The sequence below is a fragment of the Marmota flaviventris genome, chromosome 10 (assembly GCF_047511675.1).
Source record: "Marmota flaviventris isolate mMarFla1 chromosome 10, mMarFla1.hap1, whole genome shotgun sequence".
Lineage (NCBI taxonomy): Eukaryota > Metazoa > Chordata > Mammalia > Rodentia > Sciuridae > Marmota > Marmota flaviventris.
This window is the reverse complement of record NC_092507.1, coordinates 99,712,957-99,831,838: the sequence shown is the minus strand read 5'-3', so window position 1 is coordinate 99,831,838 and position 118,882 is coordinate 99,712,957. Positions and strand designations below refer to the sequence as shown.

The 118,882-nt window shown below is 38.6% G+C and overlaps 1 protein-coding gene and 1 pseudogene across 1 annotated transcript; one reads left to right on the top strand and one right to left on the bottom strand.

Annotated features, from left to right (window-relative positions):
* Nucleotides 1-9,558: 9,558 nt before the first annotated feature.
* LOC114105348 (olfactory receptor 4F15-like) lies at nucleotides 9,559-10,523 on the bottom strand (annotated as a pseudogene).
* A 38,453-nt stretch (nucleotides 10,524-48,976) lies between these two features.
* Nucleotides 48,977-117,792, top strand: LOC139707402 (uncharacterized). Its single transcript, XM_071618637.1, has 11 exons — nucleotides 48,977-49,052; nucleotides 67,778-67,852; nucleotides 68,084-68,248; nucleotides 78,252-78,300; nucleotides 79,098-79,270; nucleotides 94,442-94,490; nucleotides 95,067-95,287; nucleotides 111,692-111,918; nucleotides 113,320-113,456; nucleotides 114,485-114,623; nucleotides 116,690-117,792. The coding sequence occupies exons 1-8, from the start codon at nucleotides 48,977-48,979 to the stop codon at nucleotides 111,826-111,828; spliced, it is 945 nt and encodes a 314-aa protein (XP_071474738.1). The 3' UTR covers nucleotides 111,829-111,918; nucleotides 113,320-113,456; nucleotides 114,485-114,623; nucleotides 116,690-117,792.
* Nucleotides 117,793-118,882: the final 1,090 nt, after the last annotated feature.

The following is a 118,882-nucleotide window of genomic DNA, read 5'->3' as shown; positions in this document are numbered from 1 at the left end:
TAGTATAGTTTAAAGTCTGGTATCGCTATACCGCCTGATTCACACATCCTGCTTAGCATTGTTTTTGCTATTCTGGGTCTTTTATTTTTCCATATGAATTTCATGATTGCTTTCTCTATTTCTATAAGAAATGCCGTTGGGATTTTGATTGGCATTGCATTAAACCTATAGAGAACTTTTGGTAATATCGCCATTTTGATGATGTTAGTTCTGCCTATCCATGAACAGGGTATATTTTTCCATCTTCTAAGATCTTCTTCTATTTCTCTCTTTAGGGTTCTGTAGTTTTCATTGTATAAGTCTTTCACCTCTTTTGTTAGGTTGATTCCCAAGTATTTTATTTTTTTTGAAGATATTGTGAATGGAGTGGTTGTCCTCATTTCCATTTCAGAGGATTTCTCGCTGATATACAGGAATGCCTTTGATTTATGCATGTTGATTTTATATCCTGCCACTTTGCTGAATTCATTTATTAGCTCTAATAATTTCTTTGTAGACCCTTTTGGGTCTTCTAGGTATAGAATCATGTCATCTGCAAATAGTGATAATTTAAGTTCTTCTTTTCCTATTTTTATGCCTTTAATTTCTTTCATCTGTCTAATTGCTCTGGCCAGTGTTTCGAGAACTATGTTGAACCAAAGTGGAGAGAGAGGGCATCCCTGTCTTGTTCCAGATTTTAGAGGGAATGCCTTCAATTTTTCTCCATTCAGAATGATGCTAGCCTGAGGCTTAGCATAGATTGCTTTTACAATATTGAGGTATGTCCCTGTTTTCCCTAGTTTTTCTAGAGTTTTGAACATAAAGGGATGCTGTACTTTGTTGAATGCTTTTTCCGCATCTATCGAGATGATCATATGGTTCTTATTTTTAAGTCTATTGATGTGGTGAATAACATTTATTGATTTCCGTATATTGAACCAGCCTTGCACCCCAGGGATGAATCCTACTTGATCATGGTGCACAATTTTTTTGATATGTTTTTGTATCTGATTCGCCAGAATTTTATTGAGGATTTTTGCATCTAGGTTCATTAGAGATATTGGTCTGTAGTTTTCTTTCTTTGAAGTGTCTTTGTCTGGTTTAGGTATCAGGGTAATGTTGGCCTCGTAGAATGAATTTGGAAGTACTCCCTCTTTTTCTATTTCCTGAAGTAGCTTGAAAAGTATTGGTATTAGTTCCTCTTTAAAGGTTTTGTAAAACTCTGCTGTATACCCATCCGGTCCTGGGCTTTTCTTAGTTGGTAGTCTTTTGATGGTTTCTTCTATTTCCTCAATTGATATTGGTCTGTTTAGGTTGTCTATATCCTCCTGACTCAATCTGGGCAGATCATATGACTTAAGAAATATATCGATGCCTTCACTATCTTCTAATTTATTGGCGTATAAGGATTCAAAATAATTTCTGATTATCTTCTGTATTTCTGAAGTGTCTGTTGTGATATTGCCTTTTTCATCCCATATGCTAGTAATTTGAGTTCTCTCTCTTCTTCTCTTCATTAGCATGGCTAAGGGTCTGTCGATTTTATTTATTTTTTCAAAGAACCAACTTTTAGTTTTGTCAATTTTTTCAATTGTTTCTTTTGTTTTGATTTCATTAATTTCAGCTCTGATTTTAATTATTTCTTGCCTTCTACTTCTTTTGCTGTTGTTTTGCTCTTCTTTTTCTAGATTTTGAGATGAAGTATGAGATCATTTATTTGTTGGTTTTTTCTTTTTTTAAGGAATGAACTCCAAGCAATGAATTTTCCTGTTAGAACTGCTTTCATTGTGTCCCATGGATTCCGATATGTTGTGTCTGTGTTTTCTTTTATCTCTAAGAATTTTTTAATTTCCTCCTTGATGTCTTCTATAACCCATTGATCATTCAGTAACCTACTGTTCATTCTCCAAGTGATGCATGATTTTTCCTTCCTTCTTTTATTGTTGATTTTCAGTTTCATTCCATTATGATCAGATAAGATGCATGGTATTATCTGTACTCCTTTATATTGTCTAAGAGTTTCCCTGTGACATAATATATGATCTATTTTTGAGAAGGATCCATGTGGTGCTGAGAAAAAAGTGTAACTGCTTGATGTTGGGTGGTATATTCTATATATGTCAATTAAGTCTAGGTTATTAATTTTGTTATTGAATTCTATACTTTCCTTATTCAACTTTTGTTTGGAAGATCTGTCCAGTGGCGAGAGAGGTGTGTTGAAGTCTCCCATGATTATTGTATGGTGGTCTATTAGACTCTTGAACTTGAGAAGAGTTTGTTTGATGAACATAGCTGCACCAGTGTTTGGGGCATATATATTTATGATTGTTACGTCTTGTTGGTGTATGGTTCCCTTAAGCAGTATGTAGTATCCCTCTTTATCCCTTTTGATTAACTTTGGCTTGAAATCTATTTTATTTGATATGAGTATGGACACTCCTGCTTGTTTCCGAAGTCCATATGAGTGATATGATTTTTCCCAACCTTTTACCTTCAGCCTATGTATGTCTTTTCCTATCAAATGGGCCTCCTGTAGGCAGCATATTGTTGGGTCTTGTTTTGTGATCCATTCTACTAGCCTGTGTCTCTTAATTGATGAGTTTAAGCCATTAACATTTAGGGTTATTATTGAGATATGGGTTGTTCTTCCAGCCATATTTGTTTATCTATGTTACTAAACATGGTTTGTTTTCCTCTTTGATTATTCCCCCCCTTTACTGTCCTACCTCCCACTGTTGGTTTTCATTGTTATTTTCCATTTCCTCTTCCTGTAATGTTTTGCCAAGGATGTTTTGAAGAGATGGTTTTCTAGCTGTAAATTCTTTTAACTTTTGTTTATTGTGGAAGGTTTTAATTTCATCTTCCATCCTGAAGCTTAATTTCGCTGGATACACAATTCTTGGTTGGAACCCCTTTTCTTTCAGTGTTTGAAATATGTTATTCCAGGATCTTCTAGCTTTCAGAGTCTGTGTTGAAAGATCAGCTGTTATCCTGATTGGCTTACCCCTAAATGTAATCTGCTTCCTTTCTCTTGTAGCTTTTAAAGTTCTCTCCTTATTCTGTATGTTGGGCATCTTCATTATAATGTGTCTAGGTGTGGATCTCTTATGATTTTGCACATTTGGCGTCCTGTAGGCTTCTAGGATTTGGGATTCTGTCTCATTCTTCAAGTCTGGGAAGTTTTCTCGTATTATTTCATTGAATAGATTGCTCATTCCTTTGGTTTGGAGCTCTATACCTTCCTGTATCCCAATGACTCTTAAGTTTGGTCTCTTTTTGTTATCCCATATTTCTTGGATGTTCTGCTCATGGTTTCTTAACAGTCTTGCTGAGCTGTCTATGTTCTTTTCAAGTTGAAATACTTTGTCTTCATTGTCTGATGTTCTATCTTCTAAGTGTTCTACTCTGCTGGTAGTATTCTCAATTGAGTTTTTAAGTTGGTTTAATGCTTCCTGCATTTCTAGGATTTCTGTTTTTTTGTTTTTTGTAACCTCTATCTCCCTGTATAGTTGATCTTTTGCTTCCTGGATTTGTTTGTGTAATTCATTGTCGAAGTGATCTTTCATTGTCTGATTTTGCTGTCTAATGTCTTCCTTGATAGTCCAGATCATCTGAAGCATGTATATCCTGAATTCTTTATCTGACATTCCATCTGCTGCAGCTGTTACCTTTTCTAAAGTTGAGTTGACCTGCATTGCTTGTGGTCCTTTCTTTCCTTGTCTTTTCATACTGCTTGAGTTTCTTTCTGCTTGGTGAAACTGTTGTGTTTTTGAAAAATTTTCCCCCTATATATTTATATTGCTCTTGTATGGTTGAAAAGTCTCTCTTGCAGGGTCAGGCGGCGGTCTGCCTACCTTGCAGGCGAGGGCGGCAGCTCTGCTCTGCCCTTATTCCAATTGGGGTGACGTGTCTACCACGCCAGCAGGTCGCTGGGTTTATTCCGGGCGCGGGAGGTGGCTGTGCTCTGCCCCTACTCCAATTGGTGTGACTTGTCTACCACACCCACGGACCGCTGGGCCTGCTCTGAGCGCGGGCGAAGGCTCTGCTCTGCTCCTACTCCAATTGGGGTGATGTGCCTACCACCCCAGCTGGCCGCTGGGCCTGTTCCACCGGTCGGTCTCAGGTCTGCCTACCTTGCGGGCATGGGCGGCGGCTCTGCTCTGCCCCTACTCCAATTGGGGTGTCGTGACTACCATGCCGGCAGGTCGCTGGGCCTGTTCGGGCACGGGCGAAGGCTCTGCTCTGCCCCTACTCCAATTGGCGTTACGTCTGTACTACGCCGGCAGGCCGCTGGGCCTGATCCGCCGGTCTGTCACAGGTCTGCCTACCTTGCGGGTGTGGGCGGCGGCTCTGCCCTGCCCCTCCTACCATGCCCGCTGGCCGCTGGGCCTGTTCTGCCGGTCGGTCGCAGGTCTGCCTACCTTGCGGGCGCGGGTGGCGGCTCTGCTCTGCCCCTACTCCAATTCGGGTTTCATGACTACCACGCCGGCGGGCCGCTGGGCCTGTGCCATGCGTGGGCTGCGGCTCTGCTCTGCCCCTCTGGCTTGATGACAAAGTGAGAGAGACTCGGGTGTTTGTGACTCACTTTCTTTACCAGGAGACCAACTGTTTCTGTCGCCGCTGGTATCGATGAAGTTCTCTCCTCCGCCGCTTTCTGATGACATCTGATCTCTGCCATGTTGGTATCCCATGCGAATGGCAGCATTTCGTTCCCTTTGCTGGGTGACCAAAGCAATGGGTGAGTCCTGACCGGCCCTCACAAGCCCCGTCTCAGTCCTGTTGCCACTGCCTATGAAGGCTCGGTTGGTATTTACCTCCACAGTATTCAGCAGGACCCGGACCGAGAAGCAATTTCCGCGGGTTCTTTATCCCTGGGCCAGACCAGTTCCGGGAGCCGGAATTCGGCCGCTCCATGCTCGGTGTATGTTCTGATAGGAGCAGGCTCCAAGAAGCAGTTTCCGCGGGTTCTTTAGTACTGAGCCTGAGTAATTTGTCTGTGAGCCGCAGGCGAATGGCAGCCTGAAATTAACTGTTCTATGGCTGAATGAGCTGCGATCAGTCGAAAACAGGGATGGTGACGTCAGCTCTCCAAGATGGTGGCCACTGGCTTCCTCTGTGGTCTGACCGGTGTGGAGAACCGAATTGGACCGCTTCCTTCCCCCATCTCAAACCCAGAATTCAGCACTGAGTATGGTGATTTCACAGCTGGCAGAAGCTCACAGAAACTGCAGCACTGTATCTTTGCGTTGCTATCTCCTCGTTTCCCAGCGCGCGCCACAGACTCTAGCCGCGGGGCAATTTGCTGAATAAGCAGCGTGACCCTCCGTGCGGACAAATCTCTCGCATTTGAGCCCCCGTAGCTGATCCTCGTGCAATGGAAATCCTTCCTCTAGGTTTTGGAGCACCCCAATTTTGTTAGAAATTCCTAACAAGATAGCTTTTAGCCGTTCTAATTCGTCATTCTCCCGCACAGTGACGCGGTACACGGGGGTAATGCTCTCCCTTTGCCGCCATCTTCCCCTCCCTCTTCGAGTGTCTATTTTTTAAAAGGTTTATGTGTATCAAGGCAGTTGTAAAGATTTACAGGATCAAGACCACTTTTAAGTTTAGGATCAGGTTTCAGCTACCTAAAAATATTGACTGATAACAAAAAGTGTTCCAAATGTGGCTATTCTGATCCATAGTTTTCCTTAAAAAGAAGTATTTACAGAAAAAGTATAAAAGTTTTTGTGAGTTTATTATGCAAGCTAGCTTCCAGACTTCTCTTCCCAAATGCTGATTTAGAAATTTGGGTTCTTCACATATTTTACACACTTTTAAGTAGGATTATTTGGGGGGGTTTGCTATTGAGTTGTATAAGTTCCTTGTATGTTTTAGATATTAACCCCTTATCAGATATATATATATATTTAAAAGTTAGAAATCTCAACATTCTTCAACTAAACCCCTGGTGTTTTCAAAAGTCAAAACAGAAGTTCAGAGGTGCAAGCATATGCTAATATGAAATATTTATAATAATGGACACACAAACATGGAGTGAAAGCAGGTTAGAGTAAGAATGTTCAAATTAGTAAGTAGAAAGAAGAATCAGTCAAAAATTGTTAAAGAAACATTAATGACAGAAATTGTAAATACAAATGAAATTTTAATAAACAAAAAGATGCACAAGAGGAAAAACAACAGTGAAGAGACAACATACATAATGGGAAAAAATATTTGCAAATTGTGCATTTGAAAAGAGGTTAATATTCAGGTTATATGTGAAACTCAAACAAAAAAATAGAAAAATTAAATAATCTGAATTTTAAAATGGGCCAAGGACCTCAATAGGCATTTCTCAAAATAAGACATACAAACAGCCAACAGTTATGAAAAATGCTCAAAGCAACTATTCATCAGGGAAACAAAAAATCAAAACCACCATGAGATATCACTTTACTCCAATTAGAATGACTATTATTAAAAAAGACTAAAAAATAATGGTGGTATGGTTGTGGAGAAATGAAAATTTTCATATGCTATTGTTGGGAGAATAACTTGGTATAGCCATTATGGAAAACAGTATGAAGTTTCCTCAAAAAATAATTAAAAATAAAACTACTATATGATCCCAATATTCTACTACTGGATATTATCCAAATAATACCAAATCACTATGTTGAAAAGATATTTGGACTCCCAAGTTTACTGCAGCAATATTCACACAAGTGAAGATAAAGAATCAATGTATGTTCCCATCAGTGGATAATTGGATAAAGAAATTTTGTATACATGCACAATGGAATAGTATTTGTACATTAGGACAGTAGGATCAGTATAGATAACAATATTGTAATGCATACTTCAAAATATCTAGAAGACCATATTTGGAATGTTTTAACCACAAAGAAACGATAAGCATTTGAGGTAATATATATGTTAACTGCAATGCTTTGATCATAACATCAAATTTAATGAGAATGTATATAATTATCAAAACATCACATTCTGTCCCATAAATAGAAACAATTATTGTATGTCAACTAAAAACAATATCAAACTTAAAGAAATCATGCAAACAAAAAAAAATATAGATGACAAAAATAAATGTAAAGATATCCCAAGTTCATGGATTGGAAGAATTAATACTCAAAATGTACATACTACCCAATTTAACATAGAGATTCAATGCCATCCTTATAAAAATTCCAATGACATTTTTCACATGAAATCCATATGTACCACAAAAGGCTTCAAATAGCCAAAGCAGTGTTGAGAAAAAAGAACAAAGTTGAATGTGTCATACTTCCTAACATCAAAATCTACTATACATCTATAGCAATTAACATATTACTGGCATAAAAACAAACTCATAGAGAACAGAATAGAAAGCCCAGAAATAATTCCATGTGTTTGGGATAAATTAATTTTTCACAAAGTTACCAAGAACAAACAATGTAGAAAAGACAGTCTCTTTTGTAAATGATGTTAGGACAACTAGATACCCATAAGCAGAAAATGAAATCAGACTCTCATGTTGTATACAACAAATAAACTCAAAATTCATTAAAGATTTAAAAGTAAGGCACAAAACTTTAAAACTACTAGAAATAAACATAGGAAAAAATCTCCATGACATTGGCATGGGTAATGATTTTCTTATATGAACCCCAAAACACAGGTAGCAAAACAAAAATACGATAGTAAAAACCATCTACATTCTTCCCACGGGAGAAACGTTTCTATTAACATTTTAGTTTATATCCATACATTGTATTAAAATCAGACCAATTTTAAATCTTTTATTCCCATGTTTTTTCTTATTAATGTATATTGAGCAACTCTCCATGTTATTAAATATTATTCTATAATATCTACACTGTATGCACATAATTCTACAGTGTACCCATAAAATAATTTATTTTATTTGGCATTATTTTACCATATTGAACAAGGTATTGACATAAATATAGGGACAAATGGGGTATATAGACAAATTGGCCCCAGAATAAATGTAAACTTGGGCTCACCAGCATGGATATTAAACCTATTTTATGAGGAAAAAATCATATAAAGATTAAGATTCCAGGCTCTGGAGCCAGACTGCCTGGGTTCAATTATAAATCTACTATTTACTAATCTTTGACAAGTTATTTTGCCTTTTTGTGCTTCAATCTATGGATCTGTAAAATGAGGATGATGATAGTTTTTATCTCAAAGACTGTAGTGAAAATTAAATGAGTTGACAGATGAAACTGAAATATACTGATGTTTGATATATGCTCTGGAAATATTAACCTTATTATTCTTACCAATGAACTAAAGAAGAAAGGAAATTTTAAATCTTCAATTCTGCAGGTGACACAAAACAATGAAAGTGTACACCAGAATGAAATGAAAGCCAATATCATGGAGATATATATCACAAGATACTTTGGTATGTGCGTGAAACAGAAGAGTATAAACTAGAAGACAAAGGTAATGTGTGATACATAAATTAGAAGATAGAATGAACTTTTTAATTCCAGGCTGATGGACTCCAAGCAAATAATTACAGCCCAGGGAAGGAAGCCAGACTAATTTTTAAGTTGATAAAACTTTTCAAAAACCGTCTGAATTCATTATCACCATAAAACTGTGAGTTCTATTGCCACATTTAAAGACTTTAATTTCAGAGAGGTTAATTTAGTTAACACAAGTTTATTTGATATTATAATGACCAAAAACTCTGTATTTTAACTGCTAATTTTGTGTGATAAAACACTGCCTTTCATTTTAGACTCTTGCTGAAATCAAGACTGTCATATTTGGGAGAATGATTAAACCTACTTGTTGGGCACAATCTACTTCAGGAGTTGGTAGACCATAACCTTTGGGTTGAATCTGGCCTGTTGCTGTTTTTCTGAAGAGTTTTATTGGACTTCAGCCATTAATTTTAAGTTGTGTGTGTATATTTCCACATTACAACAACAAAATTGAGTGAGTGAAACAGGTTATGTAGTCCATAAAGTAAAAACTACTAACAATATAATACTTTGCAGAGCATTTGCCAATACATGATCTATTGGAGTAAATAAAAAAATAGATCACACTCTTCAATATATAGAACAAAGGGTGAAAGCAAGATTTGTGGATTAGAATGTGTAAGTCATCACAAGTCCTAAAAATGATGGCTACAGTTTGCTCATGACTAAAAGACAACAGAGCAGAACAAGTGAAATGGAGATGTAGGATACAGAGATAATAAAGCCTGGTGTTAACAAGTACACCAATTATATGGCAGGACAATAGAAAACAGTACTTTAGATGTCCTGAGAAACAAACTCATTTATACCATTAATATATGTGAAAGCTATCATCGACCCAGTTCTTTAGGGATTAAATATAATCCTTGATATTGAATATAATCTTTGATTTCTATGCTGTATATAAAATCCATCTTTTTCTTCAAGAGGAATGGCACCCATACTTCCATTCCCACCAAATAGTTGATGAATGCTTGGGAACACTACAATGTCTAGAAGAAAGACTCTTTTTCAAGAAGATTGCCTTTTATAAACTTTCAAGAGTCACTTGTAAGTTTTATTTCAACCAAGCCATTTAAGTGACTTTTCTAATACCCAGGAGCAGACTGAACACTCTCCTCATTGCTACCTTCATCTCTCTGTTCCTGATTGTATAGATGACTGGGTTTAGAAATGGAGTCAAAACTGCATCAAATATGGCTAGAAATTTGTCCAGAGGTGTTGAAGGAGAGGGGCACACATAGAAAAAGATCAGTGGACCAAAGAATAAAACCACCACAGTAATATGAGCTGAAAGAGTGGAAAGAGCCTTGGATGAACCTCCTGAGGAGTGTTTCTGAAGAGTAGCCAGAAGGAAGATGTAAGAGTGGATGAGCAGAAAGAATGCCCCCAAGGAAATGAACCCACTGTTAGCAGTGACCATGGACTCCAGTTTATGGGTGTCTGTGCAGGCAAGTTTGATGAGCCGGGGTATGTCACAGTAAAAGCTGCCCAGTACATTGGGGACACAGAAGGGCAAGTTAACAACAAAATCCAGCTGGGTTGATGAGTGAATGAGACCAATGGTCCAGGCACCCACTAAAGTAAAAATGCACATTCGTGGGCCCATGCTGGTCCGGTAGTGCAGAGGCTTGCATATGGCTACGTATCTGTCAGAGGCCATGGCTATGAGCAACACCATCTCAGTGCCCAAAACAGCATGGCTAAAGAAGATCTGAGCTATACAGCCCCCAAAGGAGATGACTTTCTGCTTTCTGAAGAGATCACAGATCATCTTGGGTGCTGCAATAGAGCAAAATATCAGATCAATGACAGAGAGGTTGGCCAGCAAAAATACATGGGGGAATGCAAGTAAAGGTCAGATGTCACAGTGACAACTATGAGGAGGTTTCCTTTCAAACTGGACATATAGAAGAGACAGGAAAAGCAAAAGAGAAAAATCTGTATCTCCCAGGAATTGGAGAGTCCCAGGGACACAAATTCAGACACTAGAGAGTGGTTTGGTCTATTCACTGGCTCATTTGGTAGATTTACTTTCATGTTTCCTAAAGGAAAAAAAAATGAGAAAATTCAAATTATTAGTATTATATTATTTTCCTCTATGAAAAAATGTATAAATTATTGAAGCCAAATATTACCTGAGCATTTAAAAAAATCTAATATTCTCTTGACCACTAATTACTGTTGTTACATATGTCAGTAATTGTGCTTCATCAGGGCTTGCTAACACCGGGAATGTGAGCAGTCCAGTGGACTGGTACACCTGTGGCACCTGATAAAACCACATAGAGCACTGACATTAACTCGCTGTGATGGTATGATCAATGCTAACCATTCTCTCCCTGGAGGAGTAATAGCCAATTTTGTATTCCAGACAAAGACTATTACATGTCAGAGATTTGTAGGATTCTGTGACTGATTTTGTTGCTCAAACCAGAAATTATATTTCTCTAATTTAGACCTTTGAAGATGTCACTCATTCTTTTATACTCAAATTGAATGGCAGCTCATCTGTCTACACCTTCCTCATGACCCTCTTATGTACCCAAATTTACTTACGTTACTTGTTGGTCATGTATTTGTTCTTCCCATATGATTATAAAACTGATCAATAATAAAATCATCATCCCTTCAAGTTTTTATTTCCATAGTTTCCCACACAGAGTCTTGCAAATACTAAGTGAGCAAAAAGATATTTTGAGTCCACAAATGATTGGAATGAAATAGTTTCTATTAATGTATTAAACTGAATTAAAAAGTCATGAAGGTGTTTGGGGAAAGAGCACTTTAGACAGAGACAACAGATAACAAAAGCCCTGAGATGGGAGCTCACATGCCATGTTCAAAGAACCGTAAGGAGATTAAAGAGGCTGGGACAGAGTGTGTGAGGAAGGAGTGTGTATAGGGTTGAGAAGCCAGGGGAACACAGGCAATATAGGTCGTTATAGGTCTTCACATGGGCTTTTGTTATTACTCTGAAGAATTACCCAACAACCAGATTTTGAACAGAGAAATGAAAAAAGTCCACTTCACGTTAAGGGATTAGTCTGACTGCTACATTGTGAATACACTTCAAAGTTTCAAAGATAGCAACAGGAAGATAGGCTAAAAACACATTTTTTAATCTTGAGCGAGCAATGATACAAGAGATGATGTTACTCAGAATGTGGTGGCAGAGGTAGTGGCAGTTAAAAGTAAGTAGATCCTGGATATATTGAGATGATACATAGGGAACTGGACTTTTGGAGACAATGAAACACTGCGTTTCACTGGAGGACTTTCATCTGAAAATAAACAAAAATCCCCAAACCTACAATAAAATATGCATAGTACTGATAAATGCACATTCAGTTACAAATCTAATGAGGACTCTGGAATAGTAGAGGATAGGAAAGGCAGCAGAATACAACAGACACTAGTATGGCAATATGTAAATCAATGGATGTGTAACTGATGTGATTCTGCAATCTGTATATGGGGTAAAAATGGGAGTTCATAACCCACTTGAATCAAAGTGTGAAATATGATATATCAAGAACTGTGTAATGTTTTGAACAACCAACAATAAAAATTTAAAAAAAAGGAGATGTTTGAAGCTTTAAGAAGGAGCCTGGGGTTGTGGCTCAGTGGTAGACCACTGAACATGACAAGGCCCTGGCTTCCACCCCAGCACCTCACCCTCCATAAACGGGGGGAAGCTGAGGCAAACACGCTTTGCTTTCCTTGACTATTATTTTCTTTCCTTCTCTCTTTTTAACTAAAGGCAATTGAGGTTACAAACTATGATTATTTAATATTTGCTCTCTAAATAAAAATGATAGTAGAAGCAAATGTGACTCCATGTTGTTTTATGACTTCATCCTGTAAAACAACCATGCCAAGTAGAAGGGTCATGACTGGGACAAGATATACTTTTCCTTTTGCTATAGAAACCTTTAAGAACACAGAACTACCTAATGGGGCATTGTTTCTGTAACTAGGGTAACAGGGCTCTGTTTCTGTAACTGGGGTGATTGGGCTAACTGTGATTGGTTAGGCTTCCTTCCGCTTGACTGCACTGTCCTGCTTCTGTAACCTGGCTTGCTTGCATTGGCTAGACCCCCTGAACATCCCTTTTGCAGTTTTCAGGCTTATAAGAAGTGCCCTTGCAATTGTTCGGGGCTGAGCAGGGGAACAGCTTTATGTTCTGGTCAGCCGCCACCGGTGTGCTTCAATAAAGGCATTATTCGATTATACATGAGTAGTCTGGAAGTCAGTTTATGAAACCCCGGGATGAAGTTTTAACTATAACAATACCATCCTTTGTTTTATAAATTTACATGGATTTGGTCAGCCTCCCAGAGGAGATTCTTATCCATTTTAAAGCTCATATTTATAGAATATGGAGAAAATGAGTACCCTACCAGGAATGAAATGTATGAAAAAAATTTCCAATCTGGTTCATATCAGAGGCATATCCAAATTATTTCAGCCATACTACTTGAAAACTCAACATCTCTCTCTCTCTCTCTCTCTCTCTCTCTCTCTCTCTCTCTCTCTCTCTCTCTCTCTCTTTTTTTTCCATTCCTATGCTTTTTGTAATTCTGATAGTCCAAATCTTCTTCCCTACTCCCAGCCGGACTTTCTGGTTCTTTGTTTTATACCTTGTCCACTTGCTTCATTAGCAGTCAAAATAAAAATATTATCAGGGACTGTCTCAATAAATCTTTACTGTGCATGAATTAAGTAACCAATTCTGCTACCCTTCCTTTCACTTTGCCTCTGAAGTCTAATTTCATGTACTTGAATTTATTATTTTTCCTGAAGTTCATTTACATTTACCTTGCATCAGGGTGACCAAAATTAGAGGGAAGAATAAAAACATCTAAGTTCCCAACAGACAAAGGTCATAGCAGAATGATTACCCTACCCCTCCAATAATACCATTATAACAATTTTTCTATGTCACAGTTGAAAATGATCCTGTGGATCTGTAAATAGGCATTCAGGAAAGGTAGGTGGTGAGGGGTGAGGTGTCTGAAAAAAACAGCTTACCAGTCAATCTTTCTCTAAATTCTGTGTGTATCATTTGGTTTTAGTTCCAGTAAAGGTACTAAACTGTAGTGAACTTCTCCCTTTTCAACTTTTCTGAAAAGACAGAAATAAAACAAAGCAAGTAGTCCTAACTTTGAACTTCTGTAGGTTATTAATTTTCCTTCATTAACCTGTTGAAATGGTTAATGATGTGAAATAAGTAAATTCTTTACTAAAGCATTTCTGGAAGTCCCAAATGCCCTGTTTATGCTGAAGATGTCACATTTGCTGACCTCAAGTTTCCCTTGATATTACCCTTGAAACCAAGACACATTCTTAGTACAGGGTAAAAGTCAAAGTCAGTTATTTACTTTTTCTACAATCTGTACTCCCTAGTATAACCGGTTCCTTTTTACTGACATTATTACTAACCTGACCATAATCAAACAGTTATTTGACATCTGAAAACGGAGATTCTACCACTAGGCCATTTTTCTGTAACTGAATTGAATATATCAAGTCCTTTTTTTTTCTGTTGTTATCTTCACTTTCTGTCTTTGTGCCTACCTGTTCCCAGACCACAGCATCTTCAGGTAATCAACTCCCTGAATAGCTGAGTTTTCAGCTTGTGTGAATGCTATTATATAAAAAACTAAAATAATCAAAAAGATGAGTAATTACCAGCATTGGATAATAACCAAGTAATTCTGCAGAAACCTGGATTTGCCAGTTTTTCTCATGTTGTCAGGGGAATTGTTCCTGGAACCCAATTGGTTTAGGAAGAATAACCAGAAGAAAAACTTTGTAATGACTCACTGGAGAGGAAACAAAACTGAAACTGGGCATTTTAAAAGTATCACCTTGCGGGAACAGCAGTGCATGCCTGTAATCCTAGCAAATCTGGAGGCTGAGGCAAGAGGGTCACAAATTTGAGGCTAGACTTAGCAATTTAGTGTGACCCAGTCTCAAAAAATGGCTGGGAATGTAGCTCAGTGGTAAAGTGCCCCCTGGGTTCAATCCTCAGTACTGCAAAAAAGAGAAAGAAAAATGATTACTTTTGGCAATTATATCTTCCAATTCTCACTTGCTTGTTTATTGCCTAAAATGAGGCAGATTGTGAAATATGAACACAGCTAGTCAAATTCATGGGGATTTAACTCTAAACTTCAGCTACAATGTAAAATCTCCAAAATAACAATAGCCATTTGAAAAAAAAAATGTCCACGAGATTGAAACTCTCTTAAAAGCTAGAACTAGACATGGAGTTTATTCATTCAGCTCATTCTTCTACCCATATGTAAGTCCCTGCCCAAAGAGCTTGAAGTCCCACAAGCAAAGCACCTTAGTCCATTCTGGGTAATAGTTCCACTGAAGACATCATGCACACAGTAGGTAGAAACACAGAAGCAAGAATCCTTAAATCTCCCTCTCAGGGGAAGTAACACCTGAGTGGAGACTTGAGAGTTGGAGACAGGAATGAGGGTGGAAAGATGAATTCCAAGCTTGAAGAATGAAGTATGGCAAGTTCAATATTTCAGAGAAACTAAGTGGTTTAGAACTAACAGGACAGTAAGTGCAGGTGGAGAGTGGGTAGGAGAGTTTTTACAAAATAACACACCTGATCCAGACTATTTGAACCAAACTGAGAGGTGGGCCAAGACTCTAAATATTTTTTGAAAGTGCCTCAGGTAATCCTCATGAACAATTCTCTTTGAAAGCTGTTGTTCTGCCTTATGCTTCTCTTTGCAGTCCCATACTATACCTTTTTAACTGTACCAACGTCATCACATTGAAACTGTTTCTCTCTACCCTGCCTTATTCATATTTTCTCTCTCTCTCTTTCTCTCTCTGTCTCTTTCTCTCTCCACTGCCTTGTGCATTTTCTACCATATGTTAGGCACTGTATAAATATTTGTTCAGTTGAGCAAAACTAAAATATGAAGAATAAAATCAATCCAAACTTAAAAATGGAATTTTAAAATAAAATCATAACAGATGATTAAAACAGAAACAAATCATGATAGAATGGTCTAAAATTATAAATTTTAGACAGAAGACACTATAAAATAAGGTTGAAATATAAGCAAATGACTGAATTCTTAACACTGCGTAAGTCGAAACTGCTTCGTAAGAAAGACTTCCCCTGGCAGCAAAGCAGAAAGAGCCCCTGATCCCCTTCAGTGTCTCTCCAAAGCCACTCATGTCTATGGCCCACAAACCCCTTTCCACACACCTAGGAAAACAATGAGAAAATGCTTTGTGATTCAGGCCTGTGATCTGGCAGCTCAGAAGTACATGCCTCTTAACCCCAGAGGAGTCTATAGCACAGTAAATTCAAACAGTGTAATCAAGCTTCATTTTAGCTGGAAAAAAGAGAATATACCTAATATATTTGAGTTAAGAAAACTCAAAATCCAGTTTAAAGTATTACAGAATGACTTGAGAGCAGCAAAGGTCACTACTTTTCATTTTTAAATCATTATAATTAAATAGAGACTCTATGAGCCTAATTTCATTTTTAAAATTAGAACATCACAAATAAAACCAAAGACCCTTTGACAATGACCCCTAATCCAGTTTCCCTTCCTTAATCTCTGGGGATAACAACAGATGGTCACATTTTTCCAGACCTTTCTTAGCTTTACATTTATGTGTATTTAACATTATAGATGACTCTAGTTTCTTTTCACTGTTTTATAGATACTGCCAAGAATTAATCAAGGCCCATAGAAGAAGAGATGTCACAATTGCCATGCCCACAGCCAGTTGTGCCAGGGCAAGGTGGGAAGTAGAGTGCTTAGAGATTACATGTGAGACATAAGGCTTCATTACAGAAGTGCCTTCAGGGAAGGTCCAGTGGTGACAGTTGAACGAGTAGCACCTCCGTCCACAGCAGTGCTTTGCCAAGCAGTGCCCTCTCTCCCTGATGGCATTTTGTCAAGTGGTGGTTGGCCGAATGAGTGACACATAACCTTTGCACATTACTCTCAGTTCTACCGCAGTCACCACTAAGAGGGGATCTATATGTTAGGCTGTAGGAGCAGTGACATCATCAGCATTAACTTGCTTAATTTGCTTGTATACACAGCATCCCAAGGGGCCATGTTGTGATGTACATGCAAATAACAATAAGCAACTTTCCACAGATAAAGTTAGTTTGCCCTAGTCCAAGTGTGCACGAGAGAAAGACATTCCTTTAAAGTAATATGCATCTGGACACAACAGCCCAGGTTTGCTCTCAATGTTTCCTTAACTTGGCTAGATTTTTGAGAAAAGAAAAGGGCTTTCAGGATCATCTTGTTTATTCACCCCATTTTCTTTAATTGTGATACAACACTCAAATGGCTAACTGAAGAGAACTTATTGAAGGAATTATATTCAGGAGTTTGGGCAGAGTTATTAGAACCAATAAGACATGGAAAAGGAATCCAGGGCTAGCAAAGGAAAAGAGCTCTTAGCATCTGTAGGGTAACAGGGCTCTGGGTAAGAAGGGGTTCTACAATCATAAGTAAGCTACAACTGCAGAAAAGGGTGTCCCCATAGGATCCATACAAGTGGAGAATAACAGCTTGCTTCTGTAGCTTATTGTAGGCTTTTCCTGAACCCAAAGAAACTACTCATCATCTCAAAGTGTTGAGCCCCAAGTAGTATTGTCACTGAAACTTAGCAGACTATTCCACTAATCTATGAAGTCGGTTGCTTTTAAGTGATGGGGCATGTGGGTAGATGAATAAGTTCCATGTGTTGTGACCTCATTAGTATATTTCATTTCCTACATAATGTACCCCTGGTCAGACACAATATTGCATACATATCATTTGATAGCTCACACAGTTTTTGTTCTTCTACCCCAAAACATTTATTTAATAGACTCTTCTATGTGTGCTCTCAAGATTCTGACCTCCTTGCATAATAATATTATTATATTATTATTAAATAGTAATAAATATTGGTGGGCTGAAGGGGGCCAAGCAGGCTCTCAAGGAAGCTGTCATTTTGCCAATTAAATTCCCACACTTGTTCATAGGCAGCTGTACCCCTTGGTGGGCGATACTGCTCTTTGGACCCCCTGGCACAGGGAAATCCTATGTGGCCAAGGCTGTGGCAACAGGAGGAGATGGTTTCTGTGAGCACAAAGCTGTTTTTATCAGAAGAGAAGATAGGCACATCTTCAATGCTGCCATTTTCCCCCTAAGAACACTGAACCCAGCCACTGCCTTGGGTCCCTGCCCTGGAAATGGTCTAATAAATCCTTTTCCCTTCTTGAAATTAAAAAAAAGACCTAAAGACCAACAAGTGTTCAACATCAATAATAATCAGAGAAGTATAACACTATAATGAAAGAAATGAATAAGAAAAATTAAAAATGGAACTATTACATAATCCACAATATCATTTCTAGATAAATATCCAAATGAAATGACATCATTATATCCCCCAAAAATATCTTCCCATAGTCACTGTAGCATTATTAGCAATATCCAATGTATGGAAACAACCTAACTGTCCACTGACAGTTTAGTGGACCTCACACATGTGTGTATACACACGCACACAATGGAATATTCTTCAGCCTTATTAAAAAAAGGGAAATCTGTGTTTGTGACAATATTAATGAATCTGAAGGTTATTGTGCCAAGTGAAATTAAGGACACATAGAAAGGCAAATACTGAAAGATCTCATTTTGTATGTGGAAAATAAGTCATAGGTGGGCTGAGGAGAGGAAATGGGAAGATATTGATCAAAAGGTAGAAGTATTCAATTAGGATGGTTAATTTCTGAAGATCTATTGTGTAGTATGGTGACTATGGTTAATAGTTAAGATATGGTTAATAATAATATGGTACTGTGTCCTTTAAAATCCCTAAGAGAGTAGATCTTGAATGTTCTCACCACAAGTAAGTATATGAGGTGATAAATGTGTTAATTATTTTGAATCAATAATTTCACTGCATATGTATATCAAAACAGCACACTGTACACCATAAACATACATAACATTTGTCATTTTGGGTTGGCAAGGATGTGGGTAAAAGGCACACTCATACATTGATGGTGGGACTGCAAATTGGTGCATCACTCTGGAAAGCAGTATGGAGTTTCCTTGAAGAACTTGGAATGGAACCACCATTTGACCCAGCTATCCCACTGGTGGCATACATCCAAAGGAGTTCAAATCAGCATACTACAGTGATCCAGCCACATCAATGTTTATAGCACTCAATTCACAATAGCTAAGCTATAATCCAACCTAGGGGCCCGGCATACATCCACAATGGAGTATTATTCAGCCATTAAGAAGAATACCTTTACACCATTTGCCAGTAAATGAATGTATCTACAAACTATCCTGCTAAGTGAAATAAGCCAGTCCTAAAATGTTTTTTTTTCTGATATGTGGAAACTAATCCACAATAAGGGGAAAGAGAGGAAGAATAGCTATTATTCAGAAGATTAGACAAAGGGGGATGAAGAGAAGGGAGGTAAAAAGAAAGGCAGTGGAATGAATCCAAAATAATTTTCCTATGTACCTATATGAATACACCAGAGTGAATTCCACCATGTGTACATACACACAAGAAGAGGGTCCTAATTATAATAAGATATATTCTATGCTTGTACAATTATATAAAAATGAATTCTACTGTCATGTATAATTAAAAATAAGTCATTTTTTATATCTTAATGAAACTAGAAGGGGAAAATCACTATTGTGCCTATAGATTTTTAAATTGTGATCACACAGAGAAGTTGGTAGTTGTCATACAGAGTTCCATGAGTATCGTCTCTGAATTTAATATCTCTCTGCTTTCTCCCAGAGTGGTTGCAGTGATGTTCCTCATGAGATAGAGGAAGCTGTGATTCAAGCCAAATTCTTTTAATTTTTCCATCAAAACACATAGCCTCATTCAGTCACATGAGACTACTCACGTTTTCTCAGCAAGTGTACCCACCAAGACCACCAGATTATTCTGACAAATAAGACCTTCCTTCCTATTTCCCACCTCTGGAAAACACTATCTTCAAATCTTATTAAATATTTACCATAGCTAGAAGGTCTTGCTTTTTATATTATTAGCATTTGTTTTACATCCTTTTAAGTTAGTGGACTGCTTACAAGACTAGCTCACCAGTAAACTTCTCAAAGGGATAATGACCTATTCATGTTTAGATTCTTTGAGGCCATAAAAAAAGTGGTCCACAGAGAGGTGCAGGTCCATGAACTGTCCGTTACCAGTTTGCACCACCCTAGATATAGAGATGGCAAATAAATGTTTAGAAGCTTTTCTAGCAATTTAATTACACTGAAGAACAAATGTCTGATTTTGCATTCTACTGAAGTATGAAACACTGGGGGGAAAAATCTAAGATAATCTGACAGTCATTGCCTGGGTGTACTTAGCGCAGGATCTGAAAACTTCAACCTATTAGGGGCACTATGGTATAGTAGACAGCATTTTGTTTAAACCTCTATGAAAGTACTTACCACATTATATTGTAATTTTGATTTTATTTAGAGAAACAACGTAACATAGTAGACAGAATATTGACCTTGGATTCTGAAAAACAAGATTTATTTCATGGTTCAGCCACTGACAAGTTAATATTAGGCAGGGTATTAAACTTTTGAGCCTCAGTTTATTTATCTATTGAACAAATTATTTTTTTATTGTAGGGAAGAAATAATTAAAGATCATACTCATACATTCAGTATGTAGGTATTCCATGTAGTTTTCAGTAAATATTAACATTACTTTCTTTTCTTTCATTTGCCCCTTATAGTGCTTTATGCATGGAATAAATGAATAAATAAAAAAGAAATGATGTTGATAAGCAGATAGCATTAAAATACCATATCTAAATATTACCTGTCTTATTCTCTTAGTAATAGATTATAACATTTATTCTTTTAGTGATCAACAGTAAACTTTTACATGTAAATTAATTTTCTCTTAAAGAACATGGTACTTATTTTTAGTTCTGACTACAAATGTAATCCATTGTTAAGTTCTCCTTCTTAACTAGACTACAATTCCCACAAATTTAAAGACTGCATATGTCTTCTCTACAATGTTTCCCAAAACTTAGAATCACAACAGGTATACAATAAAGGACAAATAAATATTTGCTGAAAGATAGAAATATATGTATTTGATTTCTTTAAAAACACAAGAAAATATATCTAATTATATAATCAAAGAAGATAGGCAACAAGACCATGCAGAATTCTGAAGTGACAGAGAAAAAATTAAAAAATAAAGCATTATAAAAATGAGCAAGAATTACATAAAAATAAGAAATAAAAAAGATTAAAAAGAAAATTCAAGAAGGACTTTGAAAATTGGAAATTACATGTATAATTCTGAAAACATGAAAGAAAAAGCTCACTTTAAGTCAGTTTCTAAGATATGATCTAGTCTGCTTTTTGGATATATTCTTCAGAAATTGTATGACTATAAACAAATTGCAGTACTAACTCTCCAGAATTCTTTTAAGTACTATGGTTCTTAGAAGAGTTTCTTCATCAGCTGTAAATTTACTTATCTTTGGATCTCTGAGATATGAGTTATAACTATGGAATTTGAATGTGCCAAATGAATTAAACTATATCCATCCAAATATCAGTGAATATAAAAACTCACAAAGTTAGAGTCTTTACAGTTTAAAAGTCACTTGACACAGGGTCAGGATCCAAATCTCAATCCAGAGAAAAAGTGGATGGAGACCCAAGGACATAGCATTTATTCACAAAGAAGTCATTAAAAGACTGAGGGGGAAACACCTAAAGAAAAGAAGCTACAATTATCTTCTCTTATAGATTGACTCTACTTTGAAATAATTTTTCTGAAATGTACTAATTGCATTCACGTTTAACTAATTATATATCCATGATGCAAAAGACAAGACCTCTTTACCCTGTGTTGTAATTAATCCCTTTCCCTGACTATTTAGAATTTAGTAATTCTCCAAAACAAATTCCCAGACATCTAATCCTTATAAAGGGAAAAAATGAGTATTATGGTTTTAAATATAGAGTTATCAAGTTAAATGGGACTGAAAGACATCTCTCAGATTTAAACAAGGTGCTTCATTCATGTATATTTCTTTCACCATCTAGAAATATTGCAAGTTCATTGTTTTCCTCAGTTCAAACGTCTATATTTTTCCTCTTAAAATTGCCACAGAATCATCTTTAAAGTCAAGTAAAATCTATCCCCTTCCATTTAAGAACTATTTTTGTTTATTAATGTGGAAAATATTTGTAATTCTGTATCCTTTGCTTATATACATGAATAAACAAAGTCACCCTAGAGCTTTCAGTTTGCAAGAAAACAAACAATACCTTTTACTCTTTGATTTTCTTTCTCACTTACTCATAAAAAGAGAAAAATTCCCATCTGTCAATACTCTTTAAAATTTTCCATTCTTCTTATAGTTCAGAGATAAAATTGATACAAAAGCCAGGCTCCATGGCACATGCCTATAATCTCAGCACCTCGAGAGGCTGAGGCAGGAGGATCCTGAGTTCAAAGCCAACCTCAGCAATTTAGCAAGGCTCTAAGCAACTGAGCGAGACCCTGAATGTAAATGGAAATATTAGAAAGGGCTGAGGATGTGACTCGGTGATTAAATGCCCCTGTGTTCAATCCCCAGAACCAAAAAAAAAAAAAAAATGGATACAAAAACTAATTCTAAACCACAAAAGCAACCAAGAAAAATTAGCCTGTTAGTTTTAAGTTTTGTTTTCAAATTTTCAACATCACATTTCAAAATTACGTTGCATTGGAAAATATTTATTCAGCTTTGTGTCTTTTTCTTCATGTCAAATTTTATATCTATTCAGGTGTCTCTGAGAGTCTTTTCCACAGGGCAAACTTGAAAAGTTCCTAGTGAATTTGCTTCTAGTTACAAAAGATAATCAGTTTATTCCCAACTCTTTTGAAAAATCAATGTAAAGAAAAACATTACCTTTGTTTTTCGGTTTGGGGGGGAGTTGTTGTTTGTTTTAGATTTCATGTGTCATCATGTGCTATTTTTTGCATATTTATCAAGTAGTAGAGGATGAGATCATTGAGGTAATCATGACTTAGAAGGATTAATTGTAACCTACGCAGAATCTAAAATATTAAATATCTTTAAAAACTTTGTAACTTTTCCTAATCTTTCCCATTTCCCTAGGTACAATGTGGTTCATTTTTAGTGCAACATCAGTTAGCCTTTTCCAATATGTCCATGGCTTTTTTCACAACTATTCTCCTGTGCTATTCAGTTTCCTTTCCTGGACAAGACTTAGCTTTAGGCTAGACTCACTCCCTTTAGGATCTGACTTGTGTTCACAGCAATTCCTACAACAGAATCATGTCTCAAAGTAAAGCTTCACTTCCCATGGTTAAATTTGTTTCCATATATACATTTTACCTGTATAAAAAGAACAGCATCTTCTGGGACTCAGATTTTCCTCTTCTAACATAAAGAGTTATATATTACCCTGCCATGGGAGGATATAAATCTATTTTATATACCAAAAGAGGCAGTGACCCACTGATACTGCATGGTTCAGGGACTTTTTCCCTAGAGAAACTTTTTTCTTTTTTTTGTCCAATGCAATCAAAGGATGTAAAAACTCATAAAATGCTAGAGTTAAAGAGAGAAACAAACATGGGAATTTTTGCTACTTTGTTGTAAATATTGATAATTTCACACCACAATCAATCTCCAAAAATAGGAAAATATTAACTCAGAAAAACAACTACAATCAACTCCAAAAAACCCAAATGTGCTAAATTTTTAGTATAATTTAAGTAATAAAAGTATATTTATACATACTTAATTTTTATACAATAATATATTGTGTAATTAAGGATGTGCATGTTGCTGTACAGAAGCTCATAATAAGATTTTTAGGCAAAAAAAAAAAATCAAGTAGATTGACTTTGGATTTTGAACTCTTGTATCAGTCAGGGCCCCTTCCAGCATCAGAAATGCCACACTCAAGTTACGTTCAAGAGAAGAGCTTAATGAAGGCACAAAGTAGGACACAAAAGCATTGCCAGTGGAATTAGAAGGACAAATAAAAGTTATTCCTTTACTCTCTGCATCTATTGTTGTCCTTTGTCCTGGGGAAATTAAGGCTGGACAAATAAAATGAAAGCAGAAGAAATTTCACATCATGGAATAGTCATTATACAATTGCATAGTAATATTATATGTATGTTATATTATGTGGAAAAACATGGAAGCCTGAGTTCACTGCACATGCAAGTTAATCTGTCCTTCTCCACAATCTCCAAAGTCTTTACTGCTCCAGAGCCACCTCAAAACTTGTAGTCTTATAAATTCCCCAGTGGTATACATTTTACAAAAAAAAAGAGAAATCCACAAATAATTGGGCCTCTTTCCCTGTATTAGACATTACAAAGTGCAGAAACTTTAAAAGAGATATTCTGGCATATGCCAAATCAATTAGATATGTATGGAACTGAAGAACCACACTAAGTGAAAAGGAAAAAAAGAACACGACCCAATCATAGGAGTGGACAATGGGTCTCTAAAGCAAAAAAAAAATTACTATAAGTAAGGGATAACTTGGGCAGACTAATCAACAATATTAGGAAAGGGATCTCATTGACTTGTGGATGCTATGGACAGGGAAGAAAGGGAGAAGAGCTGGGGACTGATATTAGCCAAATTATATTGTTATATTGTGTGCATGTATGAATAAATAGTAACAAGTCCCATAATTATGTACAAACATAATTCCAGACATGTACCACTAAATCTGGCTCTTATACTGCTTTTTACTGGTTTGGGTATGAAGGTTATGGGATCTCAGAGAATAAATTAGGGGTATATTCCCTTTTGTCATCAGGAATAGTTTGCATAAAACTAGAATTTCTTCAAAGTTTGATGGAACTACTTGATTTAGCACAACTACCAGAACTTGGGGAAATATTCTAATTATTCAGTTTCTCAACTTTATAAGATTATTTTAGGCTTACTATTCTTTTTCTTGAATAAATTTTGAGATATTTTACTGTTTATAAAAATTTCTCTCTCTTCTAAATTTTCAAATTCATTGGCATAAAAATTATTATAGCCCCTTTTCTTTAAAAACTCTGCTTTATCAAGTAGATACGTATTCCTTTCTTGATTCTCTCTCTCTCTCTCTCTCTCTCTCTCTCTCTCTCTCTCTCTCTCTGTGTGTGTGTATTTTGTGGGGGTATAAAATTTTATTTTCATTGATCAAGTTAACCAGAGAATTGCCTAGTAATTAGTCTTTTCAAAAACCCAACTTCTGACTTTGTTGGGCTTCTCTATTTCACTATTTTTCCCCAGTCGTTTAGATTTTACTCTAATCTATCTCTTCCTTTTGACTTATTTTGTTCTTTTTCTAGCTCCTCATCTTGGAAAGTTGGATATTTAATTTTTTGGTTTCCTATTTCACATATGTGCATTTTCCATTGAAGTAAATATAAGTTTTATACCCCACAAAGGTCAAAGTATTTTAAAATAATCACAAATACTTCATTGAAACACAAATTATTTAAGAAATTCTAAAATGTCCTTTGGGCTGGGCATGGTAACACAGGCTTGTAATCCCAGTGATTCAGGAAGATGATGCCAAAGGACCACAACTTCAAGGCCAGTGTAGGCAATTTAGCAAGACCCTGTGTCAAAAGGGCTGTGGATGTACCCTAGAGATTGAGTGCTTACCTCACATGGGTGAAGCCCTTGGTTTAATCCCCAGGACACTCTCTCTCTCTCTCTCTCTCTCTCTCTCTCTCTCTCTCTCTCTCTCTCTCTCTCTCTCTCTCTCTCTCTCTCTCGCACACACACACACACACACACAAATGAAAACATTTCAAATATATAGGAATTAAAGTTACATATCCCTTTTATAAACCTTTTGTTTGTTAATATATTAGTCAGAGACTGAGGTCTACCTGAACCTGATTCGTTGAATATGTTGGACTTACTTTGTTCTTTTACTCTGTCAGGTTTTGTGATTGTTCCATGTGTGTTTGAGAAAACTGTGTATTCTCTCATTGTTGAGTATATGAGTTCTGTATATTTCAATTATATCGTGATTGCTGTTCAATCATTAATTTTGTCCATGATTACTCTACTTCATAACATTACTATTTTTGTCTGCTTGACTTACAAATGGCGTAAGAAATGTATTGAAGTTTTCTGTTATGTTGTATTCCATCCATGATGTAAAAATGTCGCCTTTGAGCAAGTTTTTCTTCATATGTTTTGAGATTATTATATGAATTACATATGAGCTTAGAATGTTCCTGGCAAATAGAACCTTTTATCATGTAGTATACTCTCTTCTCCTAATGGTTTTTGATTTTACTTATTTATTGCCTGCTATGAATATAGCTATGCTAATTTTCTTTTTGATATTTTATTTGTTTCAACTTTGCCTATCTTTGTCTTTAGGTATGTCTCTTGTTAACAGCATACAGACTGATTTGGGGGCAGGGAATGGGTGCTGATATTGAACCCAAGGGCACTTATCCATTCAGCCACATCCCAAGCCCCTTTTATTTTTTATTTTGAGACAGGGTCTCACTAAGTTCTTAGGGCCTCAACTAAGTTACTGAGGCTGCCTTTGAACTTACGATCCTTCTCAGCCTCTAGAGCCACTCGGATTACAGGCATGCACCACCAAGCTTGGCATATATATGGATTTTTAAGGCCAATTTTAACATTATCTATAAATATGTAATGCCCAAACTTACTCATTGAAGATATTATGACAGCTTCCCATAAATGATCTCATACTTCATCTCAAAATCCTAGAAAAAGAAGAGCAAAACAACAGCAAAAGAAGTAGAAGGCAAGAAATAATTAAAATCAGAGCTGAAATTAATGAAATAGAAACAATTGAAAATATTGACAAAACTAAAAGTTGGTTCTTTGAAAAAATAAATAAAATCGACAGACCCTTAGCCATGCTAACGAAGAGAAGAAGAGAGAGAACTCAAATTACTAGCATACGGGATGAAAAAGGCAATATCACAACAGACACTTCAGAAATACAGAAGATAATCAGAAATTATTTTGAATCCTTATACTCCAATAAAATAGAAGATAGTGAAGGCATCGATAAATTTCTTAAGTCATATGATCTGCCCAGATTGAGTCAGGAGGATATAGACAACCTAAACAGACCAATATCAATTGAGGAAATAGAAGAAACCATCAAAAGACTACCAACTAAGAAAAGCCCAGGACCAGATGGGTATACAGCAGAGTTTTACAAAACCTTTAAAGAGGAACTAATACCAATACTTTTCAAGCTACTTCAGGAAATAGAAAAAGAGGGAGAACTTCCAAATTCATTCTACGAGGCCAACATCACCCTGATTCCTAAACCAGACAAAGACACTTCAAAGAAAGAAAACTACAGACCAATATCTCTAATGAACCTAGATGCAAAAATCCTCAATAAAATTCTGGCGAATCGGATACAAAAACATATCAAAAAAATTGTTCACCATGATCAAGTAGGATTCATCCCTGGGATGTAAGGATGGTTCAATATACAGAAATAAATAAATGTTATTCACCACATCAATAGAATCAATAAGAACCATATGATCATCTCGATAGACACAGAAAAAGCATTCGACAAAGTACAGCATCGCTTTATGTTCAAAACTCTAGAAAAACTAGGGATAACAGGAACATACCTCAATATTGTAAAAGCAATCTATGCTAAGCCTCAGGCTAGCATCATTCTGAATGGAGAAAAATTGAAGGCATTCACTCTAAAATCTGGAACAAGACATGGATGCCCTCTCTCACCACTCCTGTTCAACATAGTTCTCGAAACACTGGCCAGAGCAATTAGACAGACAAAAGAAATTAAAGGCATAAAAATAGGAAAAGAAGAACTTAAATTATCACTATTTGCAGGTGACATGATTCTATACCTAGCAGACCCAAAATGGTCTACAAAGAAACTATTAGAGCTAATAAATGAATTCAGCAAAGTGGCAGGATATAAAATCAACACGCATAAATCAAAGGCATTCCTGTATATCAGCAACAAATCCTCTGAAATGGAAATCAGGACAACCACTCCATTCACAATATCCTCAAAAAAAATAAAATAAAATACTTGGGAATCAACCTAACAAAAGATGTGAAAGACTTATACAATGAAAACTGCAGAACCCTAAAGAGAGAAATAGAAGAAGATCTTAGAAGATGGAAAAATATACCCTGTTCATGGATAGGCAGAACTAACATCATCAAAATGGCGATATTACCAAAAGTTCTGTATAGGTTTAATGCAATGCCAATCAAAATCCCAACGGCATTTCTTGTAGAAATAGAGAAAGCAATCATGAAATTCATATGGAAAAATAAAAGACCCAGAATAGCAAAAACAATGCTAAGCAAGAAGTGTGAATCAGGCGGTATAGTGATACCAGACTTCAAACTATACTACAGAGCAATAGTAACAAAAACAGCATGATACTGGTACCAAAACAGGCGGGTGGACCAATGGTACAGAATAGAGGACACAGAAACCAATCCACAAAACTACAACTACCTTATATTTGATAAAGGGGCTAAAAGCATGCAATGGAGGAAGGATAGCATCTTCAACAAATGGTGCTGGGAAAACTGGAAATCCATATGCAACAAAATGAAACTGAATCCCTTTCTCTCGCCATGCACAAAAGTGAATTCAAAATGGATCAAGGAGCTTGATATCAAATCAGAGACACGCCGTCTGATAGAAGAAAAAGTTGGCTACGATCTACATACTGTGGGGTCGGGCTCCAAATTCCTCAATAGGACACCCATAGCACAAAAGTTAATAACTAGAATCAACAAATGGGACTTACTCAAACTAAAAAGTTTTTTCTCAGCAAAAGATACAATAAGAGAGGTAAATAGAGAGCCTACATCCTGGGAACAAATCTTTACTCCTCACACCTCAGATAGCCCTAATATCCAGAGTATACAAAGAACTCAAAAAATTAGACAATAAGATAACAAACAACCCAATCAACAAATGGGCCAAGGACCTGAACAGACACTTCTCAGAGGAGGACATACAATCAATCAACAAGTACATGAAAAAATGCTCACCATCTCTAGCAGTCAGAGAAATGCAAATCAAAACCACCCTAAGATACCATCTCACTCCAGTTAGATTGGCAGCCATTATGAAGTCAAACAACAACAAGTGCTGGCGAGGATGTGGGGAAAAGGGTACACTTGTACATTGCTGGTGGGACTGCAAATTGGTGCAGCCAATTTGGAAAGCAGTATGGAGATTTCTTGGAAAGCTGGGAATGGAGCCACCATTTGACCCAGCTATTCCCCTTCTCGGTATATTCCCTAAAGACCTAAAAAGAGCATGCTACAGGGACACTGCTACATCGATGTTCATAGCAGCACAATTCACAATAGCTAGACTGTGGAACCTACCTAGATGCCCTTCAATGGATGAATGGATAAAAAAAAAATGTGGCATTTATACACAATGGAGTATTACTCTGCATTAAAAAATGACAAAATCATAGAATTTACAGGGAAATGGATGGCATTAGAGCAGATTATGCTAAGTGAACCTAGCCAATCCCTAAAAAACAAATGCCAAATGTCTTCTTTGATATAAGGAGAGTAACTAAGATCAGAGTAGGGACGAAGAGCAGGAGAAGAAGATTAACATTAAACAGGGATGAGAGGTGGTAGGGAAAGGGAGAGAGAAGGGAAATTGCATGGAAATGGAAGGAGACCCTCAGAATTATACAAAAGTACATACAAGAGGAAGTGAGGGGAAGGGGAAAAATAATACAAGGGGGACAAACGAATGTCAGTAGAGGGGGCAGAGAGAGAAGAGGGGAGGGGAGGGGAGGGGAGGGGAGGTGGGATAGTAGAGGATAGGAAAGGCAGCAGAATACAACAGACACTAGTATGGCAATATGTAAATCAATGGATGTGTAACTGATGTGATTCTGCAATCTGTATATGGGGTAAAAATGGGAGCTCATAACCCACTTGAATCAAATTGTGAAATTATGACATATCAAGAACTATGTAATGTTTTGAACAGCCAACAATAAAAAATTTAAAAAAAAAAAGAAGTGGAGTGAAGATAGGATAGAAAATAAGCACTGAGTTGGGCAACATTATGGTTGTCAATGGCCTTGGCAGGGAGTCCAGGGCCTGATTGGAGTGATTTAAAAAAGAGAATAAGAGGAAAGAAGGTGGAGGCAGACCACCTCACTCCTTTTGAAAAATTTTGATGTAAAAGAAAGCAGAAAATTGGGAGCAGTAATTACCAGTCAAGGGTAGTTTGTTTTGTTTTAAGATGGGTGATTTTAGAGCATATTGAATGCTAATGGGAATGATCTGGTGGAGATAAAATCTAATAATATTTGGTTGATGTTCTTGAGAGAAAGGAGGTGGAATTTAATGCACAAGTAGAGGCGTAGACAGTAGAAGGCACAGTATGAAATCAGATTTGGTGATGGCAGCACCTAATGTCTCTTGACTCTATTGTCCAAATAAGAAACAGCCTTGTCATCAGGTGAGCTTGTGTGTGAGGGGTGTTGGAGGTTTGAAGACAGAAAGATGTGAAATAGTTGTCTAGGGAAGTGGAGAGTGAATGGACAAGAGGAATATGGTACCATTGCCAAGTAGCAGTGAGGGCCACTTGAAGTTGGACATGAGACCAAGCAATATGATGTGTGTTGCCTGCAGGTGGGGAAGAGTTGGAGAACTGAGTTTTACAAGGGTTAGGTATTCGCCAGATGAGTACAATAGAGAGTGATTGTATTGGTCATGTCCCCAGTGCACAGAAGAGGGGTGAACACGACAGATAAGTCCCCTGCACTTATGGAGCTTAGGTTCTAGTGATGGAGAAATAGAAAAAGAAAAGGGAGTACAAAATAAGTTATCAGGTAGTAGAGTGCTAAGAAGATTGTAAAACAGGGTAATGATATTCAGAATTAGTCTGTGAAGCAGCTCTGAACAGAGTGGGTTGAAGAGGATATCACTAAAAAGGTGACATTCAAATTTAAGGTCTGAATGATGAGAAGCCAGCTTTGTAAAATCAGAGGAAGAAGGTTTAGGGCAGAGAGATTTACAAATGCAAAAACAATGAGACAAGATTTTTAAGGGATAATAAATATATTTTGAAAATTGGTGACAGCTGTGTGCATGGAGCACTCCTGAAATCCCAGGTACTAAGGAGGTTAAGTTAGGAGGATGGCAAGTTCAAAGAAAACCTGGATAATTTAGTAAGACTGTCTCAAAATAAAAAGAACTATAAGATAAAATTAAAAGGTATGTAGCTCAATGGTAGAACAATTTCCTAGCTTGTGTGGGGCCCTGGGTTCAATTTCTAGTGCTGAAAGAAAAAAAAATAGTGAAGATGCACTTGAAGGGATTTGGTCAATGATAAACACAGGGCTGAGGGAGAGAGAAAAGTTGAGGTGGATTCTCACAGTTTTCTGCCCTGGGATATGGATGTTTATGCCACCACTGAGTAATATTACAGACAAAAGCTGTTTGGAGGTAGGGACAATAATAAACTCACCTTTAGGATATATTGGATTTGTACCTAGGACAGTGTCTGTCTTATAGGAAGCACTCAGAAAGTATTGTTAAGCCAGACAAGGTGGCTCATGCCTGTAATCCCTGAGGCTCTGGAGGCTGGTAGGAGATTCCTGAGTTCAAAAGGAGCCTCAACAATTTAATGAGGCACTTAGCCATTCAGTGGGACCCTCTCTCTACATAAAATACAAAAAAAGTTTTGTATTTTATGGTGGTTAAGCACCCCTGGAATCAATCCTCATACCAAACCAAACCAGACAAATTTTTTTTTAAAGTATTATTAAATGTTTGAGCCACCATTGGAGCACTTCGAATATCTAGGACATATGATTGTTAAAACGTTGAGGAAAAGAGAGGACATTTAATAAATGGACAAACTAAGGCACAGAACAATTAGGAAATTGTTCAATATTTTCTAGTGAGTCAGTATGAACTGCCAGAACAAAGTTTAGCTCAACTACTTTTTTTTCTTTTTTTATTAGTTGTTGATAGACATTTATTTTTATGTGGTATTGAGGATCAAACCCAGTGCCTCACACATATTAGGCAAGAGTTCTACCACTGAGCCACAACCCCAGCCCTCAATTCCTTTTTCATTTATTCTCAGGTTTATACAATCATGACTCTTATATTAATTGTTTATTCCTGTATAAAAAAGGTAATTCCTCTGACAACAGCAACCCAATAACATTAACAGTAATCAAATCATGCTTTTGATGGGTCTTAGCATCTTCAACCCAACCAAAACAAGCATGATTGAAGCACATGTTACTGAACAGGTTATGTTTGCTGTCCACTATGTCCTTGGTCGACTGGGTTACAGTAAGATACTAGCTGTCAGCATCTAGTGAGTCAGATATGGAGCTTGAGTAAAAGATGTGACCATAGGAGAAAATGTTTACAGAACTGTTCTTGCATACATGAACTTAAACCTTTGGGCTAAGGTTAGGATTGAGTCAGTGCCTTAAACTAAGTTGAAAGCAACTTGGGTCCTTTTTCTTTCAAGAAAGGAAAAACTACATTTGACTTTGATGTAGTTATATTTCTTGGGCATCAAATTTATATATTAAATGTAAAACCCAGAGAGCCCAAGAGCCTGAGAAGATATACCAAGGAAAATGTACATTCAAGTATAGCAAGAAGTGCTTCATAGAACTCTTGCCCAGTCACCTCTGAGAACTGTCATTCCAAAGGGCATATAATGAAATTTTATCAAATAAATCTTTGAGGACACAGGTCAGAGATTGTAGATAGCTCTTCACTGAAATTTTCCTGTGTCTTGTTTGACAGAGCAGTTCCTATTTTCTTTTTCATTTGCTTTTGGTACTGGGATTGAACCCAAGGTCTTGCACATGTTAGACAAGCACTCTCCTACTGAGCTACATACCCATCCCTTTTTATTTTATTTGGCAGTGGGGTGAAATCTGGCCAAATTGCAAAGCTGGCCTCAAATTCATGATCCTCCTGCATTCACCTCCTTAGTAGCTATGATAACAAGCATGTGCCATCATGCCCAGCTTTTTTCCTTTATAATTGAATACTTTTGTAAATTAGTCACAAGAAATTTTACTTTTTTGTTCTCTGTCCTACCTGAAAAATTTTATGCAACCCACATAGCAAGTCCCCGAAGCTTTTGAGTTAACTAGTGCTGGAATATAACTTTTCTGACAAATTTTCACATAGGGAGAATGTTATCTCATAAAAATTACATGAAGCCAAAATGTTCCTCATGATTCAGCCTACACTGAAATCCTAAGAACTCTCCATGACCTTCCATATCTCCTGGGGTGATAAAAATCCAAAGCCACCTTATACATAAATTGGCAAAGCCTGGGTTTTGGGTTTGAAAAATGAACATGCCTATTGCACATATATCTGTATTGCTGAGGTACAGTTGTAAACATTAAGCCAAGGATGTTCCCCATTTTGATACCCCCCACAATGCTCAAAAATAGCATGAAAAATAATCTTCAATATCAGAAGGCTTAAACAATCTGAGAGTGCTTCTGAAAGGCCAATGATGCATAGTAATTCATAGTGAGGACATTAGTAACTATCGTATAATACTCTGGGGAACACTGCTGCAGTCTGGCTAGGCACAATTCACGAGCCACTTGTCAAGCAGAAACGAACTTTATTTTTAGAACACACATGCCACACCACACGAGCTCTTCAGGAATTCCCTCAGAGCCCAACTGCCACCACCGGCTTCCCACAAGCCTCTCAACACCCACTCCTCCTCTCTTGAGGCTGATTGGCTGGGTTGCATGGGTGGAGCCAAAAGAGTCCCCCAATGAGCAGCTCCGTGGTCTGAAAGGATGGGGAAACAGCCCAATGAGTATCACCGAGGAGGAGTCAATCAGCTGGCAGCTGGAAGTTTGCTGGGACCTCTTCGGCTGTGGCTCTCAACATCTCCCCCTCTCTGTTTAAACAACAAGCATGTGGCTTAGGGGCCGTGCCTGCCTTAGGTTGTCCAATACTACATATGGTTCTTACCCGTCATCAGATGAGCTGACCTCAAAGCGTCAGCCTCCTGTCTTAGGTTGGTACCATTGCAATTGGATCTTACCTGTCATTGACTACCAGTCCAGCATACAGCCACACCTGTGGATAGGCCTTTGTACCAGTGGGGGGTGAGGTTCTTTGCCTCACCTCTGTTGGCCCCCAAATTTTAGCTGAACAACCATAACAAGCAGAAGGGAGGAGGATACACCAAGCCAAATGATGGCTCCTTTTGAAAAAATTGTACCACCGATGACACCATCAGCAAAAATACCCTAGCACTACCACAAATCGCTGCACCAACAGATAGTTCACAATGCATACAAGTGATACATAGTCCAGGCAAGTTCTGCAAGCACTTCAGTGATAGCTGTTACAGAAGCTGTAGATTGGTTTTATCTTTGTCTTCACTGACAATGGGATAAAGATAGGAATTCTGGCAATAATGGCTAAAGAAAAAATTATGTAACATTCCAGCAGGCACTAAAAGAAAACAATTTTCTGAACAATTTACATTATTCTGAACAAAATTATTAAATATAATGAAAAGAAAAGGTGAAAGTAAACAAAGAGATCTGTTAACCTCCTTTTTTGTTCACATATTAAAACAATCCTCAACAGCTGTTTACCCAATTTAAATTAAACCATTTAAATCATGTGAATAAGAAAAAAATATTTGGATCCATTTTTTCGTGAGCGCTCATCATATATGATATATGGACATATGCACATACAAACATACAACACAAAAGACAAGTGTGCACACATAATATAATACATACAACACATAAGATAATAGTAAAGGCCTTGTAACTTTTTACAGGTGAAATCTCCATTGCAAGGTTTAAAAACTCCATAGTCAAAAAATAGAACTGATCAGCAAAACATTAACCTAGGTCTGTATGAGCTCAAAAAACAAAATAGAACATTATGATGTGGGAAAGGGCAATAATAAAATAGATATTGAAAAAAATTCCTGGTTTCATTAGCCTCCAGGTGTGGGAGAACCACTGTCACAGATATAAGGATAGCCAAGCTGGAGTTCTGGATATCAGCGGTTATGGATTTGTGCCAAATCATCTTCATTTTGGTCTGTAGAAATCGCTTTAGTTAATCTCTCTGGAATCCAAATTGGCTGCTGTTCTCCCTGTGGAAACACACAAACAGACCCCTGACTCCAGACAATCACTGGGTCAGGACCTTTCCATTGTCCTGTTAGAATATCCTTCCAAAGTACCTTAGGCTTATGTACATTTTTTGGACACATATGCCTTTCCGCGGCACTAAGCCCTGATGAATCCAAATTTAAAAAGTTTAGAGTAAAAAGGGTTATTTTAAGTTTATCTTTGGGGGATGTATACCCCTTTCCAATTCCCTCTTTTTGCTTTAATAAGTACATTTTAATAGTTTGATGAGCTCTTTCAACTATGACTTGTCCCTGTGGATTGTATGGGATTCCTGTTATATGAGTAATGCCAAATGATGAGCAAAATTGTTTAAAAGAGGTAGAAGTATAACCAGGACCATTATCTCTTTTTAATTGTTTTGGAACGCCTACAGTGGCAAAATTTTGTAAGCAAAGAGCTATAATATCTTTAATTTTTTCTGTGGTATGAAGGGAGCCCATCAAAAATCCGGAAGAAGTATCAACTGTAACATGCAAATATTTTAATTTTCCAAATTCTGGCAAGTATGTGACATCCATCTGCCAAATATGGTTAGGTATCGGTCCTCTAGGATTGACTCCAAGTTTAACTTGTGGTAAAAAGGTCACACAATTTTGACATTGTTTTATTATTTGTCTAGCTTATGCCTTAGTTATTTTAAAACACTTTTGTAAAGTATTAGCATTGACATGGAACTTTTTATGAAAATTTGTAGCTTCTTCCAGTGTAGAAAAAATATGTATGTCATGTGTAGTTTTATCTGCTAAATCATTGCCCAAACTAAGGGCTCCAGGCAATCCTGTATGTGCCCTGGTATGTCCTATAAAGAACGGATCTTTTCTGTCCCAGATTAGACTTTGAATAGTGGAAAACAAAGAGAAAACAGTAGAGGAAGGGGAAATCCTACCAGCATCTTCAAGGGATACTATAGCATTAACTATATACTGACTAACAGAAAATAAATTAAATACAGAATCTTTAAACATCACAAAAGCTTGTAATACTGCATTAAGCTCTACCTTTTAAGCTGATTGTTTGATCAGGTGTAACTATTGCTGCTGTACCATTATTTGACCCATCAGTGAATATATTTGGAGCATTCATGATAGGTGTTTTTCTTGTCATTTTTGGAAAAATTATAGGATTCAATGACCAAAAAGACAATAAAGGATTAGATGGTAAGTGGTTATCAAATGAAACATTAGATTTGCACATGATTATTGCCCAAGTATTTAACTCATTAGCTAACTCATTAATTTGATCCATAGTATATGGAGTAATAATTTTATTGGGAGAAATTCCAAACACTCCCTTTGCTGCTTTTATTCCTTTGAATATTAATTGTCCTACAGCCTCAGGATACCTAGTAAGAATAGTGTTAGGAGAATAAGATAAATGTGTCCATAATAATGGACTTTCTTGCCAAAATACTCCTGTAGGAATATTTTTTGTTGGTATTACAATAAATAATAAAGGCAAACATATCAATTCTATCCAAATGCATATTTTCCATATATGTTTCAATAATTTTTAATGCCTTTCTTGCTTCAGGCATTAACATTTGGGGTGAATTTGGATCTGATGGACCTTTTAGGATATCAAATAAAGGTCTCAACACTCCTGTTGGTATGCCTAGATAAGGCCTTATCCAATTTATGTCTCCTAATAACTTTTGAAAGTCTTTAAGTGATTTCAGTTGATCTACTCATATTTGAATTTTTGGTGGACAGACCATGGTTGAGGATAATAGAACTCCTAAATAATTAATTGGAAAATTTAATTGTACTTTATCTATTGCTATCTCTAGATTATAATTTTTTAATAAGTTTTTAAGTGTGGCATAACATTCTAGCAATGTGTTTTTATCTTTGTGTGCTAATAATACATCATCCATATAGTGAAATATTTGTAGTTCAGGATTTTGATTTCTAAGTGGCTGGATTACCTTGTTAACATAAATTTGACACATAGTTGGGCTGTTAGCCATCCCTTGAGGGAGTACTTTCCATTCATATCTCCGATCAGGACCTTCATGATTCAGTGCAGGGATAGTAAATGCAAAACGTGGACTATCCTCAGGATGAATTGGAATTGAAAAAAAACAATCTTTAATATCTAGAACTAAAACATACCAGGTTTTTGGCAAAGCAGACAATTGAGGAATCCCCAATTGAGTAGGTCCCATAATAACCATCTCAATTTTAATGGCTCTTAAAACTTGCAATAATCTCCATTTACCAGATTTCTTTTTGATGACAAAAATGGGAGTATTATGGGGAGATACAGAAGGTTGTATATGTCCTTCCCATAATTGTTGTTTGACCAGGTCATGGGCTGCTTGTATCTTTTCTTTAGTCAGGGGCCACTGAGGAACCCATACTGGTCTTTCTGATTTCCAAGTAATTTTTATTGTCTCAGTGACCCCTCCTGAAAATCCAATCCATGTCTGTCTGTTCTTTTATCTACTTGTATTGGTGCTGCTATAACTTGTTCTTGTTCTCCTAATCTTTTTCCTTTCCTAAAACCTTGACTAGCCATAATACTGGACACATTTGAATTGATGTCATTTGTTAATGTTAGTCCTAATTGATCTAGGACATCTTGTCCCCATAAATTTATGGGAAGATGATCCAATACATATGGCTGTATAGTTCCCTTACATCCTTCAGGATCCTCCCAATCTAATACCATCACAATTCTATGGGGATTAGTCGCCACTCCTAGGCCTCGAAGCATTTGAGTGGCTTGTTGTAATGGCCAATGTTTTGGCCATTCTTTTTTTTTTAATTTTTTTTTATTGGTTGTTCAAAACATTATAAAGCTCTTGACATATCATATTTCATACATTAGATTCAAGTTGGTTATGAACTCCCAATTTTACCCCAAATACAGATTGCAGAATCACATCGGTTACACATCCACATTTTTACATAATGCCCTATTAGTAACTGTTGTATTCTGCTACCTTTCCTATCCTCTACCATCCCCCCTCCCTCCCCTCCCATCTTCTCTCTCTACCCCATCCACTGTAATTCATATCTCTCCTTGTTTATTTTCCCATTCCCCTCACAACCTCTTATATGTAATTTTGTATAACAATGAGGGTCTCCCTCCATTACCATGCAATTTCCCTTTTCTCTCCCTTTCCCTCTCACCTCATGTATCTGTTTAATATTCATCTTTTCTTCCTGCTCTTCCTCCCTGCTCTGTTCTTAGTTGCTCTCATTATATCAAAGAAGACATTTGGTATTTGTTTTTTAGGGATTGGCTAGCTTCACTAAGCATAATCTGCTCTAGTGCCATCCATTTCCCTGCAAATTCTATGATTTTGTCATTTTTTAGTGTTGCGTAATACTCCATGGTGTATAAATGCCACATTTTTTTATCCATTCATCTATTGAAGGGCATCTGGGTTGGTTCCACAGTCTAGCAATTGTGAATTGTGCTGCTATGAACAGTGATGTAGCAGTATCCCTGTAGTACGCTCTCTTAAGGTCTTCAGGGAAAAGTCCAAGAAGGGCAATAGCTGAGTCAAATGGTGGTTCCATTCCCAGCTTGCCCAGGAATCTCCATACTGCTTTCCAGATTGGCCGCACCAGTTTGCAGTCCCACCAGCAATGTACAAGAGTACCCTTTTCCCCACATCCTCTCCAGCACTTGTTGTTGTTTGACTTCATAATGGCTGCCAATCTTACTGGAGTGAGATGGTATCTTAGGGTGGTTTTGATTTGCATTTCTCTGACTGCTAGAGATGGTGAGCATTTTTTCATATACTTGTTGATTGATTGTATGTCCTCCTCTGAGAAGTGTCTGTTCAGGTCTTTGGCCCATTTGTTGATTGGGTTATTTGTTTTCTTATTGTTTAATTTTTTGAGTTCCTTGTATACTCTGGATATTAGGGCTCTATCTGAAGTGTGAGGAGTAAAAATTTGTTCCCATGATGTAGGATCCCTGTTTTGGCCATTCTTGACGAGAGATGATGCTAAGGTCTGTACCTGTATCCAGTAGCCCATTAAATTCATGTCCTTGAATATTTAGTTTTAGCATGGGGGATAATCTAAATTTAAAGAAAGCATAGCCCATTCTACACCTGTGGAGCCTAATCCCCTGGAACCTTTTTATACAGTACGACTGGAAAATTTATCATGAAGGCTGGGTATTATTAATAACTGTGCTATTCTATCTCCTGGTGAAATTACTGATATATCCCTTGAAGAACTGGCTATAATTTTTATTTCACCTTCATAATCGGGATAAATTACCCCAGGACTTATCATAAGTCCTTTTAGAATAGAAGAACTGCATTCTAATAATAAGCCTACTGTTCCTTTGGGAAGAGGCCCTTTTACCCCTCTGAGAATGATTTGAACTCCCATCTCTGGAGTTATTACTGTTCTGGCAGAGGCACAGATGTCCAATCCTGCGCTTCCTCTGGTTTGGTGTTGCTGTGTTCCTCCAGTGCGCTGTATATTTGTGGTCATGGGCCCCAGAGCATTGGGCCCCCCTGTCCATTTTTTGGCAATGGAGCCCGATGCCTTTCTCCACGATATCGTGGATAGACACCTGGTCCTTGTTCGTTTTTTGATAATGGAGTACCCTCTATGGTGGTTTGAGAACGGCATTCATTAGCCCAATGTCTCCCTCTACGGCATCATGGGCAAACACCCGGTATTTTACTCCTTTGATACCTAGTTTTGTTAAACCCTCCTCCTATGGGGCAATTCCTTTTAAAATGTCCTGTTTCTTCACAATTGTAGCATGTTTTTGGCCTGGCATCTAAAGCTTATTGTACTGCAGCTGCCAAGACTTGCCCTTGTTCATTAATGTCTCTACATAATTTAATTATGTGTTTAAATCTCCATGTTTCCATGGTCTAATGACTTCTCTGCACCAACGATTGGCTTGCTCATATGCCAGTTGTTTTATTAATGGCATTGCTTGTTTTGTATTCCCAAAACCTCTGGTAGCTGTTTGAATAAGCCTATCTACAAATTCAGCATAAGGTTCATTATCTTCTTGTATTACCTTAGATAATTGACCTTGTAAACCTCCATGTCCTTATAAAGTCTTCCATGCTCTAACTGCATCTACAGCAATTTGTGAGTATATAGCAGGATCATATGCAATTTGTTGCTGCTGACCCTCATAAGGTCCCTTTCCTAACAATATATTTAGATTTCTCTGTGAATAACTGGCTGCTGCATTTCACCTAGCCGTCTCCTTGCAAAATTCCTCATTGGCAACCTTCCATAACAGGTATTATCCTCCATTTAGCACAGCTTTACACATACTAGTCCAGTCTGCTGGCCTCATGTTCAAGTTGGTAATGGATTCGACCATGCTTACAGTGAAGGGTTCTTGAGGACCATAGGTTGTTACAGCCTCTTTTAGCTGCTTCACTGTTTTGAAATATAAAGCATGGTGAATTCACTGCCCTCCTGCCTGCTCAAATACAGGGCATGCTAATATTTGAGGTCCTGTCTCAGGATCCCATCTATCAACTACGGGGGTTGGGGGCCTCCCAGCATATGGAGGTGGCGCTGTTGGTTGGACACTTATGCCCTCTGGTAATAGAAACGTGTTAGTAGCAGTCTCCTGATGTAACTTTTCCCCTGATGACCTTTTATGCTCTAAACTTTCTTCCTCTGTCTGACTAGCTCGAGAGACCTTCTCTTTTACTTGAATTTTTTCCTCTGTCTGAATAGCTCGAGAGACCTTCTCTTTTACTTGAATCAATATGTCTTCTCCTTCCTCTACCATTGTCTGAACTGATGGCTTTGGACTAAGCAAACAAGATACCAACGTCCACAATGGCAATGTGCCAACTGACAGAGTTCCTGGCCTTTTCTTTTCTTTTCTTTTTAAATCTTCACCATGATGGTTCCATTGTGATATATTTAACAACTCCTCCTTAAAAAGCCATGGGCTACATTTTTGTATTGTATCAATATATGCCCTGACTGTTCTTGATTTTACTGAGATGCCTCCTTCCTCTAACAATTTCCTTAACACTCTTTTGGTTTGTTTTTTACTAATTTCTGATCCCATATTTCTACTATAACTATAACACAACACAACAAGATAACACCAAACAAAACTGAAACAGAATGGAACAAAAATTCATTATATCAGCCTTTCTATCCTCCTGAAATGTCCATCCGTCCTTTCTCCCTATCTGTTCCTCATATGTGAGCAGTTTTTCTTCCATCTTACCCATCTCCAGGTACAGGCAACTTAAAACAAAAGCAAAACTAAATGAAAGAAGAATCTTAAAATGGCTACCCATCCTCTCGCCCTTCCCTCAGGGGCGAGCAGTTTACCTTATCACTTACCCTCAGTCGTTCCCGTGTGGGTCACCAAATGCCGCAGTCTGGCTGGGCACAATTCACGAGCCACTTGTCAAGCAGAAACAAACTTTATTTTTAGAACACATACGCCACACCACACGAGCTCTTCAGGAATTCCCTCAGAGCCCAACTGCCACCACCGGCTTCCCACGAGCCTCTCAACACCCACTCCTCCTCTCTTGAGGCCGATTGGCTGGGTCACATGGGTGGAGCCAAAAGAGTCCCCCAATGAGCAGCTCCATGGTCTGAAAGGATGGGGAAACAGCCCAATGAGCATCACCGCAGAGGAGTCAATCAGCTGGCAGTTGGAAGTTTGCTGGGGCCCCTTAGGCTGTGGCTCTCAAAAGAACACTAAATAAAACCACTTTTTAAAAAAATAAGAAATTAAATACAAATTTGAATTTCCACGATATTATGAAGGACCAAAACACATTAGATGGAAATGAACATGAAGATCACCCAACTGTCTGCATCTCACCAGTAATGACTCCAGAGATCAAGAGTTATCCTTCATGGTTGAGGTTCCATGGTAATCTCATTACCTGGTAAGTCCACAGGCAAAGTATTTTTCCCCATTTGCATGGCCCATAGATATGATCTCTGAAGGTAAACAGAAGCAGAGTATGATATATCTTCTCAATTATAGGTTATGGATAGCTGACTTTGGTAGATTGTATTCCTTTTCCCAACTATCCACTTTCTCCCCTGTGGGATTATTGTGCATCCAGGCCCTTAGTCATGTGACTTTCTGTGTGTCTGAATGGGCAGTGCCCATGTGCTTTGTTTTTGAATATGAATAGATATGATGTAGGGATTGAAGTTTTAAATGTGCCTGCTTACATTGTTTCTACCCCCTGCCATGAAACCTGTACAAACCAATTAAGTTCTGTGGTGATTAAAATCTTTCCTAAACTTCCACATAAGTATTAATTCATATCATTTTTAAAAGTATTTGTATGTATATAGATATCTGTGCATGTCTCTTAACAACATCACCTGTAGAGGTGGAACTTCAGTTGTGTTTGCATCCTCCTTCATTATGCCTCTTCATGTGTCCCCATATCTCATATCTCATTTCCAGGTTAAGTCTCCACCTTAGATCTTCTGCTGTGGTGTGCATTTTACTATGCGAATAAGGTAAAGGTAACTGTTGGTTAATTAAATGACTATTCTGTACATGTGTTTGCCTCTCACCACCTAGAGTTGCACTTATCACCTGGGAAAGTCACTGCTATGAATATTTTCTTTCTTTTTTAATTTAAGTTTTTATTCTTTTTAGTTATAAATTTGGTCTCCTTTTCCCAGTCCCTTATGCCAAGGTCAGAAATTTCATTCTGCCTTGACTTCAGTGTCTATGAAAAGGTAGGGTATAGACTCATTATAAAAACCCAGTACTTATTAAAAATTAAACATTTGCTGTAAGGCATGAAGAAAAACTTTTCATGTAGGTAATGAGTAAATATTATTAAATGATTTTTGTCCAACTTCTTCATTGAGCATTAGGATATGAATATATGGATTCAGTTATTGGGAAATTATGAAATTTTAGAGGTATTGTATTGTCTTGTTTTCTCATGTTGTCTGTGTTGCTATGCTGAGGTCTGTGAAAAAAGTTGGATACATTTCTATTCTACTATTAAAAAATAAAATAAAATAAATGACAGTAGAATGTATTTTAGCATATTATACATGGAGTATAACTTCCCATTCTTGTGGTTGTACATGATGTGGAGTTACACCAGTCATGTATTCATATATGAACATAGGAAGGTCATGTCCAATATTTATTCTCATCACCCTCCCTTCACTTCATTCCCCTTTTTCTAATTTAAAGTACTTGTGTTCTTCCCTCCCCCTACCTTATTTTGTGTTAACACCTGCATATCAGAGAGAACATTCAGCCTTTGGTTTTTGGAGATTGGCTTATTTCATGCAGCATTATAGTATCCAGTTCCATCCATTTACCAGCAAATACCATAATTTTTTCTTCTTTATGGCTGAGTAATATTCCATTGTGAATATACAACCCAGTTTCTTTATCCATTCATCTGGTGAAGGGCACCTAGTTGGTTTCATAGCTGAGCTCATGTGAATTGAGCTGCTATAAACATTGATGTGACTGCATCACTGTAATGTGCCAATTTTAAGTCCTTTGGGTATAAGCTGAGGAGTAGGATGACTGGATCCAATGGTGGTTCCATTCCAAGTTTTCTTAGGAATTTCCATACTGCTTTCCAGAGTGGTTGCACCCATTTGCAGTCCCACCAGCAATGTAAGAGTGTACCTTTTCCCCCACATGCTTGCCAACATTTACTGTAGCTTGTATTTGTGATAATTAATATTATGACTGGAATAAAATGAACTCTCAGTGTAGTTTTAATTTGCATTTATCTAATTGCTAGAGATGTTCATCATGTTTTCATGATTTTTTATCTGCTATTAATATTTTCAGAATAGTGCAGACCTAGCTTTGTCTGGCCTGAAATGGACTATATGCTAACCACATAGTCTCAGAAGGCGGAGCTGACTTTGCCAGCTTTTGATTTCCTGGTATGTTATTCGTTCCCATAGTCTTGAAGACTGATGTACTTTTATCTCCTAATTTTTTAGTACAACTGTTAACCCCATAAGACTAATAGCTAGTTGTCTTTCTTCCCTTGAGAGGTATTTATCGCTTACTCCCAAAGGGTCCTGTTTTCCATGGATGGAGGTCCCTGACTATGTCAAACTTACCAACTTCAATACGTAGCTTCTGGAATTCTATCTGGTTATCAACACTCCAAACTACAAAAAAGAAGAAGAAATGGAAGACTAGATCAAGCCATTTTCTTTTAAAAAGTTAGATATTGTTGCTCACATTTGCTCTTATGAAAACTTAATCATAAATTTACACATAACTTCAAGGAGAACCAGAAAAATACAGTTCCTCTTTAGGAAGCCCCATTCCAAAGGGATATATGGTATTATAAGAGTAGGAGAAAATATTTTAATGAGTATCTAGTAGCATCTTCTACTCATCTAGCCATTTAAATTACATGTTAATTCTTCTCTTGATAGGCTCATTCCCACCCCAAGGATTACGACCACTGACCTATCTAGCTACTGCACCCAACTTAAATGGTATGTCTGGGTGAAATTAAGTTGTCTCTCAGAATCAGATGTAGTTTCTTGTGGTCCAGTGATTCATTAACTGAAAAACACCTGCCTGCCTTCTCCAACACCCAGTAAATGATGGTTTAGTAGAACTGGATGGTTGTATATGAGACGTCCTGTTCTTAAGCATCAAGAGCCAGGGGTCCTTCCATTACCACAGGTTTTGGGAGGGATGGAATCGGAAACTAATTCTTCTGAAATCTGAAAGGAGATACATTTAGGTAACTGAATAAAGAACATTGCTTTCTCTTTCTAGGAGAAAATAGCATTAGACAAAGTCATTCTTTTTGGTGGTGATCTGTGAGTACAGACACTAGTTAAATAAAGGTTTTAGTGAAGTGTTACAAGAGAAAAGTGAGAAGAGAATTCAGAGCAAAACTAAGTAGCAACTCTTTAAAATAAGAACTACTTGAGTAGGTCATCTTGATGTGTCCATTGAAAGATTAGTAATATTTTGGTGAATAATTTTGACAGAACCACATCAAAAAGTAAAAATATTCTCCTCTGTGCTGTGGCCCTTACCTATAATCCCAGTGGCTCAGGATATTGAGGCAGAAGAATCACAAGTTGTTAAAGCCAGCTTCAGGAACTTAGTGAAGCCCTAAGAAACTTAGTGAGACCCTGTATGAAGATAAAAAATAAATAATAATGAGATGCGGCTCAGTGGTTAAGTTCAATCCCTGGTTCCCCCCCCCCACCCCGCAAAAATGAAAAAAAATTCTTTTTATTACCAAGGGGGAGCACACACACACACACACACACACACACACACACAAATACATATACACGTACACACACACATACACATAGGACTCCACCTTTAATCCTCTTTTCTTTCATTCTCCCATTAGGAAATGTGGAAACTGTGTGTTCCCCATTGTGTGCTTACTATGTTTTTATATAATTCAGATCATACACCAGACAGGCATCTACTTGATGGAGTAAAATGATTCTCTAAGCCAAAGATGTATTTTTAACCATAATTAAAAGTAGTTGAAGTGAAACCAGCTTTATTTCAGCTAAAATCAGTTTAAAACATGCATGGGAATTTTAAAGTAAATTTATGCCAGTAGTGTAGATCCAAGTATGTGGTACATGAGGTGGAGAAGAGGTAGAGAAGGGCATAGGATCAGCTGTTTGAACAGACTCCCTGAAATGTAGGCTTTCTGCATTTAGGCATTTGTAACACATTTTCTTGGGAGTTGTTGACAGGTTTGCAACATTAGTAGAAGTTTATAACTTTAAGGGAAAAGCAGGACATTGAAAGTAGATACAGAGAGTTGTGGAGCAAAGGAGATTAGAATACCATTCTGTCTCCAGAGGGAGTTAAAAGGCACTGCCCACAATAGCAACTGAAAAATGTAGAAGTTGTATATGATTTTCCTTTTATGCCCAGAGCAGATTCAACCCATGTTTTCCTCCAATTAAGAGAGGGAGAATTGGTGCCAATGAGTGGGTGGGGGTATCAGCTGAAAGGAGGTGGGACTAAACAGTGCCTGCCCATGGGCTGTTGCTGTTGTTTGTACTTTTGTAGTTTCTATTTCTTTTATTACAGCAGAAAGAGTAACTTCCATATTGCAGCTGAAGGATCATCCAGGTGCTTCTGGAAAGAAGCCTACTCCTAGGTTCATACTCAAATGACATAAAATCAACATTCTATAGTGACACAGCCACATTAATGTTTATACCAGCTCAATTTACAAGAGCCAAACCACGGACCAAACTAGGTGCCCTTGAACAGATGAATAGAAGAAAAATTATTAAGCCTTAAAGAAGAGTCAAATTATGGCATTTGCCAGTAAATGAATGAAACTGAAGAATATTAGGCTAAGTGAACTAAGCCAATCCCAAAGATCAAAAGACTGAATATTATCTGATATTCATGTGGTAATTCAAATTGGGGTGGAGGAGAATAGAGGTATTTTGGATTAGACAGAAGTGAGTTAAGGGAGGGGAAGAGACAAGTGGTTGAGAGCATAGTAGAATGAATCAGAAACAGTACTGTCCGACAACAGATATGTAGATAAAATGTTAAGTATTATGAGTTCTTACTGTATCCTGGAGAGTAATGTTCAATCTGAGGTGCATATGGTAAAGATTTTCCCCACCCTGTAGGTGCTCTCTTCACCTTCTTGATTGTGTGGTTTGCTGTGAAGTAGCTTTGTAGTTTGAATCCATCCCGTTTTTTGATTCTTGGTTTTACTTCATGTGCTTTAGCACTTGCAGTGGAAGCTACCGTCCATGTTCATGCACATGCTTGCATGCTCACAAGGGTTGCTGTTGGCATCAAGACACAACATCCATGACCAGGACCCAAGCACCAGCCAGGGTTCCACAAATGCAGGTGACAGAGGAGCATCTGATGCTTACACCAGCCCCAGGAATTTGGTAAGCTTGCATTCTATTTGTCTTTGTCCAAATGTATTTTTCATTTGTTCTGATTAGTTATATGTGATAGTAGAATGCATGTTGGCACAGCATACATCAATAGAGTAGTTTCTCCTTTGTCTGGTTGTCCATGAAGTAGAATTACACAAATCATGTATCATATATGCCCATACGTTAGTAATGGCCGAATGATTCCATCATAGTTCCTACCTAACTCCATACCCTCTTCCCTCCCCGCACTCCCCTCTGTCTAGTCTAAAATTCATCTATTATCCGACCCCCCATGTTGCATCAGCATCCACCTATAAGAGCAAACATTACATCTTTGGTTCTTGGGATTGGCTTATTTTGCTTAGAACAATATCCTCCAGTTTTGTTCATTTAACAGAAAATACCATAATGTCACCCTTCTTTAAGGCTAAGTAACATTATGTTGTGTATATATACCGCAGTTTCTTCATGCATTCATCTGTTGAAAGGCCCCTAGGTTGGTTCCATAATTTAGCTCTTGTGAATCGAACTATAATTATTGACGTGACTGTGTCATTGTAGTATGTGGTTTGGAAGTCTTTTGTGCATAAATCTGGAGTGGGCTGAGTCTGTGCAAATTGGTTTCATTCCAAGTTTTCTGAGGACTCTCCCTAGTGCTTTCCATTGTGCTTGAACCAATTTGCAAACCCCACAGTAATGCATAAATGTACTTTTTCCCCCACATTCTCGCCCACATCTAAGACCATTTTCTAAGACCATTTTACCATATCTGTTGTTTCTTGTATTCTTGATGAATACTGACTGGAGTGAGATGGAATCTCAGTGTAGTTTTGATTTCCATTGCTCTAAAAGCTACAGACATTGAATCCTTTTGCATATGTTTGTTGATCCTTTGTGGTTCTTGGTTTGTGACAGGACTGGTCAGTTATTTTCCTACTTATTGATTGAATTATTTGTTTCTTTGGTATTGAGTGTCTTGAGTTCTTGCTGTATACTAGAGATTAATGCTCGATCTGAGGTATGGGTAAAGATTTTTTTCCCATTCTGTAGGCTCTCTTTTTACCTTCTTGATTGTGTCGTTTGCCATGAAGAAGGTTTATAGTTTGAATCCATCCCATTTATTGATTCTTGATTTTACTTTGTGCACCTTAGGAGTCTCATTAATGAAGTGAGTTCCAAAGCTGACACAGTAGAGATTTGGGCCTACATTGACCAGTGTTAGGTGCAGCATCTCTGTCCTAGTGCCTGCGTCTTTGATCTACTTTGAGTTGATTTTTGTGCATGGTGAGAGAGAGGCTTTTCATTGTTTCTTGGTAGGTATGAATTTCCAGGTTTCCTGGCACCAATTGTTGGAAGAGGCTCTCTTTTCTCCAGTGTATGTTTTTGGTGCCTTTGTCTAGTGTGAGATAACTGTGTTTATGTAAGATTGTCTCTGTGTCCTCTCTTATGCACCATTGGTCTCCATATCCATTTTGGTGCCAATCTCATGCTATTTTCTTTCTGTTCTCATGAATGCAAACAGATTCTAGTGTGACATTTAGTCAATTCATATTTTCCAGACACTGCTTGAAATTTCAGTGCTGTGGTTGTGGGATTAAGACCTTTCACTCAGGGACCAGTCTTCCAAAGCCACATCAATAATGATTGACAGTTATTTGTCTCTGAGGGCCATTTAGTAGCCTGCATGAAATCACTTAGTGGTCTAAATTTAATTCCAGTTTGAAAAATAGAACAAGAATGGAATGGACCTGTTAACTAAGAGTGAATTTCTTCTGTGGACTTAGCAAAGTTTACCTACTGAAACTTAGAAGTGGCCTTCAGGTTTTATGAAAAGAAAGATGTTTTATGCAGTGAACCATTATAGTGAATAAAGCAGATTTTTATTACGGTGTGTACACAAGGGTAATCCTCTTACTAATAATATGCATTTAGAAGTGAATATCATGTTACTGTCTTTATTCTCCATTGTTTGTCTTGTTGAACTTCACTAAAGTGAACTATGTCATACTATTTATTATCAGGTGAGTCAGAAGAAGTTGAAGAAAAACAAGTAATTTCTACTGCAGCTCTTCGTTAACTGTTGCCATGAGAGAGTTTAATACCTCCCATTACTCTTTGTTTACAAAATGTCAGCCATTTAGTAATTTGTATTTACCAAACTAATTTTAATCACATTTAACATAAAAGCTTATTAACATTCCAAGTGCTTAACTATTTTAAATGTTGACTTGCCAATATCCATTGATTTCCAACTTAGTAATTACAGTAATCTATACAAAAAGTTAATTTTGGAAATTAAATGCAAACAGGGGAGCCCCATGTTGGTAGATAGGGGTCTACATGGGAGTGGCAGCCCGAGTTCCTACTCGTGGGAAGCTGATGGGTGTCTTGTGTGAGAGCAGCGTCTTCTGCTCAGGTGAGTGACTGCAAGTTCTGCATGGGTTCTGCTGCCACAGATGGTCTCGCTGTGGTACCCAGTAGTCCTGCATGGGTGAGTATTTGGGAGACCTACTCTGACACTGAGTCTGGAGCCAAAGATGGGCACAGGACCATGATTCCTGCACAATAACAGGAATATTGCTGGCAGAGAAGCAGTATTCTCACTACTTGAATCCCAGATCACCTAGCAACACAGAATGCTGCTTCCCTCTGGCCCGCCATCTTGGATTCTTCAGAAAGCAACTTTCTTAAAAACCATGATCTATTGTAATTGTGTTTGGGGGAAAGTCTGTCTGTTTGATTGATCCACAGGAAATTTCCATTTTTTAAGTCAAAAACATGACAATTTCATATGACTGTATATAAATACCAGTGGACAAGAAAAGGACGGACAGGTTGTACAAAAACTCCATCTCCTAATTGGTTCTCCTAATTTCAGAACCAAGTAGCACTAAAAGTCAAAGGCAGGGCTGGGGCTATAGCTCAGTGGCAGAACACTTGCCTAGCATACATGAGGCACTGGGTTCAATCCTCTGCACCACATAAAAATAAACAAATAAAATAAAGACATTCTGTCCATCTACAACTACAAACAAAATTTAACAACAACAACAAAAAAGTCAAAGGCATTTATAATTAACCTGAGGATGACCACTTGATATACTAAAAATATGTATAATTAAATAGGGAATATATTTATTGTTGTTCTGTAGATGATACAAAGTTAAGTCTCCCAGAAAGAAATGGAAAGTCTTTTTCACATACAAGAATTAAATTTCTTCTATGAACCATGTATTTGAGATTTGAAGGTCATTGGAACTTTTCCAGAAGCTCTCTATCCACCACTAAACTTAAAACATTTATTACAATAATTTAAATTCTAATGTTACAAAATTTTAATCAATTGACAATGGAGAAATCATAAATGAATTAGTAATAATAAATGAAACAAATAACATTTGATATCAAATTCTTACTATATATTGTGTACTGTTTTAAGGATTTTTTTTATATATGACTGATGTGATATGTATAGCAACAATACGCAAACACATAACAAAATAATAATTCAACAAATCTGTGAGACTTCATTTTCATTGCAGTTTGTGACTGTAATTTGTAACTTTGAGATCTAATCTCTAGGAAATTAAACACACCAAATTAAAATGTGAATACTGATTAGACTGAGAAACAATTTTAAATGTCCCCAATAGAAAATAAGAAATTAAGCTTTAAAAGTCAAAATGTGATGTTTGACAAATGTCCCTATTGTTTGAATCCTATAAAAACAGAAATAAATATCCTGGTCAAAGATTTATATACTTCCATGCAAATAAAATACACACAAATGTATGTATTTGCTGCATGTGCTATTTTTTTCTGCAAAAGAATTAAAGGTTTCTGGAACTTAGGAAAATAAAGAGTATTGCAGTGATTTTATCAATTCTTGAGAGTTGTTATATTCATCTTGATTTAGAAAGCTAAATTGTTGGGCATAACCTTTTGATTCATTTTCCTTTTTCTTGTTACAAGTTTTTTACCACGATGTACAAAATCACACTTTCATTCTGACTATGGAATCTCTGACAGCTCTAATTCTAGAGGGCTACATTCTACATGTGTTAACATTGACTCAAGCTCTTTACACTCTCCTATTGATATTCTGTTGCACCTAGAACTTCATTTGTATTTTAATTAATTTATGTATTTTAATTAGGTATACATGACAACAGAATGCATTTTTGATTCATTGTACACAATTGCAGCATAACTTTTCATTTCTTTGATTGTATAGGATGTAGCGTCACACCATATGTACAGTCATACATGTACTTAGGTATGATGTCCATCTCATTCCACCATCTTTCCTGCCCCCAATTTTCCTCCAAACCCTTCCCTTCCCTTTGCCCTATCAGAGTTCCTCCATTTTTCCCACACTCCCCATTATGGATCAGTATCCACTTATCAGAAAGAACATTCAGCCTTTGGTTTTTGGGATTGGCTTACTTCACTTAGCATGATATTCTCCAACTTCATCCATTTACCTGAAAATGCCATGATTTTATTCTATTTTAATACTGAGTAATATTCCATTGTGTGTATATACCACAGTTTCTTTATTCATTCATATATTGAAGGGCGTGTAGTTTGGTTCCACACAGTTGAGCTATTGTGAAATGAGCTGCTATAAACATTGATGTGGCTGCATCACTATAGCATGCTGATTTTAAGTCCTTTGGGTATATGACCAAGAAGTGGGATAGCTGGGTCAAATAGTGCTTCCATTCCAAGTTTTCTAAGGAATCTCCATATTGTTTTCCATAGTAGTTGCACCAATTTTCAGTCACACCAGCAATATATGAGTGTACTTTCTCCCCACATCCTCACCAACATTTTTATTGTTGTCTATATTCTTGATAACTGCCATTCTGAGTGGCATGAGATGAAATCTTAGATTAGTTTTGATTTGCATTTCTCTGATGTTGATATTGAACATTTTTTCATATATTTATTGATTAAATGTATATCTTTTTCTGAGAAGTGTCTGTTCATCTCATTAATCCATTTATTGATTGAGTTGGTTTTTTTTTTTTTTTTTTTTTTTTGGTGTTAAGTTTTTGGAGTTCTCTATATATCATGGAGATTAGTGCTCTGACATACCTGTGGCAAAAAATTTCTCCCAAAATGTAGGCTCTGTCTTCACCTCATTGATTGTTTCTTTTGCTAAGAAGAAGCTTTTTAGTTTTGAGTCCATCCATTTATTATTTCTTGATTTTTTTTAAATGAAGGTGAAATCCTCATTGAGTCCTTAAATTCCTTTTTGAGTGTGAGCATGCATTTTTGTAATGTTTCATATCTTAGACTACTTATTATTGGAAGCTATTATATTTTATATTACATGATTCCTTTGACCCCCATTGCATTAAAAACTACCTTAGAGGAAGAGCTGGACATATTTCCTTAAATAAACACACATTGTTATCAAAATTGATAATATCTATCTTCTTAATAAACTTCATAGGCAATGGATATTTTGACTTTGAAGTCACATCTGTTGTGTTCATGTTGATACGTTTGTTTCATACCTTTATTTTCCTCATACTGGACCAATGTCTTTCAATTCAAGTTTGTTTTTAAATGTATAGCACAGAGTCATAACTTATCCTTTTCCTGAAATATTTTTGCAAATATAAATGTAATATTATATATATATTGTTGTATATTCTCACCAAATGTAATATAATGTATCAAAAATAAGACACTTTTAAATGCATGCAAACTACATGAAATATTTAATTCTATCTAGTTTATTATCTCAGTAATTAATGAGAGGTTGGCTCATCATTAAAATAAAAAAAACAGGAAGCATTTTTAATTGGAGTCTAAAGAAAAATTCATTTACCTTGTCATATTCCTAGTTTTGCTGAAGGGGTAATAGTTATTGGAATTTTAAAAGTGGTCAGAAAATTTTTCATGCCACTGAATTTGTCCTCATGGAGTAATTTGTATGAAACTAATATTTTTCTAAAAATCATTTATAAAATACATAATGCATGCAAGATTGATAAATGCACAGAGTCTCCAAAAGAGGCTGTAGCAATGATATTCCATGGAGGTTTGTATGTTTACTGTATAGGCAGAAATATTTTGCAGATTATTCAACATCCCTAGGCCCCTGGTGTTGGAAAGATTATACTTGAGTGGACATAAAAAGTATTTGATGTTGAAAGAATGATTATTTAATATTCTAGCTTAAAAATATTTTGGCTATTTAAGAAATGAGTTAGTAAACAGAAGAATCAGATTTAAGAAATTAGGGCATGAAATCACTGATATGTATGTTATTGAGATTTTCTTTCAGGCCTGTGAAAATTGGTCTCTGGAAATCAGAATCAGCTAGACAGCAGCTAATTCCTGGGTCTCCTTCAGGAACCAGTTTAGATAATCACTTACTACCATGGCTGGTGAAGTTGATCATTTTGTGTATTCCTTTATAACCTGTATGCAAATTACATTTTATCTAGATATTTATCCTATATGCAAATTATAATTTAGATATTTAGGTGTAACTCTGAAAGAAGGAAAGAAAGTATATTATTTTGTTCATTTCTCTATCCTCAGCATGGCCATGCAAGCCCAAAGCATCCCAGGAGCCCAACATCAGTAGTTATGAAGGGTAAAAGAAATAGATTTCCTTACATATATACCTATTTCAGCAAGTAGTGGGCTGGAGTTGTAGCTCAGCAGTAGCACACTTGCCTGGCATGTGTGAGATACTGGGTTTGATTCTCAGCACCAAATATAAATAAATAAAATAAAGATCTATCAGCACTATTTCAGCAAGTAGAAATCTCAATCATTTGTATCCCTATGCTACAGTTGGTTGATGAAAAATATCTTCTGCCTTCTTAAACTCTGTTTTAGTCAGCTATGTGCCACTGGGACCAGAAGACCTGACAAAAACAGAAGAGAGGTGGAAAAGCTTATTTTAGCTCGTGGTTTCAGAGGTTCAGTCCATAGCCAGATGACTCCAGGTCTCTGGGACTGAACTAAAACAAACATCATAGTGGAAGGGTTTGGTGGAGAGAAGCAGCTCAGGACATGGCATTCAGAAAGCAGAGATCTCGAGAGAGCTCTGCTCACCAGGGACAAACCATAAACCCTAAAGGCACAGGCACACCCTACCTGCCTATAGTTGTCACCTAATTAATCCATACCAGTGGAGTAATCCACTGATTAGGAAGAAGCTCTCACAGTTAAATCATTTCATCTCTGAAAATTCTTGCATTTTCTTGCACATGAACTTTTGGGGGACACCACCTATCTAAACCATAGCATACTCACAAGTTTATAGATGATATCCATCTGGAAAGGCCTTTTCTAAGTTTCTGGATTAATTTTGTCTACTGACAGCCTTGGTTTTCTTATTTCATGAGAATTGTTCAAGAGCATCTAAAAATACTGGAATTGTGTCCTGTTTAATTTAGCAGTATTTACCCCAAACATTACCCGAAACACACTTTGGAAGTGATATGAAATACACATGGTGGCTTTCTCCCAGAATCAGTTGTTGCCCTAGTCATTAAGCAACTATACTAGTTTCTGGTTAATTTAAAGCTTCTATATTCTAGTGTCGTTGTGTTTCAAGAATTGGAAACTGGGAACACTTTTAGAATTAAAGCTCGCTTCTCTACATTCTGTTTTCTCCCCTATCCAGGGTTGCCTCTGCTGCTAAGTTTCATTATTCCCTAAATCAATTTTTCATCACCTAAAGGAACAAATTGTTTATTTCTCCACAGATTTGTAGCTATCAATCTCAGCAGTAACTCAATGATTGATTTTTTAAACCTCCACATCAGAAAGACTTAGATAGATAGGAATAATTTGAGTCAAGTCCAGGAAGTACTAGTTGAAGTATGAAAGTTAAGACTTCATACACAGTAAACCTTTGTCATTAATTTCTTAAACCACTTTTGAATTGGGAAATATAATTGAAATGGTCATAAAGTAATTTTACTTCCCACTTTCTGATTCTGTTCCTTCATTGTTCTTTTCATATTTTTGCTTCTCAATAGTGGTATCAACTAGAAATTCTTAAATTATGACTGAAAGTGACCTCATTTCTAAAGCATTTAAAGTTATCACAGTTGAAAGCTTTTTTCTCAATTTTGGCAAATTTCTGACATAAAACTTGACATAAAATAGATCAAGGACTATTTAGGAATAAAACCAGAGACCCTGTGTCTAATAGAAGAAAAAGTAGGCCTAATCTCCATCATGAGAGATTAGGCCCCAACTTCCTTAATAAGACTCCTGTGGCACAAGAATTAAAATCAAGAATCAATAAATGGGTTGGACTCAAACTAAAAAGTTTCTTCTCAGCAAAAGAAACAATCTGTGAGGTGAACAGAGAACCTATATCTTGGGAGCAAATTTTTATCCCTCACATATCAGATAGAGCACTAATCTCTAGGGTATATAAAGAACTCAAAAAGTTAAAATACCAAAAACACAAATAACCCAATCAACAAATGAGCCAAGGATCTGAACAGACACTTCTCAGAAGAGGATATTCAATCAGTCAACAAATATGTGAAAAAAATGTTCATCATTGCTCCAATTAGAGAAATGCAAATCAAAACTACTCTAATTTTATGTCACTCCAGTCAGAATGGCAGCTATTATGCATAAAAACAACAATAAGTGTTGGCGAGGATGTGGGGGGAAAGGTACACTTATACACCGCTGGTGGGGCTGCAAACTAATGCAGCCAATATGGAAAGCAGTACGAATATTTCTTGGAAAATTGGGAATGGAACCACTATTTGACCCAGTTATCCCTCTTCTAGGTCTATACCTAAAGGACTTAAAAACAGCATATTAGAGGGACATAGCCACATCCGTGTTTATAACAGTACAATTCACAATAGCTAAACTGTGGAACCAACCTAGATGGTGGGATATCTTCCTATCCCACCTAGATATCATAGTGGGATAGGGAGAGGGAGCATGGGAGGAATAGACAAACTCTAGATAGAGCAGAGGGGTTGGAGGGGAAGGGAGGGGGAATGGGGTCAGAAATGATGGTGGAACATGATGGTCATTATTATCCAAAGTACATATATGAAGACACGAATTGGTGTGAATATACTTTGTATACAACCATAGATATGAAAACTTGTGCTCTATATGTGTAATAAGAATTGTAATGCATTCTGTTGTCACATATAAATTAAAACAAAGGAGACCTAGAAAAAAGAAAAATAATAATGAGAATAATGTACAGACTCTGAAAAGATTTCCAAATAGCTACATTTTTTCCTAAATATAATTGAAATTTCCAATAAGTTTTACTGAAGAATAATTTTACTTTCTGAATTTGGTATTTTAGAAAAAGATGAAATTATTAGAGGAGCTGTAAGTGATTCAATAAAGAATTGAAGGCAAAATATCATGTACTTGATAAATTTATGTAAAGATTCTTCTCTGAGTTCATTCTAGCACCAAGATAAAATTATCAGGGTCATAGGATTGTGTTTTTTTGTGATTCAGGTAGTTTACTTTGACTCTCTTCCTAACAACCATTGGAGTAATCCTGCCCAGATATCTGTACATCTCAATACAACAGTGAATGAACAAGGAATGTCAGACCACAGCCAGTGCAGAGCCATCACGGATGCAATATCTGTAAGTGAATATAATACTAGTGTGATAACATACATACATATTTATACATGCCTACATGCATATATATACATACATATACGTAATGTCACACACATACACATCTATCTACATATTTAAAACAATTCTTTACAAAAAGAAGCAGATCTCTGATTGAATGACAATTATTTGTTTTCATTTTAGTTTTTAAAGCAGTAAAATTAAACCAGATTAACTTTCTGTTTGATGAAAGGTCAAGTTCATGCATTTGTAATTTTATAGGATACAAAAATATCTACAAAAATGTTTCAGAGGAGCAATAGTTTTTGGTAGTTTCCTAAAATGGGCAACAGTTAAACCTAGACTCCTCTTACTGTTTGGCAACTTAAAGAATGTTCTAAATTCATAATTTAAAATCTTTTTGCTGTTTCTCTCTTAGTAACAACATAAATGAAAGGTTTACTATCTGAAACATAAATAATTTACCATCAATAATTCTCCTCTTTGGACTCCCAAGCATAATGCCCTGCCCAAAGTATTCATAGCAAAATGTTTGTTAAAGATATTTAGTCAGTTGTCTGTGGTAGAGGAAAAATGTCCAAAACTCTTGACCTACAATTACAATTTCTGGAAACCTTAAAATGTACCATCTTTGGCATTTATTTAGAACTTATCTCCTTGATTGCTTTTGGCTCAGAGTCAAAAACATTGATTGAGGACTTGTAAAGCAACTTGTTTTAACCTCTGGTCTATTATTTGCCAAATTTTTTAAAATTGAGCTATAAAATTCCTATGTATTTTATTAGTGCAATAACCAAACTTCTCAGTTACCCCATTAGATTCTGTTTCATCATTTCTCCCACATTGTGTACACTAAGTTGTTTAAGATTTTATTGGTGAATTCCTCATTTTCCTAGAGTTTGTACTTGGAAGTTCACCAGGTAAACATCAAATTAATAATATTTAATTAAAACTCTTCTAAGTAGAGGTGCTTTATATATTTCACAATGCTTAATTAATCTCCCCCAATAGAATAGTTCAATTCTATTTTCAAAACATTTTATATATGGGTGACCATATATAAAATGAAGAAATTATTAAACAGTTGTTTTGAATAACTGTATATGTAAACAAATCTGCTCATTTTAATATAATTAATCAATATTTCACTTATAGTATTATGAGCTCTCAAAATATCCTATGTTGCAGTCAGTTATTAATTATGAAGCAAAACGTCTTTCCAATTTTTCCTTTGGTGTGTAATCACACTACTTACACTTTATCATGGCCTGAATTTTATGCCAGGTAAATTGGTTATATATACTATAATTGCGTGTAGTTCATGAATATTCTATGATTTTTCTACTGTTTAAGATCTGCCTAGACTATATTTTTATTATCTCAGTACCCATTTTATTCAAGTTGTTATGTCAAAAATGTCTTCTTAACCTTCATAAAGTGGCTTAAGCCCAGACTATTTCTTTCTAGATATAACATGATTACTAATGTCATTAAATAATATACAAAGACACATTGTCAAGACAAGACCAAAAAAATACAAGAATGGATACAGTACACACTTATTTATTTTCATACTGCTGTAAAAAATTGATTTGTCATAATGTTAGTTGATTATTTAGAACACTGAATCCAATGGATCTAGTCACTTGACCAAGGAAAGAGGATAGTGTCAAACATAGACTTTGATAAGATTCGTATGGAGCACTAAAAGAGATTAATTAGTTTGAGACATGTTTTAATAAAAGCAGTGCTATGTACTTCATAGATAAAATATATATTCATACATAGAACAATGCTTTGTTGACAAACTGAATTTTTAGTTCTTCTAAAAACAATAATCTTTGCATTCATTGCATTCTAGTTCAGTGTGAATATTGTGTAGTGTATGTCTATGAGTCCCTCAAAGAAATATGAGAGATTATAAAACTGGCAGAAACCAAATATAGGAAACTCATACTAAATCATACAGATTCCATATATCTCACCTTGTAAACATTAGAAATGAAGAAAGATTTAATCTAGCTGATACCTAACCTACATAAACACGTTTTATGGATTTTTTCATGAGTGACTATAAGGATAGCAAACGTAGTTAATAACATTAAGCAGTTTTAATGTAAAATCATCAGTTTCTTTTGATTTTAAAATGAGGATTATGAAAATAATAGTACTTTACCAGCAACTAGGTTTACATTTTCATTGGAGATAAAATAATTATTTGTTTACTATTACTATTTAGTAAGGCTTCCCCACAATCTTAAACTAAAGCTTTTCTTTGTTATAAAAGTAAATCCAGATACATAAAATGGTCTTAAAGCAACATGAGTCCTTTGTATCTGCAGTTTTCACAACTGTGGCTTCAATCAACTGTAGATCATTTACTATGTATGTAGTCGGTCCTCTCATGGCTGCAGCTGTACTAAATATATACAGGCTTAATTTTCATTCCATAAACAATACAGTATGCAAACTATTTAGATACTATTTACATTTGATTAGGTTTTATGCAGAATCTATAGATGACTGAAAGTACCAGGAAGTGTGTGTGAATAAAGAAACTATAGAACTCAATATCACAATCAATAACCTAGACTTAACTGACATATATAGAATATATCAACCATCATCAAGTGGATATACTTTTTTCTTAGTAGCACATGGATCCTTCTCAACAATAGACCATATAATATGCCATAGGGCAACCCTCAGTAAATATAAAGGGGTGGAGATAATACTATGCATTTTATCTGATCATAATGGAATGAAACTGGAAATCAATGATAAAAGAAGGAAGGAAAAATCCTACATCACATGGAAAATGAACAATATGTTACTGAATGATCAATGGGTTACAGAAGACATCAAGGAGGAAATCAAAAAATTCTTAGAGATAAATGAAAATACAGACACAACATATCGGAATCTATGGGACACAATGAAAGCAGTTTTAAGAGGGAAATTCATTACCTGGAGGTCATTCCTCAAAAAAAGAAAAAACCAACAAATAAATGAGCTCACACTTCATCTCAAAGCCCTAGAAAAGGAAGAGCAAAACAACAGCAAATGTAGCAGAAGGCAAGAAATAATTAAATCAGAGTGGAAATCAACGAAATTGAAACAAAATAAACTATTGAAAAAACTGACAAAACTAAAAGTAGGTTCTTTGAAAAAATAAATAAGATCAACAGACCCTTAGCCATGCTAATGAAGAGAAGAAGAGAGAGAACTCAAATTACTAACATACGGGATGAAAAAGGCAATATCACAACAGATGCTACAGAAATACAGAAGACAATTAGAAATTATTTTGAAAACCTATATTCCAATAAAATAGAAGATAGTGAAGACATCGATAAATTTCTTAAGTCATATGATCTGCCCAGATTGAGTCAGGAGGATATAGACAACCTAAACAGACCAATATCAATTGAGGAAATAGAAGAAACCATCAAAAGACTACAAATTAAGAAAAGGCCAGGACCGCATGGGTATACAGCAGAGTTTTACAAAACCTTTAAAGAGGAACTAACACCAATACTTTTCAAGCTACTTCAGGAAATAGAAAAAGAGGGAGAACTTCCAAATTCATTCTATGAGGCCAACATCACCCTGACTCCTAAACCAGACAAAGACACTTCAAAGAAAGAAAACTACAGACCAATATCTCTAATGAACCTAGATGCAAAAATCCTCAATAAAATTCTGGCGAATCGGATACAAAAACATATCAAAAAAATATCAAAAAAATTGTGCACCATGATCAAGTAGGATTCATCCCTGGGATGCAAGGATGGTTCAATATATGGAAATCAATAAATGTTATTCACCACATAAATAGACTCAATAAGAACCATATGATCATCTCAATAGATGCAGAAAAAGCATTCGACAAAGTACAGCATCCCTTTATGTTCAAAACTCTAGAAAAACTAGGGATAACAGGAACTTACCTCAACATTGTAAAAGCTATCTATGCTAAGACTCAGGCTAGCATCATTCTGAATGGAGAAAAATTGAAGGCATTCCCTCTAAAATCTGGAACAAGACAGGGATGCCCTCTATCACCACTTCTATTCAATATAGTTCTCGAAACACTGGCCAGAGCAATTAGACAGATGAAAGAAATTAAAGGCATAAAAATAGGAAAGGAAGAACTTAAATTATCACTATTTGCAGAAGACATGATTCTATACCTAGAAGACCCAAAAGGGTCTACAAAGAAACTACTAGAGCTAATAAATGAATTCAGCAAAGTGTGAGGATATAAAATCAACATGCATAAATCAAAGGCATTTCTGTATATCAGCGACAAAACTTCTGAAATGGAAATGAGGAAAAACACCCCATTCACAATATCCTCAAAAAAAAAAAAATACTTGGGAATCAACCTAACAAAAGAGGTGAAAGATTTATACAATGAAAACTACAGAATCCTAAAGAGAGAAATAGAAGACCTTAGAAGATGGGAAAATATACCCTGTTCATGGATAGGCAGAACTAACATCATCAAAATGGCGATATTACCAAAAGTTCTCTATAGGTTTAATGCAATGCCAATCAAAATCCCAATGGCATTCCTTGTAGAAATAGAGAAAGTAATCATGAAATTCATATGGAAAAATAAAAGACCCAGAATAGCAAAAGCAACTCTAAGCAGGAAGTGTGAATCAGGCGATACCAGACTTCAAACTATACTACAGAGCAATAGTAACAAAAACAGCATGGTACTGGTACCAAAACAGGAGGGTGGACCAATGGTACAGAATAGAGGACACAGAGACTAATCCACAAAGTTACAACTATCTTATATTTGATAAAGGAGCTAAAAGCATGCAATGGAGGGAGGATAGCATCTTCAACAAATGGTGCTGGGAAAACTGGAAATCCATATGCAACAAAATGAAACTGAATCCCTTTCTCTCGCCATGCACAAAAGTTAATTCAAAATGGATCAAGGAGCTTGATATCAAATCAGAGACTCTGCTACTGATAGAAGAAAAAGTTGGCTCTGATCTACATATTGTGGGGTCGGGCTCCAAATTCCTTAATAGGACACCCATAGCACAAGAGTTAATAACAAGAATCAACAAATGGGACTTACTTAAACTAAAAAGTTTTTTCTCAGCAAGAGAAACAATAAGAGAGGTAAATAGGGAGCCTACATCATGGGAACAAATTTTTACTCCTCACACTTCAGATAGAGCCCTAATATCCAGAGTATACAAAGAACTCAAAAAATTAAACAATAAGATAACAAATAACCCAATCAACAAATGGGCCAAGGACCTGAACAGACACTTCTCAGAGGAGGACATACAATCAATCAATCAATCAACAAGGACATGAAAAAATGCTCACCATCTCTAGCAGTCAGAGAAATGCAAATCAAAACCACCCTAAGATACCATCTCACTCCAGTAAGATTGGCAGCCATTATGAAGTCAAACAACAACAAGTGCTGATGAGGATGTGGGGAAAAGGGTACTCTTGTACATTGCTGGTGGGACTGCAAATTGGTGCGGCCAATTTGGAAAGCAGTATGGAGATTCCTGGGAAAGCTGGGAATGGAACCACCATTTGACCTAGCTATTGCCCTTCTCGGACTAATCCCTGAACACCTTAAAAGAGCGTACTACAGGGATACTGCCACATCGATGTTCATAGCAGCACAATTCACAATAGCTAGACTGTGGAACCAACCCAGATGCCCTTCAATAGATGAATGGATAAAAAAAATGTGGCATTTATGCACCATGGAGTATTACTCTGCAGTAAAAAATGACAAAATCATAGAATTTGCAGGGAAATGGATGGCATTAGAGAAGATTATGCTAAATGAAACTAGCCAATCCCTAAAAAACAAATGCCAAATGTCTTCTTTGATATAATGAGAACAACTAAGAACAGAGCAGGGAGGAAGAGCAGGAGGAACAGATTAACATTAAACAGACACATGAGGTGGGAGGGAAAGGGAGAGAAAAGGGAAATTGCGTAGAAATGGAAGGAGACCCTCATTGTTATACAAAATTACATATGAGAGGTTGTGAGGGGAATGGGAAAAAAACAAGGATAGAAGTGAATTATAGTAGATGGGGTAGAGAAAGAAGATGGGAGGGGAGGGGAGGGGGGATAGTAGAGGATAGGAAAGGTAGCAGAATACAACAGTTACTAATAGGGCATTATGTAAAAATGTGGATGTGTAACCGATGTGATTCTGCAATCTTTATTTGGGGTAAAAATGGGAGTTCATAACCCACTTGAATCTAATGTATGAAATATGATATGTCAAGAGCTTTGTAATGTTTTGAACAACCAATAAAAAAACAAAGGGCCAGAGGCACTCCATGTGGGGTCTTTGCATTTGTGCAGGGTGCTTGGTGGTTTGGAATAGCTTTCAGTTAGTCTCCTAGCCTGGGGATCCTGGGCCAGGGGTAGTATAAAAAAAATCCAGGAACCATTCTGTACACATCAAGGATAACCATATATAAAATGAAGAAATTATTAAACAGTTGTTTTGAATAACTGTATACATAGACAAATCTACTCATTTTTAATATAATTAATCAAGATTTCACTTATAAAAGTTCCTTTTTGTGGCTATGTTCTATATAATATCTTTCTTACAGATAATGGTTGAAAAATTAGGAAAGTGTAATAGAGATGTTTTGGTTACTATTTCATAGTTTACTTGGTGGTAGCAGAATGTAAGTAAAGGATTATGTGTAAACTAATATGATTTAAATTCAATTCGTTCTTTAAAATGAGAAATGAAGAGTACAATTCCATTTTTAACAACAAAATGTATAAAACAGAATTTGGCTTCAATTCAAATTTGAAAACAAATAATACAATATCATGTAAAAATAATACCCATTTTTGTGTATATGTATGTATACACTCACACATATGTATAAAGATAGGTACATTGATTGACTGACTAGGAAAGATACCACATTATTACTTCTAATTTAAGAGCCAGTTTCAACAATTTGCTATGTTTTCCCTGCTCTTATTAGTTTTACCAAGCCTTTTTTTTTTTATGGCTACAGCCTAAGTTGTTCTCTTCAGCTTTAAAGTAACACTGACGCTAATGTCACCATTAATTTGAGAAGCATTTTTTTTTCAGGAACTGTACTATGCTGGGCTTCATGAGAGTAGAAATAATCAGGTTTGCTAAAGGTTTTAAACTCAGAATCTATCTCTACACTCTTGTATGGATAAGTTGAGGATGAGATGTATTTCTGGTTTAATGCATGGTTGGCTTTAGCATCTTGGCAAGAATTTCATACCAAGGAACTAGAAAAAATGGTATCTATTCACAATATGTAGAGAAAATATCCTAGAATGCACAAAATCTCTTGGATTCTGGAATGTCTCAGAAGCATTAACTTCTGATGTATGTAAAAATTGATGCAATTTATAGAAAAATTGGAGCCACTGTTGTGTTCTCTGTGGGTGCTGTGGGCCATGCTTGTATCAAACAAGGAGTGTTGAGAATCCATCATCCTCAGCTCATTTTCTAGTCAGTGCATCTTCTTTTATGTCCTGCCATGAAAGCAGCAGCACTCTGCCATTATCCTAGGTGGACCAGTTTCTTTCTCTTAGAAGGTAGTTCCCCTAACCTTCTGTGACCATTCCCTTAAACCTCTTTCAGGACCACCTGGGACTCTTGCATCCAGTCTGTCTTGGTTTAGTCATACACTTCATCACATCAGGCTGAAAAAGAGGGACAGGAGGAAAAGGAGGAAGTGGAAGAAGCCTTGAAAGACTCATTGATGAGGGCCATAAGACGTCCTCTAGTTACCATGAACTGCCTGATATCCAACAACCTCCCTACTGCAGTGTTGACCTGTTGGGTGAGTATGAAGTCTTTTCTGTGGATGCAGCTTGGAGTAGTCCATTAAAAGAGTATTATACTTGTATCAGTCATGTTTCTGGAGGGTTCAGTGAATATTCAAGTTGGTAAACACAGGAATAACCAGAGTGGGGTGGTTGTGGAGACTGCAATAGCCCCACAGGCACCACTGATGCATGTGTGGAGCAGAGATCAGCATGGTCTCCCCTCAAACTATAACAGCTGATCTCTCCTATAATGTTTTTGCTAATTTTTGATCCTGAACAGTAAGTCTACTTTGAGGATTGGTGAGTGTACAAATAGGTTAATACTCTTGATTGCACCATGGGAGATATTGTCTGTATGGTCCCTCATGAATGTGTTAGAATCATTCCAGAAGGCCTGGACTGGAGAACCTGACACACTCCACTCCCTTTAATAGAAATCATCCTGCTATCTCATTAGCATGAAAGATCTTTCCTCATTGGAAGGTCTATAGATCCCACACATCATTTTAGTCCCCGTATATAATCTCAAATCTACCAAGAAACACCAGCTTCTGGAGTAAGATATGAGTCCTGAAGAAAGTTTTCTAGAGGCCAGTCTTCAAGTTTGTGTTCTTGATCACTGGGATAATGAACAGATTTAACTTATCACAAGATATAGAAGATAGAATATGATGCTATTAATTGACCAAATAAAGGATGTCTGAAAAGTGACTAAGGAAAGGGATACCTTTCCATTTCTCAGAAAATACAACCCAGGAGTTCCTTGAGTGTCCTCCTCAGAGTTTCCTTTCATCACATAAAGAATACACTCACCCTGTGAATAAATTGGTACAGGGTTGGTAATAGGGCATTAGGTTAAGCTTTTGTTGGGATTGTTTCACTGTCTGAATATATTTAGAGAAACTCAAGGCAACCTGAAGCAAAAGAGCCACTGGACTCCAAGTAAATGTGAAAATCATGGATAATGAATGTAATGGTGACATCATGAGATCACAGGTCCCAAAGAAGAGCCAAAGCACAGAATGTACTTATTCCATCCATTCTGATAACCAGGAGAGGGATCCGTTGTTTTCCCCTGGTGGTTCTATTAAATCAAAATATTAAAGAACAAGGCCTGAATGCCCAACATCTTTTGGAATCAATAATGCCTCAGGAACTTTGATTTCCCAGAACCGTTCAGGGAACATGGACCAAAAGACACTGAGGTTGTACCATCTGTCATGGCTGTCATTGTGGTATGACATACCTGAACCACTCAGGGAAAGATGAGTCTCCTTCCTCATCAGCAATGTTACCTAACCAGTGAACTGAGCATTTGAAGCCCTCTGTCACACTCCACCCTCCTTCTTAAACTCCCATGAAAGTCACACTCTATAATAAAAGGGGTTTGATTTGTTCCTCCACTTTGGAGGGATAACCACTCTGCCTTCTGGAGCTTTTTTTTTTTTTTTTTTTTTTTTTTTTGAAGGTTTTAATCAAGACCAGGTGAGTAGTTGTGAAGTCCAATCTTTCAAATTTTAGCATTCTGCTCTCCTTACATACCAGGTCTCATCATGGAGCTGCAAGTGGAGGAGGACATGAATGAAGTGCTGATGAACTCATTGCATGAGGTGATTTTGGCTCATTCCAGCTGTCACGACTTGTCTCACTTTTCAGGCCTCCCAAGACTCCAGCCTCCCTCTCTGAGGAACATGTGGTTTACTATACTCTGGATGTGGCCAGTGAGTACAAGGTATACAAGAAAAAGGCGGTAGACTGGGGCTATAGCTCAGTGACAGAGTGTTTGCCTGGCATGTGTGAGGCCCTGGGTTTGATCCTCACCACCACATAAAAAAATAAATAAAATAAAGATATTGTGCCCAACTATAACTAAAAAATAAATAAATAAATATTTTAAAAATAAAAAATAAACAAAACTGATCATATACAATTATTTTTAAAAAGTTAAAAAGAAAAAGGTGGCTCCTGGTGGCTTCCCAGGTAGCCTCCCTATTCTTCGATTTCAGTCCTCTATATGGGTAGAGAGATCTCCCTGCAGGCAGGTCCCGTAGTTACTCATTGGTATGAGTCAAACACTAGGACCAGGTCTGAAGCAGAGGCATTGGTTGGGTCAGGTAACTTGCACTCTTCCTACTTTTAGCCCCACCTGGCTCTCACTGGCAAATGCAAGTTATAGAACATTGCAGGAAGGGGTGAGAAGAGTGAATGTATCCAAAGAAACAGATAGTTCTTCAACATGCAGATGCCTCATCATCTATCCAGAAAATTTTTTTTGCAGTGGGTCCTCTTATTTCTCCTCTACTTATCCTGTTAAATGTCGATTCTCAACAGTGTTTTTTGAGCATTTGTGGCTATGCACGAAGGACAGCAAAATCGATTATATTTTTAGAGTTGGTACCATGTTTGCTTGGCTCTAAGCTCTCAAATTCTCATGCCCAGGTATGGCATTTTCCCTGAAAGGAAGGCTTCACCCTGTCACCTGCAAAATCTATGAATGGACAAGCATCCTATGTCCGTGGAGCACCAATAATTCTTTCCCTTGTGAGAGTTTGCATATTCCATGTAAATCTACTTTCAGTGTCTTTTCTAATTGGAACCAACATCAAACAAAGTGTCTGCTGAGGGAACTTACCCATGTGTTTTAGAAGGCAGCTAGGCACTTTTACCAGAATCTCTGAGGGGAAAAAAGTGGATGCTTGACTTTTTTCCAGGGTTCAGACAGTGGATCTGGGTCAATAATTTATCAGAACAGGACTGCCTACTCACTTGGTCTCCAAAACAAGGCCAGTTTTCTCATAAGTACAGGGTACCTACATTTTGGTTCTCCTGCAGTAATCTTAGGATATCCCAGTGTAACCAGAGAACATCTATATGCTTGTGTTTGCAATGTGTAAAGCAGGAGTGGTGTAATGTGACTGTTCCACTCTGGTTTTATTGGCAGAAAACAAAAAAAAGATAGTAAGGATGAAGGACAAGAGCCAAATGCCTCCAGGTAATTCTGATCATCCAGGGGTGCTAAGCTAACTAATGTGATATGTTGATTGTATATCATCTTCCCTCTATATCCAGGGGAAAATTGGTCTGCTGTATTTACATATCTATTGCACATAATTTCAAAGTATGTTTTCAAAGTATGTTGCTTGCTTTCATCAATATTCCTCTATTAAATGCAAAACTTATTAGTTTCTTAACTTACTAAAATAGAGTTCAAATAAACTATAAATACTCATGGACTTCTGGCATTAAATGAATCAGAATTGCACTGAAGAACTCCCCATGATACCTTCAGAAACATCTCTCTCAAATCCTTATCACTTATCAATACAGTATGCATTCTGATGTGTTCCCTTGTCCCTGCATCAGGAAATTGTTTGTTCTAGGTCATTCTCAGACTTGAGAGCTAGCACCAGTTACCCCAGCAGTCACTGGAAGGGAGAGATGCTTCCTCATCCCTCAATCAGCATCTCAAGGACTTCATCACCAAGAAAGACTCTGACAGTCACCTGGGGCAGGTCCTCTGAGAGCAACTTGCTGATGGGAGTAGGCTCGCACAGCACTCTGTCTCCAAGCTCAACCCATGTGGAAGGACAAAGAGAAACGTGGCCATATTCCTGACATAACAGATGAGGTAGAACTGCCTAATATCTAAAGGGGCTTTTATAAATTTGGTTTTAGGAAATAGTGAAGAGCATCATGATGAAGAAAAGGCGTCACTTGAATCACTGGCCCTCAGGGAATCTTCAGGGGAGGGTAATTATCTGACAAAAAGGAGCTCATAAACGGACAAAATAGGTGCCAGGGTAAAAACCATCTGTTCGTGTCACTGGTTTATTTTGCTTAAACCGGTCTTTATTTCCTATTTCCTGTTGGACATTTTTATCATTTGTCTAAGGAGTCTTAGGGACTTTTTCCCTTAAAAAAAGTGACTTGTTCCTTTGTAAGCACTAAAATGAGAATAACATGAACAACTTTTTTCTGCAGTGTTATCCCAAGATCATGGACAGTTCTGCCATAGCAAAAACAGCAGCTACACAAACAACAACAACAACAACATATCATATGATGTGAAAATATTGATAGGAAGAGGCCTAGAAGGCACAGTTCTCTGGAACTTTCCAAATGCAGGAGGATATATTCACAGGATAGGTGAGTGAAAAATTCAACTTTGGTTATCCATAAGGTTGACTGTGGTTTTCACTGTATTAAATACAAAAACTTATTAGTTTCTTAACTTACTAAAATAGTAAGTTCCCAAAGCTGCTGTCCTGCTTTTCTCTGTAAGCACCACACTGAAGCAGAGCCAATTCAGTGTCCAAATATTATGAAAATTATCTTTTAAACACATGGTGCTGTCCCTGAAATCACACACTTTGTAGGCTGTTTTTCCTTCTCTTCCCAGCTCCCTCAGCTCCACTGCCTCTTTCTCCTGGGAGGCATGGTCTTTGTAAATCATTGGCAAATGGAAGGTTTCCTAAGACCTATCTCTTAGAACAAGAGTAAGTCAACGTGTAAGTCTTTTCTTCAGTCAACCTTTAACTTTTATACAAATTAAAAACTTAAAAGTGACAAGAGCCCCAATTACAAACCCTAAAGTGCTAATGTGGATTATAGGTGGGAAACAAACTGTTCTGAGGAGAATTTTCTCTTCATCACATAATGCAGACTCATGAGGATGTTTATAGAAGATATTCATAGAAGAACATTATGACTGTTTTAGATTGTCAGTTTTGCATTTTTCATTTGAGGAAACGCCTTAAGGTCCACTTTAATATTAAGGAAATAATGAGATGACCACTGGGTGGTCCTGTAGAAAATTTTAACTTGTTGGGAGACCATTTACATATATGTGGCATTCATGGACTCATTGAAGGGGACACTAACTAGAAGTCTTTAGGTGACACTGTAAAGGGACTTCATTCTAATAACTGTGGTATGCAACCACTTTTATGCATTCATTGAGTGTGATCTGGCAGGTGCCTCAGTGATTGGGCCTCACTGGAAACTGAACACAGAGATGGGTCGAACATAATCTTAGCTTTCACAGAACTGTCAGTCTGGTGAACAGCAAGTGAAAGAATTTATAGTGGGCTAATTGGTGAATGTAGCCAGTGCAGTATCAAAAAATGTTGGTAGTCAGGTTGATCTCCTTACTGGTTGTTTCAAACAGGTCCCAGCATAATGATGGGTGACTTCTCAGACCAACACCTGCTCTCCAGTTTGGCTCATAGAAATCTATACTCTCAAGGTCTGAAGATGATTCTGATGACATCAGTAGCTACTGAGTATGTTCTGGCCAGCTAGAGAAAGAAAGAGGCAGGTTAAGTAAGACACATAAATTCTTTGTTGCAAAAATTATCATGATGTTTTCTCTAGACCTCAGCATTCTCTATCCACATCAAAACAAACTAATATTGGTCATTCCTCAAAGTGCAACTCTTGTTTTTACTCAAACGTCTTTTCATATGGGAAAGTGTTGGAATAACTTTCAGTTTCCAGCTAGCAGATAGCAGCTGTAAGCAGCTTGGAGTTCTTGAAGAATCTATACTTGTTCAGGCCTGATAAGAACGCCTGCAGGATGGGGTGCTCTGCTCTAGTGAGCTTTAGTGAAACCACATCCTAAGCACTTGTGGTTAGCGTTGCCAAGGTGCCAGGCCAGGAAACTGATAGCCAGGAGCTTCAGGAATGGAACTTCTAACTTAGAAACCCCCTACCCTAGGGACAAAGACCCTCCCTGATGATAGCAATATTTAGAGCATCCTCATAGTGTGGTTACATTAGGCATAAGATGATTGGCTTATGGGTACTATCTTGCTTGTGTATGATTGATGGGCACGCCCCACTCAAACCCTATAACAATTTTATGCATTCCAAAACTAAACTGATATACTGGAAGAAACCAGTGGATCAGCCAGCAAGAGGCCATTGGAAGGCAGGGGCTCCCCATATTCCATGACATCTCCCAAATTCTGATTCTGTTAGACTGTTACCTAGCGCACTCAGCCCTACCTCCTCACTCTTGTCTTAAAGTCTGGTCTACAGACTCAGGTGTGTGAATCCTTGTTTGGAAGGTGAAGGAGTTTCAAGTGTGGTGGAGTGCTGAGTACTCATTTCTCAACAGTAAGTGAATCAGCTGCTGTCATCCTTTAGTCCTGATGAATTCTACTTGGGTTCTTTTTTATTGTTTTTGTTTTTGGTTATTAGAGATTGAGCTCAGAAGCACTTTTTATTTAGAGACAGAGTCTCACTGAGTTGTTTAGTGCCTTGCCATTGCTCAAGCTGGCTTTGAACTCCAGAGCCTCCTGTCTCAGCCTCCCAAGCCGCTGGGATTGCAGGCGTGTGTCACCACAGCCGTATCTCAGGTTCATTTGTTTTTATCCCATGACATGTTTGGGTTTCTTCTTTGCAGGCCCTGGCTGTACGTGTACTGCCACAAACACTGTCATGGCAGTATCCTTCAGCCCTTCCCCTGATGGAGGGGCTGCAATGAACCTTGAAGGAGGGCCTGAGATGCACCTTAAAGAAATCATATGGGGATTACAATCTGAATTACAAGAATAGAAACAGAGTTTTCAAAATCTGGAAAAAAATCCTCATATGTCAATCTACCACCTATGCCTTGGCCAACCAATTCCAGAAATATTGTAAGTTTCAGATAGGTTTATAGTCTTCAGGGAATAGTCCGAGAAGGGCAATAGCTGGGTCAAATGGTGGTTCCATTCCCAGCTTTCCCAGGAATCTCCATACTGCTTTCCAGATTGGCCGCACCAGTTTGCAGTCCCACCAGCAATGTACAAGAGTAACCTTTTCCCCACATCCTCTCCAGCACTTGTTGTTGTTTGACTTCATAATGGCTGCCAATCTTACCGGAGTGAGATGGTACCTTAGGGTGGTTTTGATTTGCATTTCTCTGACTGCTAGAGATGGTGAGCATTTTTTCATGTACTTGTTGATTGATTGTATGTCCTCCTCTGAGAAGTGTCTGTTCAGGTCTTTGGCCCATTTGTTGATTGGGTTATTTGTTTTCTTATTGTTTAATTTTTTTAGTTCTTTGTATATTCTGGATATTAGGGCTCTATCTGAAGTGTGAGGAGTAAAAATTTGTTCCCATGATGTAGGCTCCCTATTTACCTCTTTTATTGTTTCTCTTGCTGAGAGAAAACTTTTCAGTTTAAGTAAGTCCCATTTGTTGATTTTCTTTTTCTTCTATCAGACGCAGAGTCTCTGATTTGATATCTAGCTCCTTGATCCACTTTGAGTTAACTTTTGTGCATGGCGAGAGGAGGGGATTCAGTTTCATTTTGTTGCATATGGATTTCCAGTTTTCCCAGCACCATTTGTTGAAGATGCTATCCTCCCTCCATTGCATGCTTTTAGCTCCTTTATCAAATATAAGATAGTTGTAGCTTTGTGGATTAGTCTCTGTGTCCTCTATTCTGTACCATTGGTCCACCCTCCTGTTTTGGCACCAGTACCATGCTGTTTTTGTTACTATTGCTCTGCAATATAGTTTCAAGTCTGGTATCGCTATACCGCCTGATTCACACTTCCTGCTTAGAATTGCTTTTGCTATTCTGGGTCTTTTATTTTTCCATATGAATTTCATGATTGCTTTATCCATTTCTACAAGAAATGCCATTGGGATTTTGATTGGCATTGCATTAAACCTATAGAGAACTTTTGGTAATATCGCCATTTTGATGATGTTAGTTCTGCCTATCCATGAACAGGGTATATTTTTCCATCTTCAAAGATCTTCTTCTACTTCTCTTTTTAGGGTTTTGTAGTTTTCATTATATAAATCTTTCACCTCTTTTGTTAGGTTGATTCCCAAGTATTTTATTTTTTTTGAGGATATTGTGAATGGGGTGTTTTTCCTCATTTCCATTTCAGAAGTTTTGTCGCTGATATACAGAAATGCCTTTGATTTATGCGTGTTGATTTTATATCCTGCCACTTTGCTGAATTCATTTATTAGTTCTAGTAGTTTTATTGTAGACCCTTTTGGGTCTTCTAGGTATAGAATCATGTCATCTGCAAATAGTGATAATTTAAGTTCTTCCTTTCCTATTTTTATGCCTTTAATTTCTTTCGTCTGTCTAATTGCTCTGGCCAGTGTTTCGAGAACTATATTGAATAGAAGTGGTGAGAGAGGGCATCCCTGTCTTGTTCCAGATTTTAGGGGGAATGCCTTCAATTTTTCTCCATTCAGAATGATGCTAGCCTGAGGCTTAGCATAGATAGCTTTTACAATGTCGAGGTAAGTTCCTGTTATCCCTAGTTTTTCTAGAGTTTTGAACATAAAGGGATGCTGTACTTTGTCGAATGCTTTTTCTGCATCTATTGAGATGATCATATGGTTCTTATTTTTAAGTCTATTGATGTGGTGAATAACATTTATTGATTTCCGTATATTGAACCATCCTTGCATCCCAGGGATGAATCCTACTTGATCATGGTGCACAATTTTTTTGATGTGCCTTTGTATCCGATTCGCCAGAATTTTATTGAGGATTTTTGCATCTAGGTTCATCAGAGATATTGGTCTGTAGTTTTCTTTCTTTGAGGTGTCTTTGTCTGGTTTCGGAATCAGGGTGATGTTGGCCTCATAGAATGAATTTGGCAGAGCTCCTTCTTTTTCTATTTCCTGAAAAAACTTGAAAAGTATTGGTATTAATTCTTCCTTAAAGGTTTTGTAAAACTCCGCTGTATACCCATCCAGTCCTGGGCTTTTCTTGGTTGGAAGTCTTTTGATTGCTTCTTCTATTTCATCTATTGTTATTGGTCTGTTTAAGTTGTGAGTATCCTCCTGACTCAGTCTGGGCAAATCATATGACTTAAGGAATATATCGATGTCTTCACTATCTTCTATTTTATTGGAATATAGGTTTTCAAAATAATTTCTAATTGTCTTCTGTATTTCTGTAGCATATGTTGTGATATTGCCTTTTTCATCCCATATGTTAGTAATTTGAGTTCTCTCTCTTCTTCTCTTCGTTAGCATGGCTAAGGGTCTGTCGATCTTATTTATTTTTTCAAAGAACCAACTTTTAGTTTTGTTAATTTTTTCAATAGTTTCTTTTCTTTCAATTTCGTTGATTTCCGCTCTGATTTTAATTATTTCTTGCCTTCTGCTACATTTGCTGTTGTTTTGCTCTTCCTTTTCTAGGGCTTTGAGATGAAGTGTGAGCTCATATATTTGTTGGTTTTTCCTTCTTTTGAGGAATGACCTCCAAGCGATGAATTTCCCTCTTAAAACTGCTTTCATTGTGTCCCATAGATTCCGATATGTTGTGTCTGTATTTTCATTTATCTCTAAGAATTTTTTGATTTCCTCCTTGATGTCTTCTGTAACCCATTGATCATTCAGTAACATATTGTTCATTTTCCATGTGATGTAGGATTTTTCCTTCCTTCTTTTATCATTGATTTCCAGTTTCATTCCATTATGATCAGATAAAATGCATGGTATTATCTCCACCCCTGTATATTTACTGAGGGTTGCCCTATGGCATAATATATGGTCTATTTTTGAGGAGGATCCATGTGCTGCTGAGAAAAAAGTATATCCACTTGATGATGGTTGATATATTCTATATATGTCAGTTAAGTCTAGGTTGTTGATTGTGATATTGAGTTCTATAGTTTCTTTATTCAGCTTTTGTTTGGAGGATCTGTCCAATTGTGAGAGAGGTGTGTTGAAGTCACCCATAATTATTGTGTTGTGGTCTATTTGATTCTTGAACTTGAGGAGAATTTGTTTTATGAACGTCTCAGCACCATTATTTGGTGCATAAATATTGATAATTGTTATGTCTTGTTGGTGAATGGTTCCTTTTAACAGTATATAATGTCCTTCCTTATCCCTTTTGATTAATTTAGTCTTGAAGTCAATTTTATTCGATATGAGGATGGCCACCCCTGCTTGCTTAGAGGACCGTGTGCGTGGTATATTTTTTCCCAACCTTTCACCTTCAGCCTGTGTATGTCTTTTCCAATCAGATGTGTCTCCTGGAGGCAGCATATTGTTGGATTTGTTTTTTTAATCCATGTTACCAGCCTATGTCGCTTTATTGGAGAGTTTAAGCCATTAATGTTTAGAGTTACTATTGATATATGGTTTGTACTTCCAGCCATGTTTGATTATTTATCTTCTTTTTTTGTTAATTTAGTTTGTTTCTCCATGGTTAGCTTTCCCCCCGCCCTCTGTCTTTATAGAGGCACTTCCCACTGATGGTTTTGGTTATTGTTTTTCATTTCTTCCTCGTGTAGTGTTTTGCTCAAGATGCTTTGCAATGCTGTTTTTCTGGCTGCAAATTCTTTTAGCTTTTGTTTATCATGAAAGATTTTTATTTTGTTATCGTACCTGAAGCTTAATTTTGCTGGATACAGAATTCTTGGTTGGCATCCATTGTCTTTCAGTGTTGGAAATACGTTGTTCCAGGATCTTCTCGCTTTCAGCGTCTGTGATGAAAAATCCGTTGTTAACCTTATTGGTTTACCCCTGAATGTAATCTGCCTCCTTTCTCTTGTAGCTTTTAATATTTTCTCTTTGTTCTGTATATTGGATATCTTCATAACAATGTGTCTTGGCGTTGGTCTACTGTGATTTTGTGTGCTCGGTGTCCTGTATGCATCTACAATTTGTATATCCATTTCTTTTTTTATTTCTGGAAAGTTTTCTGTAATTATTTCATTCAGCAGGTTACTCATTCCCTTGGTTTGAATCTCTGTACCTTCTTCTATCCTGATGACTCGTAGGTTTGGTTTTTTTATGTTATCCCATATCTCTTGGATGTTTTTCTTGTGGTTTTTAACCAGCCTTTCTGAGTTGGCTAGGCTCTTTTCAAGATGATATATTTTGTCTTCATTATCTGATGTTCTGGCTTCTACTTGCTCCACTCTGTTAGTGATACTCTCAATTGAGTTTTTAATTTGGTTTATCATTTCCTTCATTTCTAGAATTATTGTTTGTTTGGTTTTTTTATAATCTCTATCTCCTGATAAAGATGCTTAACTTCTTCTTTTATCTGTTTATGTAATTCATTTTCAAAGTGTTCTTTCACTGTTTGGATTTGCTGTCTCGTATCTTCTTTAAGGTTCCATTCCATCTGTCTAAGGTATTCCTTGAGTTCTTTATATGACCATTTTTCTGCTGACTCTAGGTCCTCCTGAATATTTAGGCTGTCCTTCATTGTTTGTACTCCTTTTCTTCCTTGCTTTTTTATGCTGCTCATGTTACTTCTTGTTCTGTTTGACTGCTGAGTTACTGTTTACTCTTATAGATTGATTTGATGCTTGGGAGGAAAGATATTAGAAGGGAAGGGAAGAAGTCACTAAAGAGAATGAGAGTAGGCAGGTAGAATTCAAGGAAGGGGGAATAAGAAAATTGAAAAGAAATGAAAAGACAAAAGAAACAAAAATAACAAAGATTAGATAATAAAGAAAGAAAGAAAAGACGAAAAAAAATTTTTAACAAAAATAATAATGATAATAAAAAATGAAAATTAAAATTTAAAAATAATAATAATAATAAAATAAAAAAAATTAGAAACATTGAAAAAAGTTAAAGAACAACAACAAATAAAAATTGAAAATGAAAGAAAAAGAAGAAAGAAAAAAAAGAAAAAGAAAAGAAAAAAATGATAATAATAATAATAATAATAAATGCAGTCCTAGAGTTCTATTAACTTCTCTTCCAGTAGGTGGAGCTGTGCCCACTGGGCCAAGCTTCTCCTCTCAATAGGTGGGAACCATTCACTGTGCAGCAGCTCTTTCTCCTAGACTGGGCGGGTCTCCAATCCTGAGTGTCTAGGGCCTTGTCTTGTGTTTCCTCAAGCCAGGCCGTGCTCACCTGTGGCGCTCACCACAATACTGGCTACACACCAGGTCTGCTGCTCCTGGGAGCCCTGTTTTCATGAACACCTGGGCTCACTCTCCCTGTTCGCCTCCCTCAGACCCTAAGTTTGTAGAGCTTGGGGCTGAGATCCCCCAGCGAATTTGCTTGCCCTCCTGTAGCCATGCCCCCGGTAGCTGGTGCAAGAGACCTCAGTTGTCAGCACTGGTGGGAGCGGTAGCCGGGAGTTCCGCGCCCCGAGTCCCGCGCCACTCCTGATTCCCTGGGTCTGGTTATTGCGTTCACAGGAGAGCTGGGAGTGGCCCTTAAGGTTTCCCTGCTGTGTGGAGAGAGATGACTAGGGGATTACACACCTGTCGCGCTGGTTTCAATGCAGTTATCTCCTCCGCCCGAGACACCATTTCTCTGCCATGGTGGTATCCCATGCAAATGGTGACCGTTCGTTCCCTTTGCCGGGTGACCAATGCAATGGGTGGGTCCTGACTGTCTCTCCCAATCCCCGTTTCAGTCCTGTGGCCACTGCCTATGAAGGCTCGGTTGGCTTTTACCTCTGTAAGTTCCTAAGGGCCGGCCAATTATTTCAGCAGGATCGTTAGTGCTGAGTCACAGGAAGCAGGCGAACCGGAGCTTAATTGCCTCCGATTCGGGCTCTGTGTGTGTGTTCTGAGGGGCCCAGCCTGTACACCCCAGCTCCACGTCAGCTCAGCATTGCCTAGTGATCCTGAGCAAACAGCATTTAGACAGTTTACGGCTCCCTATGCCCGCGCAGTTGAAGATGTCAGAGACTTGATCTCTCTGCCACCATGTTAGATCTCCTCAATGATATTCATGTTGCCCTTACAGCTTCCTGGCATAAGCAAGTTCTTGGGATTATACAAACTGCTGCTTCTGTTTCCAGTCAAGATTTCTAGAAATGAAACCCTGCCGCCGTCGCCTCCGTCTCTGGGCTGCGCTCACGAGCTCCGCGCTCGTCTGCGACCGTAGCAGAGCCGCCCTGGCCTCCACAGCTCTTCAGCCTGGTGCCCGGCCCCTGGGGCCCAAGTGGCTGCCACCGCGGCTCTCCGTCCCCCTCCTCTGGAGCATGGGTCCCCTGGCAGGGGGGTGCAGAACGACCCCAGAGCAGGCTCTGCCCGAAGGTGCAGCGGCAAACAGGCCACCGAGGCGCTCGAGGCTGCAGTCCAGCCTTCGGAGGACAGGGCTCGGCACGCAGCCCAGCTCCAACCTCTAGATGCTGCTTTACTTCTCTTTGAAAGGAGTATCCCCTCGCTCTTCTGTCACACTCCCTTAGGCCTCTGTTCAGACCACCTGGGACTAGTAGTCATACTTCTGAGGGTCCAGTGACAAATTCAGGTACTAACAACAGTAGGGAAGTTGTACAGATTCTAACCTACTCACAGGCACCATTGGTGCATGTGCATAAAAGACTCTGCATGCTATTTTCTTCCAACCTGGGACAACTGATCTCTCCTACAATGTTCTTGCTAATGTTTGATCATTTTATTATAGGCACAAGCCTGTAATCCCAACAGCTCAGCAGTCTGAGGCAGGAGGATTGCAAGTTTAAAGCCAGCCTCAGCAAAAAGCGAGGCATTTAAGAACTCAGACCCTGTCTCTAAATAAGATACAAAATAGACCTCAGTATGTGGCTCAGTAGTTGTGTGCCCCTGAGTTCAATCCCCAGTACCAAAAAAAAGAAAAATGCGAACATTGAAATGTTTAAGTTTGCTTCTGCTAAAATGCTAGAGTGAAATAGTAGTCTATTTGTTTATACTAGAGCATTTCTCAAAGAGGAATTTCCTTCTAGTACACTGCCAAAGTCAACTTTGAGATTCTTAAAAATCCCCAATATTGAGGGAAATGAGGCTCAGGGATTTTAATCCTCTTCATAGGGAATGGAACTGGTTCTATTTGAGAATTTTGAGGGGGCACAGATCCACTAAGTCTTGAAATGAGCTTTGTGGAAGGAAAGACGAAAGGTGCAGTTAGTGAAATCCAGAAGAACCTGGACAAGTATCCAGGGATCAGGAGACCAAAATGTATTTTGACTTTGTACAATTAAATGAAGAGCATTCCATAGAAATGATCCACCCAGTCATAGACATTGTGCATGATGGGTCAGCATAGCATCCCAGACCAGTTCTTTAAACTCAACATGTGAGTTCTTCTAGTTTAAGTCCCTTAGTTGCTTCCTGAATTATGTATACATAGATTATGTCTTCTTCTGAGGGAGGTGTCTGTATTGGAGTGAGTAAAGTGGAATTATTGAATGACCTCTACATTTCTGAATGTTTACAGACCAACATGACAATGGGGCCAATGATGAAGAAGAGTCACTGTATTTCAGGTAACAATGAATGACCAGAGGCTAGAACGAATGGGTAAAATAAAGGGGGTGCAGAGATTCTAAAAGTACAGAGCATGAGGTCAAATGTAGTCACAGGTTTCTTAAAGGCATAGTAGGACTGCTGAGTGCAGTGAAGTTGTTGATTCAACCCAAGATGATGGAAGCATTTAGCAAAGTTCTCTGTTTTCTTTATGGTGTTGTAAGAGTGAGTTTGTTAATGGAGAACTGAGCAGCCTTGGGCACTTCTAGCTCTTAAAATAATCATATATTCCCTTGGTAAATGCTAAACTCAGGATGAGACCCAAAAATCATTTCTGTACTATTAGCCTGGACTCATGGACAGGTATGCCATAGCAAGAAAAAGTAGATAGAACGAAAATTATATCATGTCATAACATGAATGTGCAAAGAAGGCAAAATGTCTCTGAGACTCTTCAATTCAGGAGACTATTGATCAGACAGTTGTGTCTAAAATTCACCATGTTTTATTCACAAGGTCGACTCCTGTTCTGCTTCTCATTGTGTGATCCTTCTGAGACTATACCTTATAGGTGGGGTTGAGCCTCCTTCCTCATCAGCTTGTTATCTGTTCAATACACTGGGCACTGGTGGCTCTTGGTCTCTCTCTCATACCGTGGCACCTAAACTATGTCCATGAGATGAAAATAGTTTTCTGGATCATTTTTGAAGGGAGGCACCTGTTTGAGACTCCACCCTTCAGCTTTGAATCAGGATCAGTTGGGAGGCTGTAACTTCTAAACCACTGTGATTTCATCTTTTGCTCTTCCCTGCCTCAGCTGTCTCAGCAATCTCAACAGTGAACTGCAGGAAGAGGAAGAAAATGACCTCCTGCTGGATGAAAAGTATTTTCTACCCTCTGGTCATCCTGATTCATCTGACACACAAGAACTCAAAAGCTCTGTGTTCCCATCAGATGGGCCTAAAGTCAACTCTGCTGTGGCTGGAGCCAGTGAGTACTCCTATCATAATTCAGATTAATTTAATTTCTCTCCCTGGAAAAGCCCAAATTCTCTGCATGCAACTCCACTGTCTAGGCTGAGACATATGCATACAGAGCCAGGAGACCCATTTTGTTTCAGAGAAGGTGCAGAGGTCAGGTGTATCTGAGGCTTTGTTACTTTCTTTGCCAGATCAGGCTTTTTTGTTCTGGTCTGTAGTGTGCCAGCCATAGATTTGCAGGTAGACTGAAGTTAGGAGGAGGGGATTATAAGCACCTCACAGACATTACTACAGCCTGTTCCAACAGGGATTTGTCAGACCTCAATCTTTTTTTCTTTGTTTGTTTATATTTATGTTTTAGTTATAGTTAGAATACTTTTATTTATATATAGTGCTTAGGATCGAACCCAGGGCCTCACACATGCTAGGCGTGCACTTTACTGGTGAGCCACAACCCCAAGCCCCAAGCCTCAGTCTTTAAAGGGGTAGTGTCATTCCTTCTGCCTTGTCCTTGCAAATTGCATTTATTGACCAGTGCTTTCCTCTCTTCTTTGCATGTGACAGAAGATTTATAAAATCATTGTGAAATCACTTATAGTTCTTGAGTCCCGACTCAGTTTCTCGACTTCCTCTGAGAAGGCTTTCCTTCAGTTATCATTCCCATTTCTGTTCCTCTGGACATTGCTGCAGTTTTCAGCCCTAAGGAGCACAAATGTTTTTTTCCTTCAGAGATTATATGTTGAATCATATGTTCAGTCTGAGAGTTATGTTCTCATGTAAATTGTCAATGGCCATTGTATATGATGGGGAACTGACCCAGTTATTCAGACAGCAGAGAGTATTTCTCTCTACAATTTCCAGAAACATCACTCTTGTTGAGCAAGAGCCCTATGCAGTAGCAGCTTCATAGAGTATGTAGAGAAAAAAAATTAAATCTTCTTTCCTCTCACTCAAGGTGGAGTTCAAATTTTCCTCAGGTAAACCTTTGAAATTCTTTGGAGTCTTTACTCATTAAGTCAATTCGTAGGAAATGCAGAAGTCTATGATATCTCCCTGTATCAGAATGTTTTCTAATAAAATTAACTGAGAAAATTTATTTTCCAACCCCTGTTTCAGTAAGTGCCTTTTCAAGGTGTGACTATCTTCTTTCTTTTTCCCATTTCCACGGAGGTGCAGTTATGCAAAGATTTATTCTCAGTGTCACAGCACTTCAGAAACATAAATGAAATACATGTTGTGAACTGTGACCACTACCAAGTGAGCTATGTATACAGTCTACTCCATTAAATCCTCAAGAGACACTATCCATAGTTGATGGTGTCTCTACAATAGTACTGAGGACATTGAAACTCAGCAAGGTCACTTACCTGCCCAAAAATCTCCACTAGAGTGTGGTGGGAACACAGGGCTCATGTCAGTGTCTGATTCCTCAGCTAACGTGTTTCTACTGCTGTGCAGCTTGATCTTTCTAGGACTAGGCTGGGTTGGTGTTCACCCATTCCTAATTCTTTTTGTTACAATGTTTTTGAGATAATTTCATACAGAAATAGAAACATTGCTTCTCTGGAACAAAGAACTCACAAGGCCTCTGGCATGGGTTGCTGAGCTATTAAACAATCAGTATATATTGTCTATGGGAAGAGCCAATGCCTCATCTATTCCCTCCAAATGGAGCTGGACTCATTCACCTTTATACATGAGTCTGAGATAAAGAAACGGAGCATCCTTGTTCTACAAATATTCATCCTATGTGGGTTCACTGACCCTAACGTGAATATTGTGAACAGGACCCAGCCATGACTACAGTAGTGGTGCCAACCTCTCTGCTCAGATCCATCCTCTGTGTACACAGAAAGCCCTGCAGAAACAGCATGAATATAACTAAGCTATAACTTGATAATTTGTTGAGGACTTTCCCATCTTGCCCAGACTAATGGCATGTAACAATACTTTAGAGTTTGGAACATGGCTCCAATATCTCCTAAAATTGCAGAGGATTTCCTGGTATGAACCTTGAAGAATGTCATCAGGGTTCCCTGCTAAAAGCAGGCAACAGAAAACATGACACAATTCTAACCCAATTTAAAATATTCATTGCAGATGACTTGGAGGGTAGACCTGGCTCTGTAGTCATTCACAGAAGGGGTAGAGAGAGCGAGTCCACATTGAATTAAGGCCACCTTGAGACTAAACTGTGCCTCAAAGTCCTTCAGTCTGAGTTCAAGGTAGTTTAAATGGAATATCCTTGTAGGAGGGTGAGACTTTCCCAAGGGATTTCACAGATTTGGCCACTTTTCATAATAGACACTATATGAAGGAGGGACTGGGGGTTTGGACACAGTGGAAATAGACATTGTACACCATGATTGAAGGATCCAGCCTCAAGGAACTGAAAGAAGTAGATTGAAGAGGAGGAGATTTGTTTGTGATATTACGAGACTAAATAGGAAGCCATGTAAAGGAATGGGCCAGGATGTCACGGGTTGGACATATAAAAGGAGTTTTCCTTCCCACAAAAATTATGTAACAACAGAGTGGCTGGTAGTAAGCATTCCTTCCATACAAGGCATTTGTGAAGTGCCAAGAGTCCATGAAGAGATTCTTGTGTCAGTGGCCATTTTTAATTCTTTCTGCTCTAAAATCCTTTTTTTCTCTGCTTTACCATTGCTTTCATGAACAGGTATATTGGTTTAAGATATTTCCCCTTCAGGTCAGGAGGATCTATCATACATCTTACTGAGTGTCTTCAGTGACAGATGATTAATGATGTATGAACTGAGATTTGGGAACACATAGCACATGACAGGCAGGGAGCAGTACCAGTAGACAAAGACCTGAATGCTGGAAGACAAGTGAAGCAGAGTGAGAGTCGGGGAGGAGACAGCCTGACAAGGAAGGATGGTGTATGGGAGTGTTGGGATGTAATGTTGGATAACCTTGTGGGGCCAGGAATGAGGACTTTGAATGCAAGATGGAGAGTTGGATTATTTAGGGGGAGGTAGGAATACAGTTTTCACAAGCAGAGTGAGAACATGTTAAGAGCAGGACATTGAGTGAGAAGGCTAGTGGGGCTGGGCTCAGCTGCACACACAAGTGGTCCCAGCAGGAGGTTGCCTTGTAGCCAGGAGTTTGAGCCATCGTGGATAACACTGTGCAGCTGTATCTTAACAAAAGTAAACCTGACGAGACAGTTGATCTTTGGGGAACTTCACAACCAGAGAAGGTAATGAGGAGGAGAGTGGAAGAATCTAGACACCAGTGATGAGAGTCTGATGTGGTGTGCTCTCAGGGTGATGGAGCCAAACAGTCACATGGAAGAAATTTTGAGAAAACTGAAGCAGACTGTGGTGAGAATGAGGAATTTTCAAGGAGAGAGTGTGGAGAACACAGCAGTGGGCAGCAGGCCCTGTTGGTCCCACTCCTTCCTGAGCCTGACCTGGGTTGGCATGAGGCTGCTGGAAACCTTCAGTCAGCTCAATTTATGAAGATATCTATTCATTTCCCTAGGCACATAGAACTCATTTTTATCAGGAGGAACATCCAAGATTTCACTGTAGAATGTGGAAAAATATAAGGATTATGGACCCGATATCTCTTCATGGTTCCATACAATTTATTTACAATAAGGAGCCAGCTCCTCTGCTGTATTGCTTATAGCTGCTAACAGCCTCCAGGTGGCAATAGACTGTATATGTGTATGGATGGGTGGTACATAGGCCATAGGAGTCATAGGCTTCCAAAATGCAGAGAAGGTCCCATAACTAGGAATGTTATGCAGCCACTCGACACCACTTTCCATGGTATCCTAGATTCTTTTTTTTTTTTTAATTTTTTATTGTTGGTTGTTCAAAACATTACATTTTTCTTGATATATCATATTTCACAATTTGATTCAACTGGGTTATGAACTCCCATTTTTACCCCATATACAGATTGCAGAATCACATCAGTTACACATCCATTGATTTACATATTGCCATACTAGTGTCTGTTGTGTTCTGCTGCCTTTCCTATCCTCTACTATCCCCCCTCCCCTCCCCTCTTCTCTCTCTACCCCCTCTACTGTCATTCATTTCTCCCCCTTGTATTATTTTTCCCTTTCCCCTCACTTCCTCTTGTATGTACTTTTGTATAACCCTGAGGGTCTCCTTCCATTTCCATGCAATTTCCCTTCTCTCTCCCTTTCCATCCCACCTCTCATCCCTGTTTAATGTTAATTTTCTTCTCATGCTCTTCGTCCCTACTCTGTTCTTAGTTACTCTCCTTATATCAAAGAAGACATTTGGCATTTGTTTTTTAGGGATTGTCTAGCTTCACTTAGCATAATCTGCTCTAATGCCATCCATTTCCCTGCAAATTCTATGATTTTGTCATTTTTTAATGCAGAGTAATACTCCATTGTGTATAAATGCCACATTTTTTTAATCCATTCGTCTATTGAAGGGCATCTAGGTTGGTTCCACAGTCTTACTATTGTGAATTGAGCTGCTATGAACATCGATGTAGCAGTGTCTCTGTAGCATGCTCTTTTTAGGTCTTTAGGGAATAGACCGAGAAGGGGAATAGCTGGGTCAAATGGTGGCTCCATTCTCAGCTTTCCAAGAAATCTCCATACTGCTTTCCAAATTGGCTGCACCAATTTGCAGTCCCACCAGCAATGTACAAGTGTACCCTTTTCCCCACATCCTCTCCAGCACTTGTTGTTGTTTGACTTCATAATGGCTGCCAATCTTACTGGAATGAGATGGTATCTTAGGGTGGTTTTGATTTGCATTTCTCTGACTGCTAGAGATGTTGAGCATTTTTCCATGTACTTGTTGATTGACAGTATGTCCTCCTCTGAGAAATGTCTGTTCGGGTCCTTGGCCCATTTGTTGATTGGGTTGTTTGTTATCTTATTGTCTAATTTTTTGAGTTCTTTGTATACTCTGGATATTAGGGCTCTATCTGAAGTGTGAGGACTAAAGATTTGTTCCCAGGATGTACGCTCCCTATTTACCTCTCTTATTGTTTCTTTTGCTGAGAAAAAACTTGTTAGTTAGAGTAAGTCCCATTTGTTGATTCTAGTTATTAACTCTTGTGCTATGGGTGTCCTATTGAGGAATTTGGAGCCCGACCCCACCGTATGTAGATCATAGCCAACTTTTTCTTCTATCAGACGGCGTGTCTCTGATTTGATATCAAGCTCCTTGATCCATTTTGAGTTAACTTTTGTGCATGGCAAGAGAAAGGGATTCAGTTTCATTTTGTTGCATATGGACTTCCAGTTTTCCCAGCACCATTTGTTGAAGATGCTATCCTTCCTCCATTGCATGCTTTTAGCCCCTTTATCAAATACAAGATAATTGTAATTGTGTGGATTGGTCTCTGTGTCCTCTATTCTGTACCATTGGTCCACCTGCCTGTTTTGGTACCAGTACCATGCTGTTTTTGTTACTATTGCTCTGTAGTATAGTTTAAAGTCTGGTATCGCTATACCGCCTGATTCACACATCCTGCTTAGCATTGTTTTTGCTATTCTGGGTCTTTTATTTTTCCATATGAATTTCATGATTGCTTTCTCTATTTCTATAAGAAATGCCGTTGGGATTTTGATTGGCATTGCATTAAACCTATAGAGAACTTTTGGTAATATCGCCATTTTGATGATGTTAGTTCTGCCTATCCATGAACAGGGTATATTTTTCCATCTTCTAAGATCTTCTTCTATTTCTCTCTTTAGGGTTCTGTAGTTTTCATTGTATAAGTCTTTCACCTCTTTTGTTAGGTTGATTCCCAAGTATTTTATTTTTTTTGAAGATATTGTGAATGGAGTGGTTGTCCTCATTTCCATTTCAGAGGATTTCTCGCTGATATACAGGAATGCCTTTGATTTATGCATGTTGATTTTATATCCTGCCACTTTGCTGAATTCATTTATTAGCTCTAATAATTTCTTTGTAGACCCTTTTGGGTCTTCTAGGTATAGAATCATGTCATCTGCAAATAGTGATAATTTAAGTTCTTCTTTTCCTATTTTTATGCCTTTAATTTCTTTCATCTGTCTAATTGCTCTGGCCAGTGTTTCGAGAACTATGTTGAACCAAAGTGGAGAGAGAGGGCATCCCTGTCTTGTTCCAGATTTTAGAGGGAATGCCTTCAATTTTTCTCCATTCAGAATGATGCTAGCCTGAGGCTTAGCATAGATTGCTTTTACAATATTGAGGTATGTCCCTGTTTTCCCTAGTTTTTCTAGAGTTTTGAACATAAAGGGATGCTGTACTTTGTTGAATGCTTTTTCCGCATCTATCGAGATGATCATATGGTTCTTATTTTTAAGTCTATTGATGTGGTGAATAACATTTATTGATTTCCGTATATTGAACCAGCCTTGCACCCCAGGGATGAATCCTACTTGATCATGGTGCACAATTTTTTTGATATGTTTTTGTATCTGATTCGCCAGAATTTTATTGAGGATTTTTGCATCTAGGTTCATTAGAGATATTGGTCTGTAGTTTTCTTTCTTTGAAGTGTCTTTGTCTGGTTTAGGTATCAGGGTAATGTTGGCCTCGTAGAATGAATTTGGAAGTACTCCCTCTTTTTCTATTTCCTGAAGTAGCTTGAAAAGTATTGGTATTAGTTCCTCTTTAAAGGTTTTGTAAAACTCTGCTGTATACCCATCCGGTCCTGGGCTTTTCTTAGTTGGTAGTCTTTTGATGGTTTCTTCTATTTCCTCAATTGATATTGGTCTGTTTAGGTTGTCTATATCCTCCTGACTCAATCTGGGCAGATCATATGACTTAAGAAATATATCGATGCCTTCACTATCTTCTAATTTATTGGCGTATAAGGATTCAAAATAATTTCTGATTATCTTCTGTATTTCTGAAGTGTCTGTTGTGATATTGCCTTTTTCATCCCATATGCTAGTAATTTGAGTTCTCTCTCTTCTTCTCTTCATTAGCATGGCTAAGGGTCTGTCGATTTTATTTATTTTTTCAAAGAACCAACTTTTAGTTTTGTCAATTTTTTCAATTGTTTCTTTTGTTTTGATTTCATTAATTTCAGCTCTGATTTTAATTATTTCTTGCCTTCTACTTCTTTTGCTGTTGTTTTGCTCTTCTTTTTCTAGATTTTGAGATGAAGTATGAGATCATTTATTTGTTGGTTTTTTCTTTTTTTAAGGAATGAACTCCAAGCAATGAATTTTCCTGTTAGAACTGCTTTCATTGTGTCCCATGGATTCCGATATGTTGTGTCTGTGTTTTCTTTTATCTCTAAGAATTTTTTAATTTCCTCCTTGATGTCTTCTATAACCCATTGATCATTCAGTAACCTACTGTTCATTCTCCAAGTGATGCATGATTTTTCCTTCCTTCTTTTATTGTTGATTTTCAGTTTCATTCCATTATGATCAGATAAGATGCATGGTATTATCTGTACTCCTTTATATTGTCTAAGACTTGCCCTGTGACATAATATATGATCTATTTTTGAGAAGGATCCATGTGCGGCTGAGAAAAAAGTGTAACTGCTTGATGTTGGGTAGTATATTCTATATATGTCAATTAAGTCTAGGTTATTAATTGTGTTATTGAGTTCTATAGTTTCCTTATTCAACTTTTGTTTGGAAGATCTGTCCAGTGGTGAGAGAGGTGTGTTGAAGTCTCCCATGATTATTGTATGGTGGTCTATTAGACTCTTGAACTTGAGAAGAGTTTGTTTGATGAACATAGCTGCACCATTGTTTGGGGCATATATATTTATGATTGTTATGTCTTGTTGGTGTATGGTTCCCTTGAGCAGTATGTAGTGTCCCTCTTTATCCCTTTTGATTAACTTTGGCTTGAAATCTATTTTATTTGAAATGAGTATGGACACTCCTGCTTGTTTCCGAAGTCCATATGAGTGATATGATTTTTCCCAACCTTTCACCTTCAGCCTATGTATGTCTTTTCCTATCAAATGTGTCTCCTGTAGGCAGCATATTGTTGGGTCTTGTTTTGTGATCCATTCTACTAGCCTGTGTATCTTAATTGGTGAGTTTAAGCCATTAACATTTAGGGTTATTATTGAGATATCGGTTGTTCTTCCAGCCATATTTGTTTATTTCTGTTACTAAACATGGTTTGTTTTCCTCTTTGATTATTTTCCCCCCTTTACTGTCCTACCTCCCACTGTTGGTTTTCATTGTTATTTTCCATTTCCTCTTCCTGTAATGTTTTGCCAAGGATGTTTTGAAGAGATGGTTTTCTAGCTGTAAATTCTTTTAACTTTTGTTTATCGTGGAAGGTTTTAATTTCATCTTCCATCCTGAAGCTTAATTTCGCTGGATACACAATTCTTGGTTGGAACCCATTTTCTTTCAGTGTTTGAAATGTTATTCCAGGATCTTCTAGCTTTCAGAGTCTGTGTTGAATGATCAGCTGTTATCCTGATTGGCTTACCCCTAAATGTAATCTGCTTCCTTTCTCTTGTAGCTTTTAAATTTCTCTCCTTATTCTGTATGTTGGGCATCTTCATTATAATGTGTCTAGGTGTGGATCTCTTATGATTTTGCACATTCGGCATCCTGTAGGCTTCTAGGATTTGGGATTCTGTCTCATTCTTCAAGTCTGGGAAGTTTTCTCATATTATTTCATTGAATAGATTGCTCATTCCTTTGGTTTGGAGCTCTATACCTTCCTGTATCCCAATGACTCTTAAGTTTGGTCTCTTTATGTTATCCCATATTTCTTGGATGTTCTGCTCATGGTTTCTTAACAGTCTTGCTGAGCTGTCTATGTTCTTTTCAAGTTGAAATACTTTGTCTTCATTGTCTGATGTTCTATCTTCTAAGTGTTCTACTCTGCTGGTAGTATTCTCAATTGAGTTTTTAAGTTGGTTTTTTGCTTCCTGCATTTCTAGGATTTCTGTTTGTTTGTTTTTTATAACCTCTATCTCCCTGTATAGTTGATCTTTTGCTTCCTGGATTTGTTTGTGTAATTCATTGTCAAAGTGATCTTTCATTGTCTGATTTTGCTGTCTAATGTCTTCCTTGAGACTTCAGATCAACTGAAGCATGTATATCCTGAATTCTTTATCTGACATTCCATCTGCTGCAGCTGTTACCTCTTCTAAAGTTGAGTTGACCTGCATTGCTTGTGGTCCTTTCTTTCCTTGTCTTTTCATACTGCTTGCGTTTCTTTCTGCTTGGTGAAAATGTTGTGTTTTTGAAAATATTTCCCCCTGTATATTTATATTGCTCTTGTATAGTTGAAAAGTCTCTCTTGCAGGGTCAGGTGGCGGTCTGCCTACCTTGCAGGTGCGGGCGGGTCGCTGGGCTTATTCCGGGCGCGGGAGGCGGCTGTGCTCTGCCCCTACTCCAATTGGGGTGACGTGCCTACCACCCCGGCCGGCCGCTGGGCCTGTTCCACCGGTCGGTCGCAGGTCTGCCTACCTTGCGGGCACAGGCGGCGGCTCTGCTCTGCCCCTACTCCAAATGGGGTGACGTGTCTGTCGCACCGGCAGGCCACTGGACCTGTCCCGCTGGTCGGTCACAGGTCTGCCCACCTTTCGGGCACGAGTGGCGGCTCTGCTCTGCCCCTACTCCAATTGGGGTGTCATGACTACCACGCCGGCAGGTAGCTGGGCCTGTTCCTGGTGTGGGCCGTGGCTGTGCCCTGCCCCTCCTACCACGCCCGTGGACCGCTGGGCCTGATCTGCAGGTTGGTTGCAGGTCTGCCCACCCTGCGGGCATGGGTGGTGGTTCTGCTCCGCCCCCACTCCAATTGGGGTCACGTGACCACCACACCGGCGGGGCCTGATCCAGGCGCGGGCGAAGGCTCTGCTCTGCCCCTACTCCAGTTGGGGTGATGTGTGTACCACACTGGCAGGCCGCTGGGCCTGACTTGCCAGTCTGTCGCAGGTCTGCTTACCTTGCAGGCTCGGGCGGCAGCTCTGCCCTGCCCCTCCTACCACACCCGCGTACCACTGGGTCGCAGGTCTGCCCACCTTGCGGGCGCGGGTGGCGGCTCCTCTCCGCCCCCTCTCCAATTGGGGTCAGGCAACCACCACGCCGGCGAGCCGCTGGGCCTGCTCCAGGTGCGGGCGGCGGCCCGGCTCCTCCCCTCTGGCTCGAAGACAAAGCGAGAGAGACTCGGGTGTCTGTGACTCACCCTCCCTACCAGGAGACCAACTGTTTCTGTCGCCGCTGGTATTGATGAAGTTCTCTCCTCCGCCGCTTTCTGATGACATCAGATCTCTGCCATGTTGGTATCCTATGCGAATGGCAGCATTTCGTTCCCTTTGCCGGGTGACCAAAGCAATGGGTGAGTCCTGACCGGCCCTCATAAGCCCCGTCTCAATCCTGTTGCCACTGCCTATGAAGGCTCGGTTGGTATTTACCTCCACAGTACTCAGCAGGACCCGGACCGAGAAGCAGTTTCCGCGGGCTTCTTAGCCCTGGGCCAGAGCGGGAACTCGGCCGCTCCATGCTCAGTGTATGCTCTGATAAGAGCAGGCTCCAAGAAGCAGTTTCCACGGGTTATTTAGCACTGAGCCTGAGTAATCTGTCTGCAAGCCGCAGGTGAATGGCAGCCTGAAATTACCTGTTCTATGGCTGAATGAGCTGCGGTCAGTCGAAAACAGGGATGGTGACGTCAGCTCTCCAAGATGGTGGCCGCTGGCTTCCTCTGTGGTCTGACTGGTGTGGAGAACCGAAATCGACCGCTTCCTTCCCCCGTCTCGAACCCAGAATTCAGCACTGAGTACGGTGCTTGCATGGCTGGCAGAAACTGCAGCGCTGTATCCCTGCGTCGCTATCTCCTCTTTTCCCAGCGCACGCTGCAGACTCTAACCACAGGGCGATTTGCTGAATAAGCAGTGTTACCCTCCGTGCGACAAATCTCTCGCGTTTGAGTCCCCGTAGCCGATCCTCGTGCAATGGAAATCCTTCCTCCAGGTTCCGGAGCACCCCACTATTGCTGGAAATTCCTAACAAGATAGCCTTTAGCAGTCCTGACTCGTCATTCTCCCACACAGTGACGTGGCACACGGGGGCAATGCACTCCCCTCGCCGCCATCTTCCCCCGGTATCCTAGATTCTTGAGGCACCGTCTCTTTCCATGATCTTTTCTCCCTGTGGATAGAGATCAATAACTCTTTTTATTTCAACCACATCCTTGAGTTTCAATAGATGTGCTCTCTACAAAAAGTGACTGAGTTTAATAATACTGGGAAAATAACCTTGAAGTCATTTTCCCTTCAAAGCCATTTTTCTCAAGTGGATGATTTCCCTTTAGGGACAGTCTTTTCTGAGCACCTGCCTTTGCTGTTATTGTTGTTCTTATTTAGTAACATATGACAGTAGAATGTATTTTAGCAAATTATACATTAGTAGAGTATAACTTATTCTATTTAGGATCCCACTCTTGTGGTTGTACATGATGTGAATTTACCCTGGTTATGTATTCAAATACGAGGCTAATAATGTTAGGTCCAGTTAATTCTACTGTCTTTCCTATTCCTCTCTCCCCTCCCATCCTTTTATTTTCCTTTGTTCAATCCAGTGGATTTCTATTATTCCCCTCCCCAACCTCCCTTTTGTGTTAGCATCTACAAATCAGAGAAAATATATGACAATAGGTATGCATCTGAGGATGTTTGAGGATTGGCTTATTTTACTTAGTTTGATATCTCCAGTTTCATCCATTTACTGGCAAATGCCATTATTTTATTTTTCTTTATGGCTGAGTCATATTCCATTCTGTGTACACACCACATTTTCTTTTTCCACTCATCTGTTGATGATGTCAAATGGTGGTTCCATTCCAAGTTTTCTAAAGGATCTCCATATTGCTTTCCATAGTGGCTGCTCTAATTTGCAGTCCTGCCCAAAATGTATGAGTGTACCTTTCTCACCACATCCCCACCAACATTTATTGTTACTTATATTCTTTATAATTGCCATTCTGATTCAGGTGAGATGGAATCTCCGTGTAGTTGTGTAGTTTTAATTTGCATTTCTCTAATTGTTAGAGATGTTAAACATTTGTTTATATATCTTTTAACCATTTTTCTTCGTCTATGAAGTGCTTGTTCAGTCCTTTGCCCATTTATTTATTGGGGTATTTGGGCTTTTTTGGTGTTAAGATTTTTGAGTTCTTAATATATCCTGGAGATTGTTGTATGCTCTTGTCTGAGGTGCATTTGGTAAAAACTTTTTCTCATTCTGTAGGCTCTCTCTTCACATTATTGATTGTTTCCTTTATTATGAAGAAGCTGTGCAGTTTGCCATCCTATTTATTCATTTTTGCCTTCTTAGCATCCCAGGCACAGAAACCAAAGGTGACATATCCATCACACTCATGATCTCTATCATTGTGCCTGAATCACTAGCTGGTTTCCCCAACAGGCAGGGACATAAGAAATGGGCATTCAGGGGCTACTAAACAAAGAGAAAACTGGGATAGTTACTGAACCCTCTTCTCCTTTCAGGTCTAACTGAGAAGGCCTGTTTCCAAGGGCCGCTGAGTGTACATGTAAGCCCTGATGTGTCAGAGATGCAAGCCTCAGATGCACACCTGGATGTAAATGCCCAAATGAGCAGATGTCAGGGGACAATGTTAGGTCACCAGTTCAACTGTGGTGATGGGGAGCCAGGATGAGCCTTTCCTCTGCTATCAATAGCTGTGTAGCCAACACTGATTCTGGAAAACAGTGGACACTCTTCCCAGGTCGGGAAGGAAAGGGAATTCGTAAGCCCTGATCCATGTGTTGGTTGTCAGAATGTTGTGGGTGGCAGAGATGATGGGACTCTCCGTGTTCTCTCAGGGTCATACTGGAAGCTGAGATTCTCTGACATGGTGAGGTGAGCCAGAGCCTGAGGTTTAGGGTTAGATACACTCTCAGGTCCTGGGCTGGCCTTGGCCATGTGTATATCCTAGGTGTTAAAATAATTTCTATAGTGCCAATTCAACAAAAATTTTAAAAATTTTAATGCAAGCTTTGACTATGTAATCTCAAATACTTAGCTAACTTCTGGTGATTTGATAAATATGATTTCACAAAGACATTTTCATTTGATAGAGAGCAGTTTTTCAGTAATAGTATAAATCCTGGGCCCACAATTCTATGTCCTGACATATACAGATCACTTTTCTCCTTTCCTCCTCTCTGAAATAAAGTGACACCTTCACACAGAAAGTGCACAAATTGGCCTCCTCGATGATTCCACACTGAGTCTTTCCTCTCCATTCATCTGTCTCCATAGCCATGTTGTCAGTGTCCTCACAAGGATTCAGTTCTGAGCTTTCAGTCCCTCTTGCCCCCTTAATCTGGGTTGTGTTCATCTTGATTCTCTGTCTCCCTCAATATCAGCTTCTGGAGCCTCTGGTTCTCGTGTCAGGTGCCACACTCATCTGACAGATGTGGGCACCCTCACACTCATTACAAACCTCTGAGGGTCACACAAGAGAAGAAACACCTGTCCCTCATGTGGGGCACTCCCTGAAATGGGCTCAGTGTGCGTCAGTGGTGTGTAGTTCGTGAAGCACATGTGATAACTTGAGGAGGTTCACCATCTTTTCTTCCTGCTGGACTGTCTTGGATGCTCCCACAATCCCAGTCAAGACTCAGCCCACAGGCTCAGTTGTGTAATGGTGTTCTGGTGTCTAACAAGTCATCTACTTTTTGAACATCTCTTTTTTCTCATGTTTCTAAATTATTTTTAACTTCTACTGGCCGGAAAATCAAAATATTATGCAATCCTTCAATTAAACATTCATAATGATGTTCATCAGATGTATCCATCATATATTAGGCATATATAGTAGTTACATTAGTAATAATGCCTGCATGTAAAGTAAGTCAATTGTTTGCAAGATTTAAAATTTTCCAGGCACAAGTCTTTCCCAGTTCTTTACGTTCATACAGTTTTCCTTCTACTTTGATTTTGCTTAATTTCTATAATCTCTTCCCTACTAAAAGCACTGCCTTATATACCTGGGAGCTATAGGTGTCTATTATGTCCATTTTTCTTGAATATTTTCATAAATTAGAAGTATGCTTGCCTCCTGTCAAGTTTATCATCAACAAAATGAAAGTATCAGTCTCTATAAGCTGCACATTCTTGCACTTTCTTGTGAAAGTCTGCTTTCTTGATTTGGTGACCCTTTTGGTCAATAGATGTGTCACAGGATAATACTTCCTGTTTTATTTTCAGAGCTGAAGTTAGATACTTTCATTGAAGTGAAAAACCCTCCCAAGCTAGTGGGTGATGCCCTTGGAGGCTGAGCTGTCAAAACACCTGAGTGTGAGCTGCATGTCCTCATTGAAACCACGAGTGTCCTGACACAGAAGATCATGAAAAGAAAACAACTCTTCAGCAATTGGAGAATGGCATGCAGATTCCCAGGACTTCAAGCTTTGAGTAGAGTGGTGATGGCTCCTGTGGCTCCGGGATGCACTTAGTCATTTTAGCTCTCTCTATGAGGATGTAGCTCCTTCTGCTGTGATTTCTCTTCACCATTGGTTCTTTCCAACAGCATATGGAGACTGTCTGGTCTTACCTCTCTTTTTCATGGTCTCCCACCCTGACAGGCCCTTCCATCTCCATCTCTTGTTTGCATTCTGAACTCTGCTCTGTTCCTATATCTGCTGTCCTGATATTCCCTGTAACTGCCACAGGAAAGCCCAGCTCGATGGGGGTCCTAATCCCATGAAGAGCATCTTTTCAGACACATGCCACCTTCCCTGGAATCACACGCTGTCTAGGCTTTTTTGCCTTCTCTGCCCAGCTTCCTTGACTCCACTGCCTCTTTCTCCTGGGAACATGGCCTTCATAGGTCACTGGCACATGACTCCTTCTTGGACCCTCCCTGGTAAACAGGACTAAGTCAATCCTGGATTTTATCTTGGACATACAAAGGAAAATCGTGAAAACTGATGAGAAAGATTACAACAACTAAACTACATCTGGGCTATAGGTGGCAGACCCAAACAGGTCAAGAGTCATTATGTCTTCACCCCTTAGTCCACTCCATGTTCCATGACTCCTTTTTCTGCTCATTCCTGACCTCCATTGCAATAACTTCCAAGATTTCTTGCAGATTCTTATTGCTGTCTAGCCAAGGTGACTGGAGAACCCACATGGGCTCTAGTTGAAATGGGTGGAATAGCACTATTTAATGACTCCTGGATGTTTTTTAATTGTTTGCAGAAAACCATGAAAATCAGGATCATAAAGATCAAGATTCACTGAATTCCAGGTAACAACAAATGATCTGAGGGTAGTAAAAAGGGTAAACTAAGGGGTTAAGGATGATCTGAAAGGATAGATCATGAGGTCAAAGTAGACATATTTCATGACCAAATGTAAAGAAAGACTGCTGTTGGCAGTGGTGATGTTGACTCAGGCCAGTGTGATGGAGCCCTTTAGCAAGGTTATCTTTTGTCCTCCTGGTGCTGGTACAGTGAGTGTGACTAAGAAGAACTGCGCAGTCAGTTTTGGGCATTTCTTGCTTTTAAGGAAATCTGTTGTTAACTTTGTAAGTTGTAAAATCAGGATTAGAAGTATACTGTCTTTCTACACTAATGGTCTGAGATCATGGACAGGTATGCCATAGCAAGAAAAGCAGAAATGAGTATTATTTCAAGAAAATGGATAGAAAAATGAGTATTAAGTCAAAAAATAGATAGAAAAAATTCTAGAAGGCACAAGTTCTCTGGCCCTCTATAATGTAGCAGGGTGTATTCGCTCGCCAACTATGTGTGTCAATATCAGTCATGCACAAGGTTCATCCACTGCTATGTTTCTTATTATGTGCTCCTTCTGTACCTTATAGGTGGAGTCAAGCCTCCTTCCTCATGAGCTTGTTATCTGGCCAGTACATTCTCAGCAGTCTCAACAGTGAACTACATGAGGAGAAAGAGAATGATCTCCTGCTGGACGAAAAATATTTTGTACCCTCTGGTCATCCTGATTCACCTGACACACAAGAACTTTTCAGAAGCTCTGTCGTCCCATCAGATGAGCCTAAAGTCAGCTCTGCTGTGGATGGAGCCAGTGAGTACTACTTAAATGAATTCAATTTATCTTTCTGGTAAAGTGCAAATTCTCTGCACTCAACTCCACTGTCTAGGCTGAGACACATGCATGCAGAGGCAGACACCCATTTTGTTTCAGAGTAGGTACAGAGGTCAGGTGGGTCTAAGATTTGCTCTTTTCCTATGGTCTGGTCAGATTTCTTTCATTGTGGCCTTTACTGTGCCAGCCATATATTTGCATGTAGGTTGCAGTTACAAGGGAGAGCATCATGAGCACTTCACAGACTGATTATACCCTTAATGAATGTCCACTGTGCCAAGCATGGTAGCTCAGGCCTATAATCCCAAAGGCTCAGGAAGCTGAGACAGAAAGATTACAAGTTCAAAGCCAGCCTCAGAAACAGGGAGACACTAACCAACTCATTGAGACCCTGTCTCTAAATGAAATACAGAATAGGGATGGGGATGTGGCTAAGTGGTTGAGTGTCCCTGATTTCAATCCCTGGTACCCAAAAAAAATTATTAAAAAAAATATGTCCACCATTTCTTTCCATGATCTTTTCTGCCTGTGGATAAAGATTAACAAATCCTTTATTTTCTCCCATGCCCTGGTATCTCTGTAGAATGTTCTCTCCAGAAAAAGTAACTAAGGTGAATCATATTGGGATAATAAACATGAACTCATTGTTACTTCAAAGCCCTGTTTTTCAATTGGATAACTTTATTTTAGGGACCCTTGTCTGGGCACCGCTCATCCAAGAATAACTAAGCACATGTACAAATGATCACATGTGCATTGGACACATGATCTCTGTCACTGTACCTTGGCCACTAGATGGGTCAATAGGCCCGCACATAAGAAATGGGTTTTCCAGGAGTGATTAGCAAAGGGAGAACTGGAATTGGTACTGAATCTTCTTCTCCTTTCAGCTTCCACAGAGAAGGCCCAATGGCCTTTGAGTGGACATGTGAGCCTGTATATATTATAGATGCAAGTTTCCCATGCACAGGTAGAGTCAAGAGCCCAATAGAGCAGTAGTCCATCAGATAAATATAGAGATCCCCCCATGTGTATATTAAACATTGTTTATATATGGTGGTTATGTTGTATATAATGGGTATATATGGAATATATTATTATTATGAAAATGTTTATTCCTTAGGAGGAGTTTTCCTTTCTTTAATTATGTGGTTGTTTCTACATTGATTTGCTTGATTTCTGTTACCTCTTCCTTCCTAAAAGCACAACTTACCTCCAGTGTGATTTCCTAGTTTTGGCTTATACATCTATAAGACTTTACCAATCCTATTACTTATACATTTTTTAGCATTTTGAACACCTTTTCCTCCTGGAAAATTTACCATTATTGAATGTGGAAGAAGCATAAAAGGAAAAGAAAGGGAAAGAAAATATCAGAGTCACTATAAGCTGTATATCAACTCACGGACTTCCTTGTCCAAAGCTTCTTTCTTGATTTGGTGACCCTCTTGGTGGAAGATTATGTCACAATAAGATCATAGATGATAAAGGATCCTGTTGTCTGTGGTTTTATTGTCAGAGCTGAATTTAGATGCTTTTATTTCAATGAAATATCATGTCAAGATAGAGGGTGATGCTCTTAAAGGATCATCTGACACAGAGGAAGCCAGCGGCCACCATCTTGGAGAGCTGACGTCACCATCCCTGTTTTCAACTGATTGCAGCTCATTCAGCCATAGAACAGGTAATTTCAGGCTGCCATTCGCCTGCGTCTTGCAGACAAAATACTCAGGCTCAGTGCTAAAGAACCCACGGAAACTGCTTCTTGGAGCCTGCTCCTATCAGAACATACACCGAGCCCAGAGTGGCCGAATTCTGGCTCCCGGAACTGCTCTGGCCCAGGGCTAAAGAACCCGCGGAAACTGTTTCTCGGTCAGGGTCCTGCTGAATACTGTGGAGGTAAATACCAACTGAGCCTTCATAGGCAGTGGCAACAGGATTGAGACGGGGCTTATGAGGGCCGGTCAGGACTCACCTGTTGCTTTGGTCACCCGGCAAAGGGAACGAAATGCTGCCATTCGCATGGGATACCAACATGGCAGAGATCTGATGTCACCAGAAAGCGGCGGAGGAGAGAACTTCAGTGATTCCAGTGGCGACAGAAACAGTTGGTCTCCTGGTAAAGAGAGTGAGTCACAAACACCCGAGTCTCTCTCACTTTGTCATCAAGACAAAAGGGCACAGCAGAGCTGCCGCCCGTGCCCGGAACAGGCCCAGCGGCCCGCCGGCCTGGCAGTCACGTCACCCCAATTGGAGTAGGGGCAGAGCAGAGCTGCCTCCCACTCTTGGAACAAGACCAGCGACCCACCAGCGTGGTAGACACGTCACACCAATTGGAGTAAGGGCAGAGCAGAGCCGCCGCCTGTGCCTGGAAGGTAGGCAGACCTGCGACTGACCGGCAGAACAGGCCCAGTGGCCCGTCAGCATGGTAGACAGATCACCCCAATTGGAGGAGGAGCACAGCAGCCGCCCGACCCTGCAAGGGAGAATTTTCAACTATACAAGAGCAATATAAATATATAGGGGGAAAATTTCAAAAACACAACAGTTTCACCAAGCAGAAAGAAATGCAAGCAGTATGAAAAGACAAGGAAAGAAAGGACCACAAGCAATGCAGGTCAACTCAACTTTAGAAGAGGTAATAGCTGCAGCAGATGGAATGTCAGATAAAGAATTCAGGATATACATGCTTCAGTTGATCTGAAGTCTCAAGGAAGACATTAGACAGCAAAATCAGACAATGAAAGATCACTTTGACAATGAATTACACAAACAAATCCAGGAAGCAAAAGATCAACTATACAGGGAGATAGAGGTTATAAAAAACAAACAAACAGAAATCCTAGAAATGCAGGAAGCAAAAAACCAACTTAAAAACTCAATTGAGAATACTACCAGCAGAGTAGAACACTTAGAAGATAGAACATCAGACAATGAAGACAAAGTATTTCAACTTGAAAAGAACATAGACAGCTCAGCAAGACTGTTAAGAAACCATGAGCAGAACATCCAAGAAATATGGGATAACATAAAGAGACCAAACTTAAGAGTCATTGGGATACAGGAAGGTATAGAGCTCCAAACCAAAGGAATGAGCAATCTATTCAATGAAATAATATGAGAAAACTTCCCAGACTTGAAGAATGAGACAGAATCCCAAATCCTAGAAGCCTACAGGATGCCGAATGTGCAAAATCATAAGAGATCCACACCTAGACACATTATAATGAAGATGCCCAACATACAGAATAAGGAGAGAAATTTAAAAGCTACAAGAGAAAGGAAGCAGATTACATTTAGGGGTAAGCCAATCAGGATAACAGCTAATCTTTCAACACAGACTCTGAAAGCTAGGAGATCCTGGAATAACATATTTCAAACACTGAAAGAAAATGGGTTCCAACCAAGAATTGTGTATCCAGCGAAATTAAGCTTCAGGATGGAAGATGAAATTAAAACCTTCCACGATAAACAAAAGTTAAAAGAATTTGCAGCTAGAAAACCATCTCTTCAAAACATCCTTGGCAAAACATTACAGGAAGAGGAAATGGAAAATAACAATGAAAACCAACAGTGGGAGGTAAGACAGTAAAGGGGGGAAAAATAATCAAAGAGGAAAACAAACCATGTTTAGTAACATAAGTAAACAAATATGGCTGGAAGAACAACCCATATCTCAATAATAACCCTAAATGTTAATGGCTTAAACTCACCAATTAAGATACACAGGCTAGTAGAATGGATCACAAAACAAGACCCAACAATATGCTGCCTACAGGAGACACATTTGATAGGAAAAGACATACATAGGCTGAAGGTGAAAGGTTGGGAAAAATCATATCACTCATATGGACTTCGGAAACAAGCAGGAGTGTCCATACTCATATCAAATAAAATAGATTTCAAGCCAAAGTTAATCAAGAGGGATAAAGAGGGACACTACATACTGCTCAAGGGAACCATACACCAACAAGACATAACAACCATAAATATATATGCCCCAAACAATGGTGCAGCTATGTTCATCAAACAAACTCTTCTCAAGTTCAAGAGTCTAATAGACCACCATACAATAATCATGGGAGACTTCAACACACCTCTCTCACCACTGGACAGATCTTCCAAACAAAAGTTGAATAAGGAAACTATAGAACTCAATAACACAATTAATAACCTAGACTTAATTGACATATATAGAATATACCACCCAACATCAAGCAGTTACACTTTTTTCTCAGCCGCACATGGATCCTTCTCAAAAATAGATCATATATTATGTCACAGGGCAAGTCTTAGACAACATAAAGGAGTACAGATAATACCATGCATCTTATCTGATCATAATGGAATGAAACTGAAAATCAACAATGAAAGAAGAAAGGAAAAATCATGCATCACTTGGAGAATGACAATAGGTTACTGAATGATCAATGGGTTACAGAAGACATCAAGGAGGAAATTAAAAAATTCTTAGAGATAAATGAAAACACAGACACAACATATCGGAATCTATGGGACACATTGAAAGCAGTTCTAACAGGAAAATTCATTGCTTGGAGTTCATTCCTTAAAAAAACAAAAAAACCTACAAATAAATGATCTCATACTTCATCTCAAAATCCTAGAAAAAGAAGAGCAAAACAACAGCAAAAGAAGTAGAAGGCAAGAAACCATTAAAATCAGAGCTGAAATTAATGAAATCGAAACAAAAGAAACAATTGAAAAAATTGACAAAACTAAAAGTTGGTTCTTTGAAAAAATAAACAAAATCGACAGACCCTTAGCCATGCTAGCGAAGAGAAGAAGACAGAGAACACAAATTACTAGCATACAGGATGAAAAAGGCAATATCACAACAGACACTTCAGAAATACAGAAGACAATCAGAAATTATTGTGAATCCTTATACTCCAATAAAATAGAAGATAGTGAAGGCATCAATAAATTTCTTAAGTCATATGATCTGCCCAGATTGAGTCAGGAGGATATAGACAACCTAAACAGACCAATATCATTTGAGGAAATAGAAGAAACCATCAAAAGACTACAAACTAAGAAAAGCCCAGGACTGGATGGGTACACAGCAGAGTTTTACAAAACCTTTAAAGAGGAACTAACACCAATACTTTTCAAGCTACTTCAGGATATAGAAAAAGAGGGAGAACTTCCAAATTCATTCTACGAGGCCAACATCACCCTGACTCCTAAACCAGACAAAGACACTCCAAAGAAAGAAAACTACAGACCAATATCTCTGATGAACCTAGATGCAAAAATCCTCAATAAAATTCTGGCGAATCAGATACAAAAACATATCAAAAAAAATTGTGCACCATGATCAAGTAGGATTCATTCCTGGGATGCAAGGCTGGTTCAATATATGGAAATCAATAAATGTTATTCACCACATCAATAGACTTAAAAATAAGAACCATATGATCATCTCGATAGATGCGGGAAAAGCATTCAACAAAGTACAGCATCCCTTTATGTTCAAAACTCTAGAAAAACTAGGGATAACAGGAACATACCTCAATATTGTAAAAGCAATCTATGCTAAGCCTCAGGCTAGCATCATTCTGAATGGAGAAAAATTGAAGGCATTCCCTCTAAAATCTGGAACAAGACAGGGATGCCCTCTCTCACCACTTCTGTACAACATAGTTCTCGAAACACTGGCCAGAGCAATTAGACAGATGAAACAAATTAAAGGCATAAAAATAGGAAAAGAAGAACTTAAATTATCACTATTTGCAGAAGACATGATTCTATACCTTGCAGACCCAAAACGGTCTAAAAAGAAACTATTAGAGCTAATAAATGAATTCAGCAAAGTGGCAGTATATAAAATCAACACGCATAAATCAAAGGCATTCCTGTATATCAGCGACAAATCCTCTGAAATGGAAATGAGGACAACCACTCCATTCACAGTATCCTCAAAAAAAATTAAATACTTGGGAATCAACCTAACAAAAGAGGTGAAAGACTTATACAATGAAAACTACAGAACCCTAAAGAGAGAAATAGAAGAAGATCTTAGAAGATGGAAAAATATACCCTGTTCATGGATAGGCAGAACTAACATCATCAAAATGGCGATATTACCAAAAGTTCTCTATAGGTTTAATGCAATGCCAATCAAAATCCCAACGGCATTTCTTGTAGAAATAAAGAAAGCAATCATGAAATTCATATGGAAAAATAAAAGACCCAGAATAGCAAAAACAAGATAAGCAGGATGTGTGAATCAGGCGGTATAGCCATACCAGACTTCAAACTATACTACAGAGCAATAGTAACAAAAACAGCATGGTACTGGTACCAAAACAGGTGGGTGGACTAATGGTACAGAATAGAGGACACAGAAACCAACCCACAAAACTACAACTATCTTATATTTGATAAAGGAGCTAAAAGCATGCAATGGAGGAAGGATAGCATCTTCAACAAATAGTGCTGGGAAAACTGGAAATCCATATGCAACAAAATGAAACTGAATCCCTTTCTCTCACCATGCACAAAAGTTAACTCAAAATGGATCAAGGAGCTTGATATCAAATCAGAGACATGCCGTCTGATAGAAGAAAATGTTGGCTACGATCTACATACTGTGGGGTCGGGCTCCAAATTCCTCAACAGGACACCCATAGCACAAGAGTTAATAACAAGAATAAACAAATGGGACTTACTCAAACTAACAAGTTTTTTCTCAGCAAAAGAAACAATAAGAGAGGTAAATAGGGAGCCTACATCCTGGGAACAAATCTTTACTCCTCATACTTCACATAGAGCCCTAATATCCAGAGTATACAAAGAACTCAAAAAATTAGACAATAAGATAACAAATAACCTAATCAACAAATGGGCCAAGGACCTGAACAGACACTTCTCAGAGGAGGACATACAATCAATCAACAAGTACATGAAAAAATGCTCACCATCTCTAGCAGTCAGAGAAATGCAAATCAAAACCACCCTAAGATACCATCTCACTTCAGTAAGTTTGGCAGCCATTATGAAGTCAAACAACAAGTGCTGGCGAGGATGTGGGGAAAAGGGTACACTTGTACATTGCTGGTGGGACTGCAAATTGGTGCAGCCAATTTGGAAAGCAGTATGGAGATTTCTTGGAAAGCTGAGAATGGAGCCACCATTTGACCCAGCTATTCCCCTTCTCGGTCTATTCCCTAAAGACCTAAAAAGAGCATGCTACAGGGACACTGCTACATCGATGTTCATAGCAGCACAATTCACAATAGCAAGACTGTGGAACCAACCTAGATGCCCTTCAATAGACGAATGGATAAAAAAAAATGTGGCATTTATACACAATGGAGTATTACTCTGCATTAAAAAATGACAAAATCATAGAATTTGCAGGGAAATGGATGGCATTAGAGCAGATTATGCTAAGTGAAGCTAGACAATCCCTAAAAAACAAATTCCAAATGTCTTCTTTGATATAAGGAGAGTAAATAAGAACAGAGTAGGGACGAAGAGCATGAGAAGAAGATTAACATTAAACAGGGATGAGAGGTGGGATGGAAAGGGAGAGAGAAGGGAAATTGCATGGAAATGGAAGGAGACCCTGAGGGTTATACAAAATAACATACAAGAGGAAGTGAGGGGAAAGGGAAAAATAATACAAGGGGGAGAAATGAATGACAGTAGAGGGGGTAGAGAGAGAAGAGTGGAGGGGAGGGGAGGTGAAGGGGATAGTAGAGGATAGGAAAGGTAGCAGAATACAACAGACACTAGTATGGCAATATGTAAATCAATGGATGTGTAACTGATGTGATTCTGCAATCTGTATATGGGGTAAAAATGGGAGTTCATAACCCAGTTGAATCAAAGTGTGAAATATGATATATCAAGAACTATGTAATGTTTTGAACAACCAACAATAAAAATTTTTTAAAAAAAGGATCATCTGACAACATAGATGGTTTTCAAGAGCATGTCCTCAATGAAGCCACAGGTGTCTGCAAACAGAAAATAATTACAAGAAAAATTCTGTTTAGCAAGTGGAAAAGAGCATGCAGATTCCCTGGCCTTCAGGCTTCAGGTATGGTGGCTCTGGGATGCAATTGACTCCTTTTAACTCTATATAGGATTGTAGCTCCTACTTCTTCAGTGATTTCTCTTCACCTGTTCTTGTCTCCAACAGCAGATGGAGCCCCTGTTTGGTCTTATCTGTATTTCCCATGGCCTTGTAGCCCTGACCTGCCCTTCCATCTACATTTCCTGTTTACATTCTGAACTCTGCTCTGTTCTCACACCTGCTCTCCTGATACTCCCTATAACTGCCACAGGGAACCCCAGTCAGATTAGGGTCTTAACCCTGTGAAGAGCATCTTTCAGACACATGCCACCTTCTCTTAAATTCCATACTTTTAGACTGTTTTGCCTTCTGTACCTGACTTCCTTGACATTATTGCCTCTTTCAGCTGGGAATGTGGCCTTCCTAAGTTACTAGCACATGGATCCTTCTCTTGAGGTTTTTTTGGAAACAAGTCTAACTTAAACCTGGATTATTACCTTGGACATGCAAATGAAAAGTCGATTGTTTTTATTGTTTTTATTTTATTGGGTCTTTTTAGTTATACATGAGATTAAAGCCCATTTTGATATCATTATACAAGCATAGACTATATCTTATTCTAATTATTACCCCAGGCCTATACATGTACACAGTGGTGAGATTCTGTCTGCTGTATCCCTATATGTACATAGGAAAGTTGTGTCAGATTCATTCCTTTTCTTACCATTCATTTCCTTTCCTTATCGCTCCTCTTTGTCATTCCCCTTTGTCTAATTCTTCTCCTCTTCCCTCCCCCTTAGTGTAGATTAGCTTCCAAATATCAGAGAAAACATTTGATCTTTGTGTTTTGGTGGATTGTCTTATTTCACTTAGCATGATAGTCTCTAGATCCATCCATTTACTGGCAAATGTCATAAAGTTATTCTCATTTATGCCTCAGTGATATATACATACACACACACATATGTATATATGTGTGTGTGTGTGTGTGTATAAAACTTAGGTTGACTCCACAGCTTAGCTATTGTGAATTGTGCTGCTAAAAACATTGATATGACTACATCACTGTAGTGTGCTGAGTATAGCCTCTTCAACAAATGGTGCTGGAAAAACTGGAAATCCATAGATAGTCAAATGAAATTTAACCCCTATTTCTTAAAACTAAACTCAAAGCAAATCAAAGACCTTAGAAGTAGACCAGAAACCCTGCATCTACTAAAAGAAAACGTAGGCCAAACACTCTAACATCAAAGCTCAGGAGCTGAATTCCTTAAGTACACTCCTAAAGTGCAAGAAATAAATCAAACATCCACAAATGGGATGGCATCAACCTGAAAAGTGTCAAAATTGATGAGCAATCATCCTGGATAAAAAGCTGTATTACAAGAGCAGAAGATGGTGAGATAGTGGAAAGCTACATTCCATGTTGAGCCTTGTCTCATGAGCACAGCAGCAGGAAATATCCACTTACTGAGGTTGATGAAAAGGAATTTCAAAAAATATAATATTGGACATTCAGTTGGATTAGGGGATCAGAAATTTGAGTATAAAACAAAGAAAAAGAATACATAGAAGCCAACCCACCTGCCACATGGGTACCAAAAGCAGCAAAGATTCCCCACAAAGGGAGGGAGAACACAGAGAAACACAGATTTAGTACAAAAAAAACCCTCTAAGATCAGAAAAGCTGCCTGAACTTGGTTGATCCACATGCTGCACTGTTTAAAATCTCTAACAATAAGAGAAACATAAATCAAAACTACACTGAATCCATCTCACCCCACTCAGAATGGTAAATATTAAAAATAAAAGCAACAGTAAAGACTGTGGGAAAAGAGGTTCACTTAATACATGGCTAGTAGAACTACAGATTGGCGCAACCACTCTGGAAAGCGGTATTGATATTCCTCACAAAACTTGGAATGGAACCACCGTTTGACCCCATTATCCCACTCCTCACTTTATACACAGAGGACTTAAAATCAGCATACTACAGTGACACAGCCATTTCAATATTTAATAGCAGCACAGTTCACAATATTCAAGCTAAGGAACCAACCTTTATCCATTCATCTGGTGCCCTACATCAGATGAATGGACAAAGAAGGTGGTATACATATATAATGGAATACTACTAAGCCGTAAAGAAGAATGGAATTATATCATTTGCCAGTAAATGGATGGAACTAGAGATTATCATGCTAAGTGAAATAAGGCAATCCCAAAAAACCAAAGGCAGAATATGGATACTAACTCACAACAAGGGAGTGGAAGATTAGAGGTTCATTGGACTAGACAAAGGGAAATGAAGAGAAGGAGGGAGCATGGTAATAGGAAATACAATAGAATGAATAGGAGACATCTTTCCTATCTTTATCTATAATTACACGACCAATGTAGCTCCTCATCATGTATAGGATCCCCCCTCATCAATAATGGGGGGGATCCTATTTTCAACAAATTATACTTATTCTGTGTTTGTATAATATGTTAAAATTTACTCTACTGTCATGTAAAAATAATAATATTTTTAAAGAATTTTCATTAAAAATACTGTATTTCTAGGACTGGGGTTGTGTAGCTCAGTGGTGGAGTGCTTGCCTAGCATGTGTGAGGCACTGGATTTGTTCCTCAGCACCACATAAAAATAAATAAATAAATAAATAAAGGTATTAAAGAAAAATAGCTACACACAACACACACACACACACACACACACACACACTCACTTTGTAATTCCCACCGCTTCAATTGGGAATGTTAATATATTAGCCACACAGTTGACTCCTACTATCCAATTCCTGAACTAGTTTTTGTTTCAGTTTGTTTTTTCTTATTGGTACCATTATTAAACACAGAATACTAGTAGTGTTGCAGAGCTGTAGTAACAAAAACAGCATGATATTGGCACCACAGGTATAGACCCATAGACCAATAGGACAGAATAAAAGACAGAGACAAATCCACATACTTAGAGTCCTCTGATACTTAACAAAGGTGCCAAAAATATACGTTGGAGAAAAGAGCCTTTTTAATAAATGGTGCTGGGACAACTGGATAACTATGTAGAAAAATAACACTAAGGGCTGGGATTGTGGCTCAGCGGCAGGGTGCTTGCCTCGCACATGTGAGGCACTGGGTTTGATCCTCAGTACCATATAAAAGTAAAAAAGTAAAGGTATTGTGTTCATCCACAACTAAAAATTTTTTTAAAAAAAATTTAAAAATAACACTAAAACCCTATTTCTCACCCTGCACAAAACTCAAGTCAAAATGGATCAAAGACTTAGGAATTAGACTAGAAACCTTATAACTGCTAGAAGAAAACATAGGGCCAACCTTCTATCATAAAATTGCTGGCACCAGCTTCCTTAACAGGACACTCAAAAGTACATAAACTGAAACTATGAGTAAATAAGTGGAACGCCATCAAACTACAAAACTTCTTCCCAGCAAAGGAAAGAAATAAGAGAGTGAAGAGAGAGCCTACAGAATGTGAAAAAGTCTTGGCCAGAACTCATCTGATCAGGGATTAATACCCAGAATATGTTAATAACTCAAAACACTTGAAACAAAAATATCCCAAGTAACCCAATCAATCAATGGGCAATTAAAAAAAAGAAACACAATTTTTTTTAACAAAAGAAACACAAATTGCCAAATCTTTGAGAAAAGCTTCAACCTCACTAGCAATCGGAGAAACACAAATGAAAACAACGCTAAAATTTCATCTCACTCCACCATGGCAATGATCAAGAATACACACAAAACAAAATGTGGGGAAGGTGGTGGGGGAAAAGGTGCACTTGTACATTGTTAGTGGGACTGCAGACTAGTACAACTCCAGAAGACACTATGGAGATTCATCAAAAAACTAGGGATGTAAGCATCCTATGAGCATCTGCCCACTCCTTGGTATTTTTCCAAAACATCTAAAATCAGCATATTACAGTGACAGCTGCCTCAAAGTTTATAGCAGCATAATTCACAATAGCTAAATTATGGAATCAACCCAGATTCCCCTCAATAGATAAATAAATTTTAAAATTCTGATATATATATATATATATATATATATATATATATATATATATATATATATATATATATATATATCTCATATGACATGTGTGCATGTGTACACACATGTGCACAGGCACACGCACACACGCACACTGGGGTTCTACAAAGCCATAAAAGAGAATGAAATTATGGCATTTGCAGGTAAATGGATAGAAATGAGAATGTCATGCTACATGAAAAATCCAAGCACAAAAACTCAAAGCTTGAATGTTACTCTCATGCAGAAACTAGAGTAAACAAAGGAAATGGGGAGGGCAGGATAGAATATCACACAGATAAAGGAAAGAGCAGCAATGGAGAAAATCAAGAGGCAGAGTGCAGGGATGGGTAAGGGGAGGCAATGCAGAATGAATTCTTTTTAAATCTTTTTTTTAGTTGTAGATGGACACAATATCTTTATTTTTATTTATTTTTACCTGGTGCTGATGATCGAACCCAGAGACTCATGCGTGCCAAACAAGTGTTCTACCACTGAGACACAACCCCAGCCCCAGAATGAATTCTTAAAAAGTTGTCATGTGCACGTTTAAAGATACCACAGGGGACTCCACCTTTATGCATAGGTAGAAAGAAACAATCAAATATAAATTAATAGATGAGCAAAAGGAAGTCTAGTAGAGTAGATGAAGGTGATTGAGAGACTTTAGGGAGGACACGGAGTAAAAGAGGAAGGGAAAGGGGCGAATCATGAACTGAAATCAAATTGCGTGCATGTATGATTTTGTCCAAATGAACCCACTACTATGTATGACTATAAAGCTCTAATTTTAAAAAGAAATACATGTAAGAAAATCATTATAAAAATCTAAAAAAACAAAAACAAAAATTCTATGGAAGTTTGGCTATAGATGAGAGACACATTGTCCTGGAGCCTGTTTTTTTCCAATTTCATTTATAGTAGGACAGGTTTTACTGTATTTTACATGATCCAACTGGCAAAGGGGGGCACTGAGACATTAATAGACAAGCTGGGTTTACAGAGCTTAGAGACCAAACCAGGTACTTGGCCTTTTAGTTGGTCTTCCTTCCACTTCACTAGTCTCTGTCTCAGTATCACAGACCTTCCACACTCTAGAGTGGCTTTCTTTCCTTCACTAGAGGGACTTCAGTATGTGGCAAAATGCTCCTGTCCCTAAAGAAACCAAGGCTGTGGGAAAGTGCTGGGTGACAGGCACAATTTTTCCACATGGTAGACATCCACTTCTGCCCCAGTCTCTTGCCTGCCTCTTCAGATAAGCATGTTTACCAGATTTCTCTGGCTCTCTTCAATATCCACTCTCTATCTTGCTTCCCTAGTTATAATTTGAGTGTTAACAGAGGCCCCACTCCCCAACCTCTTGACACATCATTCCACTCTGTGTCTTCTATTTTGCCTTTTGGGGCACCAATTAATTCACCCTCTCCAATCGCCTGCATGGCCATATCCTCAATCACTTCTGCTCAGGTTTCTCTAAGTCTGAGCCTTGATATTCTCATGCCAGATGTTCTTGGGTCACGTTAGTACTTATTTTCTCTGGTTGCCCTGAATACTCATTTCTCAGATAACGACCTCAATGGTCAGGTGAAAGTAGACAGTTTCATGGACTTTATATTTTGGCCGTTAAGTAAGAAACATCTGTGAACTGCTAAGCACAGTACCCAGCTGACAGGAACTGCTAGGCATATATTAGGTTGTTGCCTTCCCCATTTGGAGCTGCCATGGTGGGTATGGTGTTGAGTCACATCTTCACTTCCTTCTAACAAGACTTCCCCATCACTGTTTTCCCATGCACCAGCTAAGGTGTAACACCATGACTCAGTCCCTGCTCTTCCTCTTGTTCCCAGCCCCCAGAGGCCTGAACTGGAACCTGGCTCTGACCCACTCCCCTCTTACCAGGAACTCCTTTTTTGTGTTGCTTCACATTTTGATCAACTTTTGTAATAACAGGGGAATTGAACCCAAGTCCTTCTGTGTGCTAAGCAAGTATTCTACCACTGAACTGCACCCCAGCCTTTGATCAATATTTTAACATATACACTTATCACATATATGCATATGTGTGTGTATTTTATATATGTATTTGATTTGTGCATATTTAAGTTTCATTACAAGGCATTGTACTAGACAGCACATAGAACATTATACTCAAAGTTGGTTTATGAAATTGGACCTAACAAGTTTTTAAAATGCATTCCTTTGGAATCCCATCCATCAAACATTTTTTGTTCTAAATAGTAGAAACATATCAATCTGTTGACTTTTGCTTTTCCATGTGGCATATGTATGCTAATGATATGAGAGGGAAGTCCTGGTGCCTTAGTTCTTATGTGGAAAAGCCTAGACTATGCATGATTTGGGGTGCAGGGTATTTGAAGTATCCTAAACAGGTGGTTTTTACTCCCTAGATTCAGTTATTTCCTCTGTAGTTTGGGACATTGCCGTGAATTTTCTAACTCTGGTCCTCCATAGCTCTTCTTTCTCTTCTCCTGGCTCAGATACTGTCATTGTCACCAGGATAAATGGTATAAATATGACAACTAAAAGGCTTGGACACAATGGAGGAAAATTATTAATGCAAATAACTGTTGGTCCTCTGTAAGTGTGTTATGTGAATTTAGAAAAATTTTTAATTGATTTTATTTTTTAAATACATAACAGCAGAATGCATTACAATTCTTATCACACATATAGAGCACAATTTTTCATATCTCTGTTTGTATATAAAGTATGTTCACACCAATTCATGTCTTCATACATGTACTTTGGATAATGATGTCCATCTCATTCCACCATCATTGCTAACCTCCCGCTCCCTCCTTTTCCCTCCCACCCCTCTGCCCTATCTAGAGTTCGTCTAATCCTCCCATGCTCCCCCTCCTTACCACGCTTTGAGTCAGTCACCTTATATCAGAGAAAACATTTGCCATTTGTTTTTGGTTTGTTTTTTTTTTTTTTTTTTTTTGGATTGGCTAACTTCACTTAGCATTATCTTCTCCAAATCCATCCATTTACCTGCATATGCCATGATTTTATTCTCTTTTATGTCTGAGTAATAAACTCAAAGTGGATCAAGGACCTAGGAATTAAACCAGAGACCCTGCATCTAATAGAAGAAAAAGTAGGCCCTAATCTTCATCATGTGGGATTAGACCCCAACTTCCTTAATAAGACTCCCACAGCACAAGAATTAAAACCAAGAATCAATAAATGGGATGGATTCAAACTAAAAATCTTCTTCTCAGTAAAAGAAACAATCTGTGAGGTGAATAGAGAGCATACATCTTGGGAGCAAGTTTTTTACCCCTCACCCATCAGATAGAACAATAATCTCTAGGATATATAAAGAACTCAAAAAGCTAAGCACCAAAAAAACAAATAACCAACTTAATAAATGGGCCAAGGACCTGAACAGATGCTTCTGAGAAGATGATGTACAGTCAGTCAACAAATACATGAAAAAATATTCATTATCACTAGCAATTAGAGAAATGCAAATCCAAACTACTCTAAGATTTCATCTCACTCCAGTCAGAATGGCAGCTATTGTGAAAACAAACAACAATAAGTGTTGGCAAGGATGTGGGGGAAAAGTTACACTCATACACTGCTGGTGGGACTGCAAATTGGTACAGCCAATATGGAAAGCAGTATGGAGATTCCTTGGAAATCTGGGAATGAAACCACCATTTGACCCAGCTATCTTTCTCCTCTGTCTATACCCAAAGGACTTAAAAACAACATACTACAGGGACACAGCTACATCAATGTTTATAGCAGCACAATTCACAATAGCTAAACTGTGAAACCAACCTAGATATGCCCTTCAGTAGCTGAATGGATTTTTTAAAAATGTGTTATATATACACAATAGAAAATTTTCTGTGTGCCACAAAGCCTTCAGTCCTGTTCATTGAATCTTCTGGAATTGCCTTTCTTCTCATTCTTCTTCTTGCCACAGTTGTCCTATTGCTCTCTTTGGGTCATTGCCCTGTACACATTCTTATTTACTTGTCTGTGCCTTTTCTATCCAGAAAACTTTTCATGTTTATGCTATTTGTCCTGAATAGCCACTTGTCAATGAAGACAAAATTTGTCTTCTGGCAAGTTTATCATTATGTAATGATGTAAGAAATATTATAAAAATAAAGAAATCAAAATGTCTCTATGGACTTGACCCACCTGCATTTTTGAAGGCTGCCTTTCTTGATCCTGGGGGAACTGAGGATATTATCATGAATAACAGCAGATCCTGTATTATTGTGGTTTTCTTTTTCAGAGCTGAATTCGGATGATCTTTCAGGAATGAAGAATTCTCTCAAGCTAGAGGATGATACTGCACATGGCTTCTTCACCAACAAGTATGGCTGCCACATCATAGGCCGCATCGATGACTTTACTGCTCTCAGAGAGTAGATTGGAGAGGGAAAACAGCTGGTTCAAAAGATCCAGTCTCTCCTGAGGCCCACATGCAACTTCCTGGACCTTGAGGCTCAGAGCTCAGAGGTAGTCACACCTGCACCTCCTGGGTTCATCCTTTCTTTGTGCCCTTTGTCCTTAATTCTACTTTCTTCTCTGCTATTTATTTTTGTGGCCTGCATCTCCCAATGACAGAGAAAGTATCTTCCACTCATTCTAGCCAAGCCCTTGCTTCCCTATCTCCTGATTTCATTCTAAGTTCTACTCTGTTGTTCAGAAGGCCAACCAGATATTCTCCCTTAGAGCCACAGAGAAGTCTGCAGCATTGCCACCATCCTCAGTAAAGCATTTGTTAAGTGTTGATGTCCATATGATGTCGAAATCAGCACCCTCTGATGGTTTATTATCTGCCGCAGTCTGGCTGGGCACAATCAGGACCCACTTGTCAAAAGAAACTAACTTTATTTTTAGAACCACACACGCCAAACAAAACAGCCTCTCATGAAAAACCCTCAGAGCCTCAACTGCCACCACCGGCTTCCCACAAGCCTCTCTCTCCAACACAAGCTTCTCTCCCCCTCCCACAATCCTCCTGCTCTTGAGACTGATTGGCTGGGTCACGTGGGTGAAGCCAAAAAAGTCCCCCAATGAGCAGCTCCGTGGTCTGAAAGGGCAGGGAAACAGCCCAATGAGCATCACCACAGAGGAGCCAATCAGCTAGATGTTGCTGGGGCCGCTGTGAGCCAATCATCAGCCGGCAGCTGGAAGTTTGCTGGCAGCTGGAAGTTTGCTGGGGCCCCTTCAGCTGTGGCTCTCAACAATTATCTGTTACAGTCATGCTGGCCCATATGAACAGATTAAAATTAATCAGATGGACAGGGATTTGCATCCATAAAGGCCTTGTGTGTGGAAAAAGGAAGAACCTGGCTGCCACAACATTTCTTTTTTCCCATGGAGCAATAGGAGGGAGGCAGTCTGCAATGCTTCTCAGAGTGCCTCTCTGTTGAGAGATAACAAGGGCCAGTGGCTGTGCTGTCTGAGCCACCAGAGACCCATGGATGTGTAGACAGAGCCTTGCATCCAGGGAACCCCCACTTCAGGGCAAGACACAGACCCCTATTTATAAACCAACTGAGGGACCACAGGCCCAATGTGAGAAGTCACCTCTTGTGCCTTGAGTTCACTAGTGCAGAGGGGTCTTTTATTGCATACAAGGAAGGTAAAATGTCTGTAGAGGACATGACATGGGAATGAGCTTTGACAGCTTTATAAAGGGTGTCCAGGTGGAGGAGGCATTCCAGATAAAGGGAGCAGTACTTCAGTCCTGAGGCCTCAAAGGGATGAGCCAGGGTTTTACAGGTTCAAGCAGCCCATGCTTTGTGCCTCATTGACAAAGGAAGCTTGAGTCCTGTGCAGGCCTATAATGTCCTGAGCCCTGAGATGTCTCATCTTCAGTGATGTCCATGGCTACCTCCCACCTTTCCACAGGCAGCAGCCAACAAATGTTTCCATGAGCTAAGAAGCAGCGCCCATGCCCTGCAGCACACCCTAGAGGAGTCAGCCTCCCTCCTGACAATGTTCTGGAGAGCAGCTTTACCAAGCTTCCTGGGCTGCCTGGCAAAGTGGTAAGAGGCCAGTGTTGTCTTCTGGTATAAGCCCTGCTCTTCTGCCCCAGGAGATTCTGTATTCTCAGTTCCAGAGATTTCTGAGGGTCATAAGCTACATGGGTTGTTAGAAAGTGCTGGACCTTGGTGCAGGATCCGGGAGGGAGACCCCTGGTCCATGGTGGCTGCTTTCATTGAAGCTCTGATTACCTTACTTCATCCTCACACCCAAACCTCTAAGACAATAATTCAAAGAGAAGAAAAGAAAATGGAGAAACACAGACATAGGCACCCTGGTAATCCATAAAAGTCCACTTCTAATAATTCTGAAGTTTGAGCTGAAATTCAGGGGCCTTTGAAGAGTCTCCACTCCTCAGGGCTTCTTGTTCAAAAGATCAAAGGATGTCGTTATGATCCTGCAGCTTCTGTCAGTCATGCTCCTAGAATCCCAACACACCTTTCATCTCTGTGCCAGTCTGGGGAAAATGTAGAGCCCCTAAGAAATTGTCCTGCTTTGGGTGGGCCAGCCTCTGGATCCCCTCACTAGTTTTTAGTTCCACATTAATGTTACTAATATGTAAACTATGCAAATTCCAAGGAGGTACTTTACCATCTTCAGGTTCGTACAGACATTTTGAAGCATGAACACTGTTATCGGTGCAGCCCTGTGTCCCAGACATAGTATCTCTGAAATTCCAAGACCTGCATGGATGGGGAAAGGATGAGAAAAAACTTCTGCAAGGACCGTGTTGGAGGTCTTGTTCACAGTTTGGAGTTGCTGTGGGTCTGGAGTCAGGGTCTCCTTGTTCATAGTAATGTAGACCTATGCTAGTCTGATTGGGGGCTTTCAGGTTCTCAACATTCCTATCCTGTGGTCTCTCTCTCTCAAATGTTCTGAACTGAGGGATTGAGAAGCTATAATGGAGGGAACTCAGTCTGGAAGCATTGAGAAGATTATCAAGTACTCCTTCTGATTGGTAGGAACCAGAAAGCACAGGATGCATTTGGTTTCCAAACTGTTGTCTGAGAGCCTGTAACTTCTTCCCCAGGATGAGTCAATGGAAAGGGAGCTCCTGGATCTGCGAGCCCAAGTATCCAAACAGGAGAGGCCCCTTCAGAGCACAGCTGAGCATCTGAGGACTGCCAACCAGCAGAAGGAGAACATGGAGCAGTTCATTGTCAGCCAGTGTAGGTGCCCCTGAGCTGTGGAGCTGCAGAGGAAAGGGGTGGTCTTACAGATGCCCCACTTGTGCTGCAGATGAACAGTGACCACAGAGGCACTGGAATGTTGGGAGGGGGGAGTCTGATCTACTGGGCCCAAACCTCCTAAGCCATGAGTTATTGTGGGTGCAGAGGGAGGGGTGGAAGGGGTCAGCAACTGGCCATGATTGAGGGGTCAGAAGAAAATGCCTTTGAAAATGCATACCAGCAAGTAAGGCCCAGCTAGTAATTCCTTCTTTGTGGAGCTCTTTTCTTTTTTCAGTGACCAGGACACTGTTTTGAAGTGTCCTGGTCACTGAAAAATGTTTTGAAGGCAAGGACTAACTTGGAGCTAAGGAAACAGTTGCACCTTACACAGACACAGAGCCTGCTTCAAACACATCACCATCTGTCATCAGATCTGTAAGTGACCCTGACCTCCTTTGACCTTCCAGGAGATATCTGGTCCACTAGACAGGTCTTACCTCCTGGATAGCCTCCTCCTAGGATTCCATCCCTTCACCCTCCTGCCCCCTCAGCTTCCTCCCCTGCCCTTGCTCTCCCCTTCTCACCATCTCTCCTCTTTAGCCCAATTTTCTCTCCTTGATGTCAGTCAATCAAGGAGCCAGGAGAAATGCAGTTCAGTTGGTCCTTAAGGGAAGAAACTGATTTCAAAATTTATCAGTGAGTTAGTTGTCTATCAAGAGATCTTGAGGCCATTTGTGCATTCTGGACTTTCCTGAATTACTTTATGAAAAACCAAATAAGGCATAACATTATAAATTGACTTTAGTGCACAAAATTAGGTTAAGAACAGTAATTTTATTTTGACACCTCATTTTATTTAAAAAACATCCTTGATTAAAAAAAAAGAAAAACTGATAAAAAACACTGAACTTTAAGGGAAAAGTTTTTAAAATATACATACCAGATATCCTCTATATTTACTTAAATGCTGTGCTAATAATTCCCTAGAAATCCTTTGAAGAAAAACTTAATGTGTAATTGACTGTTTTAAAAATCAGAAATTAGGGCCTGGGGTTGTGGCTCTGTGGTAGAGTGCTGCCTAGGATGTGTGACACCCTAGGTTCGGTTCTTAGCACCACATACAAATAAGTTTTAAAAAAATCATCTAATAAAAATATTTTTTTTAAAAATCAGAAATTAAACCTTTAAACTTATATGGTAAACATCAGAGCAGTTGAACCTTCTAGGAATGCTCCTATATTGTACCCTGAGAGCCTTGACAGCCATAGTGTGATCAAGGATGGGCCATGTTTTAATAACTAGCTCTTGTTTTCTAATTCCCTTTGGTTCTTCTCTGAGGATTGCTTTCTTTCCTGAGCCTCTTATCACAATACTTACAGGATTGGCTCTGTACAGCCTCCTCCTATCCCTGCCAAGTTAACCCAGCAGCCTCCAGTTCTTGCTGGCTCCCTGCAGTGTACAGGCCACCCTCTCTTCTTCCTGATGTCTGGTCTCTAAGTCCAGGCTTGTCATTAACTGATTGTATGCCTTTGGCTGGCCCCTTTGTCTCTGTGAGCTACTGTCCCTCATCTGTTAAAGGTGGACCTAGACTTAGATGATCTCTGAGGTCCCTGCCAATTTGACTTCTTCTTAAAAAAAAACTGAGACACACACTTAACAGGGGAACTTTCCCCAATATGTCCTCTTCAATACAGGCTGTTTCTACATGTGCATGTTTCATGCTTCATCCTTCTTTTCCTGGAAGATGACAAAGGCCTTTGTTTCCCTTCAGACCACATAACTTGGAGCATGAACTGTTTAATAAAAGGAAAGTAGTAGGATCTGGCCATATGGCATGCAGTAGAGCTATGGCTGGGGCACCAGGGATTTGGGTGCACAGGGAGGCTTATCCTCTAAACTGGAACCTGGAATCTCCTCCAGACCCAGTGCATCCACTTGGCTCATCCTCTTAACCACCTCCTACCATATTCCTGCCTTCCTGCATGCTTTGCCCTTATTCCAGCTCTGGGCATCATAAATGGGGTCTAACAGTTTCATCTGAACAGGATTCTTTCATTTTCTTGCAGGTGAAATCCTTAAAGGCCCTACTGTGTGCTCCAGCATTGAAACCCTTGCCTTCCAGGAGCCACACAAGCAGCAAAGCCACCACAGGTCCCTAAAACATGAGGCCTACTCCCCCCCCTCCCCACATCTGAACAACTTCCTATCTGCTAAGGAGCATCTGAGTTCTATTCCTTCAAAGCTGGTGCAGGTCTAAAGAGGTCATCAGAGATGTCTCCTACTAGGGTAGGCAGAAAGGCAGAATGACTTCCTGGCAGTGATGGAATACCAGTAGTCAAATAGCACCAGGCCCAGCTCTAGGCAAAATGCACCTAAGATTGCATGGTAAACCCTGTGACACTGCTTCTGAGCAGCCTCAGTGGCACAGCACCTGCCACAGCATGATTCTCACCTCAGCAGCTCTCCTCAGAAGATCAACTTGGGGGAAATGGTTGCCTCCTACACATGGGTCATGTGGTCCCAATGTAGAGCCCCTTGGCAGTTCTAGAAGCACCCTAGTGAGCAGCAGGGCACTTATGGACAGTGTCAGTGAAACTCAGTGACCACCTTTCATGGATTTACACCTGAGCAGGTAGCTCCTCTAGGCCAAGCCAGGCTGGACTTCGCACTGCACCATCAGGTCTGACCACTTTGAGTCCATGTGAGGAAGGAAATTGGTGACTCCCTAAGAGACCCTCTCATTCATACCCTAGCACAATCTGCTTCCTTTATTAACATGTTCTCCAAATTTTACTGCCCCCCCTCCTCCCCATTAAGTATGCTGTGCCATTTTGTAACCTAACATCCCTCAGGGGAATATGAGACTGATGTCCACACCAAGCCTATGCAAACTCTTGCGTATGGCAGCCTCTACTTGTTTCTTAGTGGTGTGGGCCAGGCCCCAATTGTACTGAAGCCTCCTTTGTGTCTTTAGAGTGTTCCTAGGGTGTGAGTAGGTGTGTATAAATGTAAGACAGCGATTTATTTATGTTGCTGTAGCCATCCGTTGAAGGCCAACATCACTCATGGACAGGGAGGGTGAAATAGAGTAATGGTCTTTCAATGGCTATTTTGTTTTTAAAAGCAAAATTTGTATAAATAGTTTCCTTTTGTCGGCTTTGTTTCCCATTTCTACACCCGTCCCTAGAACAAGTGTTAAGAATAGAAAATAAAATAAGCCAAACCCAAAAAACCAAAGGCTGAATGTTTTCTCTGATAAGCGGATGCTGATCCATAAAGCAGGGTTGGGAGATGAGGAACTTTGGATTGGGCAGAGGGGAGGGAAGGATTGTGCAGGTGTGAAGGATGGTGGAATGAGAGAGACTTTAATACCCTATATACATGTGTTACTACACTACTGGTGTGACTCTGCACCACGTTCAGCCAGAAGGAGAAATTGTTGCTCCATTTGTGTACAATACTGTCATGTATAACTAATTAGAATAAATTTTAAAAAGATTATAAGACTGGCATTGTGGCTCAGTGGTAGAGCACTTGCCTTGCATGTGTGAGGCACTGGGTTTGATTCTCAGCACCACATATAAATAAATAAATAAAATAAAGGTCTATTAACAACTAAAAAATATTTTTTTAAAAAAAGGACATTTCTTTTTTAAAAAACTATAAAATTTTGAAAGAATAGAAAATAAAACTCTTGACAAAATTTATTGGCTTATTCTGAAGTCTCAGTTTAAGTTACAATTTTACCTCTTTGCCATTTTGCAATAGTCTCTAAGGTATGGCAGAGTGATTCTTAAACTTGATGTGTCTTTACAGTTCTCAAAGGGAAGGGCATATTTTGCTGTTTGTTCTGCAGCATTAAAACTCAGGAGTCATGGGGCTAGGGTTGTGGCTCAGGGATAGAGCGTGCGCCTAGCATGTGAGAGGTGCTGGGTTCAATCCTCAGCACCACATAAAAATAAAGGTATTGTGTCTAACTACAACTAAAAAATATTATAAATAAATAAAACTCAGGAGTCAGGATGGCAGTGAAAAATTAGGTTTCTTTCCATCTTGGTTTTGAGCAAGATGAAGAACATTTTCTTTCACAAGTCTCCATCTTTGGTGACTCAGAGACGTGGAAAGCTTTTATAAGAATAGAGGGCACAGTGCGGGGAAAGGGCAGGAAATAAGCAAGTGTGTATTTAGCTAGGCTGTGTTAATCAGAAACCTGTCTCAGTGCATGTTCCCCTTTGCAGTGGCCATCAGGGCCAGGCAGT

Excerpts from the sequence above, each read along its gene's own strand:
- LOC139707402 (XM_071618637.1), top strand. The coding sequence starts at position 48,977 with ATGGGAGTGGCAGCCCGAGTTCCTACTCGTGGGAAGCTGATGGGTGTC. Across the intron at positions 68,249-78,251 it reads AGGATATATTCACAGGATAG|ACCAACATGACAATGGGGCC; the intron begins GTGAGTGAAAAA and ends GAATGTTTACAG. Across the intron at positions 79,271-94,441 it reads CTCTGCTGTGGCTGGAGCCA|AAAACCATGAAAATCAGGAT; the intron begins GTGAGTACTCCT and ends AATTGTTTGCAG.